This window comes from Platichthys flesus, chromosome 23, assembly GCF_949316205.1.
Source record: "Platichthys flesus chromosome 23, fPlaFle2.1, whole genome shotgun sequence".
Lineage (NCBI taxonomy): Eukaryota > Metazoa > Chordata > Actinopteri > Pleuronectiformes > Pleuronectidae > Platichthys > Platichthys flesus.
Window position 1 is genome coordinate 14,188,772 of NC_084967.1, and position 125,356 is coordinate 14,314,127.

At 45.9% G+C, this 125,356-nt stretch overlaps 1 protein-coding gene across 1 annotated transcript; it reads left to right on the forward strand.

The window, feature by feature from the left end:
- Positions 1–57,585: 57,585 nt before the first annotated feature.
- On the forward strand, positions 57,586–121,449 carry chrm2a (cholinergic receptor, muscarinic 2a). Its single transcript, XM_062383064.1, has 3 exons — positions 57,586–57,705; positions 86,383–86,529; positions 117,426–121,449. The coding sequence occupies exon 3, from the start codon at positions 117,467–117,469 to the stop codon at positions 118,970–118,972; it is 1,506 nt and encodes a 501-aa protein (XP_062239048.1). The 5' UTR covers positions 57,586–57,705; positions 86,383–86,529; positions 117,426–117,466; the 3' UTR covers positions 118,973–121,449.
- The last annotated feature ends 3,907 nt before the right edge of the window (positions 121,450–125,356 follow it).

The following is a 125,356-nucleotide window of genomic DNA, read 5'->3' on the forward strand; positions in this document are numbered from 1 at the left end:
CGTGCAGCTCCATCGCCTCAGCCGCAGAAGAGCTTGTGTGCAGCCCCCCCCCCCCCCCCCCAGACACTTACAGTAGAAGGCCAGATAATTGTCCAGGGAGCGCTCATCGCCTCGGGGGGGTCAACGCCGCCGCGCCACACTAACGCTCGCCTTTAATTGAATTGCAGGAAGTGCGGCTAATTAAGCGATTAACGGCGAGAACATGGGAGCTATCAGAGAACAAAGAGACCCCCGATGGTGCAGGCTGCAGCCGCTGACCTTCTCTGGAGGGGGGGGGGGGGGATCTGTCTCTACCTCAATAACTGTGAGGTTGCCACTGATATAAACACAATATTTAAAAGTGTTTTTGCAGCAGCTGGGCAAAGGCTGGCAGCTGAAATAGACAAATACACTGTTTTCATATTAGGTTTTAAAAGGAGAGGAGGCAGGATGTTCACATCTACAGTATGATCACATATCTGGTACGTCTCACTTCTCACTGTCTCTGCATTCAGATGAATCCCTGCTCCGAAGGCTCAGGAACCAGCTCCTGCAGTGGGACCAGTACCTCAGTGAAGAGAGGTGTCAGGAGCACATCCTCGCCCGTCCTCCAGTCTTTTGAAGTCGGAGGAAAACGGAGCAACCAGGAGGAAATCATCTCAAAACAGGGGGATGAACAGGCAAACCCACGGAGGAGGGCCCCAGTGGGGTTTGAACTGGTGTCTCTCCCACTGCGAGGCTGCAGTGGAAACCACAGCACCGAGCACAGAACCATACCAAATGGCTTCAGCAGTGGGGGCAGCGGTACACCAACCAGATAGTGGAGGAATTTGTATCAGATATTAAAGCAACACTATGTAACTCTCCCTGAGCAACAGCGCCCCCTGCAGCCGCTGATCTGCGGTTCAGAATCACACTTCAAGAATCAGAACCAGAGAACAGAGGTTCAGGGTGTTTCTCTCTATTCCACCTCACTGAACCATCAATCCAAATAGAAGCTGGTATTTCAAAGTGATGAGGTTGCTTGACAGTTTTTGAAAAGGTTCCTATTCAAGCCACTTTCTCCTTCTACCTGTTCTTTTCTAATAACTACCACAGATCACTTCTGCTCCTGCTGACGTCGGGCGCCTTGTTTCTCTGACAGTTACTCTTGACAGGATGTTTTTTGTCTGACTGCTGCCGACTCGATTCGCTGAATCCAAAATAAATAGAATTTTTGTAAATGAAAGAAAATAAAGCTTTTAGTTCAAATTCAATCAAGGAGCCATTCTCGTCACACTCTCTGGGAACGACACGGTTTGTCATCAGCTCGGGTTCCAGCCGACAGTTTTCCCTGTCACTTCGTGTTTGAATTGGTCCGACTGATGCACCAGTCTGCTGTCGTTCCACAGAGTGTGAGAAACTTAGATTCATTCAGTGAGACGGAGCCTCTCTTAGGCAGAGAGCACACGAGTACTGTCTGATCAACCTCCATAAACAGACTCTGCCTTCGAACACAGAGGTTCTTTGGAGCCTGGAAGCTTCTGGTCTCCGTTCCTAGTTTGACCGATCACTTACTATCTGTATTAAACATTCTCTTCCTGTGCGGAGGCTTTTCGAGCTATTGAACTTTGACCTTCGATACTCGCTTTCGAAATGCATCGCCTGCTTTCTTTGTGATTTACCTGCTTTCAATCGCTATTACCTGCTAATAGCGATGAGCCAAAAGGGTCATGTGGAGTTAAACCACCTACAAAAACGTTTGAGAAAAGAAACCAGTTGGTCTGTGAACATTGTGCAGCGAAGGGGAAGATAAAGGAGTCTTGACCCGGATCCCCGCCGTCTACACCGGAAGCCCCAAAATATTATCCGTTGCCTCCAGAGGCTCATTCATCGTCAGACGATGGCCGAGGTCCGCTGGTCACAGAGCAGCTCCACAGGAGTGGTGCTGGGGGGGGGGGGTGAAGGTCCTTTCCTCAGTGGCCTTGTAATGAATGAGGGTCAGGAGCTGCACTTTCATTTTCACCTCACCCACATTTCTCCTCGCAGACCAGGGACCGAACCGACAACCTTCCGGGTCACCAGCCCACGTCTCTATCTAAAGACCCTCTTTATTGCTCCATATGGGGGGGGCGAGGGGGGGGGTTGAACAACAAAGTATATTTTAATAATTGTCTGAGTTTGTGCTCCACTTTCTGCGTCTCCTCCGATCTCCCCCGACGGAACTCGTTCACATGTTCGGCCGAACCTCCGCTGAGGTTTTGACTCATCAGAAGTTTCGGAGCCTCTCGGGTGCAACTACACCGAGACTCCGCCCCCCCCGCTGATTGAGATGATGCATTTTACAGCCAGGTGAAAGGGAGGTCAGTGAGTGAGATGTGTGGGGGAGACAAAGGAGAAAGAGCTACTGGGAGACTTCAGGCTGGACACACACGGCTGTTGGCCGGCTGCCTGTCTTCATAATGAAGCGTCTGGAGAGGGGCTGCGGCACCATTAGGCCGACATGTGAGGGATTGACGGCGTGACACCAGGTGAGACTGAGACGGTGGTTTGCGAGGACGGGAGGACGATTGGCTGCCGTCAGGACGGGATCAGGAGACGCGGGGTGTCAGAGCTGAGAGATTACATCCACGGGCGAGTGTGGGGGGGCACGGGAGATGTCATCGTGTGGTAACTAGCTGCAATCCTGCTGAAAAATGACAGCTTCCTCTCTCACTCGCTCTCTCTCTCTCTCTCTATATATATACACACACACACACAACTGGGAGATGTGATGAAATCTGCCAATTAGTGTTTGATTAATGAAATGATTGCTCAGAGTTTGAAATGTGAACAAGTGTCCGTCAGAGTCTGGGAGAGCGGGAGGTTGTTGAGGTGATGTTTTTTAAATGAGGCAGAGAAACAGAAAATCTTTACGTCTGAAGAGCGAGAGGATCAGAACACGTGAGGCTGAGCTGGAAAATAATAAATAATAAAAGAAATGATCAGTCATCAAAGGAGCTGTTAATTAAAAGATCCCCTCCGGCCATTCCTCGAAGATTCCCTGCCTGTGTCTGACAGTTCTTCCACATAGAAGCAAAAACAACATCGGTTAAGACAATTTGTGTTGAAATAAAATCCATAAAAGTATCCATAGTTTATTGAAAATGACTTGTTATGTTTTTTAATTAAAGAGTAGACGTCAGATAAACGTTTCCTGAAGATGTTTTTCTGTCATTTTCAGTCTCATCACGCTGAAGTTTCTTCTCGTGCTCATTTGTCCGTTACGTTTGGTTTTTAATTAGTTTTGTGATGCAATAAAAAAAAACAGGGTGAAACATGATTGACAGCTGTCGATCAACTAATAGAGTGACCTCTACATGAATCTGTGGAGACACAACGATTTGCAGGAGCACAGATTAAGACACAAAGTCCGAAGAGCGATTTCTTTCCTTGTCTTTCTCAAACAAAAGCAGATTTGATTTTTATTGAAACAGAACCCCCTCCCCCCCACCCCCCCAAGATTGTCTTTTCAAAAACACTTTTACAACTGTCAAGATGAGAAATACCATTTGCAGCCGGAGTCTGTCTCCCCCCCCCCTCGTCTGATGATGACTAATACGACTCGTCCCTCATCCAATCGTAATATCAGAGATGACAAACTTGCGTTTATGCCTCTCTCCGGCGGTGAGCTGAGCTGTGTCATTCAGCCGAAAATTCAGTTTTTTGAAGGATCGGGAAAACAGCCCAGACTTCCTCTCCCTCTGCTTCTCTTTCCTTCTTCACCTCGGCTTCGAGTGGGTTTCGTAGATTAGACTCTTTGAGTGGGGCCTCTCGAGGTGGCTTCGTGTCTTCAGCCGAGGAGACACGAGTCAGGGACAGAACATCCTGTTCATGGCGACCCTCAGCCGGAGCACTCGGGCCTCGGCCTCCTGTGATAGGCCGATTTCTCCGTGCACCCTCGACACCTCCTCTCTGACTGAATAAGATGAAACGGGTGGAGGTGTTGCGAAATCGCTGCCGGAGCATTACCGTGCACGGGAGCTCCTCTCGGCACAGATCTGCTGACCGACGGAAAAGTCTCAGGGTCAGCACAGACACACATTAACCTGTCGCCTGTGGTTTAGCTGCAGATTAGTGTAATGAAGCAACATTTACCCAAACCCGACTCTTAGCCGGAATGGGATATCTGATGTGTTTTGAGGGGTGGGGGGTGAGGGGAGGGGGGGCTTGAGCACCAGTTTAGCATAAAGAAAACATATTTTTCTTAAGCTCGAGGCGGCTGTGAATAAAAGGCTGAAGGTGCGATGTGTGTGTGGGATATGATTCGAGAGGTAAACATCCATTACAGAGGATAAGCACCAGCTACACGTCACAAAGTAGCTGGTACAAAATAACCTCGCCCCCGAAACGCAGCGAATGGTGTGTGTGTGTGTGGGGGGGGGGGGGGGGGGCTCCAGAGAGCTCCACGGGCTGCTGGTGCATCAGAATCCACTGAAACTCTATAATTGAGCACACACTCTCCGGTCTGTTTGTTTTTCAGAATTATGCTGCTCCGATATTATTACTTTAATCATGTTTATCAGGGTAGGACAAAATGCATTTCCATATTTACTCCAACGTGCAGATTATAGAGATATTGAAGCCGAGGGCCGGTGAATCCAGTGTGAACATCGGACTTTAATAACCGGCAGCATGGAAACTGGATCCTCGGTTTAAGTCCTCATACACACGGGTAGAACCTGTACACATGATTGTTGGCGTGTCAGTTGTACAGCAATGGCGTGACAATCGCACGCCCCCACACAACTTTGAAGTGAGGAGGATAAATGGAAAACTTTAACACCCCGGTTCTTCTTCTCCCGCACCAACATTCAACACTGGTTCCTCTGAACTGTGCAGGAGATCTTTTTTCTGGAAGGTCCGTGGTGCCGTTAGCATTCGGTTCAAAGCACAGCCGGGCTCGGAATTTGCCGCAGGCGCTAAGTGTGATACTGAGAGTTGATTCAGAATATAAACAGCAGGGAAACAGGTTTGGACTGTAAATAAGAATGAGTTTCTGGTTGTTGCCTTTGTCTAAAAAATGAAGCCAAAACAACTCAGATGCGGCACGGGTCCATTTTGTGCCGTCAATCGAAAGATTCTGAACTAAACTTAATCATGCAACATTGTGAAACTACCTTGTACTTTGACTTTGGTACATGTCCCATCTGCTAACATTGAGAGGACAGGATTTAAGACCTATACAGCAGTCAGCCACCAGGGGGCGACTAGGAAGATTTGGCTTCACTTTGGGGGAGCGGTCGGTCATGTTGTCTTTGTATTTCACAATAAAACAGGAAGCAATACACAACAAAGATGGACTGGACATTACAATGAATCCTGAGTAATGAAATTATGACGATTGAAAGATGCTGAATTGAAGATCAGCCTGATAAATATAATTTAAAAAGAAATTGCATTATGGGAAACCCAGCATTCATGAAGCTTGACCCATATAAAAAATGCAGGAATGTATTTTTTCATCACTCGCATTGTTTGCTGAGCACATTCCTCAACTCCCAGTCATAAATGAATTTGTATGAAAACGATGTTTGTTCAAAGTTGCCTCTCTCATGAATGATGGCTGCTGTGACACCGAAAAAAACTAGCCCTCTCATAAAGGGATTGTTTGAAGCCACATTGTGGTGCTCTCTCATTGTTTTTAATGATGTCGCTTCACTTTTTTTTTTTATTCTTCTTTCCCGTAATCCAAACTTTGGTGAAAGAGAGGAAAGAAAATCTCAGGAAGTAAATCAGCTGATCTAAGAGCAGCCTTCATTCAGATCTGATTCATTACCGCGGCACGTTGAGGAGAGGGAAACATTGGACATTGAAAGAGCCGGCTTTCAGATCACAGCTGCCCCCTACCTTTGTTGTGGATGGCAAACGCCATTCGGATAAACGCTTGACACACGTTGCTGTTTTAACCCAAATTACCCCCCCGCGCCTCAGATCTCTCAATTGCCTCATTAACAGGGCCGGAGTCTGAGGCCTTTCAAGTTCTGCGCTTAGAACAAAGCGAACGCAGGGAGCGAGTGTTCCTCACTCCTGCACCTGCAGGGAGGAAATCACCGGTGATGTAAGAAAAGCAAAAGGGTCATCATCATCCCCCCCCCCCCCCCTCCAGTGTCTGTGGTTTAATGATATGTGAGGTCTGAGGATGTCTGAGGGTCCTCGAAAGGGGCCTCGAGGGGGGGGGGGGGACCAGCAAAATGATGGAGACGTGTCTTTGTCTTGGATCACAGGACGGAGAGAGAGACACAGAAATAGAATCAAATCAGACTTTCAGTCCCCCCCCCCCCATGTAATCATCTCTCCTCCTGTATTATAACAGGTGGATTTACTCCCCTGCATCGTCCTCACACCTCCACAAGATGGGTCGTGATGCAGATTCGATTTCGTGTCTATAATAAATCACGTGCAGGTTTCCTACCATCAATAAACCCATGATAAAAAACAATTAAATAACCTTTGATCAGATTACTGTGTGGTACATAAACCGTCGGGATGTATTCCCAAACTTCATATTTTCAAGTGGAGATTAAAAGTGTAATAATTGAGATTCCCTTCAGGACTGGAAGATGCAGGCGTCTCTGATACGTCAGAATTTCTTTTTCCACAATTAAACCTAACATTTGAAACTACTGACAGAGTTACTTTGTTCACACTGACCTTCCACTGACTGTCAGTTGTATGTGTGCTTTGATCTAGAGCGAGAGAGCCTGACAAAGAATTAGAGTCACACAACCGAAAACCAGCCGACCACCGAGAGCAACAATGCGAGAAACGACAGAAATCGATACGACCTTTCAGCTCATCCCCTCCTCCAGGATGTGGGTGAGAAGAAAGGATGACGGAGGAGCAGCAGGAGTCTCAAAGCGAGAGAGCAGCCGGATAATTGAAGGGAAAAGAGCTCAGCGTTTAATTCTATTATCAGATGGTCCCTGATGCTGATGCTGGGCCGGGTGCAGGCGCTCATCAAGGAGAACTGGAGGTGAGGGGAAGAGACATGTGGGGGGTCCGTCTCAAAATATTAATAATAAAAAGGAAAATCAATCGGCAAACTTTTCATGAACCTGTAGAATTTAGAGGAAGGTTCAGTTTTGGTTCATTCCACCTTCCACTAGTCCAGCTGTCCACTTCAAATTCTGTTAATAAAAGTTAACGAACTTAAAAAGATGGCCGTGGAAAAGGAGAAGATAGTTTTCCGCAAAGTAGGTCTTAATAAATGTTTCATTCATGAAAATAATCTGTTGAGAAAGAAACATTAATTATTAACTGTAATTTTCTGGCAGCTGATTAAGAAAAATGCTTGAACTGTGCTTCCTCTTCTTCTGGAAACAATGAGGAGTAAACATGTGAATTTCCATTAAAGGCCTCAATTTAAAAAACAGGTTTTTATTTTTTCTTTTCATCCAAATAACTTGTTTTAAAAGATAATGTAAAGTTGTTTACTTCACCGCCGCCCAGGTCACCGCAAGGAACTGATAAGCAGAAAAAGTCCAAATTGATAATAAATCAGTTTTCTGTTTTTGGAGAAAAAGGAAAATACACAGAGAGTGAGAAAGAAAGTTTTGGGAGATAAAAGTTAATATTCGAGGTTGTTTGTGTTTTCAGGAAGAAAAATGACTCCTTTCTCAAACTACGGGAAATTACGTGATTAGAATATGAAAGTGCGACGGCTCCCACATCTCGAGCGGCTGAATCACAGCGACGGGTTTCAGCCCTGATGCACATCGCAGGGATCATCGTGTGTCATTACACTAAGTGGGTCTCGTGTGGGTGAGGCCCAACCAGGCAGAGTGATGACAAAGTGGCAACGCACTGTCAGACGGGGACTTGCAGCGCGACACTATCTCTCCATCACCGCACACACGGGGAATAAATCCATAAGCACCATGTTGGAGCGCGCTGCCATTTTCTGCTGTCACCATCATTTTATTCTCCCATTAATATTTCCCTCCCTCCCTCCCCCCCCGTCCTCCCTCTCCTGCAGGCCTCCGAATTCGCTCCACGAGCAGAATCTCCACCTGCTCCTGTCACGCCGACTGGCATTTCATACCCAGCCTGGGCCATAATTGAAATTCCGTGAGGCGTGCGTGGACACGTGCACTTTACTGTACATGCAACAGCTTCGGTGCACGTGTAAAAAAACAGGCGGCTGCATTAAATGTGGCCCCCCCCCTGCGAATGCACCTGCTGCTGTGTTGGTGCACACGTGATGGATCCAGTCCCCACTCGGAGTTACAGGCTCCTAATGAGAAGACTGTTGACAAATCTGCAAGTCACCACTGTGGGTCATACTGGTGACCCAGTTGGTAATGATGGGGGAAGTCAGGATGTTCTCCACTCAGAGAAGAGGTGTCACTGTGGTGGATATATGTGTTGTTCATCTGTTCTGCAGATGAGGAGCGTCCATATTGTCCTAATGTTGTCTCAAAGGCAATCACGGAAAATTTGCGACACAGATGCAAATAGATAGAATTTATTTATTATGCTGAAAACAACAGGATTCACTTTTGGGGGCAAAGTTGTGTTGCAAAAATTACATTTACATTTATATTATATTTAAACTCCAATATGTACTTCTCTGTAATTCGTCCAGTTTGTCTGTGCCACCAGTCTCACAGGTAAAAAAAACAAACATTTATATATTAACTGTGAAATTCGTCCTTCCTGACACCAGTTCGTTTAAAACATTCTGAAAGCTTTGCTTTTTGCTTGTTTTTCCTTTTCGAACCTGGCGGCTTCTCGATACTTCTGCTTTTATAAAATCAATGCGCAAGGTTATTACAGCGAATGAAAACTAAAGCTGAAAAGGAAAAAATGATAGAGAAAGAAAGAAAGATCCTTGGCGTTAAAGCACGAGTCGTCTTTTAAAAAGCCAAAGGACCTGATAACCCCCGAGGCCATTGGGGCACTTATTTGACTGATAGGTGTTTCTGCCCGAGAGTCTCTTAATCCTTATCGTCCCGTGCCCACCTGATCGTTTCGCAGTGGTTGGTTGATCGAAGGGAGGAGGAGGAGGAGTAGGAGGAGGAGGAGGAGGTGGAAAGGGAGGGACGAAGATGATTGAAGGGGGCTTTACATATACGAGCAGCCGTTCTCTCAACACCTTCCTCGCCATTTTAGGAAATGGGCTGATGATGACCACTGGAGCGCAACTGTTGCTTATTCAAGACTTGAGATGTGAGAAGATGGACAGACTTCTCTTATCGAACCGAGGAGGAGGAGGGGGGTGGGGAGGAGAGCGACGCCCCCTCTCACAGCTGAGGTGGTGATCGACAGAAAGAGGGGTGGGAGCGTTAAGGGGGAGGAGGAGGCAGACCGATAGTGGTGCGGCTAGTCGACATTAAAAGGCTCCTTTCAACCCCCGAAATGAAAATCCCTCTCTGTTCCTCTTGTTCTCTGTCCCGGCGGAGGAGTGTTGATGGTGGCGGAGGGAGGGGAGGAGGGATAATTGGTGTTAAAAATAGTCGCTCTGATAGTAGGTCACTGTATCACACGCTGCCGCCTTAAATAATGCATCGGATAAACCCAGGAATGAGTTCGGTAGTCTCAGTGTTACAGCGCGGCCTCAATCACTCACTTTGTTCTCTCGGCTTCGGATCGCTTGTATTTAAATACGTGAAAGAAACTTGGATACAATCTGACGTGTCACTTAATGAGGTTACGAAACCTCGAGGGTTGGGCGTCTGCTCCGAACGAGAGGTTTCCAAGAGTTTAAATTCCTTATTCAGCTCCAAAGCATGACTCGTCTGAAACTACCTGGGGCCAACTCTGGCTCCTTTGGTTGCTTGTGGCTCAGATCAGGCAAACGGCAGCTGGCATCATTCCTCTTGGCATGTGGGATAAAAACAATTTGCCGATATGGGTTAGAAAACAGATTTATGAGGAGGAAGAATCCACCATTCGGTGCAAATCCATCCAGACGTTCACTGGCTATATATGAAAAATTGGAGCAATTTAAGAATTCTCTGGGCACCGTGCATTCACCGGATTTCATGGCAATCCTGTGAAATACATCAGTGTGGTGGACAGAACTCAGAGGGACTGTCACTGGCCTCTTACGCCTGGGATGCTGGTATGGCTAAAACCACTGAATCAGAAACACTGAGCCATACCTACAGTATACATTATGTGCGATATGTGTATACTGTGGGGGTCAAAGGGCAGAAAAGAAAAGCCCTTGCAGGCTTTGGCTGTTTGCACCTGGGCGTGAAGCTTGAAGCTGACAAACGGCCGAGCTAAACCGAGGGTCACGACTTCAAAACAATAACCATTACCAGCCAGAACTTGCAGGAGCAAGGTCAGATGCATTAGCAGGCGTAGGCCGGGATGTTATCGAGAGCTTTCCTTGAATCAAGGTCGGGGGAAATAGAGAAAACACCGAGCGGCGAGGAGTGAATTAGGAGAAAACCTTCTGGCCTGAGCAGCCGTGGCCCCCGAGCTGAAGAGCCGCTGCTGTAACACGGAGGATTTCACATTTTGCGTAGAACAAAAGAAGATAAAACATAAAAGGACATTTTCTTTTTTTAACTTCAAGCACTTGTTCATTAGATTATTATTATTACTAAGTGAATGCATCTCTGATTGAATCCCATCTGTCCTCTTCTGAAGTGCATGCATTCAGTTTCCATTTCCCCGTTGTTTCTCGCCCGACGCCCCCTCTCTGCAGCTCGCTCATCACTGGTTCCATTCAGTGTTTATCAGGCCGCAGTAAAGAAGCTCAGGTCTCGAGTGGCGACGAGTAAAGAAAGGAGAACACGTGTCGACATCTTGTTTTATCCCTGTGTTTACAGTGCGATAAAGAAAGGACCGAACATACAGTGGAGGAAGAAATAATCACTTCCTCTGTCCCTCTCCGTCTCCTCTGAGGACACTCGAGCGCAGCTATTGATCAGCAGGCTGCCTGACAGCTGAGCAGCAGACATTGAGACATGGAGGTGCTGTGGAAAGACCTCGGCTCGTTTCCTGCTGCATCAATCAGCTCAGGCTGCAGCAGAGGATCTTCTGCAGGCAGGAGAGCATCAAAGCATCCGGCAAGGGATCCACCGACAGAAGGAAATACAAACCACAGCAGTGGAGGAGTCTTCCTGAGGAATAAAAGTAAGTAGAAGAAGATTGTGTTCTTCCACCAAGGCCGAAACCACCCTTATGAAACCACATTGAAATTCACTAGATCCAGATTTTTATTTATCATAAACAAGATGCAAGAATTGTTCCCTTGGAATTTGGTTAAATATCAAATTTAAAAGTCACAATGTTAAAGGAAGTAATGAGTAAAATTCTGGATCCAGTTCTTGGTCCAGATCCAAGGTTTCATGGCTTCAGATTTTTGTTTGGATCTGCACCAAGTTGCACAAACTCAAAAGACGGCAATCTTCTGAACATCACTCTCTGAGAAAGTAGTTTTTGAGTAATCTTGCTCAGATAAAAAAATAAAAACACCTTAAATGTTACAGAAAGTGATAAAAACTTGATTGAATCTTCCTCGACCCAAACCCATCGTGTTAGATTTAGCGTGAACCTTCCTAACAGGGTGAACACCAAAATTTTCCTTTGTGTTGCAGATCCTCTTTGATTGAAATTGCCTCAGTTAGGCATCTGCTTGTTGACTTCATTCCTTTGGGCGTGTGCTCCACCTCTCTGAGGAAAGGTTAGAGGAAGCTCCTCCTCCTCCTCCTATAGGTGCAGAGCATGAAACCAGGTGACTGTATTGCATTCGATTTACGGCTCAGCAGTGAGTGTGTGTTTAAAGGTGTCTCTCAGGGCCATGCCTCCTAATAATATAGAAGAGTGAAGTAACATGTGCATGGAATGAACCAGCCGACGCTGCCGTTGATCAATCTCCTGATGGTGCGAGGAGAACGAGGCTGCAGAGATTTACATGTCCAGGTCGGGGGAGCATGTTTCTCCTGGTGGGGGAGCCGGGTTTCTTATCAAACATGCAGAGCCTGTCAGCAGATCTGTCTGAGTGCAGCTGTTGAACCGGAGCCCTGCGCATAAATATAAATGCAACCTGTTGGGGGGGGAAGTGCTCCGGGATCTTGGCTCGGTTTCTTCCCCCCCGGGTGCAGCCAGAACCACACGGTTCAGAGGGTGTGTCGTATAAAACATTACGATTTAATTCTGTAATTCATCTGTAGTCGTTCTGCGTTCTAAGAGACCAACTGAGTGGAATGTTAACATATTCAATTTGTTTTTCTCATCAGATTACAATTTTAATCTCCTAATATGATGTCCTTCTTCTGGTGTACATCATGAATTCATTGTCGAAATAGTTTTTTCTTCAATACGACACAATAATCCTCCATCATATATTCGTATACGTTTCATATTCTATACAGATTTAAACTAGCGATGCCTGTGAACGTGAACCTGTTTCTTTAGTGGCATCGCATTTTATCCAGTCAGTCAGATAATTAAAGTGATCCATTAGTTTGATGGCATCGTCCAGCTTGATGCAGCGTCTGTGCACAAGCGACCACATTCGTTAGTAACTTGGCGGCTCACTGTAGAATAGGATTTAATAAAAAGAGGGGGGGTGCCAGAGTTTGCTTTGGCACTCAGAACAGAGCTTTACACAATCAAGCTGCCATTTGTTTGCTTGGCCGCAGTGAAATGGAGAGACGCATGAGGAGGAGGAAGTGAAGTGAGCATCTCCTTCCTCTTTGAGTGCAGGAGACACACAGTCTGTAGAATCGTCTCAGGAGCCACTGGTCCCAGCGAGAACTTCAGACTTCCTCCTGGAGCTTCATCCTCTCTTCTGGAATTCAATCACAGTTTCTACACCTCAGGTCCAAAGACCCTCTCACCTGGAGAACAACAGCCGAGGCCACGAACCAGCAAATCGAGGCCTCGCACGCTTTACCCCCGTGCCAAGCACTTAGTGATGACTCCACGTGGAGAGGCATTTTCTGCTTGTTGTCCCCCCGTCATCACCCTGGGGCGCGATAGCATTAGCTAAACGCCTCGAGAGCAAATACTGACACAAGTGCCAGGGCTCACAGATGCACTGAGTGAGAGAGAAGGAGAGAGGGGGGGGGGGGGGGGGGAGCTGCAGCCAGGATGCTGCGGTATAAGCAGATGGACTCGCTGTGAGGCATATTTCCTGTATTTCACACCACAACTGGTCCAGTTTGTGCGGCACAGCGCCGGGTGATGTCTCGTGTCAACACTCCGGGGTGTGTGTTTGTGTGTGTGTGTGTGTGTGTGCAGGTGACCGTGAGCATGTTCGGCCTGGACGTTAAAGGCAGGTCTTGAACTCCAGGTCTCCAGAGGGTTTCAGTTGACGGGTGGATCACAGGTTTTTGTTCACGGCACAACAAATTGTCTTCTTTGGCACCGCTTTTTAAATTTGTCATTTTTTCATTGTTGCATCTGTCTTGTCTCCTCCCAGTCGCTCGTGGCCAAACCTGAAGATTATCCAGAGTTCAGTGCATGTCTGAAAGCACAGCCCCACGTTTCCATTTAACTTAATCAGAGCTTTTTGAGGTTTGATAATTGGCACACATGGCGATTGGGATTGGAATTGGCACACATGGCGATTGGGATTGGATTAATCGTGCCAATTTACCCGTTCCCTCGTATGAGGGTGGACAGGTGGCTGGTTGGACGCCCGGCTCCTCTGCACCACGCTGGAAGATCTCAACCCTCTCACGCTCATGAGCAGATGTCAGGTACTTGGCAGGACTGGCCCACAGGTTCCCCGACAGAGCATCTCCAGATGGGCCTCCGCTTTCCCCCTGAGATAAAAAACCATCCCCCCGGCCTCTGCTCCACACACGTCCCTCCTCCTGTCTCTTTCCACTTGGCTGGTTCCACTTTTAATGGCGCACACGGTGGAGTGATGACGGGCAGCCCGGTGGCCAAGTCACCGATTACTAATGACGGGGTGGGACTCGGACTTATCCACGTTCTGCCTCTCCTGTCTGGATCACAGCAGGGAGCCTCTCAACTTGTCCTAACATCCTCTTAACGCCGCACTTTACTTTTCAACCACCCACGTTTCCCTCCCCCCGCCTGCTCACACTCAACCTACATGCTTCACTTTGGAATCACAACCGCGTGTGTAGATTTTCTCACGTCGGTTCATCTCCGACTCTTCAGGCGGTAAACGCACCTTCCTGCAACTCAGGAATTTCTGAATAATACATATTCTGGTGGTGAGCAAAAACTTCTGAAACTCTCATTGTGTGTTTACGTCCCTTTTTAAACCCTCATAGATTTTCTAAATTGTGAAGTTATCGCGCCACGTTGGCGACGAGGGAGAAATGCAAATCGCCAGCGGCGTGCTCTTCCTCGCTCTCGGGTTCCTGAGCAGCTTCCTCTCGCCATATGCTCAGCCGGCTCAGCCCCGTCCTGCAGGAGCCACCTCAGCCCTGCTAGTCTGCAGAGGAAGTGGAAGGAAAATAGCCCAAAGTTACCCGTGACACAAAAAACCTGAATAACAAGAGAAACTCTGCCACAACCGCTTCCAGCTACTCAGCCTGTGTGTGTGTCTGTGTGTGTCTGTGTGTGTGTGTGCTCTTTCCACCAGGGTACTAATGTCTTAAAACAGAAGCAGCATCTGTTCAGCACTATTTTCTCCTACACTTTGGCAGTGAGCTGTGTTTAGTGATGAGGCCAGAGACGGAATCCAGGAGCGACTTTTGTTCTTACACACGACACAACAACAACAATCGCCATGAGACAGTGAAGCTATTTCAGTCATGAGAGGCTTAACATGTTATTACCACAACCAGGGAGGTGTTAGTTGGTTTGTTTGTTAGAAGCATTCATTAGTTAGCATGGAATTTGATGGACGGTTTGAAGGAGGAACTCAGAAATTTGAGCATCTGCATAAACAAGTGGATCCAGGATGTTATTTTTCTTCCACGTCTTCTTGAACATGGAGGGATGGTGGTGGTAGTCTTGGTGGAGGAATAAGCAGGATTATGCAGAAACCACTGAACCAATTTCCACCAAATTCATTGGAGGGACGGGGCCCGGCTCGGGGAAGAATAATATTTCAATGCAGATTAAAGGGCTGATCCAGGATTATAGTTTTTTTTTTACTTTCTTTAAAGAAAGTTTTCAACATTTTCATAAAGAATTCACGGATATTGTTTTAAAAAAGGAAAGAACATTTCTGTGGTCGGATATTTGATGGAGGTTTTCTACACATTAAGAAAAGGCGGAGAAACCTGCATCCACACTAATGTGTAGCTGAGATGGTGTGGATACATGATGGTAGAATTGCCTTGAAGAGCCGAGGATCTCATTCTGAAGTCGGGAAAAAACTTTAAGAAACAAAGACCAATTGTTTCTCTTGTCTTTAAGAAACCATTGACTTCCACTCTTCCCATAATACAAATGTGCAGAAAACAGAAAACAAACTCTGGAGTCCAGGAGGACATGGAGGGCGAGGCAGGTGCCTGTCAGATCATGTCGGCATCATCAGCCGTCTTTTACTTGGAATCTACAACAGCAATATAATAAGTGGAGCTCCCTGAGAGAGCCGCTGGGCAAACTGGATCCCAGCTCGTCCCCAAGACAAATCTGCTCTGCTGGCTCAGGGAAAACAAAATAAATCACAAGACCGACTCGAGCAAACAGATGAGTTCAGGTGCCGGAGAGGGTGAAGAGTTTAAACAGGTGTTTAGTCCATTAAGTGAATGTAAATATAAATGTTACTCAATCATATCCAATAGTTCAGCTACTAAGTCTATAAGGAAACTGGTATATGCTGATAAAACTTTTACTTTAACCTCCTTTATGTTGTATCCTGTCTGTTGGTTTGTGTGTGTTTGTTTGTGAGCAACATTATGCAACAAAAGCCCATTTAGATTCTCTCTCTTGGGTGGGGGGGGGGGGGGGGGGGTGAGGTCAAAAGAGCGAGGAAAAAGAGGGACGTTTTTATAGATTTGGTTTAAGACAGATAAACGTTAAATCATTCCTCTAACGCTGAGTTCCTTTGATTTCTCCCCGGAGAGCAGTTAAAAGTCCGGAGCGTGACCCGCTCTTAAAACGTTTGCATAACCGACTCAGAGGTTTATTCTGCCGCTAAAACACGAGAGGTGTTTCACTGCCGAAGCAGAATATAATTAATAATAAGTAATTTACAATCTCCTCTACTACCTTCTTAAAAGGCTTTACAGAATAAGGACTGTGTGGACTATCTAGAAGTCATTAACCCGAACTGCTGTTCGCTAAAAGGAGACTAATGTGGCGGACGTGAGGACCTCCAGTGTGGGATTGTAAAACGAGGAGGAGATGGACGATTTCAAGGTGATGACATCCTGAGGGCTTGAGATTCATCACGGGACATCAGGAGAGATCGGGACCAGTGCCTGTCCAAGGAGAGCCTGTCCACTTAGAACCTCTCCAAGGAGAGCCTGTACAAGGAGAACCTGTCCAAGGAGAACCTGTCCACTTCCCTCTAATCTTGTTGAACCAAAGTTAGCTCCAATTCTCCGAAATGGCAGTCACCAGGTCGTCCTAAATGAATTGAGGTGAAATATATTATTACTTATATGTCAGAGGGGAATTGAAAAAATACTAATATTAATAAACATGAGGTTTTCATGCTCAATGCTTCGTCCCAGCTATTTAACTTTAGTTAAGCATGAACAGGCGAGCGATCTGCCTCCTTAACAGCCACAACCTGGATCAAGGGAAACTGTAATGCAAGAGGAAGAATCCATACAGGTCTGAGAACAGGCGAATTCCACCCGCGGCAGAACTCCTGCTCCCATCAAATCTCAAACACAAAGGATATACAAGGGTCTGTTTTATAAGGTGGTGTTGTGAGAATGCTTGGTGTGTGTAACTGAGTGTGTGTGTGTGTGTTTGTGTGTATAGGTGTTGTCTTCTCTTGAATCCCCGTCCGACTGGGCCGATGCATCGCAGGATAAACCGAAAGCGGCTCGGAGGCTCGGAGGAGGTGTTCCTGTGCGGAGGCCAGGTGGCAGATGGTTGGAGTTGGGAGATGAAAGCAGGAGAGGAACCAGTGATCTACTCCACAGAACACTGCTGCGGGAGATGGAGGGCGCTCCCTCTCTTCTATTTTCTCCCTCCGTGCCTGAGAGCGGGTGATGCATCGGGGTCGGGCGCGGTCGAGCGTCGGGAGGATCGGAGCGGGCGACGCCCACTCGCTGGGGCCCGAGACGCATGAGGAGGTCGGGGGGAGGGATGAGGAGAAGGAGGAGAAGAGAACAATTCAATATACTGGTATTTTTAGGTCATTCTGTTTTATTCCCCCCCCCGACAGGGATTTGGAATATTAATCAAATGATCTGATGAAACCTTTGACCTCCCCCAACAGAGCCCCCCCCCCCCCCCCCCGCTCCAGGACGTGGGCCTCACCTGCGATCACACACATTTACATACCCACGCTCATCATCTTGCATAAATCGAGAATGACAGGGGGTTCGGGTATCGGCCTGTCCGTCAAGAGGGAAGTTAAGACGCTGCGCATCAATTAGCATCGCTGATGAGCTCTGGAGCTTCTGGTGGTGTGTGTGGGGGGGGGGGGGGGGGGCAGCTTTTTGTTTATCAGATGTTGTAAATTCTCACCTGGGATCCACCCACTTTCTCTCTCTCTCTCTCTCTCACTCTCTCTCAGTTCTCTCCGTGTCTCTCGTTTAAAACCAGATCATTTAAATTAAAAACTGCAATTTTATTCATTTTTTCCCCCAAGATGCAAATGTCTTGAAAGTGCAGAAACAAAGTTTAAACGTCAAACAGCCTCCGGAGAGGAAACAAAAAATGTCCGTCCCTTTGAGGACCCGTCTCTAACACTGGACCCCCGACTGATTTGCAACCAACTCACCATCTCCTGACCTCATCTAGTTGTTGTAGTCATCCATCATTTACACACGTCTGTTTCCTGCTGTGCAACCAGGTGTCAAGCCTCAAGCAACAATATATAAATAAATCTTCTTTATCCTTTGCATCACTTTTTCATCCAGGTGACATTAGTTTGATTTCAGGTTCACGTCCATCGAGTGTTATGGAAAAAAATGTTTTCTCACAGAGTTTTGCAGGTTTTTGTCGTGATAGAAACACACAAAAAAACGACACTCGGCCGTGCGTGTGTGCGTTCCACCGACAGCAGAGGAGCCTATTACACAGCTGAATGACTAATGCTTCTTATTGTCACAGGACAGGGGCGCCGGAGATGAGCATCGCCATTGTCCCCCTCCATTGTGCGCCTCAGCTATTGTCGTCAGGCGCTAATTAGTAAATAAGAGCTGTTGACACGCCGCTGCACAGTGCTAATGAACACAAAAGGTGTTAAGCCACAGGAGAGGCTGCCGCAGCCTCATCGTGGTGGTGGGCGGTGAAAGAGCAAAATGGCTTCTTGTGTGTTTGTGTGAGCTTGAAAAGACGGGGAGAGACAATGTGTTGCGTGCAGGACCAGTGCGTCTCCTCACAGCTCCTCTGGTAAATCTCCGAGCTGCAGACAGGAAGCTTATGGGATTCACGAGTGGACCCCCCCCCCCCCCCCCCCCCCGCCCCCCCCACAGCTTCATGAGGACGGAGAGGTGACTTTGGAGAAGGCGCCCTGATTGAGACAATAACTTGGCTGGCAACGCGGCAGGACTGGTTGCCTCTCGAAGGGGGGGGGGGGGGGGGGAGAGAGGGGATGGGGATGAGAGAGGGGGGGGTGAGGAAAAAGGGAGGGAGGGAGATAGGGAATCTGTCAGGTATAAAAAGAGGCCAAAACAATGGCGCGAATGAGGAACAAGGCTGCCTGGGAGTTGACAGAAAGACATCAGTCCTCGGTGACAAGGACAGAGACCCTTATCAATGAGCTGCACTCTGCAGGCCCGGCAGAGACAGACCGGAGCGGGGGGGCGCTGAACTCCTAAAAGAGTTTGTTTGCCACTGATGAAAATCCAAAGAGTCACCACACAGCAAATACTACGACAACAGAGATATGACAGGAAATATGATTCTTTATTCATGAAGCACAATACAAAAAACAATTTGCACAAGTTCCAACAGTCAAGCATGAGCACGAGATCCAGTATTTGCAGGAGGTAAAGAAAAGAACCAAGAAAGCCAAAGGATTGATGGTTGATAGAGTAATTAGGATCTGCAGCCTGAACCTACACTTATCCCACATGAACCCTATTCCTCAATTCATGTGTTCCAAGAGCAAAAAGAAAGACAGTCCTCTATCTGCAGCCGGAGAGATGAATGATCTGTGCAGCGTTTTCATTTCGCCTGAGCTCAGCAGGGGTTAACAGCTCTGCAAGTCTGGGTGACTCATCTCCACTTCAGTGGTGAGATAAGCTCTGGGATACATCGGTTCTTTAATGAAGGAAATATTCCTGTGCGCTGAAATAAACGTGGTTAAAAAAACTCCTGTGTTGTCGGAATACTGAGAAATACATATATTAGTCTAGATGCACATCTTTTAAATGCAGAGGTTAGAGGAGGAGGAGTCTGATGTATATTCAGATCTGGGAGGTACGGACGAGTGGAGCTCGAGTCCCGGACGCTGCTCGCCGGCCGCCATCAGAATTCATCAGACGGGTCCTCGGCCACTAAACTGAGCACCAGTCAGCGAGTGGCTGTAATCTGCTGCCAGAGCCGAGTCCTGTGAAGGAAACATCTCAAGCGTTCAGCTGTCTGCTCCTTTCGCTAAAGTCAATCTCCCGCTTGACTCTCCTCTCCTGCTCCGGTGGATGTGTGTGTGTGTGTGTGTGTGCAATAAGAAACACAACCAGCTACACACAGACAGAAGGGAACACACGCACAAAACACAGAAAATTTCAGGGAGTCATCCATGCAGGGCGTGTGCCCACGAGGCTGCCAGTGGGAAGGAGGGCAGGTTGACGTTGGGAGGTTGGGGGTTGCGATGTGTGTGTGTGTGTGTGTGTGTGTGTGTGTAGGGGGGTGGGGGGGGGGTGTTTGAGTGGCTCTTGCTGACAAATGTCCCCTTTTACTTTCAAGCTGCTGTGAGCAGGTGATTGATCAATCCAGGGGACGTGGTGCAGGGGCTTTGGAACGAGGGAACATGCAGTGAAAGAACGTGGTCTGTCGGCAGATTTGTCCCCGAGATTGTGCGACTGCTCAGATTAACAGTCGCCTTCTGCTCGGAGCTCCTGAGACCACGGCCTCTTTGAAGGAGTCGGACTCGGGGGACGAGGTGATAATCAGCGAGGCTCGAATCTCAAGTGATGATATTTTTCATTTTTTCAGCAAAATCGAATTCTCTTTCCTCTGTTTCGGAGGAAAATTAAGTTTTTCTTTTCTTTCGTCGTGTTCAACGGCGCAAGAAACACAAGAAGAGATTGATGTTCAGTGTTTATTTGGGGCTTTAATGTGCGCAATGTGTTTTATCTGTTGAGCAGCTTCTGTTTTTTGTGCAGTTAATATCTGTTGAGCTAATGCCGACACATTTACACTGTTGTTTTCAAAACGTCGCCGTTGATTAATGTGCACTGTCTCCAAAAAGAAGAAGAAGGAGAGAAAAGATGCAGAGACACAGTAAAACAAATCTCTATCATCTCTGCAAACGATTCAAAGGTGCAGCTGAACTCGGCTTAATCTTGAGAGGAGTGGGAGCTCGTGAGTCACTATCAGCACATGACTCTTTCTTCTTTCCATGTTTGATTCCTAATGAGCGAACCCCAAACTCTTTATATAGATAGACAACATTCTATAGCTCTTAAAAAGTGAGGTTTAACTTTCCCTATTGCCCCCTGGTGGCTGGCTGCAGCATAGGTCACAAACCTCAACCTCCTCCATGTAGTTAGACGATACATGGACTAAACTAAGAGGTCAAGGATGGAGTGAAACATCAATATCATCGAAACAAGATGGCAGCCTTTCTATCTGGGATGTTCTGGATAGCGAGAAGTGTCCATCGTCTGTGGAACTAACTCTTTAACCTCCTCAACTCTCCCAGAAACCATTGTTTGCCATCAGCTGTAGAGAGACAGTCACAAACCGTCGTTTCACGCAGGAGGGAGACGGCTGAAAAACAAAAAAAACCTCTGTGAATGATGAATTCCACCTGCGCTGCAACTCTATTATAAAACACGGCTCTGGGAAGGAGAGCGCCTGTCATCACGAAGCAGCCGAGTCCACAAAGTGTGAGGAGCCTGTGTGAGTTTTGAGGGAAACGCATCTGTGCTCTGAAATCTGCACGCATCACTAAAACGGAAATAATGAATAAACGTGGCGCCACCTGGAGTCTGCTTTGATGGATTTGAAGGTTTAATTGCCCAGGCGGCGTCGAGGAAAGGTTTCAGTGTTGTCTGTCACTGAACTCGGGCTGTGTGTTTTTCTCAGAAGCGTCGGCTGCCGCACAACAAACCCCCCCCCTTGAATTCTCCAGCGAGGGAATGAAATGAAGGTGATGTGTCGAGGAGCTTTTAGAGAGTCAGACCCAGAGAAACACATAAAGAGGGGAAACATGCATGCAGGGGACAGAGTGTACAAACCATGATGGGAGTGTGTGTGTGTGTGTGTGTGTGTTGGTGGAATGTGTGAGGTGCTGGCTGACAGAGTGTGTCGGAGAAACCCAGAGGAGACTGGCAAGACAGCTGGATGGAGTGGAGGCTACTGTCTTACATTCACAGCACAGCACTGAGCAGCTGGCCACCTCTTCTCTCGCTGTCACACACAGACACACACATACACACACATACACACACACACACACATTGGCAGAGAAAAAAGGCATGTTTGCTCAGACGGGCACAGTGATACAAGCCGAGGGATGGGACAAGCCTCAAAGTGCATTCTGAGATTTGAGGAGAAGTGCTCTCCCCTCACCGTGCTCACACACAGATTGGTTCTGAAATACGCCGCCGCCCCTTTGGCCGGCCTCCTCTATCAGGTGAAGCCCAACAGCTGGAAAGAAGAAGAAGACAGAATGGACAGATACAGGGGGGGGGGGGGGTGGGGGGGATATTGAGTCAGTCTTCCAGAGAAACCGATTTCCAACATGAAAGCGGTGCAGCGTCACACCGCATTAGGTCGGGTATAGAATGAAAAGGACGTGCATACCAATATTCTGCACGATAATACAAAATATAAAAAACCTGCCTGCCCTGAGGGTGTGTGCACGAGGCCTCTGCACACCTGACACAACTCCACAACCCCACAAGTGAAATCAGCAAATTGTATATGCTCTCATCTGTCATGCTCACATCAAAGGCAATTTCCTGTGTTCACGCCGTCTGGAACAATCCCGTTTTTTTATTTCCAGCACACGGAGCGAGCGGAGGGGTGAGCGCCCCCTGCTCTTTGTCTGTCCTCCGCCACCGTGGGCTGCCCTTTCTCATCAATGGACATGAATAATGAAGTGGAAGAGTGGAGGGTTATTTTCGGTCGAGGAGGTTCCTGGGGGTAAATGTCAGGAATATTTCGGATAAGACATTTGTGGATGAGTGACAGGAGGCTTGAGAGATAAAACTCATGATTGAACCATCGCTACCAGCCGATCGGGAGGCGACCGGACGCTGTGTACTTCAATAGGACTTTTGTTTCCTGTCAACAGCTTGTTGAATGTGTCCTCTTGTTGACGTGTCCTCTTGTTGACTGTGTCCTCTTGTTGTGCAAAAAACCAAGTGTCTGGAAAGCCACTTGTTTATTCTCTTGATTAATCTATTGTTGTTCTGTCTGCTGTCTTCCCACGTCGAGCTTTTGGAAACCCTCCGCTTGTGCAGCCCAGCATTTTTCACAAAACCCCAGTTCTTTGATTACAAAGGTCAGAGGAACAGTTGCGCATATATATATATATAAAAAAGAGGGAAAGAAGTTAACTATCAATCCCACGGACCGCTGCGTTTTGAAACATTCAATTACCGAGCTCCAAGTTCCTTTGTACACACTGCGAGCCGCGAGCCGAGCTGAGGACTACGCTTAATGTGCACATCCTGTTTGGCAGTTTAAAAACACCGGAGGTAAATTTAGCATAAATTGAAGGAATAGCGTGGGAGTTATTGTTTGGGATTGCTTTATATGGTTATGGCAGGTAGAGCAATACAGGCAGGAAGGAGGGAAATGTTCACGACCAGACTATAACCCTATACGAGCAGTAGATTACCCAGGGGGCGTCCAGGCTACTATAAGGAACAGCGAGTTTATCTTTAGGAGGAGCCCTTTAATTGTTAAAATGTAAAACCCTTTGGAAGAACATGGTTCTGCGCACCTGGTTCCTCCGTGCTCCGCGGTGTGTTCTCCAAAGTGAGGCACGTTTATAAAAAGCACATTTTGTGAAAGATTACATAATCTCACCGAGCTGGTTGCAGCCTCCTTTGATATCTGGCCGCTCAGACAAGGGCACTTTCATCTTCCCCTGTGTATCTAATTAGCAGTGGCTGGTCCCCGTGGCGGGCACAGCGAGGTGGTCTCACTGCCGTCATTAATCCTCCGGGCCTCCTGCAGAACAGCGCCGGACTAAACAGACCCGGCAGGGGTCAGGGGTCAGCTGCTGATAGCCGCCCCAAAACACACAGAGTCATGCTCATGGGCAAACACAGACACACACACACACCCTGAGAACAGCATCTGGTCAAACACCAGGGGAATCAGCCCTATTCAGACTCAACATGCTGAACTGGTAGTGAGCGGCAGCTGGTGCTGTCAAATGGGTGAAGGTCTCAGGTGCAGGTGGGCGTGCAGTCAAGCTCCACCTCTCCACTCCTCAATAAATGGTTACTTCTGTTTTATTTTATTTTTTTAAACAAGATGGCCATAGACAAGATGGCAAACTCGAGGCCTCTAAATTCTAGTTCACAGACGAGTGGGTGACGTCAGATCGAGCCAATCACAGCCATGTGTCTAAAAGTGGGCGGAGCTGCCATCAGTGTGAAGAGGTTCATCAGGACGCCATTAAAGAAACTGGATGCTATACTTTCTCCAAATGAGAACAAACACCTTCCCTCACAGGGTTTTAAGAAAGACGTGTGTTCTCCCCTGCTGAGAATATTTGGTAAAGTCTCATCTACCAACTGGCCCCTCTGGTCATGTGACACACTGACACATCGCTATGATTGGTTGTAGGTGAATCCAATTGAGTCCAGAGGCCCATCGAAAATCCAAAATGAATTCAGGGCTTCCAGACGATTTCGCTTGGCGTCGCCAGTCATCACCAGTTGACTCTGATCAAATAGACACTGGGAGGAAAGAAAAGCTCATAACTGCACAAACCCACGTTAGATACTTTGAATCCTGAGCCCTTGACTTGTGCAATAAAAACCCTTTTTAGGTCTGCAAGACGTTTCCAAGAAGAATAATCAAGAAGAACTTGGCCTCTGGCCTAACAATTCAAGGTTCGGCACTAATTGGTGTGCGAGCAATAACGGACAGATGAGCTGTGAGTGAGCAGAGTGCGAGGACTCCACCAGAAGAGTAATTCAGGTATAAATATCTGGTTTATGAAGAGGGAGGCTGCAAAATGAGGATTTCAGGCAGATTCTGTGAAACTGATACAGAGCTGGAGGGCTGAGGCTTAGCTGTGAATCTGGATATTGCAAAGAGACAGAAATGGGGGAAGGGGTAGCAAGGTTGGTCAGAGAGACAGTGGAAGACAGGAGGAAGAGTTGGGGGGGGGGGGGAGGCTGAGAGGAGACCTGGATGAAGGCGAGATGAAGCGGAACCATGTCCAGGAACACTGCCGGGGAGAAGTGCAGTGGTATGGTTAAGATATGGTCACAATACAGCAGGAGGCAGCATTCTCTCCAAGTCGGATACAGTGTGTGTGTGTGTGTGTGTGTGTGTGTCTGCGTGTGTGTGTGCATGTGTGTGTCAGTCGGCAGAGCACACCCCGAGGCTTTACCCGCTGAGAGCAGTTAAACCTGGAATCAGACGGCTCGCTGGAAACAGATCTGCACAGAGCCGATGCAGAGAGAGAGAGAGAGATGCTTGTGTATAAGCCTCAGAGGCCGTGCGTTCCTATTTCCAGCACATGTTATTAACACTCATGACTGTGGTTGTCTCACTGGGAGCGATGGTAACGTAAGACCTGGGCTGATCATACATGATCCTGTTTGCCTCAGCTGGTCCCACCTCAAACCCACCGGCCCCCTGCACGTCAGGCGGCTCGGAGAGGGATAAAGATAAGGGAAGGAGACGGGACAGCAGGAGCAGATGGTGTTTTGGCATGCAGGACCACGTGTGTGTATTTGTGTGTGTGTGTGAGTTTGCTCGAGTGTGTATGGATCTCCAAATGCATTATTAAAAACCTGTCGCATTAACACCTGTCGCCCGGGTATCAGCTCGAGAGAGGGTGATCTCTGCATCCCGGATAATTAGAGATCAATTAACTGCTACGAGGAGAAGAGCGGGAGGAAGCAGCGCTGTGTGTTCTAAGTGAAATGTTTACGTCAAAGTGAACATCCACAGAGCTTTAACTGGAGAATCTGGGTCTCTTGCATCAACCAGTTTATTCTAACGTTTCTCTCGGCATGTTTGTGACTTGGTTGTGAAGTGCCGACACAGAGAATTTCCAACTTTTACACTTAATCCTTGTTCTACATCACCTCATCCAATTTCATCCACTTTTTTGAATCACCTCTCTTGGCAAACCACCAGGGGGTTGTCCAACTTTCAGAGAAAGTGCATGAAATGTTCTTTTAATAAAGCATATCTGTCTGAGATCCTTTCGGCCCGCTCCTCTAAAATGCCTCAATCAATTATACATGGCCGCTGCCAGCAGGCTGAGAGCGAGTCTTTTCTCTTTTTCTAAATTCAGCAGCTCTGATCGTCTGTGGGTGGTTCTCCCCCCCCCCCCGATAGAAGGGCTGAAATGCAAACTAAGTGGTGCTCTGTCTCGTCAGAAGTCGCCCACAGGATATTTGATTAGATGTGGGTTCACGCAGCAAAACTACAAGTTGATAATATTCTTTGTTTTGTCTCTGAAAGCCCTTCAAATGACAAAGGAGTCGTTTCTTTGAAGCCACATAACGAGCTGAAAGGACAAAATGGTGACAGAGACAATGTTCATCAGGTTTAACCTTGATTTAGCCTGATAGCATGTTAGCTTTGGCACAAATTACAAGGCCGAGGGAAATGTTGTTATTACCCCTCAGAGGAGGTAACGTTGCACAAGAGACACATCAATACCTAGCGTAAATGTAATTACGTCCAAATCCCATATAAATACAGGGTGCTAGGGCTCACTATAGTCATTAAAGTGCATCCTCAGGGGACCACGACTATCAAATTGTCATGGTAGTCCATGTAATCCTTGTAAAAAAGACAATATTTGACATGATATGTGGAATAGAGCATGTATGTGTCTAGTGAAGATACTATCTGTTGTTCTCCTTCACCTCATTCTGCTTTTACCCATTTATTCTGTGAATGAATATGATGCCGTAAAAACCAAGCGTCCCCCCACCCCCCCTCCACCGAGCCGCCTTCTTCTCCTCCTGTCCTGAGGCGCCATATGGTTCAGTATAAGAATTCTTTAACAGGGGATCTGGGAAATGTTCTCTTACAAACTTTGATTTAATAGACGGAGCGTTACGGGCTGGCAGCCTGGACAAAGATTTTATGAGCGTGTCCCCGCGGAGGAATATAGCAGTCACCAAATGAGATAAATGTTAGCACTAATAAAAGTCAAAGTAGCTCCCTCTCTTCTTTATCTGCCGATAGGGCCACGTTCCTCCTGAAGAGGGTGAGAACCGTCGGCTCTGCTCCTCTGCGGTGAAAAGGGAAGTGTGAGCAAAACAATGCAGATGGAGTCGAGGTAACCGGAGAATAGAATTTTTTTTTTCTTGTTACACCAATTTACCTCCGAGGCTTCACTTGAGAGGACGTTGGCTGCTATTTTTGGGTTTTGGCGGTGACGGAGGGAGAGAGGGACTCGTCACAGTGGGGACGTTTCAAGATTGAGAAACTCACAACAACAAAGAAAGTCAATCAGAAGTTATGAGGACACAGTTATTCTAAGAACTGAGCTAGTTCGCTGCCATTGGGGTTGTCTGTGAGGAAATTACAATGACGTGCAGTATTTTACACACTGAAATCAACTTGTATTAAGTCGATGAGCTGGTAAGATTTGTTTTATTGTGAAAGCCGGTGAACACTTCACTTCCAAGTTCATAAAAATGGATCACACTGTTTTTTCCTTTTTATTCACGAGCGTGATCTTTCAGTCTGAGTAAAGGGGAATTGAGACTTATTGATTTCCGGCCCCTCACACTCATAAAGTTCCTGCTTGTGCCAAAAAGTATAAACTTTTTATTGTTGCAAACTGGGCACACGTCCTTACAGGAAGGAAGGAAGCTGAAGGAGGAAGCACATCGACAGCTGCAGGGACGAGAAGATGCTTTTACATAAACACAACTCAACCATTAAAACGGGACCAGAACCTGTTAATGGGTCTAGGCCCGTTTGGTGAGAAGCTTTTGAGATGTGGACTCTGCAACAGCTCTTTAACCAGATTAAACTCTTTAACTTGGATCTGCACGAGAGGCAGTAAACTTTTTGTAAGGATGATCATATTAATATTTGTCTTCGGAATTTCATTAATTTCTCCCGGCTGAGAGGAGACACAAACAACCCGGACCAACACATCTGATTCAATGCACTAATAAGCCGAGCGTGTCATTGCATTAATTTGATCTGACATCACTTCGGGTCCACTGGGCACTAAAGAATTCACACAAAGGTTTAGTTTTATCTATTCTGCCCATAGTGAAGTCTGGAGAGCTTGTGGTATACCCAGCTTTTTTCTGTTCTGTCACTGTTAATGGATCCCAGTGGGGCTCACTCATCTCCCAATACAAAGAGGCGGCTCTAAACAATGCACATAGTGGGTGGCTGGTCATTTCTAGTGTTACAGGGCATGAATAAATACGTAGAGCACTGAGAAACCCACATATGACCATTCAACCGCTGCGAGAGCTGGCGTCCCTGGTTCTGCCGAGGCCTATTAACGGTGTCAGTTTGGTAGAAATCTGAATGTGAACTTTGCCCATTAAAATTGTTGAGCATTGGAACTTCTGTGCCACTTGAGACTAAAAACACAAACATCAAAAAGTTTCGAAACACACTTTGCGTTTCGTTGATATATGCAGCGGTTTTATTAAACACCACAAGTGAGGTCCAATGTTTTTATTAGTTCAGCTGGTCGCGGACACTGAGTCCATTATGCAGCGGAAACATTCCAAAGCAAACTTGTCTTCACTACTCACATTGTAGTTGTTATTAGGCCGTGACTTTATTTTATGAGCATTAAATATCTTATATGATGAGTCGTGCATCATTAAAAGCTGGTAACCAGTATTGCTGCTGGATGTCGGCTCAGTGTTCTCCCAGTGTCTGTGTGGGTTCTACAGATTCACTGTGCATGTGGCAGTAACATTTTTAAAAATAGGGATTCAGTCAACTGTCTGCAGGTTGGTTGGACACTTTTGAACCCAGCTCGTTTCCTCCAGGAGAAGCACTTCTGCAGCTGCACATGTTTCTTTGCCTTGACAAAACCAGTGGCGAAGGTTTTTTCCACAGTTCCCAACAGGAGGACTCGTCTGACCAAGCTGTCCCCTGTCCTCTCACTCCAGGAGCCAATCTGAGAACCCGGAGCACGGACCTGTCCTCAATCCACGTATCCGAGAGGTGCCACGTCACGCTGGTGCTTCTTTTAAAGTCCGGTTTCTAATTGTTTTCATTATTCGCCATCTAAAAAAAAGTCTCCTTTCGCTAGAACTAGATATAAATTGTTTCATGCAACACCTACGGACCCCGGAGGATGTCTCACTCTCAAAACTCCTCCCGCTCCGTCTCTGAACCCTGAGGTGAACAGATTGCTCCGGGTCATGAATGATTCAAGAGCTCCCGCTGACGGAGAAATAAAGACTCACAACAGCCTTGTGTTTTTTGTTCCGTCGTTAAAATAATTGCGAAACGTTCCGAGACGCGCGGTATTTACTTGTGGTGGACATACTGTCTGATATACCTTACTCATTATTGCCTGAAACACCCTTGACTCATCCGTAATGTTCCCACTTCATCACTCTGAATGGGCTCTGTGCTGCTCGTGGAATCCAGCTCTCTGAGTTATGAGAAATCCCTCGCTTCCCTCCGCATAATGTAATCCCCCGCAGCACTCACAGGCACGGAGATTAATCTGCCATTTCTCACTATATTAACCTGCACCTAAATATGTAATGTGTGAATGGAGGCAGCGCCGCGGAGACGTCCCGGCGGAGCCTCTCTGCGGCTCGGCTCCCCGACCACTTGGCCTCCACCTCTTCTTGAGCCTTTAGGCCGAGAGTGCTCATCAATATGAATACTCCTGTTTTTCCGCTGCACTATTACTGACTGTTTTGTTTCTCTCTGCAAGACAACAGGCACTTGAGATACGGGTGAAGAAGTGTTGTCATGAAGGATTGTGGGTTTCTCTGCCACACAAACACAAACACAGTCTTGAACCTTTTTCAAACGTGGTCTCTGAGTCATCGCTGTGTGTTTAGCTAATGGCCTCCGTGATGGCTCCCTTCAGACGTTACAGGATGGTAATGATGTCCGTTTCACACCAGGTGATGGATTTAATGACCTACTTTGCAGAATTGTATCTTGTGTTTACGATGTACTTTTATTTTTTAGTGCGTCACATCCACTAACATGGAGGAGGTGGGACTTATGGGTCTAAATTGCGATGCCAAGGATTTATTGTCGTCACCTTTGAATCCAATTCATGCTCTTCAGTGTTCTGCTTTACATTCAATCTGTGAGAACGGGGGAAAGTAGAAAAATGCAGGACTCTGAAGTTCATTGTCCTTTTTCTCTCGCCCCATTGTTTTCCTAGATTGTGCTCTCTCGACTTTGGACAGCATCATCCACTTTCCCCCCCATAAATCGTCTTTTAGAGCAGCCCCTAATCTCCAGGACTGCTGTGTCCGTGAAAACACTGTAACCTCGTCTTTATAAAGGATGCAGGGAGGAATTTCCAAGGACCAAGACGTGGCTGTTGTGGCCGTACCCCTGGGTCGTATTTAAACTGCTCATCCTCTGTCTTTCTGGACTGGTGGCTGCTGCACTGGGCCCGTATTAGTCCTGGTTTAGAGGAGACTTGCTGACACAGCTCGAGCAGCAGCACGGCGAGCGACTTACAGAGAGGTGAGCATCAAATATCAGAGAGTTTACGTCTGGATAAAAAGATAAGCGGAGAGGAGAGGAGTTAAAAGCTCTGGTGCAGCTTTATTTCTCCAGGTGTGTGTGTGTGTGCGTGAGTGTGTGTGTGTGTGTGAGTGCGAATGTAACTTATATCAACTTCTAATAAAATATTTTTTTACTGTCACTACTTCACCAACCGGCAAAGGCAGCTTACACAACTAAGCAATGTGGGTCAGAGCAGATGCCTCTGGAAGGGAAGCACTTCCTATTTATATTTCATTTTTGTATTGCTTACAGCTGACGGGGGGGGGGGGGGGGGCACCAATTTCATAAAGTTACTTTTACATCAACGATATAATCACTTATCTTTTCTTATCACATTCATGACTTACGTGTCTGCATGCATCCTCGGCCCCGTGTCCGCTTGTTGTTGGTTTGTTTGTATGTTTGTAAGCAAGATTACACAAAAACTACTTCACAAACTTAGTGGTATTAGTGAGGGAGTGTGACCAGTGTTGCTGTAGCCACGGCTGAAAGTATGTGGTCCAGGTCTGTGTCTGCTTGGATAGTGAAAACTTTCTGGACTGAGAGCAACTGGAGCTGCAGAGCAAAACACCCACTGAGAGATGTTATTGTTAGAATTCACACTTTTGAGCACAGCATGAAACCGGGGCAGGACAAATGATAACATGAGTGTGTGTAATTTCGCGCAGATTCAAATAGAAAATCAGTTTCTTAAGAGTGTATCTACCTGTGACCTCCACCCACGTCCAGCTGAGACACGTAATGTCACCTAATGGCCATGAGGCTCGGGTTTAATTTAAGGGAACTGTTGGACCTCGGCGGAGACGTGCACTCCGCTGAGCTTCATGTACCTCAGCAGCGAAGCCTCTCACCTAATGGCCGCCGTCCTGCAGGTTTACATTGACAGCTCCCCCCCCCCCCCCCCCCGCTGACAAACCCATGGACGAGAAGTTGCCTCTTTGCTGAAATAAAGATAAAGACCATTATCTCCTCATCGCTTGCACCAATAATTGTCGGACGTCCAACGACCTCCCACCAGCCCCCCCCCCCCCCCCCCCCGACAGAAACCTCTTGTCCAATTGGTCTGAAGCTTCTGCAGCAGACGACTTGAAATACAGAATCTGGCTTTTAAAAACAAAGGGGGTTTCTATTTATATGCAGCACATACGCCTTTTCTTTTCTTTTTATGCCACAGTGACAAAGCTGGAGGGGATATCGACGACAGTAAGAGGAACCACATTGCCCTGCTGTGTGTGTGTGTGTGTCTGTGTGTGTGTGTGTGTGTGTGTATGTGTGTGTCTGTGTGTTTGTGTGATCCTTCAAATGGAGAAATGAATCATTGCACCAGGAGGAGCTTGATTAAAGTGTTTCAAAGCTAATTCTTCTTTTGTTCTTTAAAAGGGATGCAACTGAACCGGTATCAAATGCAGTTGCTAGGAGACAACCAGTGGTGGTCCACATACTGGGAGCGGTGGAAATGCCGGCGCCGACTTCAGACCCGGCGTCACCGAACGGACAGTCGGTCGAGCTGTGCAGTGATTCAGAGGAATAAACAAATAATGAGGAGAATGAGCAGATTCCTCTGTGGCGGCTTCATTTACCCCCCCCCCCCCCCCTTCCGTGCTTCACATAAACAGGAGAGTCTCTACCTTTTGGAATTTTGAACTTCAGCAGCCCAGACAAGCATCTGCTCCCATGATGCACCCACCTCCTAATAACTCCCTCACATACGGCAAATCAAATGAGCATGAATTATTCAGCGCCGCCAAACAAGTCATACATAATCATTTAATGAGTTTCACTCCCTATCTCTTTTGGCTCCGATAGACTCGGAGGAAGACAACTTCCTGTCCGCGAGAGAACTCGGCCGGGTCGTCTTTGAACACGAGCGCAGCCACTTCTATTTTTTCAAGACTGATCCGACTTTTTCTGGGCTTCTGATGAAAAACAAACAGATTAATGGAATCATGAGATTAGACAATTAGCTGAAGACCAGCCACAGTCTCTGTTCAAACATCGGTACTTTCCTGTTTGTCACACAGCCGGCGACTGGTCTTCAGATTCTGGGAGAGAAAAACACACACTTATCCCTGGTGCTCGACAAATCATAACGAAACAGGGACTTTTTCCTGCAGGAGTGATTAAGCCACTGGTTTAATACTTTATTATACCAGCTGTAAAACCAGCATGAAGATATAATCCATGCTACAGAAGGATAAAAGAAAATACTTGACCTCAGTGCCGTGAGTGGATTTAAAGAAGGTTCCAGTTAAGTATTGCATCAGTACGCAGACATATAGATGCTTGAATTGTCAAATAAAGAAATAACAATACTTTCAGTTATGACTATTTTATGCTGAAGGTCTGTGCGTGTTTGGCAGCTCGTGAATAAATGATGAGGTGACTGATACCAGCAGATTCAGATGTTCACTGTAAACTGGCAGCCACTGGTTTTTCAGAAAAACTAAAACATCCCCTCCTCCGGAGAGACGGATTAGTCTGATGCCCTCAAAGAAACAAATTTGGAATATTTCTAAATTTCACTTTTCCTTTGATACGTAGTTTTAGTTTTTTATGATGTTGTGTAATGAAGAACCCGTAAGAAACTGAGAGAGCAGCTTTCAAACTCCACTCCCTCAAAATCAAAGCACGGCAACTAAAAACGAGCACATATGCCATGAAGAAGGTGGAGCAACGCACAGTCACACAAGTGTTTTTGTAATTCAACAAAAATCGAACACGACAACGAAACATTGTGACGACGACAACAGGCTCCTGAGGAATGTGGCTCCTGATTAAACGGAAGTGTCGGGGATGCCAGCGTCTCCCTCACTCTCAGCGACACTGTTCTGTCTCACAACCTCCCTCCGACTACACAACAACTTCGACAAACACAGTGCAGGTGAGGTGAGAGGAGAGGGAGGGGGGCAGATGTTGTGTTACACTGTTTTTTGAAAGGTTTGAAATCAGAATGAAGTAGGATGACACTCTGCAGAGCGAGTAGACACAAGTCAGAGGTCATCAGTCCCATTGGAATCCATCAAGCTGCACACGTTCACATCAGTCCTCTAAAAATGAATTTAGATTTAGATCAAGATCCAGAAAAATGTCCCTCTTCATCCACATCCATGCAAAGAAGATAGTAACTGGAGATTTTCAAGAGGCTTCTTGGTGCAAGCATCTCTTGTCCCTGAACCATTCCTGTTTTGTGGAGCAGAAACCAGCAGGGTTAAATAAAAGTTAATGGTGCAATGAAGCTAACAACTCACTGCTGGAGTTCATTACAAGCGTTTGCCCTTTTTAATACCTGTGTGTGTCCTGGTGTGTTCTGGCCTTTTTAAAAGAAAGTTCCACAAAAGCTTGAACATATAAAAACTGCAGGTGCTCGGGCCCCCCCATGGTTCAGACATTCAGTTAACTGGATAAGGATGGTTGTGTGTCTCTACGCCACACTACTACATTTTCATTTTAAAACTTGGAGAGCTTTAGAGCCGCTGTTAGAGAAGTTATGGAAACTCTGCTGGCTGCGTCTGGGTTTGTGTTTTTAGACGAATAGAAACTCAGACGTTTGGAAGATTAGACGTTGACCCTCACAGCCGCTTGACAATTCGGTCTTTTCTATCACGAAGTAGCCTTCACCGATTCAACAGGCTCCTCATCACATTCAGGGGAAAAGCAAACAGCCTCAGCCTCAGCTATACCAGTGCAGAACGCAACATGGATAATGACATTTAACAGTAACCTGTGCAGGTTGTACACGCCTCTCACCAATCGTCTACTGGGATTGGCTCCAGCTCCTGTGATCCTCAAAGGAAACTGAATCATTTCATGACAAAGCATCTACGTAAAGCAAAATGTGAGGAGTCTAACTGAGTCAATCAGGTTTGTTTTTCCTTTTCCCTAAAACTGTTAATCTCTCAGTTGCATGAAGTGAACTTCAATGAAACAAAAGCATGTGGACATTCTCCAGCTTATGTGCAGCTGTGAACGCGTCAGCACGGCTCTCAAGATTCAAGATTCAAGATTCAAGATTTTTTATTTGTCAAATGCACAACAACAACATTAAGCAGTCTGGCAGTGAAATGCTTGAGTCTCAGGCTCTCTTCTAACAATGCTCAAGTAATTACACACTATACAATAAAATAAGAGAAATAGTTTTAAATAGAATATCAAAATAGGAAATAATGTATATATATCTAAATATATATGAACAATTCATTAGTCGGACGTTACGGAGGCTGATGCGAGCGGGGGGGGGGGGAGCTGCTGGAGCTGCTGGAGACGAGGAGGCAGAGGAGCTCTGCAGACAACAGGCTGAGCTCACGCAGGATAAACATCATTACTTATTAATGGGCTAATATGATAACGAGAGTAGCACACATCGTGGCAATTAACAGTACAGTCAAGGTCATTAAATTTCACTTAAGTGAAAGTGTTACAGAGGCGGGTGGCGGCGTTGCATAATGAATAAATACACACAGGTTGTATAATAGATGATTTCTTCAGGTTATAAATGATGCATGTGAGTGAAATCTCTAGTTTCTTTACGTCCTCACATCCACATGGAATCTTTCAACTGTGCTGAACATCCCCCAAAAAGAAATCATGTTTTTGTGAATGAAAGAAAAGAATCTAAGGAGGATTCAAACTGGCCTGTGGTTCCTGACGGGGTTTGATTTATTCCTGATTGTGGATGCTGGTAGAAAAATGACGTGTCAGCGCTCAGGTTTCAACAAATCAGATGTTTGGAAAGTGTGTTCTCCGTTGTAAAAGTTTTAATATCACGGCCAGGCGGTGGTGGAATCAAAAATAGAACATCCTGGTCCTGTGGGGAGAACAGGTATGTGCTCGGTAAATATTTGATGTCTTCTGTGTGAGTGTAACGCTGCATTTGAGATGTTCTGTACATTCGATCATCAGTCAAGGTTTTTCTCGGATACCTGTTGGACCGGCGAGGTTGTTGATGGAGAGACGAAACAGACAGAGCGGCTGAATCATCATCGCCCTCGGGCAACTGCAGCCGGAGCTAGAAAGACCAGAAAAGAGAAAAAGCATTAATGAAGAGAGGGGAGTGAACCCACATGAGCAGGAGGAGAATGTGTCGAATCAGCAGGTGAAACTTAATTCAGAGTTTGGAAACAACGGGACGGACAAACTGACGAGAGGACGCACCTGACGCTCTACTTTCCTTCGCTGCGTCACAGAGTCTGGAACCCACAACCTTCTGTCCGACTCGATAACGAGCTCCATCCGCCGACACGTCTGTCGTGGCTCATGTGGGGATGAGATCATTTCATATCACGTGGTTGGTTATTCTGGCTTTGAATTAATAAAGCTGCTCAGGAAGAGAATACCACCTGCCTGTGTGATGGGACGTTTCCAGACAGGCGGCTGATTTATGACTCAGATATTGCTGTCCAATGAAATCTCCCCTCCCCCCCGTCAAAGTTCTTTCTTAATCATCATTTCAATTAGTAACTCTTATCTTATTGGTGTCAAATAAATCCTTATAGATAGACAAGAAGTCTTGATAGCGTCATAGTGAAAATATTAACTTATCCAAGAATAGTTTTGAGTTTTGAGTGTACGTCACTTCGGACATCTTGGGCTTTATTCCCCATCTTATTTAATCGCAGGATGTGTAAAAGAAAATGGTCGGATCCCTTGAAATAACAAGTGTAAGACTTGCACTGTGAGATATTTAAGCTTATTACAGGTAGCAGATTGCAGATCGAGCAGTTTTCACACCCTTGAAGATCAGGAGAAGAATGCATCATAAATGGACTTATGTAACTTCCCCCGGGGATTTAGCTAAAGCAGAGGGGGGGGGGGGGTCTCACTCCTCACACCTGAAGGACGGCGTCGGAAGCCACAGCACGGCGCGCGATAAGAGGAAGGACGTGAGCCACTTTATCAGTGTTTTCAAATGGAAGTACACACGGCGTTTCAGAGATGTACATATACATGCATTTCTAATTGGCGCGGCGAGGACACCAGGGGCTGGAGTGGAGAGCTTTTCAGTGGGAGAGACACTGACATGATGGAGACCGAGGCTGGCAGGGGAGATAATAAAATAATAATAATAAAGCACACGCAAATAGATGTAGGTGAGAGAGCGAGAGAGAGAGTCAGGGGGAGGGAGATAAGGCAACGGATGCATATCAGAGGAAACACATTAAACAGTGAGGAATAACCAGGGTTCTCCAAAGAGAAAACATTAACACCGGATTCTTAGGGAAAATGGTGTCTTCAGTTTGTGGGGTCTTAGCATTTGAGCCGGATTGAGGAGTGAACAAATTCTTATACAGATATATATTAAGGAAAATTATTAAATTATTACTAAAATTGATCAAATTGATGGTGGATATTGTTCAGTTTAAACATTATTATAAGCAGATAAGTTCATTTTGAAAATGTTTATGTCACCATGTCAGACCGCCACAGTTTTTATCAATTTGCCTACAAAGTAAAAGCACAACGTTCATTTTGTTGCCGCGATGCTTTTGTATTGAGTTGCATAACAGAGCTTTTATTTTGAAAAGTTTAGAACTTGGCTCTTAAGATTTTGACTTAACAGACCAGTTAGATAATTCATTTTTTAAACGTATATTTATAAACCACACATTTGAAAATTCAGCAAAAAATTTAAAGATAGACCAGTTAGACCAGTTAGGGTGAAAGAATGAATGAATCCATCTCTTAGACCTGACTGATAAAGCATTTCAATGTAAAGCAAATCGGCCATTATTTCCTCAGGGACATGACAAAAGGGAAGCGATCCTATCAGCAGCAGAATGTGAGTCCCACAAACAGCACAACACACCTCCTCAAAAAATAATGGAATGTCAGAAGCGGCAAAAAAAACAACAACAACATTGAAAGAGGGTGACCTGGCACCAGAAAACCAGTGTGCTCTCAGACTTTAAAAAACCTGCCAGCGTTTCATTTCTGCAGAACAAAAAAAAAAAAAAAAAAAGGAGCAGACAGAAAAACTGTGAATGTAAGCTCGGAGAATTGGATTGCATCCTCAGAAGCCCTTTGAACCGCTCCACTTGTGCATACAACACAGATTTTAAATAAAACAAAACACCAGAGCCCAGGGCAGTGCAGAGGAATATGTGTGTATATTGAAGGGGGGGGGGGGGGGGGGGAGGCTGGCACAAAGGCAGGAAGAGCAGAATCCAGCTATCCAGGGGGGGGAGGTTGAAGAAGAAGAGACGCGGCCATTGTGGTTCAGGAGAAGAAAGAGCTGATTATTGTTCTACATGTTCCTGCAGGAGACTAAACACGTATGAGTGGAGAAACAGAACATGTTCAATGAAGTCCAAGTGTAAAAACTGTATTACGACCCGTGTGCCTCGTGCACGGCTCTCAGTGCACGTCACCTCTGGGCTGCAGTTGTCTTTACAGCCTATTCGCTGCTGAAAACCCATTCAGAGCTCAGTAAACAGCTCTTGGCAGGATGGTGCCGAGGAAATAGTAACGGGGTAGGGGATAATTAAAATGTAGGCGACCGGGGGATAAAACGGCATATTCAATCAAAGACCAGGGGAACTCGGATTCTACAGCAGGAGCAGATGGACCACAAAATAAAACCGAATGCATTGAGTTTGTTTTGTGCGTTAACATGAAGTCGAGAATGGAGAGAGAGAGGAGGAAAGTCTAAACAGGTCAGACGGGGGGTGTGTGTGTGTGGGGGGGTTGACCTTTCACCTCTGCAGCCGGCACATCCCAATCCCCGCCGGTTCCCTGCCCTCCTGATATTTAGTCATGACCGGGCCCTTTTATTCATTCTATAACCTTTGAATGAGACGGATGGAACCGCACGCTCTAAATCGAAGATGCCCCCCCCCCCCCCCCCCCCCGACAATCCCATTACGCCGGAGCTGTTTTCCCTTTTTCTCTGGCGTTGCCGTAATTTCCCTAAGCGCCAGGCTGCTGCTGCCTCCTCCTCTGTTTGCTACCCTCCATGACACTTCTCCCCTGCACCCGCAGTCATTCGTCAAATGAAAGTGGTCGCGTCTCTCCGACTTCTATTGTCTTTTGTCAGTTTGGATTAGACTTGTTTGTCATCTTTATCTGCTGGAGACGGGGCCGTCTTTAATAAATCCAGTTTCATATATCATATGTAAACAAATTGTGCTGTTTGCATTAGAGCCACGGAGAGATTATATCAGCTGATGTGACTTTGATTAAAGAATCGACAGCACAAGGAAGACGTGCATTTGTGTGAAATTTATTTTTTAATTCCATTTTTATGATATTCAGTCGGCAAAAATATCGGTATCGCAAATGTTTTACTCTCTAATATAAAGTATTAAAGGTCCCAAAGTACATGTGGGTCGTGCTCTAGTTTGGTTTTGAACTGATGAAGATGTAGATTTGTTCTGCTGAGAGGTTTATGCTTCATAAAGCTTGAAACCACAATATCACTAAAGGCCCCTAGAAATCCATAATGGTCAAGCTGCAGATATGATTTTCCAACAAATAATTTCACAGCCAATTTAAAGAGGGAAGACCTTTGCTTAACTTTAATCTTAATCCTTGCTCAAACACTTCCTGGTTCCTGTCAGTTCCGGACAGAATAATCCAAACATCAGCGGCAAGTCGTGGATATCTAATTTAAGATTGTCGCTGCTCACGTTTACACAAATCCAGTGGATTCAATTAGGGCCTTATTAAGAGAGGGCTTTATTAACTCCCATGAATATTTTATCGCCATCCTTCATTAACGAGTGCCGGAGAGACCCCGAGTAATTTGAAACATCTGGTTGGGAGGAATGTGTTCCCCGCTCGTGAGGATCCCCAGCTTCCTGTGTGTGTGTGTGTGTGTTTGTGTTTGTGTGTGTGTGTTTGTGTTTGTGTGTGTTTGCTGCAATAAACTATTACATCAACGTGGAGCGAGGCTGACAGCTGGAACAACCGAGGAGCTCGTATGTTCCCCCTTCTCGAGAGGAACATGACAACAGCAGCAGTTTGTTTTCATGGAGTCAGCTTTATCCTGTGATGACGGGGAAGAGAGGATTCACACACACAGAGACACACAGGGACACACGGATACACACAGGGACACACGGGGACACACTGAGACACAGGGAGACACTGAGACACAGGGAGACACTGAGACACAGGGAGACACACAGGGACACACGGGGACACACGGATACACACAGAGACACACGGATACACACAGAGACACACAGGGACACACGGGGACACACGGATACACACAGAGACACACGGATACACACAGAGACACACAGAGACACACAGAGACACACTGAGACACACAGGGACACACGGGGACACACAGGGACACACGGGGACACACGGGGACACACTTAGAAACACTCAGACACACAGAGACACACAGAGACACGTACAAAAACACTCATACACACAGAGACACACGGGGACACAGGGAGACACACAGGGAAACACAGGGAAACACGGGGACACACAGAGACACACAGGGACACACTGAGACACACAGAGACACACAGAGACACACTGAGACACAGGGAGACACACAGAGACACACACAGACACACAGAGACACGGAGACACACAGGGACACACGGGGACACACGGAGACACACATAGACACATGGATACACACGGGGACACACAGGGACACACACGGAGACACATGGAGACACACAGAGACACACAGGGACACACAGGGACACACGGGGACACACAGGGACACACACAGAGACACACTGAGACACACGGAGACACATGGAGACACACAGAGACACACAGGGACACACGGGGACACACAGAGACACACGGGGACACACTTAGAAACACTCAGACACACAGAGACAAACGGAGACACTGGAGAGACGGTTTTAAAGATTTTCAGCAACGTGGCTGTAAATGCTACTTAACCTTGAGACATCTCATATGGTAAATCTAAAAGAAAGAAGCTAGAGTTAGTTTAAGAAGTTCATCCGTGATTTAATGTTATTAAGGCAAACAGGGGCTGCAGGGAACTCTTAGTTTTAAGATTCAAGGGCAGGTTTATATTCGTACCGATCGCAGGGGACACGTTCTAAAGCTTGGACTATTGAATACAAAGAAAGCTTGTGGACACTGTGTCCACACACATACACATGCACAACCTATCGATATGTTGTCCCAGGACGTCCCAGAAACTCCAGCTCAATCAGTTGGGGCTTATTTAAAATGCTCTTTGCAGATTCTGCTGAACGAGAGGAAGGTTATTTGTCTTAATCCTTGCACCGGATTCCCTCCTGGGGCTGAGGACAGCAGCACCAATGGGGATTGATTATTTACTCTGTTTACCTGTTGATATGAGTGACCCTTGTTTGTAGTGTACACCCCCCCCGCATATAAGCATTATCAATATAAGCAGGTCAGTTCCTGCTCCTCATTCAAACCCGGAGGATATTCAGTTTTTATACGATTTCTCCAATAAGCGTCTCTCAGTCTCTGTGTACCCCCCCCCCCCCCCCCCCTTCACTGTAACTAACTCAATGATCATAAAACACAGTGCGTTGACTTCATGGTCTGTGACGACACAACATATAAGCGTGGGAGACCATTAAATCCAAAAACCCAGTGGGATTTTACTCCACCTTTCAGTTTGTTCTACTGGTTTTAAGAGCGAGTGTAAAAACGTAAACTCAAAAGAGCCGTTTGGAAACGTCACTGTTCTTAGTCCCCACGTCACTGCGGGGTCACTCTTTGCTTGTGCTCACACTTGTTGTGATCTTTTCTACACGTGCAGGGTTCCAACCTCATAAACTCACAAACTACTTGAGCCCTCACGATGCAGAGGGACACCATGTGGACTTTACGGGACGTGGGGCCCGGGGTTTATGGTTCGTAACAGTCGGCTGTTACAACAAATTGAATGTCATCTCGATTTAAAAGCTCAAAGATATAAACAAACGTTTTTATTTGGCGCACAAGGTCAATTCATCCCCAATGGGAGGAGCAGTTTAATTTGTAAAAGCAGATTAACTTGTGTTGAGGTTCTTTCAGATAAGACAGCGGCACAGCTTCCCTTTCTCTTCAACCTTCTGAGCGAGGACGGTTCTGTGCTTCACAGGGAAAAAGGCAAAGTGCATTGTGTGAGTGAGCCCGACCGGCACAGGACGGGGACTCTGCTTGTGAACCGAACCCGATTCAGTTGGTGCTGCACGGCCCCTGTTTACCGAAACATGTCAAGAAGAAGAAGCAGCAGCCTGTAGAAACTCCTGTCCCAACCTGACCCGGCCTGTAGGGGCGCCACCGGATCCTCATAGGCCCGTTTAGTGTCCTCCATCTAAACTCTAGTGTGTGTTTGAGTTCCCTGAATTACATGACACATAAAACAACACATTTAAGTTGTGTTTTCAATGTCCGCTTCCTTGTTGTATGTTGTATGTGAATAACTCAGTATCGACTCCAGAGGTGCACATCTGCCCCAGTGAGCCAGCAACTTTCTAATTCGATTGCTGAGCCCTATCGAGTGGTCCGAGGTGCTCCTGGTGGAGAGATTACAAGTCCCCCCCCCACCCACCCCCCCTCTAGGGGTCCAAGGCCTCACAGATCAATAACAAGCAGCTTCTGATCCCCGTGGCTTCATAAGCTGCCGATCCAGGTGATCAAGAGAAGCGATCCGGAACATTATCAACCTTTTTATGTGCGTCCGAGTGGAATTCAGTATCGATTCCCGGGGCGCAGGTCGTGAACACGTGTACACAAGCGTGCACGTGTACACAAGCGTGCACGTGTCGCGGTGCACGGTAACATTCGTCTTTTAAATTGAGCTCCGCCTGGTTCGATGTGCGGTGGAGATAACAAGGGAACGTGTAGAGCTTTACAGATTGTCCTTTCAAGTCGATTCATTAAAACAAAATCTCTCTCTCTCTCTCTCTCTCTCTCACACACACACACACACACACACACACACACACGCACACACACGCACACTTTTTAGCTTTTCCTCGTGTGCCTTTTTGTCTCTTTGTGTAATCGTTTTGCATGTCTGCACTCACTTTGTCGTTTTTTTGTCATCATGAATGTTGTCATCTCTAAGTTTGATTCATATCAGTTTTTATTCGTGTGTCACTTTATGACTCATTTTATATCTTTGTGGTTCATTTGTATAATTTAGTTGTTATGTTCATGTGTCTGTGTTGTCACCTCATGTTTCTTTGTCATCACTTTGCATCTCTTTGTGCTCATTTTATATCTTTGTGGTTAATTTGAACCATCATGAGGTTGTTGTCTGTGTGGCATCACTTTATGAATCTTAGGCAGCACTTTGCGTCTCTCTGGTGGTTGTATTGTGTCTCTTTATGGTTGATGTTGTGTCTTTATGTTGTCATATGCTTCTCTTTGTCGTCGTATTAAGCTTCTTTGTTGTCATGTTGCACTCTTTATGGTCCTTTCACATCTTTGTGGTGTCTTCGTCCTTCTTTTATGCATCTTTGTCGTCTCTGTGCGTCTCTCGGTGGCTGTTTTGTGTGTCTTTATGGTCACATCTTTGCGCTGTTTCGAATCTTTTTGTTGTCATGTGTGTCCCATTGTCGTTATTTTGCGTCTCTCGTGGTAGTTTTAAATCTCTTTATGGTGGTTTATCTCCATGTTGTCACTTGTGTCCCTTTGTCATTACTCTCAGCATCTTTCCTCTCACTTTGTGTTTTTACATCTTCTCGGTTGATTTGTTTACATTTTATTGTTCTTTTTGTGTTTTATTGTGATTTGTTTCTCTTTGTCATCATTTCATGCATCTTTGTCGTCACTTTGTGTGTCTTTAGTCGGTCCTCTGTCCCACTGGGCCTGTTAAGTAATTCAGCTATGACTACGAGCACTAATAAAATACCAAGGACAGAATTTGTTGAATGGACCAGCTCACTTTCCATCCTTCCTCCTCCGCTGCTTCTCTTTCCATGAGAACACAACTTAATCTCTCTGTGCAGTGTGGTTGCGTTAACGATGTTCAGACTAATCACCCGGTTTGTTGTAATGTCTACTAATTACACATGTATTTGGAATGCTTCAAACAGCTGAATGAGTTTGTGCCGCTTTGCTCTGAAACACCTGAACTGAAGAAGGATGTCCAGTAATTGAATTTTGATTAATAACATGTATCTGCTCATCTTTTAAACACGTAGACGGCCGAGTGCAATCAATAAAACACGCCGGACAACAAATGGGTTTCATGTTTCTGCTCCTAGTGGACACAAGAAATCCATAATTTTGACTGTGTCTTTTAAATCTTCACTTTTCAATCATATTTTCTGGTGAAATGATGAAAATAAATTATTTCCCATGCACAAAACAAAAAGCCTCCCGCCATTAATCATCAACTCAAACCTTGTGCTGTAACCTGATGCTGATTTGGCTGCCCCCCCCCGATAGCAGCTGTCTCAACGGGACAATGTGCACGAGTGGTTTCCCATCAGCCACCTCTGTACTCGCACTCTGCTGGAAAGGAAACAACAACCCCCCCCCAGGTCCCCAACTTCATTTTTAGAAAAACACAACAGCTAAAGCGTTTAATTCGATAACAGAAGCTCGTTTAGTCTTTTTATTATAATTCATTTATATGTGTATTCGCTGGGTTTCGCTCTCGGCCTCTGAGCCAAACGCCTGTGGACAGAAGTATGAATTATAAACATTGACTGGGATCCCTGAGCTCTGAGTGAATAAATGAGCTGAAGCACCGACATGGACTCCTCGGCTCTTTGGATTCCTTCCCTCAGATACTGGTGAGGTTTCAGTCGCCCCCCCCATTGTCCTTCACACTGAGCAGCTGCCGCACAATGAGACTATCATGGCAAATGTTGAACTGCATTAATGTGATATCATCCCCCCCTCATGCCGGAGCCGCAGGGGGAAACTCCGGCCCCCGATATGAAAATATTGCCCGGCTCGTAAAGTCTCCAGGTAATTGAGTCATGTCTTACATTGTGTACTCTTGAGCCTTTTGTGTTAAAAATTTGTTTAATGGTTTGGAACAATGTTAATGCATTTAAAGTGCCGGGTATGAAAAGGCTGCTGGACCCACAGGGAGGCTTCTCGTGGGGGGATGAGAGGTTTTCCAGGAATGTGGTCATCCCAGGCCAGTGGTTAAACAGCAGTTACTGTATGGGAGCAGGTGCTTGTAGTATTGTGCATATGAAAATGAAAGAAGATGTAAAAAAAGGTTATGAGATGAGAGTACAGAACATTTTATTACCAATAGCAGAGAGGCTGATTGACAAACAGAGAATTTGGGGTCCGATGGACTGGTCTGGACTGGTTTAGGTCGGGTTGGTCACATTGGTTTGGCTAATCCTTTACACTGCATGTCTTTGTATTAACAAAAAATAAGCATTAACCATGCACGTCAGGAACATGGTAACACAAACACATCAAAACGCTAAATACCTGTTGGATTCAGGGACGGTCACTTAGGTTTTCTCTTGGACTCGGACTTGCAGGGACAGAAAAGCTCGTCCTGAACTTATCAGACTATAAAATATCATTTTAATATGATACTTTTGTTTTTATCGTATTTGCTAAGTAAGTGAGTTTTTAATTAATTTGTCAAACGTCTAAAGGAGGCTACATGACTTTCCATGAATGTGAGACAGCTGCCTCATCACACACACGAGGCCTTGAGAGAGAATTTGGTTTTTACAAACTTTGCAGCTGTATATCTGTTTTGGTGCGAAGCATGCGTAGGCACAAAATCATGCCTTTGATGGATATATTCAAATGAGGATACAAGACATTTTTTAATTACCGTGTAGGATCGCTCTGTGGAAATCAAGGTGAACGTCTGTAGAGACACACGACTGCAGAGGGAGCGCATCACTTCACCAGAGGCTCGGCTGAGAAGGTGGAACAGTCTCTGTGGATCACAACACATTCTCCTCTCCAGCTCAAATGAAACCTGTAGTGTGTGTTGAGTGGGTGGGCGGGAGAAAGTGAGAGTTCCACACTTTGAAATGAGATAAGACCGACTGTTGATTCCCTTTTGTGAAGCGAGGACTCGGTATCTGTGGCTTGGCAGGAAAAAAACATAACAGAAGAAGGAAGGTGTGAAGATTAACAAAAACTAAATGTATCAGGAAATAAATATTTACTGGAGAAATCTGGAGCAGGATCAGCTTCCTCACGGAGGGACGGAATGTTTCTATTCTATTTCTTTTAAGGCAAAGAGGGAAAATAGTGATATCGGCCTCGGCTGGTTTCATGTTTCCCCTTTTTAAAATCCCCACACAACGGAGGAGCTATTTCCCAGCATTGCCAGTTGAGTTGGCGTTTGTTCGAGTGGGAATTGGATGTTCTACAGTAATAAAATAACGACACATGGACACACAACACACAACATACACACACAGAGAGAGAGAGAGAGACAGCATGCAAACAGACCCAGCAGGCAAACAGACACAACAATGACCCTTTTTCTGGACACGGTTATAAAACCAGCTCCGGCCAACGGGGGGACAGAAGGTCACAAACACAAACAAGCTATTTGAAAACAGCTTCAGAGCACCGGGGAACAAATACATCCTCAGACCATGAGGTTTAAAAAACACATTCATTTATTATTATCCCAAAACTTCCAGCTATTTTCATCCTATTCGTAGCTGATTTAATCTCACTTCACTGAAGTTCTACAGAGATGAGAAATGACAAAACAGCGTTCTGCCGGGGGAACCTCAGGGTGGATCCATCTTTCAGGAGTTCCTTAATTTTGAATGACTTCTGATAATAGATCTGTTCTTCTCACTCTCGAGCTCTGAGGCCTCATTCGCTGCAGATGTTCGGCGAATCGGCGCCGCCAGCCGGGAGCTGCCGAAACAAGCATCTGCCAAATCCAGTTGAACTTCTTTAGCTTCACCTGAGAGAAGAAAAACAGGGAAAGTGTCTCTGCTGCAGCTTCGGAGGATTCGGGTGTTTCGAGCTGAAATGAGGAGGATTCAGTTCAGGAGCAGCAGACACAGGGAGGATGTTATAATTCTGCTGCAGAGGTCACGTGATTCTGTTTACCGCACACAGACATTGCCAGTTTTGTGACTGACCACATCTGTGTCTGTGTACCGAGGCTTTAACGGATGTTTTATCGCCTCTTTGGAGTCGATCCTGCAAATAGTGGCAGCAGCAAACAGAAAGTAAAGCTTAGCAATGAAGTGAATTAAAGTCAAAGTGGGGAGAGTAAGAAACCTGGGTTCAACACACACACACACACAAACCCACCTCTGTAATTACCTTTTCTTTAAGTGTCGAGTCGTGACACGAAGTTTTAGAAGTGGTGCATTAAGAGAAGCCTCGGCCATTGTCAGCTCGACTGCAAGTTTCTGATTGTTGTGTTACTTTGTTTGCAGCTTTGAATTCAGCACAACACCACAAGAAAAAGAAGTTTGAATTGAGATTGAATTCTCTTCAGTGGCCCGTCCGACCTTTCTTCTGCTGAACTTCATCGATCTGTGTTGAAAGGTTCCAAAGGGTCCCAGCTATCGACCCACCGGACTTTCTTCTGTGAGCCGTTTGTTTGTGTCCCTCACGGCTCCCACAGTAAACAAAAATCTCTTGTGTGAGTTTAGAGCCATTTTAAACATTGATATACAGGAGGGGGGGGATCTTTCGGAGTCCCTTAAGAGCTTGTGTTCTCGTGTCCGTGTCAGATGGTTCTATGGTTCAATACAAGCAGTTCCTGATCAGAGGTGATTATGGAGAAGAGGCCACGGAACAAACAAGATGAATCGAGGAGGAAAGAAAAAGGCGTAAAAACCAGGAAGAGGACGAGAGGACGGACAAGAGACAGGAAGTGAGGAAGCGAACCAGGAGACAATCGGCGCTTCACCAATTAACTTGCTGCAGGAGTTGCGAGTGTCTCCCGGGCGCTCACATCGGCTGCAACCTTTTGACCGCTCATTTATAACTTAGAGACCATTAAGTGCCTCGCAAAAAGTAAGCCTCTCATTATAATTGCTTTAAATATTTATGACTTTTTTTACCAATCGCCTCTAACTTTCTCAACTTGATGGGCTGTTTCCTGTCATCCGACACACTGACGACCTAAATCTCCCCCTGAGGAACATACACACACATCAGTGATCCTGGAACTTTAATCCTCTCATATCTCATGTGTTGTTTTTTTTTTACCTTCATACAAAACAGTGTGATCATAAAGTCCCATATTTCCATTTGTTCAAAACTATAACGTTCACACAGTTTTCCTGCAATGAGCCACCAGCACCTGTTCTGTTCACATTTGTGCTGTAATATTTCCCTCACTCATTAAAATGCACTTTGGACTTTTGCATGATTAAAGTTTAACCGACCAACAAAAACAAAGTTGGACTCTCTAGAAAAGGAGATGGGACTTTGTTTAGATTCTAGAAAAGACCACAAGTCTTCCTCAGCTCATATGTGAGAATCTGAAATCGAACAATTATGCTCATTATGCCTCCAGATGAGTTATCACAGAAAACAGGTTTGAACACTTCATGCCTGGTGATTAACTCCCCTTTAAGAGCTTAACGTCCTCCGTCTGCTGCCTTTAATTTCATGGAGCACGAACAGTTCACTCATTATAAAAGATTCACTCCTCCTCTCGATGTTTTAAGATGCCGACAAAGGCTTAAAATAATTATTCAAATCCAACTAAAGCTCAATAAAATAAAGTCGAGCTCCCAAAGGGGGGGGGAAGCATTTTTCGATTGATGTATTTATATGTGAATGAACATCTTCTCCTCTACAGAACTTTCCCCAGCATCCGTTGTTTTCTTGTCGAAGCCACAGCCCTTTGCCAGTTAGCTCTTCACACATCTGCCCCCCCCCCCCTTTCCCTCTTTCCCTGAGACTCCTGACGAGCTGTGAAAGCGACAGATTCCTGCACCTTTCACATCTGAGGGTGGATCGTTAACATGGACACAACTTTGTTCGATCCAGACAAACTTATTTATTGACGCAACAAACAGGATCCAACAACTGATGTCTAATAAGAACCTGCAAACTTCTGGAATACATGAATAGATCAGTACCTGAACTTAAGGGCAACACTCACAGTGTCATGTTTGTTAGTTTCAAACGATGTAACAGTCATTGTGTCCTTTGTGTTAGCATGGTTGTTAATCAATACACCCACTAGAGGGCAGCGCAGAGTCGAGCGACAACGACGAATATAGATGTTATATTGTTCCTCTGAGGAAAGAGACAAATAAAGTTTGTTAAACTTCCACCATCGCCGAATGTTCTTCCTCATTTCCTATGGTTGTCGTGCTTGAGCTATTGGCTATGCTGCCCCCCTGTGTTATCCAGTGTTACTGCTCCTAGTCATCATCTGTTTTCTATGAGCATAAAAATGTGATTTCACTAACTGCAAAACATACGTACTTGTATGTATGTATTTATTTATAGGTAAGCTATTTGTATTTGTTAAGTACCTGTCCTGTGAGGTTCTGTGGTCTCCTCATTACCAGTACATTGTAAACCTTGATGATCCACTGGGATTTAAAAGCTTCTGCTATGGTCATAACCAGCTTTAATAGAATTTAACCAGCTATACTAATCAACATAAAACATTACAGAGCTTGACCATCTCCCGGACTCCTATTTAATTATGCAGCCAAATGTCCTTTTAGATTTGATTGGCTGTTCTTAATGTGACCACCCGCATTTACATTGTAATTACTGTAAAATAAAAAGGGCTCTTCCGTGGTTCTGCTTCTTCCTCTGGTGATTTCTTATTACTCTAATCGCAGAGGGTGATTTAAACTCTGGCACCAGCAGCCATTTATCAATTACACCGGCACTGACCATACGAGGACATAAAACTCTGAGCACTCTGAAACTGGAGGTAGAAATTATTGTGGACGGGGATTTACACTGATTAATGCAAATGACCAACCACCTGAAAGGGTCCTAACCACAGTGTGTATTTACAGGTTTAGCTCAAACCAGTGCCAGCTAGGAACTGGTCACTCTGGGGATGGTTATTTTTGATAAATGAATGATTATACAGCCCGGAGAAAAAAGTTAGAAATAATCCACTTTTGCGTGTGCAGGGGAATTTGCAGTATATCTGTTTGCAGCGAGAAGTTAAAACCAGGGGAATGTTTTGCTTGATGAAATGACCGAGTGATGTGTTATTAAACTATTGAGGAAAGATGGATTCTGCTGTCGACAGATTCAAGTGCCGAGTTTGAAGGATGAGATTTTTGCATCGCTGAAATTAAAACCAGGTTTTGGATGAACAGTTTGCAGCTCAAGTCCACGTCAAAGAGAAAACTCAGTCCCCTGTAAATTATATCAGATCATTTGCAGCAGCATCAGGAGGGAGCTTAATTGGATATTTATATTAAAATGATTAGGAAATAATACAATAACTGCTCATTGTGTCACGTCCGGAGCAAGATGGAACCAAATGCATCAGACAAACTGAAAGGCAGAGGTAGCAGGAGGGATAAAAAACTCTGACGGGAATCTAACAAGATGAACTGGGAAGGAGCAGATGGTGGAAACTGGAGGAGGAGCACGTCCACAGTGAAGGAGGGAAACCAGTAAAAAACAAAATCCACACACCAAACACGAGGGAAATAACAAGGTAAACACAAAGATCAGCCAAAGACACGTTGCACCGGTTTTGTTTCTTAGAATGTTGCACCACTTAACATTTTGTTAAATATTGAAAAAGATCCATCTGAAGGACAACTTCACTTTGACATCCAAGTGAAACCCACGTCAGCTTTTTGTTCTAAACTTCCTCCACCATCGCCTCCCTGTGACATGCAGTTATGCAAAAGTTGTGTTTCTCTACACAACACAATCTCTATGAACAGATTCCACATGTGAATGCGCAGAATCCGGTGGTTTCTGTTTATCGTTTGACCAAATCGTGTTTGAACAGTCTGTGTGGAGAGCAACAGATATCCGGGGCTTTTTTCATTTGTCTGCGTTCATTTGCAGGAAGCTGTTAATACTAGATTTGCCAAAATGTTGTGTGGACCAAAAAAGACCTTCACAGAGTTTCACTGTTTGTGTTTTGTGCAGAGAAACTGTGATAAAAGGAAACTAGTGGGAGGAATATTACAAAACCTGATTGTAAAAAGCTTCATTTGTCATAAATCTCATTTCTAAAAGGCCACAACCTGTGATCAGGGCTAAGATATGATTTCATTTTAAGTGGACACAGGCAATATTGACTGGGAACCACTCTACCCATTGATTGGCCCAACGACTGGAGACAACACATGTGGAATCAGGTTTTCAAAGGCTCTCTACTCCGCGTGTGAAGTCGGTGCATCTCTCCTCTCTCCAACCAGCGTCTCCCACCGTCACCAGCGATAATTTCCAATTTCCTTTTGCTCTGTCTTGCTTCAGTTGGCCTAATCAATTTCAATTTCTGATTGTTTAGAGACAAGGGGGGGGCACGCTCGGCTGCGTATCTTTGATCTCGCACCAGTTTACTCCGCAGCCTTTCATAATCTGCACCAGTGGAGGAGACCACCTCCTCCTCCTCGGCTCTCCACTTCATTTCAGGCGGTTACCTCGGCTGATGGAGCTGATCGCGGGTCAGATTTGATTACAACAAGCCGCCGACTTCAGCCAAAGTCAAATCTCTCGTTTTGTAGCCGGCCGCTCCACGGTAGATATTCGGTGCGGTTCCAATTTCCAGCCTCGTTGTTGTTGTGACACAATATGAGACTGCAGTGCACGGAGGCAAATGAAGAAGAAAAAAACCGTCCAATAGAAAATCATTAGCATTTTTATGACTCACACGATCTGTCTGTCATTTCCCATGAAGTCGCTGTGAATGCTATCGTAGCTTAACGACACACGAGTGTTCACGCTCAGCTGCTCACTCAGAAATACACGAGAACGGGTTCTTTCCCTTTTTTTTTTACTTTTCAGAGAAGTTCTTCTAATATTCGGTTAATAACTCGATGACAAACTTTTTTCCGAAGGAGCTCCAGCTGCTGCTCACACACAGTATATCGTGGGGGGGGGGGGGTAATTTTCCATCCTGGTGGAATTCACAGCATCGTCACAGGGTGTCCGCTTCTGCTCTAATCATTTTTAAGAGACGGAGGGGAATCGGTTTTGAGACTTAAACACGAGGATTTAACGTTTAAATATCGTCCTGTCGGCTCGTGAAGGACACGTTTCCATTCCAAAGAGAGGAAGGTCAGCACCACCTCAACACTTCAATATGTGAAATCCAATGAGTGGGATTCTTTCATGACAAATGTGATTTTGAGGAAGAAAGAGGAGTTTTAGGAGGAGTAATGAGAAGCTGGATGTGGAACCTTTAACTCCCACGTGAGACAAAGGCCTGTTCCAGCTCCTTATTATCAGGCTGCGTCGAGAAGTGAGGATCCAAGATGCAGCTCTGACTCATCATCAGATCCTCCGCATCCATCCATTAGCTATATTTAGATTAAAGGAATAGATACAGGTGAGAATAAATGAGAAGAATAAAAGAGCCATTTGGAGACGACCCTTGTTCTCCATTAAAACCTGTCTCACTGTGCTCTGCTTCACTGCATTAGAATAAAATGTTTTCTCAGATGTTGTGCTGTGGATTATTAATAACGTCTAAACTGATGCTTCCACCTCTGCAGACAAAGGGATCTTTTATATATTTCAGACGTGCACACAGGAGTCTGACAAAAGGCTAAAAGAGGTTACTGGTCAGGAACCATCAGAGCAGGTAATCCAGGATGCAAGCTGATGGTTCCTCGAGTCACTGGGCGGCAGAGCCTCCAGCTTCCTGTGGAAAAGCATCTTCCTGTTTTGAGTCCGGGAGGCAGATGCACTCCGTTCATTCAAGAGTTCTTTTAATTCATTTCAAAATAAAAGTCCTCCCTCAGTGTTGCCTTGAACCATCCCTCAGTCATGTCGCCAGGAGCGTGAGACGGCCGGGGGACATCCCATGATGCACCGAGCTGAATCTCTACTCATCATATCCCACTGATGCAAAACTCGACATCTTCCCCCTGTAACGGTTCCAGTCCCTTCTCATCTCCTCCCTCTCTGCAGAGTCTGGATCCTGTCGTCTACGTGGGATTTGTTTCACATCTCACATCTCACCTCCTAATCCAAATTAAACTAAATGTGTTGTTTCCCCTCCGGATCCCACGTACTTAATAAACGTGTTTGGATCTGATTGGCAGAACATTGTTGTTTCTCTGTTTTGTGCCAGGAGCGGTTTTTCGTCGAAATTACTTTTTACTGAAAGTAAGAAATGTCGAAAAAAAAAGACTCCGAAGAAATCTCAGACACAGATATCTCAACACGTCGGCAATTAAAACCAGAGACCACCTACTCTGTATTTATTCTTGTATCATGTGCAATTAAATACCCGTCCAGTTCTGTTATTTGTTTTTAATATTCAAGTGTCTTTTGCTTCTCACTCCTCAGGGATTTCAAGAAACTCAGGGATTTAAACCCTTTAATCTTCAGTATCAAAATATGCTCTGTATACGTTTCAATCGCACGCCTGCCACCGGCACAGAATCCATCTCCGTCCCAATTATCCCACTTATCTAAATAACAAATAAAAAAACAAAAGGAACATTTCAGGCAAATGAACACACTGCTCATCTGAAGCTTCAGCACAATTAGAGGTTGCCGGGCTGATTCTTGAGTGTCACCATTAATGACATGGAGCCCATGCGATGCCCCTTGCAGAGGTTTTGATGCTTTGTCCACCAAAAACCACTAATGCCATCACTTCACTTAATTACCCTCAATTAAGACACTATAACAGAATTGCAAAGAATTGCTAATGAACTCATTTGGAGACGTGGAAACATTCAAAAGGGAGATCTGGGATTGAGGGCAATTAACCCCCGGCCCGGTAGATGAGCCACTTCACTCCCTCACCGCGCTCGCTTCACCACGAGAGGACGCGTGAGCTCAAAGCGAAAGATCCACAGAAAATATACACGACAGCTCGATCAATAATTGCAGATTAATATCCGCTCGGCCGACCGCGATGAGGTGCACGACCTTGCGTCGTCAGAACGCTTACACTCTGGCTTGTTGCCAGAGTGTGAAGTGATAGAGTGATTAAAGCTTGATTCGTGGATTGTTTGGCCACTTGGAGACAGGAAGACTGCAACAACAACCAGTAAATCACACATCAGGATATGATTTGTGTTACAATAACTTGACCTGACACATGCGGCAAACTAGAAAAGACATAAATATCCATTTGCAAACCTGCTTTTGTCCACCTGTTGAATGTAAATAAAAATATCAACCTCTTTTAGCTCCAATTTCCTCTCCACCAGAAGGGGAACTGCAGAGTTGGGTGGATTTATAGCTATTAGTGATTTTTAAACAGAAAACACTTGGTGGCACTTGAATGTGGAATCCACGGGAGTTTTACCCAGGCCTGTGTCCACCTGCCGGCTGGATTCTGCTGACACGGTGGATTTGCGATTGCTTAATGGGAAGCTGCTGAATACAAAGACTAATAGCTCAGCAGATGCTCACAGGCAGGTCACCGGATTTCTTGTGAAAACATATTTCAAAACGCTGATGCACACAGAAACAGGCTTCGCTCGTTATTGTGCCGAACTGTAAACAGGGACCAACAGCAACATGAGCAGAACAGGAGGAGAGGACTGAGAAACGGGTTGAACGAGTGAACACACAACAAGACCAAGAAAACAACAGCAAACGACACAATTGTTGTGACAGTTGTGTGACCTGTTCCCTGGATGCCATCCCCTCTATTGATTTGTGTGTTTTGTATTTCTATCTTTTGTCCTGGTGGGCCCCGAGAGGGTTTGCAGCAAACCGCCCGTCGGTCACCTGCCAAACTGGAGTGAAACAAACTGGTCCCAGTCCAGCTCGTTTACCTGTTCACAAAACAACAGTCTGGGTTTTGGGTGGTGGAATAAAGGAACGTTAAACAGCCTCTGGATTTTACAAATGACTCAAGGCCAAAGAGCTGCTCAAAAACAACCAGAGAATTATGTCAGTCACCTCAGTAAAGTGGCACCTTGGCCCTTTTCTCTTTTTTCTTTTCCCTTCAAGTGAGTAAAGTCTCTCGACAGCCGCTCACATTGACTGACGATCCAATCAATCAATCAATCAATCAATCAATCGGCACTCGACTGCGGCAGAGAGCCATTAAGGCGTCCTTTAAACCAGGAGAACCAGTTATAAATGGAAGTTAATCAGTATTTCTTTTTAACTGCGACAGCTCGCTGAAGAGGAATCACTTTAAGATGGCTCACGAGCTCAGGGTAGAAAGGAGAAATTACCGTTTGGCCACTGAGACGAATCAATGAATGCACTCAGAGTCCAGGACCTGTTGCACTTTTACTTCCTCTTCTGAATGAGGCTATTCACAGCTGCTCTTTAACTGGGAACACACTTTGTTCCTGAGTGTGTGAAGGCACTTAACCAACCTGTTATTATTTGGATTCATATATTTTTCACGATAGAGTTAATTCGCATATAAAACACCCGAAGCTGCACGTAGTAAATGCAGGTAGGATTAACAAATATTTAAAAAGATCAATACTGCGTCTTTTCTTAATGTGTTTCTCTCAAATAAAGGAAAGTAGGACAAGTGTAACCTTTGCAATCGCAGTAATATTAAATAAAAGTCACAGAGTGTTTGTTTTCTCCACTTTTAGAGAGCGTATCAAAATGACCTTTCAAGGATGTCCACGTTTTTAAAGGTTTTAAAAAAGAAGTGTAAAAGCTTTATTACTTTGTGTTGAACACATTTTTTTATTTAACGTATCAATGATTAAATGAGTTGAAGCATTTTATTCTTGCTTATGGTTTTAGATTCTGGGGTAAGTCCAAAGAAAATATAGAGTATAGTATTGGTGCAGAGGACTTTCTTTCTTTTTGTTTTCCTGTGAAAGACGCAGCTCCACTCAAACAATTTTAATATTCACACGCTGCCTCAACAGAAAAAGAATTGATTGTTTTATTGCTTCATTTTATCCTTTGTCCTTTGCACCACCTTGTTTAAATCGGTATTTGCACTGACTGTGTTTTTCTGTTTTTGGAAAGGTGATGAATAAAGTTAAGTATTAACTGCGTGGATCCATCTTTTAACAAAGACATGTCATCAACCAAAGATAAAAGCCTTATATTCAGAAAGTGGTGTTTATAATGTTTTTATAGACTCTCAGGAGACAATGTGTTTTGTTTGGATTCACCTGTTTCCAAGGAACAGAAGTGGAAACAGATATTTTCTCTCAATACACCTGAAATATTCATAGATTTTAAATTAAACATATATTTTTAAAGGAATATGATTCAAAGCAGAAATGCACGTGTTTACATTAAAGCTTCATCACCTGGATTTGTTTGCGTCTATCTGCTGTGATGTGACGTTGGAGCACTTTACCTCTCACGGAGCTTCTTCGCTCAGGGACTAAACGCACAACAGATTCCCGGTGCAACACGTGAAACCACCAGAGTGCACACAAACGCACATCCACGACACCACAACACTCAATTACCCTCTACTTGATGCGTTTGGCATTTACAGGACGATGCATTAGACCACTTGTTTGTTCGTGGCGTCTTTTCTACTTTCTACTTTGGCGAAGAGTGACTCCATTAAAAACTGTGATTTTCCTCAACTAATTGCGGTGCACTCAGACAGGCCTTTGAGGCTCGGCACGACACAGGTGCATATGCTACACCGGGTCCGCCCCTGGCCATTTAGGTGCCTGTTTACACTGACACACACACACAAACACACACACACACACACACACAGGAGTAATGAGCAGCGTGTGTGCACATCCTGTGAGTCATGTGTCTCAGAATGAATAGCTATAGCGTGTGGTGGGTGTTTTGACTGTCACCCAGCATACAGGGCTCCGGCCGTCAGGTGGGAACCGGTCAGGAGAACACACCAGTGCTAACAATGGATCACAGAACCTGGAACATTCCCACGAGCCATTAGCACATTGTTTCTCATCTCCGAGGTAAAAAAAAAATTGTAAAAACTGCTTCACATCCGTCATGGGAGGAGATGGAGGAGTCTCACAGAGCCCGGCTGCTTTGTATGCAACCTCCACAGCGTTCAGGAGCACCAACTCACGATCCTACCGGAGCCACGTTGTTTAATAATTCAGGTTCAGTTCACGTGCGCTTCCCAAACTCGAACCTGTGCCACTGGATGCATTTTAATTGACACTCAAAGTTCAGGATTGGCCCCGTTCACCTTCTTAAGAGGAGGAGGGATTGGAACAAAGTTGGTGTGACCTGATCGGTTCAGGCACTGGCTCTAACTGGGCCTCCTGTGCTGGACGGATCACTTCCCCAGTAGGTGTCAGTAAAAACATTCCCATCCTCTCTTTGTTTTTCCTAAACAATCTTTTCTCTCTGGCAGGTTTTAAGAGAATCCAATGATTGTGAAATCACACTGAGCCTTTTAATACCCGGCAGATACATCACACCAGAGCTCCACTGTCAAACAGGACTTAGAGCGGGTAAATCCCAGTAAGTGCAAATCAGTCATGATAATAGGAGCCGTCTTCTTCACAGAGACGAGGCCCTACATAACACAATGTATACAAGCTGATGAAGAGCAGGTCCTCGCTGTCACGTGTTCATCAACAGTTCCTGTGCAGGGGAGAGAGAGGGAGGGAAGAGAGAGGGAGAGAAAGACAGAGAGAGAGAGAGAGAGAGGAACAAATCCTGGGCTGTGATGAAACCTGAATTTCAGAATTCCTCTTTTCTCCAGCTTCCCCTTTGTTTTCATTCAGAGTCGGTTGCAAACCAATGTGTTTAATTGAGCGTAGATGTTTGGTGATTCATCCCGTCGTGCTCCAACATATCCAGAAAATGGTTTGCCTTCCCCCCTGCTGGTGGGTCCAACCCCCAGCTCCCCCCCCCCCCCTCCCCACTGTTTGACTGGAAATGGGATTTTTCGAAGAATCCACATTACATTTGCAGATCTTTTGGAGGATATGCATCGCAGCTCTGGACGCCGAGGGGGAGGATTTGTGTGTGTGTGGGGGGGGGGGGGGGGGGGGGACTCTACATGTAAGATTTAGCTGAATATGAAAATGTTGGTTATTGCATCTGTCAGAGGTGAACGCTCTCCTCGGTGCTGAAACCGTGAACCGTGCGCAAACCGTGCGTAAAGCTCGCAACTTGCCTTTATGAATGAACACACACACACACACACACACACATACACACACACATACACACACAATATAGTTTTTATAGCTCGAAACATTGAATTTATATATTTTTCTGGTCCTGTGTGGTCTAATTGGCGCAATGAGGAATAGATATAAATGTAAAGCTTTACGGTGAATTTTTTTTATATTTGAAATGAAATCACGTGTTGCTGCCCTCGTGGTAAACCCCCCCCCCCCCCCCCTGAATCTATAACAGGCATATAACGACGAATCATTAGCGTCAAAGAAAGTGCCAGCCTACTTCTTACTGCTCTCTCTCGCTCCCCATATCTCTCTTTCTCACATCCACACACACACATACACACACACAGACGCACACCTCCTCCCCCCTCACCTCCTCCCCCACTCTGCCTCGCACAGCCCAGGCGCTCCTCGTCTCCACAGCCCGTCTCTCCAGAAGCATGTCCCCAGACATACAGCCGCGGTGCGATGAAGCGGACCGAGAGACACCACCAGCATGACCGCATGAAAGCAGGTAAGATACTGGGAAGAGGATTCCTCCCTCTCCTTATGTGACATGTTTGCCTTTTCGGAACCGAACAGAGTGGAGATATTTTCTCCTCACGCAGGTATTTTTTTTTTTTACCTAAATCCCTCTGAGCAGGACACGGGTCTGTTCTTGTACGGTGACCGAGAAACGGCAGCTTCTCATTGAGATGTGTTACTCACGGATCCTCGGGCAGGAGGTGTCGGTTGTTATTACCAGGGGAATCGAACTTGAGACCTGTCAGATACGGAGCTGTGTCTGTATAACTGTTGCTCGTTTAAAGCCAGTGCGTAAAAAAACATGTGAAGTGGATCCTCATGGATGTGTTCATCTCTTTTAGACTTGAGTTGAAATACTGAGGAAACCAATAGAATTATGTGTGATAATGGTTGAAAGAAAGATGGAACATCGTGTTGAAGATGTGCAGTTGGGGGGGGGGGGGGTGCTTTGCATGGGGAGCTCACGGGCAAAGACATGCTGTGGCTCCAGACCTGCTTGTGCCATATGGCGCATCGCAGACAGAGAGGACAGCGGAACTAGAAGATGCTTGATTTCAAACTGGGAATTCTTTCCCCAAATGGCCTCGTGTCATGTCATCGCCAGTTTTCATTTCCATCGAACGCATCCATCCCCCTCAGTGGATAGTGGATTACGCGCTGGTCTCATGAAATATCAGGCGGAATAAACGCAGTTCCCCCCCCCGCTCTGGATTCTCTCAACCATTAAACGCTTCCAACAAATGTGGTTTGGTTATGTTTCCAAGTAAACGCCAAACAGGGGTTTACTGGTAATTGCTGCACCCGTGGCACCCACACGTGCGCTTTGGATGAAACGCGTCCGTCACGTCGTTAGATCTTTGTCGTCGCCGAAACGTCAACTGTTTTTTTAGTTTCTCAGAGTCACTAAAGAATCGAACTGCCTTCGTCTGTGTTGACGACCCTGACGTCTAATCGTGCGCTTGTTGGTGGAGACGCTGCAGATCTGCGCGAGGCTGCCTTTGCCCTGAAGCACTTTCCTCTCTCGTCTCCTCGATCCAATCAATCACGCTTGATTTCAGTTTCCCCCGATCACCAAACATAAATAATACATGCCAAGCAAACCACAGGGTGATGTTATGATATGTATATTAATAACTGGAGACCTGAGAATGAGAGGTGAATTCGCCTACGTGCGTAAAAGCGCAACGCAACTCAAAGGACCTGAGACTGCAGGTTCCTTGGACCTGTGTGGCTCTGCGTCTTGTAGTTGGAGAGGTTTTACGCACAGAGTCAGAATCTCGCTGTGAATGGCAGTGATTTTGTTGCACATAAATCCAAACGCACGACTCGATAATCGGAGGCAGACGCCACATTTCCAATAGACGCTCCAGCTGAGGGGCTATTCCCCATTTTCTTTAAGAATCCGGCTGAAAATGACAATTTAGTCGTTTTTGCGTGTGTGAATGAAAAGAGGAGCCAAAAACGCAAATGTCTGCTCCACCTATAACATGTGTCATGATGAATCAGTGCAGTGGGACGACGGTTTACTTGTGTTCTTCTTGCTTTGGATCATTTCTCTCTGCTAAACATCAAGAGAAGGAGGTTTGTGTGCAATGGAAAAGAGAAGAATGATGATGTGTGTGAGGGTTCTGTGGTTAAACAGAGTGTATGTTGCTGCAGCATCCCTGCAGAGTGTTGTCATGTGGCTTTGTGCTGTGCGGTGGATGAATGAGTGCTCTGCCTTGACCTTGATTAAGTCTCTGGCAGTAATTGGTTTTGTTTGAGGAGATGGCAGGTAAACAGAAAGGGACTCGCGTCGCCTCCGGTTTCTGGTTTTGCTCTTGAACATTCATGCACGGCTCCAGCTTGGAATTTGATTTGGTGTCTTGCCAAAAATAAAAAGGAGACACACAGATTTGCCTTTTTGCTTCTGTCTGGAATCCAGAAAGTTTGTCTTGCTACAGACCTGCGCTGTTGTTGTTGTTGTTGTTGTTATTGTTGAAACAGCAACGGTGATGTAATCAGCCTCAACGTGACCACAGATAGATTTTCCACCTGGTGCTGTTTCAGTAAATGTTCATTTTTTGTGTGGATACTTCATCATCGGGTCTAACAGCCGAACCAGAGGCTTTGAACCAGAACCATTTGTTTACCTGTAGATAAAGCTTTTTGACAGCCCATTATGTTTCTATAGAAAAAACAATTCGTGCGGCCACAAGAAAACCTTCGGGTTTCATAAATCACTCCACACGATCCACGAACCTCTTAAACCACAGCCAGAGTGAAGAACTACTTCTTTATGTTCATGAACCAACAGTTAATAGTTCCAAAGAAGCTGTGGAGTATATACATGAGTAGATTATATACACAGAATAATCACATTATAATCCTTATAATAGAGAATGTGATTATCATGCCAACAAGTGGGAAAACAATCCATTCTTTTAACATGACAATCTACTAACAACTCAAACAGGCCTCTCTTTAGATTCCTCTCACACTTTCACAGACTCACTTCGTCATAAATTGACCTAATGTTCTTAGTTTTATTACAAGAAGTGAGGCAGGTTAGTGAGATAATGACTTTGTACGTTACAGAAAAACATGAAGATCTAAAAAAGTGCTGGATACGAGTGAGCTCTTAATGAAACTGCCATATTTGTTCATCATCAACCAAACCGGGAAGGGGAGGGGGGGCTTGAGCCAATCCATGCTGACTTTGGGGCGAAAGGGGGTGGGAGGGGAGGGGGGGGGGGGGTGACAGATTTCCAGAGTATCGCAGGGTCGACCTTAACAGACACAGTCAGATTCACACCTGCGGCCGGTTAAGAGTCTCCAATTAACCTCTTTGGACTGTGGGGGAGGAAACTGGGATTCGAACCAAGAACCTCTCCCTTGGTTCCCCCGCCTCGCCTCCTGTCCACTGTGATCGCTCTCCTCTCCCTGCAACTTCCCAAGAAGTCTCTCCGACCTGTTGCCGTCCGTTTCCACTCGTCATCCTCGCCGCCGTTGATGGATGAGGTTTGGATGCACCGTGACCGAACACTTCTTTGATGGGTTTTTCAATTTTCTCCGAGGTTTACTGAGGTCGGACCCGTGGCGGCGTCCTCCCCTAACTATCGATATTACATTAGTGATGCAGATATTCTCCAGCGAGCAGGATTTTCCCCCCGGAGCTGTCGATGTGCTTGAGTGGGACGGCGGATGACGGCAAACATTGATTTGTGTGTTGCATGTGGCCGGTGACTGTGCGTGAAAAATACCCATCGACATGCAAAGCGATGGGAGTAATTTGATTATCAGATTGCGTGTCGTTGATGAATGAAGTCGGTTGTTCATCAAATTTGTTGCAGTCGTGTTTAAAAGTGATGCACGTCGCCCCCTGTGGTGAAAACCTGACACTGATAAGAAATGACCAGGATGTAAATGTTTTAACAGGCAAAACAGAACCAAGTATAATTCCCTCTTTACTCCCACCACTGAGGACAGAGAGGAGGTGGAGTCATGATTTGATGCATCTGCCTTCCACCAGTGCACGTTGATGTTAAATCTATGTTTTTTGGCAAGCCGGGGGAAACGGTGTTCGACTGGAGGTTGTTAAATTTAGCTGGTGAGTTGCTTCATTCCGTGGACTTGAGCTTCACGGATGAGGAGCGGCTGCACACTGCACATTAGTGAATCTGTGTAGCTGGCACGCACAGAAAGGAATGTCTAATTATCGCGCTTTCAACCACAGTAGGCGCCTATATTTGCACTGAGCTCCCGCTCTAATCGCTTTCTCTTTTTTTTTCAACCCTACCTCGGCACACTTTATTTATTTTATTTAAAAAATAAGCAATTAAAAGGTTACTTTTTGTTTGGGGGGGGCTCGGCGTGGGGATGAGCCAGGAAGTCCAAGCAGTGTCGGCCGGGTGCTGGAGAGAAGGTCTGATTGAGACGAGGCAGAAGAATGGTTCTGCTATAATGTGCAGATTTCTTTTTTAAGAGATGAAAGGAGGTTTTTTTTTACATAATGGCGAATGTGTCGGGTACAAGTGTGTATCTGAAAGGAGGAAACAGGCTCAGGATGATGATGTTGTTGACTAAATGAGCTGAACTGTCCATGAAATCCAACAAGGAGGACTCTTCAGTTCTCAGGACAAAAGGCTGGTGTACTGGTAGTTCAGCTCCTTATCAGGTGCAGAGTGATTGCAGAGTTTAACAATAAGAAGAAGTGTCACCGAACCACAGAAGGCATGGAGTGGCATTGATTGGTAAAAGGATGGGAGGAGGGGAAACTCCTCCTCGAGATCATTATGTGGCCGACAGAGGGAGAGTTGGACGAGACAAACCCAGTGTAATTGCATTTGTAACAAAAGGCCTGGGAATCGATGGGCTGAGCGCGGCTTACAGCAGCGTGTCAGCATATTTCATCAACACACAATTGGATCCCGCGACACTGTAATTGCTCATAAAACCTATTTGTATGAAATCAGCCCTGCATCTCCCTGAAGTCGGCGTGGATCCACATCTCACGTGATTCAGGAGGATTGACCTCGTAGTGGAAGAGCCTGACCTCTGGACGAGATGGACTTGACGTCTTCAGTCAAGGACAGTAGCTGAGTGAGGCTGCGGCCAGATGCTAAAGTCACTCATGGCTCATAATGGTGGGAATTAGAGCTCTTTAAAGACGCCTGGAGCTTATTGCTGGGTTCTTTCTGAGAGTCATTCAAAAGAACTGCTCGTATCTCTTTGTTTGCGGCCGGATTGGAACAACTTCATCGGTCCCTGACTGTCGGACAAATTGATGATTGATTGATGGATTGAATCACTGGACAAAGGGAGCCAATCAGGCCACAGGAGCAGAGACTCAAGGAGTGAGGAGTTCATTAAGGGCAAGTGATTCGGTTTAGGTACAAGAAGAATCGCTTGCAAGTACAACTCAGTCTCCGTTTAATCAAACAGAGGAGCCACTGAAGAGTATTGAATTGTTTGCAAGTGTAAAACCACGAATATTTCAGCACAATATGAAGAATATGCAACAGAAACTAGCTGCAAACACAATTTGGACCCACAATGTTTGCTAGCTAGTTGCTAACTTTGTCTGTGTGTGTGTTTGGTGCTGGGCAGGTTGGCTTTCAGAGCTTTTTCTCATATCATAACAACTTAAAAGCCAGAGTACAGATTATGTACACTGATAGGCTACGGCATTCAAAATGGTATCTGGTTTTAATATTGCACAATCAGGGGCTGCAGAGGGAAATTGGCTCTATGGCTCAAACTCTAGCTCAACAGTTGTGTTGTGTTGTGTTGTGTTGTGCGTGGCCTCTGAATAAACCAATAAAACAAACTAAGCTCCGTATAATAGCAACGATAACAATAACAATGTGAACCATTGTAATAATGATGATATTTGCAGCACAGAAGGATCATGGCGGATGTTTTCAGTCAAAGATGTCAAGTTAGCAACATGCATTAATGTGAAATGAAAACATACAGATGGCGAGGGAGAAGAGGAGCCCTGGTGCATCATGGGAAGTCCCCCTGCGGTCTAGGCCTATAGTAATATAACTAAGGGATGATTGAAGGCGGGTTTGATTCAGCCTTGTGTTAAACTCTCCTCCTCCAGGAGCCAAACAGAAAGACGGAGAGGAGCTATACAGTGTACGGCTCTGCCTTTATTCATTCTTGCTAGCAGATGCATAGACTGTAAATCAATCAAGGAGTGCCATCAGCAATTACAGATCATATCCATAATGCAATACATTAGATAACTACAAGGGCGCTCCGAGAGCACATGCGTCCACCAGAGTTATGCCGTTAATTAATCCCATTCATTATCTCTAGACCGCGGCGGCTTCTAATTTGTCCTGCCACTGTTTCATAAAGAAGGCAAAAAACGTAAGAGATCTTTAACTTGGTGTTCTGCTTCATCGCTCCATCGTTTGTCCGTGTGCAGCGCTATTCACATCATCCGTAAAGTTTTTACCATCCACAAAGACAGCCAGGCCTTATAGTTATAACAGCTTGAAATGCATCTCTCTCTCTCTTTCTCTCTCTCTATCTCTAATGCAGAAACGTATCTTTCATTCTTGAGCTTCAGCCAGGAGAGGGGAATTAAGATTTGTTTATGTTTTAGAGGCACTGAAAGAAAAGAGCAGTGACATCACGGCCTTGATAGAGACTTAACATATTCTTTTAAATCAAGCTGCCTCTAAATTGTCCTCGGTGCTGCAGCTGAAGTCCGTCCTCCCCAGCATTGTTTTTTAAATCCAGCTTAATAGAACCATACATCGCAGTCAGTGGGAGAATGTGAACAGCAGCTGAACAGTGGTCGCTGCAGCAGTTGCGGTGCGATCCTCACAATCTCTGGAGATCCTGACGAATGTGCTCCTCTTCCTAAAGCCTCAGGTGTTCCTCAGTCCTGCTGCTCGATCATCCAGAAATAATGTCGGGGCGGCCGTTCCCTGCTCTTAATTACTCCGAGGCCTCGCTGCCAGATAATTCCAGCCAGCTACTTTCAAACTCTGGCTCCGCCGTTATCGTCGGCTCCATAAAAAACTCATTTTTCCCCTGTTTGGTCTGATTGGACCTTGGCAGGGAGGAGCCACCGTCATTGCCAGCGGGTCCTGATTCTCCTCGATGAAGGGTGATGGTTCGACGGCTGAAAAAAGCTGAAGTTTCTCCTCTGAGCTGCTGAACTGTAGTTTGCACACACAGTTAAAGTGCACGGGTAGAAAGGCAAACATTCTGAGCAGAGTTCGGTCAAGTGATTACTTTCGCGACACGTCTCAGGGTGCAGGGGCTACTTCTTGTAAACGGCGCCGACATGACAGGGCGGCTCAATATCTGCCTGTGCTGCTGCAGATGCTGCGTGTGTGGGTGTTTTTTTGAAGTAGCCCTGTGTGACTCTTTCTCCTCGTGGTTCAGGAGCACTAACAAGCAATTAGCCAACAGGAAGAGCGCTCAGTCTTTCAGGGGGATGAAATCCGAGCTTGCAAAGTTCAGCTCGGTCTCTCTGTTTCTTTAAACTCTGCTCTAAATAGGAGGATTTGCTTGTGCCGGGGAAACAAATCTGCCACTGCAGATACAAAAAGAGGCTTAAAGTCATTTAAACAGACAAACAAGGCGGAGGAGAACATCTGAACTTTTTCTAAAGACGATACAGATAATGGCCAAACACCCCAGGGAAGAGCTGGAGTTTCCCATTGAGGCTCCTTGAAGATTTGCCCAAGATTACACTACAGAATGCGTCTGATGCATTACAAATAGCTGGGCTTTAATCCGTCCACTTCTAAGTGCAAGTCAATGAGCTGCTGGCTGCAAGTCTTCTTTTTCAATGGGCAATAAAAGTCAAAGTGTACTCCTGGAGGTATTGCCGTCCTAATTACAAACCTGCCCGAAGCTGATAAACAGGACTGATCTCCAAATGGAGGCACCGTGCACTTAATGCCAATAATGAATCACGGGCCTCTTGTTTTTGTCATTCTGTTGTTTCTCCTGGATACAGTTAACGATGCTCCGGCCACTTTGCTCCAGACGGAAATAGCTCAACACATAGCTCATCACTTATTCGAGCTGTTTTTTTCCAACAGGATCACAACGTGAAATTGAATCTATCCGTCAACTTAACGCACAGAGGTCTGTTACGCAATCGAACAACAAGCCTCAGACTCACAACTTTTAGAAATGAACTCTCTGTAATTCAGCTTGAGGCAAAACTCATTTTAAATACAGAAATCCCTGCGCAGCTGAAAGCCCATTCACGAGTCGTCAGGTGACTGATACACAAACCCATGCTGTGTTTCCTTCTGTGCTTAAAAGCTCGAGTCTGTGTTACACAACCTCGGAGACGCGTGAGAGAGAGAGACGTTCGTCCGTTAACCTGCAGGAAATGAAACAGCAGATTCACCTTCAGTTTGATTTCATGTTTGAAAAGACGTGTCCTCGTGAAGCATTGACAAGGTATTCACTTCCCTTCCAGGGCCAATAAAGGGACGGGTTTTTAAAAAGTGCTGTGGACTTTCCTTTTTTAACCACAGTTTGTATGAATCAGTCATTTAAGAAAACATTCACTGGTTCAGCTCAAGAGGGGTTTTCGGGGCGGGGGGGGGGGGGCGACAATGACAGAAACATTTGTCCATGCCGTCTCCCGGATTGTCTGCGACTGTATGAAAGGATTATCCTCTTCACATTCCCACGGAGAGAAAAGAGAGCGCGTGTGAAATCAAAGCCGAATTACAGCTGCCTGGGAGACAGATGGCTCGACACACAGCTCAACACTGTGTACACACTCAACAGATAAACGCTGGTGCCTGACCCTGGGTGCTGGGGATCAGATCAGAAGGTAAACACGGCGCTCGACGCGGCAGGTGAGCCGTGGTGGCGCTCGGTGAGGGAGTCACCTGCTGCATGAAGCCGGGAGTTAAACGGGGTTGTCGGGCGACTGGTCTGCAATCGGATAGAGACAAAAGTACAGGTGAACAAATGCACGGCAGATTGTGATCCGATTGGCCGAACCTCAGGAGGGGCTCCAAACACAGACTGGATATATATGAATGTGGACGGCGTGTCTATATAAAATACCCTGGACATGAGTTAAGCATTAGAGAGGGAGAGCAGGGAAGAGGGAGGAAGACCAGGTGAGGTAGAAGCTGCACTTGGACTATATATATCGGGATCCGGCTAACAGCTACGTGGTTTTGATAGCATCACATAACGAATTAAAATCTAATTTACCAGAAACATTAACAAACAGTATGTCAAGAACTTACTTAAATTATAGAAACATTTATTTAAAGTGTACTTTAACTTTTTTAGTCTTGTCTCTGTCAAATCTGCTAACACGGAGGAGGCAGGGTTCGTGACTTATGCTACAGCCAGCCACCAGGGGGCGATCAAGGTGATTTGGCTTCACGTTTGAGAAGCTGTCACGTCAGTTTTTCTCCTCAGTCCTCACCTGTGGACTTTGTAGAAGACACACGTAGCAAGCACACACACACACACAAAGACACACACACACAGAGAAAAGAGCTGATTCACGATTGGCTGCCTTCTTCTTGCATTCTTCCTCCTCCATCTTTGTTCTACTGGTGTTTGGCCTCGTGCAAACACAAGGCGGACGTTTCTGGATCTCTATGTGCAAAATGCAGATCTGTATCAACTCCAGGTGTAAAAAGTAATCAGGTTCAAATCATCTGTTGCCAGATGTAAATGCAGCCAGTGAGGCGGCGGCTGCTATTCATCCCGACCCGAGTCGGCTGTTATTGAGTTTAGACACAATGATCGTCTGTTATTGTTTTCTGGATTCTCTGTAAGCTCTGCTTATTGCCTCAGGTGTTCACCGGGTTCATCCTGTGTTGCCTTCAATGCCCCGAGGCCTTGTAAACCGCACTGTTCTTTTAATGCGCTCGGCCAATTTGATTTATGAACTCTGTCGGCACTGTCTTTTTCCAAAGTAAACGTGAGACGCAGCCCAGATAATGGTCGTAAATACCACTGTGTCATTTGATGGCATTCGGTGGACGGCTCGTCTGCCCCCCCCCCCCTTCCCTCGGAAAAGACAACCGTCCTGTGTGTCTGCAGCACCTTGGGGGCCGGTAGAGGAAATCACTGGAGTATGAAGACATGCAGTGTTATTGCAAGTTGCACAGGAAACCGGGTCATGAGATACTTCCACAGTATAAACATGACCGGGTTATTGAAGAGACAAAACCTTCCCGGTTGTCTTTGCCTCCTCCCCCCCGGGGTCCTAAGCTTTGGTCGGGTTGGGTTTGACATTAGCAGACGCAGATCCCTGAAGGTCTGCGTGGCCATTCAGGTGAATGATTTGACATTTGGATAGAAATGCCAGCAAGAAGGGTATTTGGACACTTCTCAGGTTATCCAAGCTTGTGTGCATGACGGTGCTGTGGAACTCGGGGTGCGCTTCTTTTGTATTCTGCAGCAGGACACGGGGTCGAGTTCAGCAAATTTCCCCGACCTTGTTTTGTTTCCTCTTGGAACCTCTGCGGCCTCCCATCGAGCCGGCTCGCCGTGTCAGAGCGAGCAGCCGATCTGAAACGCCGTTATTTGACTTGACAGGAACAGGGCTGCCGACAGAGTCCAGAGACTCCACTGTGTCGGTGGAACACAAACAGACTGAGGGATCGACTCACTGTGTGCGGCGCCCGCCGCCCCTCACACTCTCTGATGGCCCTTTTTTGACAGCCCTCTCACAAACAGTCACGGCAGAGAAAAGACATGTCTGATCACATGAAGCAACTTAAAGACACAGTGAAGTAAGAAGCATCTTTTCCCAGTTTGTTGAAAGCCGTTGGGCTGTCACGTAGTTTACCTTAAATCGCCTTTTTGAGTGTGTGTATAGTTTGCTCTACTTGTCAAACAACTTGTTTTAACTGTTTTTACTGACCACTGTGACATGACAAGATGCACAATGAAGTTTCCTGTCGATGATGACTTAACTCTCATCAATGAGTAACTTAATAAAAGAATCTGGGTTTTTTTCTGTGGGTGAGGTCAGCATCATGTGGTCACTTTGGCTTCACTTTGGTCGAGCTGTCATGTCGTCCATCTTTATAAACGCTTGATGCCTTTGACTTTGAGAGCTCAGGTTGTTGCAGTGTGTGTGTGTGTGTGTGTGTGTGTGTGAGTGGGTCTTACTTCTACTAAGTTGTGTAGTTGTGGTCTCTGCAGCCTCTTGGTTTAATGATGCACTTTGAGGAGGAGTGGGTGGAAACTCCCCCTTCGGCTGCAAGTGGCTGCGATTCTCCTCAGACTCAATCTCCTCAGAGTGATAAAATCGAAACCCCTGAATAATAAGATCCTCTAAATCACAACCTGCCTGCATATTCCACCAGAAATGCATCATGGCCGATCAGAGGGAACTTACAGGATCTTTAATACACGGTTCTCGACTCCACAGCCCTGAAGCAGGGAGCATTGCTTTGCAGGTTTGTCTCCGCCGATGTCTCCAATTTGTTTGTCAATCGGGAGACGAGCAGAAGAGACAAGGTCGTCCCTGCTCTCCAATTTTACACAGTTTTCCAGTCCGATCAATACGGCCCAACACCACTACATCAGAGAGGTCTCATTCCCCTGCCGGCTGATAATTGGAAGCTGTTAGCATGGACGACGGGACAGGAGGTTCAATTGGCTCAGGCTCTTCTTTGGAATGAGAGACTGCTGCTGATTTGGTTTATGCCAAAAAACTAAAGCTCCAGCGTTGGACGTTTTAATTAAAAATAGCACCCTCTCATTCTCCACTTTGGTTAGTCACAGATTTTTAAAATCCTTACATTTTTTATTAGGGACAAAAAAAAAATAATCGAACGAAAGCCTTCAGTGCTTCTGGAGTTGGCAAAGTTTTTACGGAGCTGTTGAAGGACTTTGCCAAAGTGCATGAAGAAAAATTACTCCCTGCTGGTGGAGGTGAAACATGATCGACTTCTAATTAGAGGAAATTCTGAATGTTAATGTTAATGAATGTAAATGGTTTTAAAGGTTCAGTGTGTAGAATATAAAGTCCTGATGTAAATGTAAAGCATATAGATATAAAGGTTCCTTTGTTAGGTTAATCAATCAATCAATCAATCAATCAATCAAATTTTATTTGTATAGCCCATATTCACAAATTACAATTCATCTCATAGGGCTTTAACAGGGTGTGACATCCTCTGTCCTTAACCCTCAGCAAGAGTAAGGAAAAACTACAAAAAACCCTTTTAACAGGGTAAAAATATGTAGAAACCTCAGAGAGAGCCACATGTGAGGGATCCCTCTCCCAGGACGGACAGAAGTGCAATAGATGCCACGTGCAGGAGAACATCATCAATAATCAAAGTCTCTAGCAGCATTGATGAAGCACAGTCCATGCTCAGCAACCATCTAGACCACGATCCACCATCCAGACCAGACGCCACTTCAGTCCTCAGTCACCGTCCACCGCCGCCCACCAGGAGGACCCATCACAAGCCACCACTGCGGTCCTGGTCCACCGCCCGTGCCCAATGCCAACGCGACACAGGGTCCGCCACCAGCACCACGATCAGCCCACATGACTCAGAATCCGCCACACTGGATCCAACACCGCGACCCCCGGTGCGCGATCCACAAACCGTAATCCATGGTGCGGCCACAGAGGCCCTGGATCTGCGGGTGATAAAGCAAAGGGATTCCGGGGAAGGGGGATAGGGATGGAGAAGAGGAAGGAGAAGCTGGAAAGAGAAGCTCCGTGTGTCATGTGTTAGAGCGCACTAATTAGCTCTAACTATAAGCTTTATCAAAAAGAAAGGTTTTGAGCCTACTTTTAAACGAACAGATGGTGACTGCCTCCCGAACTGAAAGTGGTAGATTATTCCACAGCCGAGGGGCTTGATGGCTAAAAGCTCTGGCTCCTACTCTACTTTTGGAGAATTTAGGGACGACAAGTAGGCTTGAATTCTGGGAGCGGAGTGCTCTAGTGGGTTTATAAGGTATTAACAGCTCTTTAAGGTATAAAGGCGCTATATTATTAAGGGCCTTGAAGGTGAGGAGGAGAATTTTAAATTCTATTCTAGATTTAACTGGAAGCCAGTGTAGCGATGCTAATATTGGAGAAATGTGCTCTCTTCTCTTTGTTCTCGTCAGGACACGTGCTGCAGCATTTTGGACAAGCTGTAGAGTCTTTAACGACTTCCTGCTGGAGCCTGATAATAATGAATTACAATAGTCCAGTCTCGATGTAACAAAGGCGTGGACTAGTTTTTCTGCATCTTTTTGTGAAAGGACATGTCTAATTTTTGAAATATTACGCAAGTGGAAAAAAGCGGTCCTAGAAATTTGTTTTAAGTGACTATTAAAGGATAAATCAGGATCGAAGATCACTCCCAAGTTCCTGACTGTTTCATTGGAAGCAAGGGCAATGTCGTCTAGCGCAGCTATATCATTAGATAATGCATCTCTAAGGTGTTTGGGGCCAAGTATTATAACCTCTGTTTTGTCTGAGTTTAATAAGAGAAAATTGCGGGTCATCCAGGTTTTTATGTCCTTGAGACATGTTCGAAGTTTAGTTAATTGATTACTTTGTTCAGGTTTTATTGACAAATATAACTGGGTGTCATCCGCATAGCAGTGGAAATTTACCGAGTGTGTCCTGATAATGTTTCCTAGTGGAAGCATATATAATGAGAATAAAATTGGGCCGAGCACAGAGCCCTGTGGAACACCATGATTAACTTTGGTGCGCACAGATGACTCATCATTAATTTGCACAAATTGGGAGCGATCAGAAAAATACGATTTAAACCAGTTAAGGGCGGTTCCATTAATGTTAATTAACTGTTTTAGTCTTTGTAATAAAATTTGATGGTCAATTGTGTCGAATGCTGCACTGAGATCTAACAGAACGAGGACAGACACAAGTCCCTGATCTGAGGCTATTAAAAGGTCATTAGTGACTTTTGCCAAGGCTGTCTCTGTACTGTGATTGGCTCTAAACCCCGATTGAAAGTCTTCATATATATTATTTTCCTGGAGAAACTCACACAGCTGATTGGCTACCACTTTTTCTAAGATTTTAGAAATGAAGGAGAGGTTAGATATTGGTCTGTAATTGGCTAAAACCTCTGGGTCTAGGGTGGGTTTTTTGAGTAGGGGTTTGATGACAGCTATTTTAAAAGACTGTGGTACATAACCTGATGATAATGACAGATTGATAATGTTAAGTAACGAACTATCAATTAGGGGCAGAATGTCTTTAAGTAAGTTGGTAGGAATGGGATCTAAGATACAGGTTGTTGGTTTAGAACCTGAGATTAATTTGGTAAACTGATCACGGGTGATCAGAGAGAAGCTGTCTAAGTAATGGGTAGGATTCTCAGCCGTTTCTGAGATCTCTGTTGTTGGGAGGGTATTAGTGCCAATTGAGGGCAGGAGATGGTTGATTTTATTTCTAATAGTTTGAATTTTATCATTAAAAAAGGTCATAAAGATATTGCTATTTAGGGATGGAGGAATACTGGGTTCGGTGGAGGTGTGACTCTCTGTCAGCCTGGCTACAGTGCAGAAGAGAAACCTGGGGTTATTTTTATTCTCTTCTATTAGTTTTGAATAGTAGGCGGCTCTTACTTTGTGGAGAGCCTTTTTATATTCTTTAACACTATTCTTCCAGTCTATGAGGTTTTCAACATTGTTGCTGGAGCGCCACTTCCTTTCTAGTTTTCTTGATAATTGTTTTAACTCATTTGTCTGGGAATTATACCACGGAGCTAATTTACTATGTTTGACATTGTTCTTTTTTAGAGGCGCTATTGAGTCTAATGTTAATCGTAATGAGTCTGCAGAGCTATCGACGAGGTGGTCGATCTCAATGGAGCTCAGGGTTTTAAAGAATTTGTTGTTTATATCTACTGCTAATACGGGTTTAAATGTAATTGGGATTATTTCCTTAAATTTAGCTACAGCACTATCAGGTAGACATCTAGAAAATGAATTTTTTATTAGTGGCATATATTCAGTTATTGAAAAATCAAAGGTTATTAAATTATGGTCTGATAGAACTGGATTGCGCGGAAGTACTGTTAAATTTTCAATTGCGACACCGTACGATAATACAAGGTCAAGTGTGTGGTTACCACAATGAGTAGGTTTGTGCACACACTGACTGAAACCAATAGAGTCTAGTATTGAAATAAATGCTACGCTAAGGCAATCTTTATTATTATCAACATGAATATTAAAGTCACCAACAATAATAATTTTATCGGTCTTTAGGACTAAGTTTGATAAAAACTCAGGGAATTCCTTTAAAAATTCAGTATAAGCCCTGGGAGCACGGTAAACTACGGCAAATATGATTGGCTGTTGGTGGTTCCTTGATTGGCGTGGAAGACTAAGAACCAGACATTCAAATGACTTGTAGCTGAGTTTAGGTTTAGGATTAATTGATAGACTGGAGTTAAAAATAGCAGCAACTCCACCTCCTCGCCCAATTTCTCTAGGAACCTGTGAATTGATATGACTGGGGGGAGTAGATTCATTTAGACTGACATAATCATCAGGATGCAGCCACGTCTCAGTGAGGGACAATAAATCTATGTTGTAATCAGAGACTATTTCATTAACTAAAAGAGCCTTTTTTTCCAGTGATCTAATGTTTAAAAGACCACATTTAAAAGTCTGGGTTTCCTGTATTGTTTCAGAGGTTGTTTTAATTTGTATTAAATTTTTGTGTGGAGTTCTCGTTCTATTATTGTTTAATTTCAATAATTTAATCGGACGGTGAACAGACACAATCTCTATGGGGTTTTGTGACTGATCCAGAGGGAGCGCAGAGAAGTGTTTAGCACTGCAGCTCTGCTTCCTGGTCCCAACTATGGGTTGTCATGTTATAGACTTAGTAATATTCCTAGATAAGAGAGCTGCTCCATCCCAAGTGGGATGAACGCCGTCTCTCCTAACAAGACCAGGTTTTCTCAAAAAAGTTAGCCAATTATCTATAAAGCCCACGCCGTTTACAGGACACCACCTCGACAGCCAGCGGTTAAAAGACAACATGCGGCTAAACATGTCATCACCTGTTGTGTTAGGGAGCGGGCCAGAGAAAACTACTGTGTCCGACATCGTTTTAGCAAAAGCACACACCGACTCAACATTCAATTTAGTGACCTCCGACATACGAAGCCGGGAGTCGTTGCTGCCGACGTGAATTACGATTTTATTGTATTTACCTTTTTTAGATTTAGCCATTAACTTAAGTTTAGATTCGATGTCGCCGGCTCTGGCCCCTGGGATACAATTAACTATGGTCGCTGGTGTCGCTAACCTGACGTTTCTCAGAACCGAGTCGCCAATAATCAGAGTTTGTTTATCAGCGGGTGCCTCGCTGAGTGGAGAGAATCTATTTGAAACGTGAGCTGGTGGCTCTTTAATCAAGGGCTTTCTAAGTCTAGCACTATGCCCCCTCTGGAACGTCACCCATCTGCCCTGGGCTCCCGGCTGCACGGGACTAGTCTGGGGACTGCTCGTTAAGGCTAAGCTACGTGCTAAGCTAGGTGGCTCCGCGGCTAGCGGGAGCCGGCTAACTACAGCTAACGGAGTTTCTAAGCTGCTGAGCCGAGCTTCTAAGTCGCTAAGCCTCGCCTCCATCGCTATCAACACACTACATTTATTACATGTACCACTACTGTTAAGGGAGGCAGAGGAGTAGGTAAACATTAGACACTCGGAGCAAGAGAGAGCAGTAGAGCAACAGGGAGAGAGAGAAGACATCGCTGCTATATAGCTACGAAGGTGAGCTCAGACAGAACACAGAATCACTAAGCACGATAGAATAAGCGTTGGTATGTGCGAGTGTTTAACTACAGACCGGTGATTTTAGCCGTAGTGCTACAGGGAAACAGTTGTGTTTAGCAGCGGAGCTAATTCGCAGAGCGACCACCACCAGTGGCAAGAAAACAGGAAATGACGCAGCACGCTTACCGTAACAGGAAATGACGCAGCCCTTGTGTCAGGTTAAAGAAAACACACTAATGAAAACTCGAATAGTATTATTTTATATTCAATATCAATAGATCAATTAATCTAAATCTAACACACTGAACCTTTAAGGGAACTAATACACTTGTTCTCACTTGTATGTTTTTAATTGATATTTGTGTCTTTGACTTTTTATCAAACTCTCAAACTCCCTCTCCACGCTTGAGGATTCTCAAATCTTTATTTATTTAAACATAACAAAAGTTGTAATCTTTTAATCGTGAGAACACACACACACACACGAGACGATGCAGTCGAGACGCAGGACCACACACACTTTTGCGCTTAAACAAACAAGTCGCTGAATCCAGAGATTTGGGAACTCGTGGAAAGCAAACACGGACTGCAGGCGTTGTGCGAATGTTTGTGGAATTTGTTTTGCACTGAACAACCTCTTGTGTTGTTGCTACAAAGTTTGTTCTGTTCTATGGGAACTTGTATTACGCTGCAGGCAGCCATGTTTCTGCTCGAATATCAAAAATGTGAGTTTCAGTTTCAGCTGATGACATTGAGTCTGTAAACTCTCGCACTATTCCATAATTTGGCCAAATAATCTGTTCAGAATTTGGAACCTTTCACTTCACTTGCAAAGGTACAGAGTTATAACTTTGCTAGAGTCCAATTTAATATTCAAACACAGGTCTATTGTTTGGTTCTCGGCTCCAAATGAGACTCACACAGTAATTAGTGCTTTGATAAAAGGGATGTGCGCTGGAAAGGTCAAACTGTTTCCTAAAAGCCCAGACTGCGGCACCTCGCATTGTAACAGTGTGTGTATCTGCAGGAGCCTAATCACAGCGATTAAGGAATAATCCATTTCCAATTAGATCCAGGTAACATCCAATAAAAGACAGGTCAGGGGGGGGGAAGAAGTGTTTATAGTTTATAGGAGGTGATAATGTGATACTGTTTCTATTCAATTCCTTGTTGTTGGAAGTGCAATAAACAGAAAAAGGACAAATTCTTGCTGAAATTAATATTAGTGGACGTGATCAACACTCGTGGATTTGTCTTTGTGTCTCAGTCGAGTGGAGAAAGACACATTTGCTTCCGCGGCTGAATGAGCACGAACCTCGCGTCGCTGTGATTCCTATCTTTAAATTACTCTTCTGTCGACATGAGCGAGTGTCGGGCGGAAGGACGCACGGGGGCTGGATCCTCTCGCCCTCGTGGTCGTTTCCACAGGAAGGGGACGGAGGAGAAGATCCTGCAGCCCTGCCACGGCCCTGCATGCTAATTGCTCTGGGTCGTTAAGTGTCCGGCTTCCTTCCTCCAGGTCCAATTTGATATGATTTCTGCTCCTCTGGTCGAGTGTGGGGTGGGGTGAGGGGGGGGGGGCTCCATCATACAGGTTAAATGATGATAATGATTGCTGCAGCCCAACAGATTCATTACGGGCGGCCATCTTGTCAGGTATCACATTCCTGGAATTAATCCAAAGGGGAACTGAAATCCCAGTCCTTCTCCTGGAGTTAATTGCAAATCACGGTGTCACCGCGACTGTCTCCCGAGTGCAGCTCGTCCAATTATCTGCCGGCCGGTGATTTATTTGGTCACTTGTTCTCTCCATCCGTCCTCGAAACCAGCATTCTTCATCACACTCCCTTGCCTCCTTCCTTCCATTCTCCCTTTCACCCCTTGCCCACTTCATCATTCTGCTTATCCTCTACCCTCGCTCCTCTCCTCTCCCCTCGCTCTCCCTTTCTTTTCCGGAGCAGTAATGGTCTGGTCCGCCCTGCTGGGGGCTCAGTAATGAAGCTGCTGCCCTAGAAAAGCCATGTTAATGTTGACTCTGGGATCAGACGCCGCTCCGAGACACACAGCGGTGACAAATGAACGTGCCAGTTTGAGCCGGCTGAGCTCGATAAACAGCTCGTGTCTATCTGTGGCTTCGACTGGGAGCCGGGAGCCGAGATGCTACGCGGAGAGATTACAAATATTAAAAATTAAACGTTAGAATCCATAGGAACGTGTGAGTGAGAGCTGCTCTCGTGCACTTCTTCTTAAATACATGGAAGCATTTTGGGGCGAGTCCAAGTACGAGCACCATGTGTTAATAACCAGGAAAGTAGAGCTGTGGAGCTCCCCGAAGCATCGGCTCTTCCATTTGGTTGTCAACAGCATTGACAAGCTGTCTGCCTGACCTCCCCTAACCCCCCCCCGCTCCCGCTCCGGTCTGACAGGCAGAGATGTGCTTCTGTCTGGCGGAGAGAGGTGAGCCCGACCGTCTGTCTGCTGTGGCTGACGTACATAGGCGTGGGCGAGAGGAGGTTCCCCCGGCTGCCGTCCCCACGTCTCTCCTGTCAGGCTCTGTCTGTCCGGAGCCTGTGGAGCAGCCATGCATGGCCTACCCCCCCCCCCCCCCCCCCCCCCACCCTCTCCATCACGAAAGATGGTCCCCGTCTCCGCCTCATCCACTCGTGCTCCTGCAGCTCGATGTGTAATCCGTTTAGCTACCTGCACCCTGCAAACGACATTACATCCATTTGAAATGTTTCTCCAATGGTGACCTGTGATGTTAAACCCCACTAAGGTGCTTTCAGGTAAAAATAGAATTAAATTACATATTCGCCCATTGATTTATGAGATTGGAAATCGATGCATCTCTTTCCTCTAGATTAAATCTCAATTCACTCCGGGGTCTTTTCAGTTGACGCTTGCTCATTTGCCTGCGAGTTGGAAGTGTTCCTGGTGGACAGAAGGTTTCGAGGCCGGGTGAGGAGAAGATGTATTCGAGCAACTCGGAGCCAAATTTAGAAAAAAAAGGACAAAACTGCCAGAATATATTTGTTAAATGGACTTTCAATTACAGTTTCTTCCCTGTGAAACTGCGGCTCTGTTTCAGCCCAGTATAGCAAATGTTCCAATGCCCCCAGTGTTTGTCTGCAGCCAGGGATTCAGAGATGATGAATTCTCATAAATTGCAGATAAATTTGCAAACTCCTTCAGGGCCCTGCGTGTTCATGCTGGGATCCAGAATCTGATGTTTTGTTCCCACTGTTGAAAATGAGCAAAAGGGAGAAATGACCTCATGAGTTTCAGTCCTGATTTGAGAACTGGACTGATGCAGTTCGATGACCTCTGGATTTGTTCTGAGGTTCCAGACATTGGAATACAAAACTGATCTGCTGCAGCATTTTGTGAATCTCTCCCTCCAAAGACATCTGCTGGGGAAACATCTCAATTCCTCCACGCTGTGTTCGGGGATAAAACTGCAAAAAAAAAAAAACAGCTGGTGAAACTCCAATGAAACATCTGGGCTGTTTCACACATGCCCTCTTACTCGTGAGTTGGAGTTGAGTGCACGCTCATGTAATGGGTCCCAAGTGTGGCTGGTTCCTTCCCTTTGAGAAATCGTGTTGAGGATTATTTCATGTTGCAAAAATCACAGTTTGTGTCTAATCTAATTATCTCACACATCTCAAAGAGCGTGAATCTAATCGGCGTCACACTCGGCTGGCGAGTTGTTAAAGGCCCGAGGAAGATTCTGCCTTTCTGCATAATGAGTGGAGCTTCACTGAACTCTGATTAAACAGGTGGACGGCTCTTTGTGCAGCAGCGGTGGCTCCAGGGTGCAGCAGCAGGTCTTTGCTGCGACACAGGTCCAACAAACATGTTCAGAACACCCACTTCACTTGCAGAACGAGCCGCCTGTATGCAGATGTGCAGCAGGAAGCACTGAAGCGGTGTTAACAGATTCCTACATATCCAGGAATCTGGTGCCGCTCTGCTGTCTCGACACCAGTGTGGGTTTTGTTTGTTGCTCTTGTAAAGGCGATGGCACATGAAACACAGACATGAGGCGCGGCCATAGGAAAGCTGCATCCGTCATCGCAAAGATCAGCCTGTCGCTTTGAAGTGAGGGGCTGCGATCCGCGGAGAAAGCATCCACACGACTCCTCTGGTAAAGTGAACATGTTCTGCTCCCGTGGAGCCGCCTCCCTGGTGTGTGAGCGATGTGAAATCATCAGATCAGGTGTAACAAAGCCAAATCGATCAATTTCCAATCAAGCCTCAGTCATCAATAATTATTTTAGGCATGTATGTGGCTTTTTAATTTATCTTTTTCTGCGGCGGCAGGAGGAGATAATTGAAAGAGATGAAGTCAGTGAGAAATAGGCTTTCATTCATTTTAAAATGTGTGTTCAAATCAGGATCTGGTTTTCCATTGATGGCCCACCCCCTCGTTCACACTCCAGAAGCTGCAGAGATTCACAGCGTCCTGTCTCTCATTTATCTCTGAAGCAAAACCAAGGAAAAAATAGTGCTCGAAGTTTTCTCAGATCATTTTCTGTCTGAGTAGTTTCTCAGGTCTTGAGTGTTGGGGCTGTTTTTTCGGACTTGACGGCCGCGGACAGACAGTGAGGCATTACTCAACTCCGGGCAGATAAGGAGTCCTGGTTCTCCCCGAGTAAGAACTGTCAGTTTGCTCAGTGCGGAGAATGTGATTGAGCGAGTCTGCGAGCAGCTCACACCACAGTCACCCCCCCCCCCCCCCCCCCCGATGTGTGTTGATTGATTTAGTCGTCCCGACTGGGTTTTCATTGGCCCGCTGCCCGACCCGGGGCCAGCACACACCTGCCCGGCCTGTCAGCCGCTGAAGTTATGACATCATGAGGCCCCTCGTAAGGCACCTCCATTGTTTTGAAACGAAGGCACATCAATTTCACGGGCTCCACTGCCCAGCGGATGATTTGTGAGTGCCATTATCCCCTGGAATCGCTCTGGAAAATGGCTGCAGTGTGAAGACATGACTTGGCGACGCAGGGAGAGAGTGAGGGAGGACGGTCGCACCGAAACGCTTCACTGGTTGTAGCCATAAGAAGAGAAAGAAGAAGGTCAGGGAATGGAGGAGGGAAACTAAAATGAGGAAAATATGTCGATTATTCTCATGATTTGAAGCTTCCTTCAGGAATATGAAACCGCCGTAAACTCAACCCGATCCAGGAAACACTAACAGACTTATGGCAGAGAAGAGGAGGAGTGAGAGGAAGCAAGGGGGGGGGGAGGAGGAAGAGTAACCAATAACCTAGATACAGAATCAGCATGGAAGCACTTCTTCTCCTTCTCGTAGCAGCAGCAGCAGCAGGAGAACCGGTCCCCTCGCCGACCAGCCGGTTCCCCCCCCCCGCTCGACTAATTCATTATAAAACCATTAAAGTGTCAGAAGCCTCCATTGTTACCACCTGACCCTGAGAGAGAGAGAGAGAAGCTGCTGAGAGTTTGAAATGATCATTTCCAGTTTGACCACAGAGGAGGGCGAACACTGAATGCATCTTTTCAGGAGTTCTCTCTTCACCACTTTACTTTTACTTAGCTCCACAAAATAAGCAGATTGCTGATAAGGAAGCGCTCGTTAATCAGGTCACTGCAGCGGCTGAACCTGCCCTCCATCTATTTTCTCCCCTTTCAAGACTTCTCCTCTATTTTCCCTTTTCAAAAAACTCAAAGTCGTGCGAGGAACAAATAACGGGGGGAATCTGTTTGAAGGGAGGCAAATCGGCCGGGTGCTTTCATGAGGCCGGCTGCTGGAACACAATGCGTGGTCAAATGTTGAAGTTATCAGTGGAGTGCAGGAAGTGAAGGGGCCTCTTCACTCGTCTGCCTTCCACACCTGCACCGAGAGGATTTGCAATTCACCGGCAAAGCCCTCGATGACAGCGCGGAGCCATTCTGCCCCGCGGAGATAAAACATAACACCGGGAAAAAGTTAAATAATCAATTTCCATAGAAATGTCCGGGTATTAATCTAGAGCAGGCTGCGGCCGGGCTGCGAGATGACCTGCAGAGGGATTCAGTCGATGATTCACCGCCTGTGAGAGAATTATATACCACGATTTTAGAGAATCCCTAATATTTAATCATGTTTTTTTGAATTCATCGTTACATCTGCTTAACGGTAATGTGCAGCCTGGAGGCTTTGTCATAATTATAAAGTAAAATTGTCTGCAAACGGGATGAATCATTGTGTTATCACTGCTGCTGCGATGTGTGGACTTGTATAAGTGTGTGTGGGCGTAAAGATGAAAGAACGTTAAGGCTACTTCCAACTGCTCGCTGATTGGATCGTTTCAGTCACAATGTAGATTTTGCTGATTTGTCCTCGTCCAATCACATGACCCCGTTCGATAAGTACAAAAAAACAAGTATCAGCCTCGACAATCAATTTAAAGTGTTTGCTAAACTGTTAAATTATGTATTTTACGATGACACAACTGTTTATATGCGTAGGAGAAGAGCGACTATTCAAGCAACCGCCAATTTTCCGAGTCTGGTTGGACATGATGGGGACACGCTGGCCTACGTTTATGTTTAACATTGAAAACAAGGCGGTTAGATGACGTGATGGTGATGGAGCCGGAGCCGGTTGAGGAGAAAGAGGAGAGTGTGGCTGAGCAGCAGGAACACGTGTGCATGAGGTGTTGTGATTCATTTAGACTCCCCCGACAGTCAAATTGCTCCAGGTTCAGTCAAATTGCTCCAGGTTCAGTGAAATGAAATAAAACATCACTGCTCTTTCATTTTTCGATGTGACAGTCAAGCACAGAACCACTTTATTCTCCTTTGTGGCTTCACAGCCTCAAACATATCTCAGAAGTTGTCAAAGTTTATCGGCTCGCGGCGTCCCGGTCGCTTTAATCCTCCAGCAGGATTACACCGATCGAGAGCAGTATATGTAAATGCCCCTTTTCAGCTGTCCTGAAAACCCCAAATTGAATGTCCCACAAATGAATGTGGGAAGGACGTGCAAGAAGGATGAAAAATTTGACAAAAGGGAATTACAAATTAAATCCTTGCCTCTGTGTGAGCGGCTAACAGAAGCAAATAACTTCCACTGATGTGTCTGCTTAACAGCCGTTTCTCCGCTTTCCTCCCTGGACACATTCAAACCCTGTAACCTTATCAAGAAAAGAAAATCAAAAATTCAAGCAAAGTCTGAAAGAATCCATCCATTGGCGATTTAATTAAAGTCTCAGAGTATCATGCTATTTCCACCTCTATCTTTTAAGGCCCAGTGAATATGCTGCCCTGCGACTCCCTCCATTCCACCTCTTGACCGGAGCTTTTCAAATTAGGCCCCGACATGCGCATGATTTAAAAAAGCCCCTCTGGTTATTATATGAAGGGTCCAGACGGTTGATTATACTGTTTAATCAAAAGTGCAGGGGAACTCTCCTCTATTCTCCTTGTGAGGGATTCTTTGCAGCCACTTATTGGTTGTAATGTGAAATGCTAACCTTTACATGATCCTCGGATGATTGATTCAAACTTTATCTCTCTCTGTGTGTTAGCAGATAACCTTTTGCTTCATTCCCCCCCCCACCGTCTGATGCCTGTCTCTTGCTTTTGTCAAATTCTGATCCCGGCCGAGGCCAGAGACGAACGCTGGAGATGCACAGTTTATAAAAAGCACGAGAGGCTGAGTCATTTTTCTATAAGTGTGTATTTGGTTTGTCAAGGGGCAACAAGTAAATTAAACTGCAGATCAATATCTTGTCTCTTATTCTCTATATAGAAAACATCAGAGTTGGTACGTTCACACAACATTAACCTCAAGAAAAGACTCTTCCATCTGCAGGTTTCAAATCCATCCCATCATTCTGTTCAAGGCCCAGTAGCTATAACACACAACTTCATTTTCCACCCAGTGACAACCTGACAAACTGAACGTACATTCCTTCTGCTCAAGAGATGAAATGGAGTGAAGCGATTACGTGTGATGTCTCTCCAGCATCAGGGAGACGAACTGTTAAAACCATCAGCAGCCTCGACCCCATTACGAAACCAGTATATTCTGATGGTATCTGCACAGAGATCATGCTGCGTTGAGTAATTAATAAACATGTGCAATCACCAGTATGCGTTTTTGGACATGTAAATCCCTGTAGTATGACAGCTCCCCAAAACATCTGGATCGCCCCCTGCTGGCTGGCTGCTGTATAGATCATCAAACCTTTAATTTTTCTTTCCAGAGATGGTTTCAGACTTTTTAAGTCCTTCTTATTAAACAGATATTTCCTAATTAAAAACAAGGCAGAAGACCTTGAGCTTTCTTAGTATCACAGTAATTGTGTTGGGATAGTTGCACGTCCCCCGGGGGCATTTCAAACACACACTGCAAATAGCCAAGTCTGCATTTTTCTTAATGTTTGCAGTTGGCAAAAAATGTAGATAAAAGTTTGTTGGAATGGCTGGAGGGTGAGAAGCTCAGAGGAGAGGAGGGAGCTTAGAGAAGAACCACGGCTCCTTCCTGAGGACAGGGGACGGTTGAGGACGTCCGGACATCAGGTCAGGATGCTTGAGGGTTCACCGGGTACCTACAACCGGGAGGAGACCCCGGGGACTTGACCTAGAACTCACTGTAGGGGGGGGACTGCATATCCCAACTGGCCAGGACGACATGTAGACAGCAGAGAAGAGAGGGATGTCTACGTGGCCTCGTCCCAGATAAGCAGAAGACATTTGTTTGATGGATAGAATCAACGACAAGCATAAATCCCCATAACAAAAAACAGTCGTCTAAAGTATAGATGCCCGGAACGCGTGTCAGTTTGAACAAAGCAATGACAGACCTTGGATCTGCTAAAACCCTCTCGTGCATCTTATTTTCAATCCTCTCCGTCTCTTTAATAGTCTCAGTCGGCAGTGAGTGGGCCGGAGCCGGGATGTGGTGGTGCAGCGGTGTCTTCTGTGCAAATCCCCGAGTAAACTCTCAGGTCTGAGGAACACGATCCTTCTGCCCCGAGGTTCCACAGAGCCTCTAATCACTCACTTTGTGTGGTTTGGGTTTTTGTGTTGTATCACGGCGGCTTCAGAGCGATCGACGCCCCGACTCTCTCGCCCGCTCTGGAATCTCAAACCCTCTGCTTTTTATATGATGTATAAATATATAAAACAAGGTACAGAAACACACATTCTACTGACAACTCATTAGTCGAGATATAGATTTAGTAAACGATTGCACTGGCCCGTGCGTGTTATTCCCTGATCAATCGGAGCAGACAGTTTAATGGACATTTGACCAGCAGACCCAGTGTGTAGATCCATCATGTGCTGCCTGTACTGGAAGGATGAGTCATGGGGGGGGGGGGAGATTGATGCGTAGGCCTCTAAATAGGCCGATAGGCAGCATCTCAGACACTTACATAATCAAGGCTTTTTAATCTAGACACATGCCCCCCCCCCCCCCCGCTGGGACCAAGCCTCAGCCCAGATAATGAAGAGTCAGTGTAGAACGTCCGCTGAGATCTACGACCAGGTTCTAACTTGAAGAAGCTTCTCCGCCCCTCCTCCCAGTAGAGAAATGCTGATGCTGCAATAAAGCAGCAGGAACACAGAGTACTAGGAAACTGCATTACAAACGCCCCCCCCCCCCCCTCCTCGGAGTATTTCAAATGGAAACACTGGAAGGCTCTTTCGAATGCTTATGCTTTCGACGAGGTTTCGCCACGGAGCATGTTTTGGTTATGAGAGAGTTAAAACAGCTCTGGAATGAGGAAGGAGGAGCAGGGGGGGCGGGGGGGGGGCAGTGAGGGGTATTGTGAGGTGAGTGTGAATGTGATACGAATGGTTTAATCTCTGGAGGGATATCAAATCCGCCTGGGCGGGCACCTCCTCGCAGTTTTCCATAAGCTTCATCTTACTTCTGTGCACGGCCCTGGACTTATTCATTTCACCGAGCAGAGGTGACCCACTGCGTCCAGGACCCGTCGAGGAACCTTGAGATGACCCAAGCTTCACTCAGTCTCGTGACAAATCGACAAAGTGACCAAGATAAGAAAGATTCTGTTCATTGATCGTGTTTTTCCAGATAAATTGATCGGAGGGTTTGATCCATGGAGTCTTCACATCACAAATTCCTAATTCCCCGAGGAGACACCTTCAGAGCTTGGCAGTGCAAAGACATTCAGATAATCTTGGTTATTGCTTCTAAAGACACTGGAACCTGCCCAGTGGCTGTTTTAATCCTGCCTGTTTCATTTGGCCTGTGGTGACACTGGTTTCAGCTTTTGTATCTGAAACTGTAGAAGTTAAAACCGGCCGCGTGACTCACCGGTTTATTCAAAGTTTGGAAAAGCTCGATTCAGAACTAATCAGTTATCATGGCCGACAACTTTACTTAGAAACTCAATTGATGAAAACACAAAGAGAAAAGCACGATTGTTTCATCTATCGTTTCCTAAACGCAGCATAATGAAGGGGGGGGGGGGAGAACATTCCAGACAATAGACAGCAGACAGTCCTGGAGAGTAATAAAAAATATGTATGACATTTGTGTAATCAGATGTAAATATGATTTGGTTGTGTCGCCCAGCTCATCTCAGAGCTCTGCTAATTTAATAAGTTTCTTCAAGGTACCTGTGTGAAAAAAAAACAAAACAAAGAAAATCAGATTTTCCACAAAATTGGAATAAATTGGTTCTGTTTGTAGATTCCAGCCACAGAAGATGAAGTCTGTGATAGTCACGCAGCACAGACACACAAGCAGCAGGTTTTTCATCTGTGAGGCGGGGGAGTAACTTAGCTCACACAGGTCTTGACACATTTCAGGACTTCATAAGTTTCCACCTCCCCCAGAGGGTGAGGGGGTTCTGTGGAGGTTACGATTGTGAGTGTGGATGAAGCTGTGCCCAGGGAGAACACACTGTCACACGCACACACACACAGACACACACACACATACTGTATACAGTTAATCCAGTGTTTGCAGCGGCGAGGAACACATACCTGGGGTCACCCCCCCCCCCCCCTCCGGCCATCAGGGTGCAGCGTCTCTCATCTGTTAAACCTCGTGGCACAGGTATTCAGATATTCAGATATTCAGATTTCTCTGATTTGCCTGGGGGGGGGGAATTAACCAGGCTGGCGAGATTGCGACCCACGCACAAACCTGCCTACTGGATATTTCAAACCCTAATCATCATCATCATCATCTGACAATCCTTTATGAACAATATTCATCATCTTCTTTATAACGTGGCAGAATCGCTGCGAGCCTCCGAAAATCCCTCTTCCTACCCGAGTAGAGAACATTGAAGTACACGCGTGTTTGTGCGATGTCTGATCACGCTAACAGCTTTCTCCTCATTAGCATAATAAATGGATTAGAGCAGCAGAGGAAGATCAGTGGGTAGATTCTCACCATGGGGGGGGGGGGGGGGGGGGAATGCATTGTCTAACTCTAACAGTCATCTCTTCCTAAAAAATCCTTCCCTCTCGTGTGTGTTTGCCGAACGACCTTCATTTCTTCACGCCAGCTGTCTCAGGCGTCTGTGATTAGTCATAACAGTGAACGGCGTGCAGGGGGGGGGCGGTGAGTGTGTCCGTGCAGCGACGCGCCATCAACACAAGTCGTTATCATGACACTACATCTCTGCCGCGGCACAGACCGGCTTAGTGTACAAAACACTGAAGCCTCTGGTTTATCCCTCCATCAGCTGCTCCCCCCCCCCCCCCCCCACTCCACGCTATCCGTCTTTACCTCCTCAGCTCCCGTTATTTCTCTGCTGGCTTTTTTCGAAACCCAGGTGTGACATTGTTCCTCCTCTCGCTCTCCATATGCTAAAGTCACGAACAACGGCGTGTTAAGAGTTGCCGTTAATGAGCGTGCACCACATTTCTGAACCGCTTTGGTTTCCCTGTGAAAAGGTGCTCGAGTGCACATTTGCATTTCAACCGCGGAGGTTAGTGGCTCCTCTGGAAACACGCCGCCGCGGCACTCGGGGATAATGGTCTCCGAGCGCCTTCGGCTCTCACACGTGCCGGGAACTTTGGCCGCATTGATTTCCATCGGAGGCAGAGCCGCCATCGTTTTCTCTGCTCGTCATGCGAGATGTGTCCATTATGTATATGGAGGGGGGGGGTTACAGGTCTACAGGGACTGAGGACTGTATGATTTATGAAGGGAGGACTGAGAGTTGATTTTGCACTGGATCTGGAATTTGTTCCACTTTTCTTCAACTTGTCGGGATAAGGCGTTAGCGTGTTGACTCTCCGAACCCCCTGCTGGTTGTTAATGTAACTGCAACTCTCTCTGGATTTGACCACAACCAAAAATTGGCCTGGAGCTGAAAAGAGTTGTTCAAGAAAAAACATGCTTACTGTTGAAAAAAAAAACACAATCATGCTTTTGGAGATATGAGATATTAATGCAGCACCTAATTCACATTTACCCCTTTGTCTTTTTGCACAGTGGCCATGGCGATTAACCATGAAGCTGGAGCCTAACATCCTCATCGCTTCCCTCTGTCACTTGAAGCCTCTGAGGCGCCACATCGAACACACGCTCTCCCAGTATGCCATCCGAGTGCGAGAGAGCCGGACGGACTGCCTAGCACCTGTAAGTACCCCCCCCCCCCCCCCTCCGACTCCCTCCGACTGCCGAGTGCTCACCACGCACCCTCCGAGTCAAACACCAAACCTCTGTACACACTTCACCAGTACATTTCACCAGTTGAAGGATCATTTGCTCGTAGTGAGTTTCAATTAGTCTCAGAAATCCAAATTTAAACAAACACAAATGATATATTTACTTTACTAATTATTCATCATGCTCTTAATAAATCCTTTTCATTATGCATGAAGGTAATTTTTGGTAAAGTGTCACATGAAGTCAAATATCTTTTCCTACAAAACGAGGGCCCAATGCTAAAGGTCCTTGAACCTTGAACGCCTCATGTGTATGTGACCTTTCCACAACTTATCAATGAGGTGACCAGAGTTTGACCCACATCAGTAGATACACATCTGTTGTTAGTATGAAGTACACATGCTACACAATCTCACTGAGACTGTGAACAGGGGCACTGTCGTCAGGCAGGAGGCTTGAACACCTGCCTGATGATCTCAGGTAAGTAGCTCATTATGGTAATGCCTGGTAAACTGAGCAGTTTTCATTTGAGTGTTACAGACTTGCATTTGTAATTCCAGTGTTGGGTCCATTCTAAACATGCCTGTGTGGATTAGGCCCTTTTCTTGTCCTGGTGGTTGCAGCTTTTCAGAATAGCAGTAGACAGAACCTGGACCTGGAGAACTGGAAGTATCCACTGCCCTCTAGAAACAGGAATAGAGACTCACTTTCCTGATTTTTTAATTCATTCATTAGGTTTTTGTTTTGATCTCACTGCTTCAGATGGTCTTCCTCTCCGGCTTCCAGCAGCAGCATGTGGCTGTTGTTTGAAAAACAAACCCTCTGATGAAGCCGCTTTACGCAACGTGCCCACCAGCAAATGGCAGGCAGACGGATTTAGCAGCTTCCCGGTGAACACAGTGCAACATTTAGCTGCTAAAGAGCAAGAGGATTCCCGAGGGAGTTTGAGGAAACCAAACCGAGGCTGCAAACAGTAAAAAAAAAACAAATGAATGCTAATGTCTCTCAGCGCGTCCTGGATCTGTAAATAACCAGCAGCCGTTTGTAAAGTGATCACACGTCAATGGTGTGTTTGCAAATGATCTCCCTGCCCCCGAAATGCCAGAGAAAATCTGTTAACGTGGCCTAAAGCTGAATGACTGAAAGCTTTTCAAATGTACACTAGTGTCGTAAACACTGCACCTCTGCCTCTTAATGAGCTGATTCTATATTATTCATTATAGCAGCGTAAATAGGGATTTATCTTGACACTTTTAGTTAATTAAGATTCTTTTCTTAATTTGAGTTTGATACTTTTGTTTTTAATATTTCTGAAGTTGTGTTTTCACCCATTTTTTGTATTTTTGGAACCGAGATTACACAAAAAACTATTTCCATAAAACATCAGGCATATTTAGAGGCAGACATCTACGAGTGAGACGGAGGTATGACGGAGGTATGAGCTCTACTGAGTAACATTCCAGTTTTTTATGCTGTAATATTTACATATATATATGTTAGACTGTTAAATATGACAGTTTGAGTGACGCTGGAGCTTTCAGTCGTCAGAGGCTCCAGACATTAGAAAGCTACAGATTTCAGAGACAAATCCTCCATTAACCTCCCAATCATTACACATTTACATATCAGATCAGATAATAATGTGTGTGTGTGGATCAGATCGGGCGTCACTCACACTGCACCCTGAGAGGACGCCGTGTGCGGCCACGCTCCAGCACTTGAAGTCAACAAGCTCACTTTTCACTCTGTGTGTTAACAGTATCAGCTGACATGGCAACTGCAAAGCGCACACACACAAACACACACACTCACACCAGTGTTTGATGCCGTTCCACCGACAACACTGTGGAGTGCTCTCCCTCTTCATCATGGCGACGCTGTCCAGAGGCGGATCTCAAATGGAATTTCGGCTCTTTGAACTGAGATTGTGCAGATGAGTTGTGTGCGTTTGCATTCCTCTGAATCGGTGTCTCTCATGTGCGGCGTCTCTGTTCTCGTGTCAAAGTGACTCCGCAATTCATCTTCAGCTTTTCTGAGTGTTTGTTCACATTACGCCCCCCCCGCCCCCCGGAGGTGGCTCGGGGTCAAACCGGCCAAGTCCCTGGCACAGATTAAGAGGAGAGGGCAGGGCCGACCTTCTGAGGGCGAGAGGAGTGGGAGCAGTCGTACCAATTAGACACCGGCCGCCCGACCACCCGGCCCCGCCGCGCTTAACCACCCCCCCCCCCCCGGCTGGCTCCAGATAACAGAGTCCACACACATTCTCCAGCAGACGGGCACACATGGGCACGCACTCTCGGGCATACCCACTCAGAACTTGGTGCCTTATGCATATGCAACACGGCGCCAAACATCCTCCATTAGCTGCACCGAGGGGGGGGGGGCAGAGCGTGCTGCTTGACGTGTCAAATATGCATGAGGGAGTGGAGGTCTGTGTCTCGTAATCCTCCAGGCAATTAATATCACCGTTTTCCGGGGGCTAAGCAGCGTGATAAACATTTCAAACTCCCTCCCTGGGCTGTTGGAATTCTTTAAAGGTAGACTAATTTACAGGTACATTGGCCAGAGGCGGCGTTTTATGGATTCGGCGCCATCTGGGAAGTTGCCGCCCGGCCGTAGGTTGAGAAATGTCCACGGTGACAAACCTGCACCGCTGGGAAAAGGTTGCGTTCAAAGACTCCTGCTAATTGTGTTGTAGCTCGAATCCAACGCGGTTTGAGTTTAGTTTGAATTCAAGATCAACCACAATGACAGAGAAGGAGATTTAAAAAAAAGAAAAGAAGGAACTTTCAGTCGTGCAAACGTGTCGCTGTTTATGGAAAAACACACTTTCCCATCTCGAGCATTGAAACGTGGCTTTTTGAAGCGTGAACAGAGAATTGCATTCCACTCTGTTGCAAAGCGTTTAATTCTGCCGAGCGTTTTCTGAGGTTGCTTCTGCAGATGTTTTTAGCCTCCAGTCAGATATTGACTGAAATGTTCAGTCTAGTGTGAAGAGAGGGGGAGTTGGGGGGGGGGGGGGGGGGGGGGGCTGGGTTTCAGAGGCGTTGGAATGGGGGGGGTAGCAGTATTGATTGCACTTAAAGTGACAAGATTGAGGAGCCCCACTTGGACACGTTATCCCCGCCAACAGACAGAGTCGGGGCCGGGCGATGGATTTCTTTTGTGATCGCGAAACGGCCGGAGACGCGTGAATCAGTCGTCCGAGCCGCGCTGCTTCAAAAAAATAAGTCAACAATTTTTCACCGGGCAGCTGTAATGCGACGACTGACAGGCTTTTGGATTCAAGAGGACAAGTAAATACTGGGATAATGAATATGCCTCATGCACATTCTGACAAGTCCGAAAGTCCTCGCAGCTCCGGCAATAACAAGCCTGTAGACTGGGAGTGTAGGTAGGCATCGGGGGGGCAGCCGGGTTTCGGGCGTCTGAGGGATTTCGTTGTGCATAATTCACTGGCGAAGGCACGAAGCTGGTGGAGCCTCTCCCCCTCTTATGATCATCCATCAGGTAAAATTGCTTCTTTTTTTTTCCCCACCACTTGGCTGTCAACGAGGAATAACAAATGTGGCCATGCAGAGCAACACATGATTACTGCGTAATAAAGCCCCGGGGTCGGAGGGATGTGACCTCATTCAGTGCGGCGCGGTGGCGAAAGGAGCAAGTGAAATACCAGGCACATTAGATGAAGAGTCACCGGGGGAGAGGTTCATCCTCATCGGAGGACGGGGGGGGGGCTTGATGTCTGCTTTCTGACAGGAGTGTAACTGCGTGTGTCATTTGCAGTAATTGCAAAACATGTAATTTTCAGTCTGATGATGTTGTTCATCAAAAAAAAAAGAAGTCTGAAGCGACGCTATAGGTCGCTCGTCCCTGTCCACGCATAAACGGCCCATGGGGGGGGGGGGGCTGGAGCAATTATAGAAAAAGGTGTGGAACATGTTACTATTAATTAATTCATATGTTGAAACCCCCCCTCCCCCCCTTTACTAGAGCTTACGCCCCTAACACCCCTAACGCTGTGTATTCCTTTGCTCCTGTTTATATAGTCAATTTCATTCAAAGTACAAATACATAGATGTTATGTTAAATATATATATGTGGGATGTGCTGGTAACTAGTAGTGGATCATATGTTAAATTTGAACAAAAACAATGTATATAAAACATGCACAATCTTAAATATACGTAATACTAAATAAACAGACAATTTGACATATTTTAGTATAATATAGAAGGAGGAATATTTGCCATAAATACTGTCATATATACATTACAGCCACTAGAGGTCACCTTTTAATAAACCTGTGGGTTGTAATCGTAGACTGGACGTAGACTCCGGGTCCGCCGAGTGACCGAAACCTCTCGAATGACCAGCAGAGGGCGACTCCACTGGTTGCACAAAGTGGTCGGTTTCTAAAGAAGTCTTCATGCTAATGCTCATTTAGTGACGTTTGGTCCAATGTAGAGTCAAATAGTCGATATCTGAGGCGTACATACCGTGTGATTGACAGCTAGCGTCGTCCAATGGGTGCAGGCTGCAAGACTAGGTGGGAGTGTCCTATAAAGATCACAAACCAATGGCTGACGTCATGGTGTGCTGCCACTGCAATACCACCTATAGGACTCGTGTTAAACATAGAACGTTATACAAAAACATACTAGTGCACGTAGAAAACATGCATATCTCCGTGTTTGTGGCGAACCCCTGCTCAGATAAATCTCTTGCCGATGTTGCGTTGCTATTTGACATCTGATTGATATTGTGTAAATCCATCAAAAATAATATACAAGGAAATAGCACAGGTCTCTGCAGGAGGTGCGATCGAGACACGAGCGAACTCACAGACTGAGTCGGTCTGGAACGGAGGAGGAGAAACCTGCAAAGCTGAAGATGGACATTTTTTAAAAATACATACGCTTCATGGAGGATGGTATGGGGGAGGAAGGGGGGGGGGGGGTAAGCAGAAAATTAATAAGTACACAACTAGAGGGGAGAGAAAAACGTTAGACATGCTCCGGTGATCTCAGTTTCTTCCATCCCCGAGTTCTCCCTTCCTGTGAGTAGCCTGCAGGTCTGTGGTTGTGTGTGCTGCATAGCCAATTAGCCATGAAAATAAGAGACGGAGAGCCAGTTGTGTAAGATTAACACACACACACACAGAGACACACACACACACACACACACTCACTCAAACAGGCGCCTCCTGGGTTCTGGAGCAGGAATGTCGGTCCACCTGTGAAGACAAGTGTTGTTCGATAACATTTATTTTTCTCAATGGAGCTCAGTGCGCGTGTGTGTGTTTTTTTAATATCCCAACATTTAATAAAAAACACCACACTTTAACTCTGCACCTGATATTTGTGTTAAGTGAGACAAGACAACACAAGAGCAATATGAAAGTGGGGGTCAGGGTTTTATTAAACACATCGTGGCATCACATCCCAGCAGGTGAATGTGAAGCTCTCTTGCAGGGAAGGACTCTGAGAACGTTTTAATGAAATGATCTTAGGGAACACAGTGGAATCGGCTATTTGGGACAATTAGAAGCTGCTTTCAGATGAATTAGAATCGTTTGAATATTGCGGTATTTGCGTTAAAAAGTGTTGTCACATCACCGTGCATTGTGGATTTACCATGTGCATTAGATTAAACAGCAGTTGTTCTCTCAGCTTATGTCCAGAGTTTCCAGCGAGATTGAAACAAGTGGCTGAGAGGCATGATTCTGCTTGACAAGTTAGATGTGACAGCCGACTCTGCTCAGCCTTAGGAAAGCTTAGTGTGTGTGTCTGTGTGTGTGTGTGCTGCAGAACAAATAACAGTTATGAGCAAATACATTCTAATAACTTTGTTCTGCTTAAAATTCCATCTCTGATACTTTAAATTAGTTACCTGCATCTTTTCCTCCCGGCTCACAACCAAGACTCACGAGGAGGCGGTGACTTTATGTGCATACATTCATCTCTAATGTCACGAGTGTGGATTTCTCTGCCGTGGTAATATGTTTTAATCACCTCCGGATTTCAGCGATTCAGTTGACCAGCTTTTTTTTTTTTTTTTTCCAGCTGGGTGGGATTAGCGACGCTCGGCTGAATGTGTGTAGATTAGCTAAATGGCGTCTAGGACCGGGTGGCGCTCGCCCACGTGCTTGTAAGTACGTGCGCTCGCATTGTGCGTGGCCACCTGCGCGTAATGAGCATCCGACGCGACGTGGATCAAGTCCCATCTTGGTTTTTAATTAGGTTGTTAATGTCAACATATGAACTGTTCTCTTCGGTCGGCGTGAGGCATGTGCGCAGGATCTGCCGTTTGTCACATATTGACTCATCGGACAATTAGAGGATGTGGACGGCCTCGGAGGGAAGGAGGGCCCTGATTGGCTGCCTCCAGGGCGTCTCTTATTCACCGAGCGCCATTCCTCCCAACAGGCATCACAACAGAAGCCGGAGATAAGCGTCCTGGCAACCACCAATTAAGGCCACATATCCTTCACATGAGGGCTACTGCTTAATCAAAGCTGGGAGAATAACGAGCTAAAGTAAACAGTAATTACTGAAGCCAGGTCATTGATTACAGCCCCGCCTCCGACCGCGCCCCCCCCCCCCCCCCCGAGGGTATTTTGAAGCAAGGGGACACGTCTCCAAATATCCACTTGATAGCATCATGTCACATTATGATTTGCAATCAAATCCATTCATCTTCCTGAATTCCCCTCAAGTATGAAATCACATCGCTTTCAACTGCGCGTATTTTGGCAAATGCCGACCTCCTCACTAAATGTATTCACACTCCATCATTGATTGATCTCCAGCGTATTCATGGTGCCCGTATCGGCGATGTGAATTATGCATGTCATATGGATTCGCCTCCTATATGAGGAAGTAAGGAAAGACATGACCGTGCAAGCTGCCATTGCATTTAACAGAGATCAGCGTGGGGCGGTTGTGCCGATCGGCAACACACCGGAGAGCCCAACCGCAGGGGGGGGGGGGGGTCAGTGACCGCGGGTTAACAACATGGGTGAGTGTCAGATAGGACTGCACAATTCTTACCTGAAAAAGGAAAATGGATCCCAAATCTCTCTATGCTGGTCAAGTTGCATCTACAAACCATCAGCAGTAACTAACAGAAGGTGGATATAACAAATTAAGTATGGTTTAAACCCACCCTGTCCTCAGAACATACAAGTTAATCTACTTCCTATGCAGTACAGAACAATGTAAGTGCAGAACAATCCTATCGTGGAGTTTATTGACTTCCTGTTCTGCTACGCATTTTCAGTAAACATTTAATTTCCAGAAGAAAACACAACATCTTTAACCTTAAAGAGAAAGTCGGGGGGGGGGCGTTGAGCGTGCACCTAATGTGACTTTGAACAACGCAATCCGTGCTTCTCTCCTCCCAACACAATTGATGTGAGTCTCAGGAGGCGGCTGTGTGTACTCGCAGAGGGGGAATCTAACACGGCCTCGCCTAAGAGCTGCTAATTCAACTGCGCAGGGGAGACGCAGCATTCCAAGTCTCTTGATTGGGGGGGGGGGGGGTGGGGGGGTAGTGTTATGTTCGAGCTACCAGGGAGAGACATTAGCATCGTGTCAATCCGAACACCACTGTTATCTGAAGGGGGGTGGGGGGTGGTAAACAATGGCTGGTCATTTGAGCACCAGCAGTGGGACTGGATACCGTTGCTTCTCTCAGATCATCACCATTCATCACAGCTATCATCTGGAGAATAGATATAGTCACATAAACAACACACATTACCTCTCAGTGCACACACATATCAATATTGCACATAATCTGCCATTAGGAGCCGGTTTGCATTCCGGTTTTGTTTTCGCCTTCCAGTTCGAGGCAGCGACTGAAAGATCCCCCCCCCCCCTCCCCCCAGATGCCAGAATTTGCATACATGCTACCGCCAGTCATTGTGTGGGTAACATGGAAAACACAATTTTCTGCATGACTACCCGCTCTTCAAGATGGCAGCTGTGTGCGAGAGAGAGAGAGAGAGAGAGAGGATGCCACCTGTAATGGCACGGCGGCTGACACTCAGAAGTTTGACAGCCGCTGCAGAAGTTTGAAAGCTTATTGTTATTGAAAAGAGAAAATAAATATATACAGAGATTAACTTGGGACTTTTGCACAATATCCAAATGTTCTTATAAACAGATCAATATCAGTCATCTGCCATAAAGTATTGGCGGCTCACGCAATGTTGTATTCCCAGTAGTTATGGTAGTGGGTTGATCTGTAGGAATTGGATTTCTCTAATATATGTTCTGGTTATTTTAGCCTTTATTCAATAAGACAGATTTAAAATCAACTGAACCGGCTGCAGGACTCAAGCCTGGGTCATCTCATTTCCATGTTCAACTCCCGTGGCAGTGCTGGTTTGCTTATTCATAAACCCCTTCTCCATGACCTATCCCTAAACTGCTGGTTTTGCAGATATCCTTGTTTATGCCTCATGGCAGCTATTGGTCAATGAAATCATTTTGAATTTAGCTAAATAGACGTTAAATGGTTAAAAGTGTGTTTTACTTCTATGTGCTCTACATGAAGTTGGTGTGAGGAGCTCATCCGGTGTTCAGCAGCCATCTCATGTTCAGGTGGAGCAACCTGTGGGAGAAAATCTGATGCTGAACAACAAATCACAACACACACCATGGGAGTCTACAGCAGGAGGGCTGTGAACAGATGGTGTCAAGTACAAACCCAACTTTAGATTGACCTCGTGTTTTTGAAAGTCTTTTCTCTCTGGATCGTATTTTCTTTTTAATTAGATTTGATTCAGATCCCCTGTTTCTCAAGCTGTGTCTTCCCCTTCAAAATTAAAACCGAGGACTTGAGTTCAGCCAGTGGAGGGAATAAAGGGATGTGATCCAGGGTCACATCTGGCTTCCTCCCCTTTGGTATCCAGACGCTCATTCATCTGAATAATTCAAATCTTCCAAAAAAAGGTTTCATGAAGCGCAGGAGTCAATTCGCCGACTTTCTCCAAACGTTTCTTTGCTCCATATTAGACGAACCTTTGGGTTCCCACATTAGATCAATGTCTTGACATGAGTCCGGCCCCGTGGAGGGACTCAGACAGCCACACAGTGTCTAAGATGTTCAATTTGTTTCAAGCACCGCCCCGGTGAGGGTTTCGATTCAGCACATCAATAGCTCTCAGTAATGTCTAAACAGAATGAATGAGCGGTCGGCGGGGAGTCGAGAAGAAGAGACTGCACACTCCGGCACAAGAAGCCTTTTCTCCTCGTCCTGCTGGATTCTGCGGTGACAGGATTATTCCTGGCACAGACTCACACAGTAAACGTAACATGCTCTGTCTTTGCTCTCTGCAGGGGGGCAAACGCTAAGAGCACCTCCGCAACGCATTAGCCAGAATTAACCTGTAATGAAGTGGCTGTGGCACAGGGGATTTTCATTGCCCTTTCCACACGATTCCACCACAACCCCCCCCAGCTCTGTGACGCTGGCACAACAACAACACCAACAACAACAACAAAAAGGTTTCATTCTGCAGCCGGCGCCTCAGCGGGACAATGACCGGATTTGGACGGGGAGAAAAGGGTACACGTCTCCGTCCTGAATGTGAAGTGTCAGCGTTTGATTAATGTCTGACATCATTGTGCATCTGGACTCGCGCTCGCTGATAAACTGAGAGAAATTGCTGATGGATGGCCGCCTTCCTCCGAGATAAGGCTCATTTCTCCCCTCGGAATATAAGGCAATATGGAAAGTCGAGATTTCTATTTTGACATTATAGACCTTGTCTGTATCACGGTGAGGATCTTATCAACACATTTTTGTAAAGTCGACCGGCTGCGTGAAGACAGCCTTGACTTTGTGCACTGTTCCCGTGAAATGGAAAGTGTCGAGCTCAGACACCAGCATTGCTGTGAGATATTGAAACACACGTGATATCTGTTAACCCCGTGTGCAGCGATGCCCCAGAGGTACATTAAAGATTAATCAGTGTGTTTGCCACATGAAACATCGGTTCCTCTAACATTTACGGTGTCAGAATTAATTTCCCCTCAGGGATGCATGTCGTTAGGTGAGACTGTGGTTTATTTATAAGGGGGGGGAAATAAACAGAGACACAGGATACACATTTCACAAACTAGTATGGCTTTGTGTTACATCTTACAACACAGAAGATCCAGAACTTGTGTTTTTTAACAAACACACACATACTTGACCCTGATGGACTACTTCCTCAAGACCGACAGTGAAGACATACGTGTCATCTAAATCACTGCTGTCGATTGTGTTCATATAACTTAATCAATACTTTAGATGGATGATGATTAGGACAGCCCGGGCAAGTGGAGCGGTGATCAATTACTCGTGCAAACCGGGGTTTCGAATACAGATGTTTCCTTCGCCAATGCACCGGCTCTGCGAATCCACAAGCAGCTGGGAGAGATGTTCACGTTTTATCACAGTTTCCACCATTAAAACAAACATGCGTCTCCTGAGTCTCATCTGTGTGTCACTGGTTCTACATATTAGAGTCACTGGAAATCTATCTGGAGAGGCTTTCACGTTCAATCCCACTCAGCCCTCAGGGCGATGCCTGTTAGGGAGATTAACCGTATCTTCCGAGGTGGGATGTGATTCAAGTTGATTCCCGGTGGATTCCGGTAAATGAAATGTCAACATCTATGTGACACCGGATGAATATTAATGGATTCCAACGATGAGACAGTTAAAGCAGATTCAGCCTCGTGGGCTGTCGTGTTTTGTGACAGAGGATTTCACTGATCCAAGTTAAAATATCTCCATTCGACACCTGGGAGACAACACTGGTCTCAGAAGCCGGACACCCAAATAAAATAAACACTTTTACCACTAGTTTAGACATCCAGCAGATTCTATCTAGGAGGTGGAGGAGACCAAAATAGAGCTTAAAGGATATTAAATGTAAAAAGTAGACAATATTGGACAGTGCATGGAAACAAATACATGTGATATCATGGTGAGGTTGTCAAAACAAAGAAGTAGACTAATATAACCCTAACCCTATATTTAAACAGTTCAGATTGGGAGGGGGGGGGTTGTGGTTTTACCTAATATCCCACAGTGTTAGAAACTGGGAGACACTGATCCGTGACTTAAGTTGAATGGGGCCAGAGGCGTGAAGCAGGGGGCTGGTAATTAGCCAACATCCCAGTTGTTAACCCACCGAGTGTGTTTTTAGCCGCATATTGTGTTGCTATGGCTCACTGGAGTTTACCTTTTTTCTAATCTCTGTCACACACCTTCTTCATCATCTCGCTGTAATTAGGGGCTACATTCCCCACGCTTGGTTTGCCAGCTCTGGTAATCGTATTAAGTAATCCCACTACTGCATCGTAGCATGAGGACATTGTTCAAGAACTTTTTCCAAAGAGGCTGAAGAAGGAAGTGGCTTCTTTTTTTTTCTATTGACAGCTTTACTCTCCCTTTAAAGATGATGCTCTGAACGCTAAACCTTGTGTAGCGTTCGATCATATCGAGGGATCACCTTGTGAATGCAACACTATTGAGATGGCCACGGGGGAAAAGCAAAACCCCCATCAACATGAAATGTCTTCATTACATGCAGGGCCATGAAGACAGGAGATGGGATGGGATCCCTCGGGACTCGTGGAATCTCCCAGTTGAATCTCATTTGGAAAACAACGTGAAAATCAAGGTTGTGGCGCAGCAGGTCGATCTGTGCTGGCAGGTAACTCACCAGAATGAAACCGGGGGCAGTAACCTTCCCATATAGCAACATAGGTTAGAGGTCCACTTCAGGGTTCACATCCCGATTCCACCTCACCTACAGCTTCACATGTTTTTTGGGGGATATTTCAGCCACATTTGCCATTTTACAAGTGGGCATCTTTTGGCTCACGTCCACTATGTGCAGGCGGGCCATGAAAAGGGCAGCAGTAACGCACCATTGCACGAAGAGGCCCCCGTCTGCTCTCCAGGTTTCTACTTTACAAACTGGCATCGAAATACGCTGCAAATGTACGTTTCCTCCCTGAACCATCGGCAGAATAATCAAACACCAAGCTGCGATACCAATTTGCCCCTCAGACCCGGGCAACTTGCAAAAAACTATGCACTGCTAAACTTCTGGCAATTACATCAGTGAAATCTGTAGGGAGGAAAAACTTGAATCTCACCCTTGGATGGAGAGAGGTTGGCAGAGGGGAAGACTTTGAGGAGCTCTCTGCTGAGAGCGTGCACTGACCCGTTACTGAAGTCTGGCCTCCGCGGCTCTCTCACGCATCAAGCTGCTGCTTCTATTACTGCAGGGGTCATTGATAATGGTCCTTTCATGATGGCAGACCATATGGTTGTTAATTTCCATATACGTATTGATGCACAGAAGGATTTGATGTGCAAAATGGAGGCTCTACACACACACACACACACACACACACACACACTCAAGACGTTCCCCTCTTCCCAAGAACGTGTCTCCCTGTGCACAATAGGACGACAACCTCCAGCCTCCGATGCAGCTGCTGATCTGGGGCTGTAAATCAAGTTGGCAAAGCCACTCCCTCTCTGCCTCGCCACAGAAAGGCGTCATAGCCGAGTGTGGCGTCCTGCTGCCGGCCCCTGGAGTGTGGCAGCGGCCGTCCAGCTGGACCGACGCTGACACTCCTTACATAGAGAAGCTGTGAAGACATCTCATTATAGCAAATCTACATGTCCCCGGGATCTCACAGCACTGCAACTTCAGAAAACACGTTTAAAGAAGATTAAACTTAAACTCATCTTCCACCATGAGAGAGTACAAGAGGTGGTAATACACACAACGACCAAATTCTGTAGTAAAACATGTTGCAATCACTTCTTATGTGAAGTATTAGGACATTTTGCCTCAAGGGAATCATTTCAAATTATGTAAAAAAAAAACAACACAAAACACACTTTTGCCTTTTAAATCCAATATCTTAAGAACCCCTTAAGGCAATTTCCTCAATTTAGGCTTCAACATTCATTTGGACTCATAGATTAAGTGATCGATTGGTTGTGGACACAGGTCAAAGGTCATGGTTGATCATTATTGTGACCGTAATATGTCAGGAGAGATTTAAGCTGCACTGGTTGGCTGAGGTAAACAACTGCTGGGTGGTATTACCAGTTTTATCAGTCCCATTATGATCTCTTGCCTCTCATCACTATGGCGTCTCTTTTAGCCTATTGTGAATGCAAAGATGTCAATACTGATGTTGTAGTTGTAGTAACACAAAAAAGACAACAACTTACAAATAGCCCCCCCTTTAAAAGAAGAAAACAGATTATTACAGTGGAGAGGAGCAGCAGGAGCAAAGCAGCCGGTCAGAGCTCGACTCCCTTCAGCTCCCGGTGCGGCGGCCATCTCCAACGAGAGCCGCCGGCTCGCACGGGGGAGTAAACAGATCGATAGGAGCACCTGAGGGATGAACGCACACCTCCTCCGAGCAGCCGTGATCAAGCAGACTCTACAAAGCCTCTCCTTTCAGCTGAGGCCTAATGACACTAATGGGCAGCAATGCTCTCAGAGCCCCTTTATTATACTGATTAATGCCAACAAGCTGATCTCCTAATCTGATTAGGAGATGGACACAGCTGAGCTGGAGAGGCAGAGGATGGAGGGAGAGAGGGAACAGACAAAGAGAGAGAGAGAGAGAGAGAGAGAGAGAGAGAGAGAGAGAGAGAGAGAGAGAGATGGGGCTTCTGTTGTGCATTTGATGTATTCTTAAAAGTCACTTGGGAGAGGCTCTGTGGTCATGTGAGGCGTTGTTGACAATTGAGACATTTCCAAGTGCACTGCTAACAATGGCAGGGGCGGCCAACACACAAACACACACACACAAACACACAGAGGCCTGCACATCCTAAACAAAGATCATACAAAACCAAAAATCTGTGTTTTCTTGTGTGTAACATTACAGGTTGTTGTGACAACTTTAAAAGACGCCACACAACCTTTAGTTTCTGTGACAATATACTCAAATAAGCAGAATGCATCTTAATCCCATTACCATCTACATATTTTATAAAATACTGCGCTGATTCCATGTGTGTTTGCAGCTTTATCTAGATACTTTGCGATGGTTTCCTTTATCATTACGACTGTAAAGACAATACTTCTAAAACCCTGATTTGAGCTCGATATCAAATTTCACATTTCACAGAATTGATTTGGACGTTAAAAGACAGAGACATTAATCCAGTGAAACCAAGGTTTACGTTTTTGTAGTTTTTCTTTGGGCTACGTAGGAGCATCTCTCCAGAAGATTAACTAGCAAAGAAGGTAGTGGTGCAGTTATTGGCCTCCATTGGCCCATTTACAGTCGAAAAGCTGATTGGACAGATTCCATGTCATTTACTGTAAACACTAAATCAAGTACCTGCGTCTGTTTAAATGTGAATTCAGTTCTAATGAGCAAAAGGACGAAATAAGGAACCTCAGCTTTGAAATTTACCACATGATCCTCGCCAACCCAAAATCGATCATTTCCTGTGGGATGAAACCTGCTGTGATGGAAACCACCACCACCCCCCTGCTCCTGCTCACTGGGAGACAACAGTGCCACTTTGTGTGTGTGTGTGTGTGTGTGTTTGTGGACCACACTTCATTTAGCACTGCTCCACGGGGGAGCCAGGGGAAATTACACAGAGACACACAGAATGAGAAAAAACAAACAAATCAAAAAGCATTAAACCAATCAAACCCAACATTGGAGGGCTCTTTTTATTTTTTTTTAAGGGACCGTTAAACCTTCATTATCCAGCTTGAATTAAACGTCTTCCTTTGTAGACTCCTCTCATTCCGCGGATGAACATACTAAGCACAGGTTTCAGGAGAATCAACAACCTGGCTGCCAATAGCGTTGGCTTAAAAACAGATAAACTGGGTATTAACTCTAATCTCATTTGATCTCATCGCAAACCTCTTCTCATTTTAATAAAGGAAGGAGAAAATGTGCTTCTCCCCCAAAATAGAGCTTCTTCTATATTTACTCCTAAATTGGTAAACGGAGGAATTAAAGTAACACACACACACACTCACTCACACGCGTCTCAATGTTGTGGCTCATGCAGGTTAAATGTGCACGGCCACGCCCACCAGCTCCCAGTTGCAGGCACTTTGCTCATCAGAAGAACGAGTTAGATAATGCAAGCCACCTGCAGGGAAACTCCACCTGCAACAGATTGCATTTATTCAGAATATGGAAGTTATTAAAATTGAACATTTACAAACACGTGCATGACACTGCACAGGCCTACACACGTGTAAAAGGAACAAAAGGCCCAGATGCATGTTTCTGTTAAGGTGTTAAAAGTATTGAGAAAGTAACTAATTCAACTTTCTGTGGAATCAGATGTTCTTTAGAAGTTTCCAAGTTCCAATAATTGTAAAGTTTTTGTTTAGATTGTTTGGGTTGAATTTATGTCTCTAAAGAGTTTAAACACCTGGTTATCTATTAGCAATATTTGTATAATAATAAAAGGCATAAGAGATTGTGTTCACGTAAATGTTCACGGGCAGGGACACATTTTTATAAATTAGTCCAACATAACACAAACGCACAATTCAAAGGTTGTTCATCATTTAATTGAAGAGCAAGCTTGATAGTTTAAGGGAACCCTTGGGGAAAAGTCTTTTTCTCTTTCTTGAATAGATACGATGGGAACATTAAAACCATTCTCAAATCATAAGGGAAATATAAAAGTGCAGCCTGGATGACATGGGGTCAGGCAGTACGCATCTTTGAAGCTCAGTTATTAACGCAATATATAACTTATTTCTTTAATCTGTATAAATACTGCAGTATATGAAAGTATGTATTATTTTAGAGGGTTTAAACTATGTCACTTGTGGTCCCACTCAGGTAATCCAGCTAAGTTAATGTTAGACAAGCTGTTATTTAATAGATTTAATGAACAAATGGGACTTCAGCCGTCAGTCTGTCTGGGACTATTTATAAAACAGCAGATTTGCGTCTGATGATGGTTTGTGCCAGCACCAGTCTGAGTAATGGGCCTTTTTAATTTCATCAAAGAGTTTAAACGAATCCTTTTCTCCTGTAATTGCTCCTAACCAGGAGTTATTTGTCCCATTAAAGCTGACCTTAGCCAGTGCTTAACTGAGCTGGGGAGGAAATGCACATCTTTAAATCACTGCAGTCGTGATCCAGCTCTTATGTGGCAACAGGTAAACACGTTCAGGTGGCAGCTGTCTGCAGATATTTTAATAAAGGTCATTCCCGTGTGTGTGTGTGTGTGGTGGTGAGATTAACTCAAATCTGAATCACTCATGATATCCTAAAACTCTGAGATTCTGTGTATTTGTGGCCTGTGCAGCTTTCATGGTCTAATTGAGACCTAGTGGGTGAGTGCCTGCAGCTGGGAGCTGAGGGGCGGAGTCACAGTTGATATATTCTGGTCTGAAGGAGCCTCCAGCCTTTGCTCACACGACTCTGTGACTGTGTTGAAGCCGTGTGGGGAGCGTGGGGACGGGTTTTCTTGCTTTACTCGCTTTCCCTCAACACCTGAAGCCGGGTGGTTTCTGCAGCTCCTCTGAATTCCTCTGCACCACAGATCCATCCATCACGATCTCCTGTGAAACATGCAGGTTCTGCTCTGACCCCGGCTCTGTGCATTGTGAAGGCTTGGAAAGTCTCGCAGAGTGCAAAGCACATGCGATATTCCAGGGTTGACATTTGAGCTGAATGGATGGAAAAGTGGCTTTAGAAATGGTGAAGGTTAGAATCTAAAAATAGGCAAGAAAAAAAGCCCTGAGTGGTGTAAAGAAAGTGAGTCAAATGAAGAGAGAAGATGGTGCGGATCATGAAATCAACAACGTGACCTCAACTAAGCATCTTTCATTCTTATGACTCTTTCATTGAATCGCATTTTTGGATTAAAATGCAAAGACAAACCTTTGAATCTATTTCTGTGGAAGCTGTAATGGGGCGAGAAATAAATTCTATCAAACTCAACGGAGTGCAATCCTCACTTTCCCTGAATTTCATCATGTCACTTTTCTTTTTTCCCCTCCTCTTAATCCAAAGAAAGAAGATTATTGCTCGTGGCTTTGGAATGAAAGACATAGTTTCAAGCCCTCGCTGTTTTAATGCGTAGTTGATGCAGATTTAGCAATTTATTGAAAACGTATGGGTGAACATGCAGTAAACAAGAATTTTATTAGTGTACCTTTTATGAAGTTGCTCATTTTCCTCCCTTTTATAAATTTTTCAACATGATGAGCTGAAACCCAGCAGCTTCTCCTCCTGCTCCTCGTCCCTCTTCTCCTTTTGGGCTGACTGACATCGTGATTGCAGCATAATGATGAGCCGAGACAGATTTTAATCTTTTTTCCTCCAGAGACGAGGACGTTCAAACCCTTTCACTCGGGTCAATTATCTCGTGTTCTGGTGTGTAACCAGCCGTCGTCTGAATCGAATCACAACGAAGAGGGATCAGAATCCTCCTGTTGAATTACAGAGCGTGGCAAAGTGTGAGCAGAGAGATGTGGGAACGATTCATCTGAATTAATCTGAATTCGTATAAATCGCTTTCACACCCTGAACCTGTGCTCGCCCTCCGTTAGATCCACTTTGAAGACGCCTCCGTTTGGATTTCTAAAGTCTGCTTTACCCCATTGGACTGGGAATCTGCAGAAAAGAGCTTTATCCCATTTGAAGGACAGATCACACACATCTCAATTTGCCCTGTAGCCATCCCTCCTGCTCCACAATCCTTAATTTCTAAATTAAAAAGTTCTGCACCCACACAGAAGCGTTTCAGTCAGTTCATTTATTAGAGCAAAAGGTATTAAATTGTGTCACAAGTCCGATATCCCATCCGTGGTACGTCCGTCTGTCTGCTCGTGCCGTCTTCCCCTCGTGCAACTTAATGGCTTGTTACCTGTTTGGCTGATTACACCACGAGTGTTTATTTTGCCTGTTGGCAAATAATCCCTTGGACACATCAGAGGCAGCTTCATTAACTCGCACGTTTTCCAATCAAGATAACAGGGAATTACACCGAGGGAACAAAACAATGCAAACAAACATATGGAGCCCTGCAAACAAAAGCCCATGTTCCAGTTGTTTGGTTTTCAATTTGCAAACTCATCATATACCAATAATGGTTTTATGGCCGTGGATCAGCTTTACCAGTGCAGACAAAGTATAAATTCTCACTGGTAATGTGTTAATGTGCAATCTGCGGGTGACTGTGTTGCATGAATTCGGCTGTAGAAGCTAAATGTGTTGTGCTGGCTGCACGTCACCATTTTTATATTTATTTTCCCAATTGACTAAATTCTCCGTAAGCTTCTTCTGTGCCTGCGGTGCGGATGATGTCACCTCGGCCACCGACTGAGTGCTCAGGCAGAGAGAGGGGAGGGGGGGGGTCGACTGACATCTTTAATTCACAGTAAAAAGCTGAAATGGGGGGGTGCGTGGAATAAGCATCAAACACACAAGACTCCTGTCAAAGCTACGTGTGATAGAAACTGTTGGAGATAGTAGTTGTGTCTGTTAACAGTTTGTCAAACATGTCGTATTCTTGTTCAGGGCAGAACTGGAAGATAAATTCAATGGGGGCTGAAACACTTCGGACTTGTTCACTTGGCCGATGAGGAACATAACTCCCTACGTCACCACTGGTGCGTGTGTGTCACCTCTGTGTTAAGGTGCAGTTGGTTAATTTGGATTCCCCTGGGGGGGGATAATTGTTCATATGAAATGGATAAAGACGTGAGCATTTTTTGCAAATTGTCATTTCGTTAAATTATGATATATTTACACTTCTTTGTTTGACCGTGCTGAGTCTGGAACAACACCTCATGTTTAAAACCAGAGGATTTCCAGTTGCATTCACTTACTTTGACCAGACAACTGCACACTTTATGTAAAAACAACAGAAGTTCCATTTTCATAAAAATATCTCCAGGACGAGAGTTAACGAGGAACAGGGACATAGCAATTTTCTGTTCTGTTTGATAAGTGATGCATAAAGATAAATGTGGTTTTTAGATGTTATTATTATTTACCAGTAGGAATCCAAGTTTCTAGTTTTGCAATCAACAATCTAGACTTTGCAGAAAGTAGAGTGCACAGGCAGACGTTACTTCAACCTCACTATAAAACATGCAAATGCAGATTCCTTGAGATCCACTCCTCAGTGTTATTTTCTGAATAAAGTCGTTCTCTCGATTCTTCTCCAGCAGCAGCGTGTGCAGGAACATTAGTGTCTAAGACAGTAGTGAGTTATCTCTGCTGTCACAGACCTTGTTAAACTCCATTACAAGGCTCCTGTTATCATCCAGTTGTCAGTTTTACTGAAGCCAGCTGTCAGTCACTCACTCCACGTCTGTGCCTGTCCGAGCCCCGCCCCCGTTCAGAACTCAGATCGATCACTGTGGATTAATGCTTCTGATCAGATGAGATGTTTGCAATGGGTTAAATCTGAGTGTTTCACTGGTTTGGTGTCGCTCCACCAGTAAGGCACAATCTGTGACCCTCTTTTAAACTGGGTCACAGATTTCATTGGCTGTTGGCTGCGAGCGACATGACATCAAAATTTACCAATTAACCGAATCGGACTTGACAGCCGGCTCCCCTGGGCCGGTTCTTCTCCTGCGTGCGCTAATGTCAACAAAATGACCGTCATTAGTTCCATGTCTGCTAATGACTGAGTACATGGAGGGACGTGATTGGCTCTGGGCACCGTGTTTTGATGGGATGTCGAGTTAGGAGCTCCGTTGTTGCTCCAGCCAATGAGAGACTCCAATTAGCTGCATTTTAATGGTAGAGAGGGTGTTGTGTTGTTTTTTTTGCATTGAAGCACCAAATTCCCGGTGACGTGTTTCCCCTGGAATCTGCAGCTGTCACTCAGAGCACAAGGGAATGAGATGTTGATAAGCAAAGGGGGGGGGGGGAGGAAAGAGCTAATTACACAGTTGACACCTCCTTCAACAGTGGCTTTGTACCATTGTGTATCACCTTCAGTTGTGTGATGTGCTTCTATCAGCTCATTGAAAGACACCTCTGTAATGGATGGGACATGAAATGCACAATGTTGTTTGTGTGTTTTTTCCGCTGTCCTTTCACATCAGCCGCTTTTGTTTGGGGACAAATTTACCATCCTAACATTTGTGTTGTTGTCCAGGACGCAGCTTTTTAAAAGTTGGGCCTAAATTGTGTGTCGTATGCAAAAAAGCAAAACACAATGTTGTTTGTGTCGATCAATTTGCCGTGCCGACGCATATGAGAAAAGACAGATGGCTTAAATAAATCAAATGCGATGCAGGGACATGCGTCTTGTCTCTCAAAATGCGGTCAAGCTTTTTCCACAGAATGAAATCCCCCCCCGTGTGATGATTATTTAACTTTTAAAAAAACTTCACAAACATAATCGAACTTAGCATTCACCATTATGGATTTGTTATTCCGGGCGGGACAGCCTCTCAAGGCGATGCAAATAAGAGCAGGGCAGATAGCGAAGCGGGGGGGGTATTTAATATACAGCACAACATGTATAATTGATGATAATGGCTGTGAATTATCGTGGAGATTTGGAGGGTGGGAGCTAATTTAATTCAATAATTGTTGGGAGAAGAAAAATACCCTCCCGTCTTTTTTTAGAATGGGGCATACATTTAATCCTTTAGAGGACCCATATGGGAAGTTATGCGGAAGCTGTCAAAGAACCATGGACGCCCCCCCCTCCTCCTTTAGAGAAGTCATCGAGGTGAAAGGATAAGAGATAAGTGGACGAATCAGAAGCAGTGACAAGGTAATCAAACGGAGAAAGCCACATAAGTGGGTCCTGTCGAAGGATCGGACAGGCTGTCAGGTTTGAATGCTCGGAGTCCTGGTCATGCCGCATCTGTTATTTGGATCAAGGTTGACTTGCTGGGGGGGGATAAGCTTCTGTCAGCTTTATTTTCGGCGACACCACCGAGCCTCAGACTTTCAGATTACTGCCCGGGGATGCTGACGGCCACTTGTGACTGGCTGCGGCACATCGCATTCCCGTCTTATCTGACACAAGCCGAAAGTTGCCCCCCCCCCCCCCCCCCCCCCCCCCTTTTACGAGTGAGACAGATCCCCTCGGCAAGCGAAACAACCGCGGAGAGCCGTCACACACCGGTGGCTCTTGGACCGCGAGTCCCACAACGCTGCACCGACGCAGACAGCTTGCTACAGTCTCCTGGCTCTCGGTTTAACGGCTGCATTAAACAACGTGGGTAGAGCGGAGAGAATGCAAACAACTTTAGTTCCCATCACTATTTGAACTGACTCATTCGGAGGAGAAGCAACACTCGAGCCTCGTTACGGTGCGAGTCCTCGGAGGAGGAGGAGGCTCTAATTACTGCTTCTTTTCAAGAAGACAAAATGGAAGGAGATCAGGTTGAAATGTTCTGGTGTGTGAGGTGCTGGGAGAGGATGTGATGTCTCAGATAAGATCAAAGTTCATTTTACCATTAGAGAACCATTGAAATTGGCTTGTGAAGAGGATGATTCATCTTTTAAAAATAGATAAACTTGTGGTGCAGACCCAGAATTCTCTCTGTGAGCAAGCATTTGATTTAGAGTTGTGTGTAGCCAGTAGAGGTCAGTGAGCAGTGGGATGTGACCTCCATCAAACACAAGGTGAGCCAGAGGGGAGGCCTACTGGACGGCAGCTTGAGGCTAGACCTAAGAAATGGCAAACTGAGTCAGGTTAGACTTTTGTCATGTTCTAAAGTGCAAAGTGCTAAAAGTTGCCATATGGTCTGGATTTCGACCCGATTTCAGTCTTGGACATTTAGTTGCATGTTTTTCTCGAGGTGGCTGCGTCCGAGACGAGCAGCGCTCTGTGCCGTGATCATCTGGCGGGAGAGAGTGACAGTTGGATATCGTCTGCCTACACAACATAGAGTTACACAACATTCTCTAATTTCTGCTTATATTATTCAGGTCGAGAACAGGTACTGTAAATAGAACAGAGTGTCCAAGGGCAATGTAGCTCTGCTTTTTATTACTAAACCCTGAATCATAGGAGGAAGGCATGGGGGCGGGGGGGGGGGGGGGGGGATGGGCGGTGAAACACAGAAACAGTGAAGTGGAACAAATCCAACAGGCACACACACACACACACACACACACACACTTATCTCATCCCTTTCCCCATTTTTGCTATCGTTCCCTATCTTAATGAGCACCGCGGCTTTCTATGGAGAGCTGGTGCCGGCGTGATCACATCACAGGCAGGACACATACAGGGGAAGGAGGATGGGGGGGGGGGGGGGTGCAGGGTTGAACAATTAAGAGTGCTTAGGCAGGCACGCTGATTCAGAGAGTGTGAGAGCGAAGGAGCACCATCATGCTGGGGGATGGGGGGGGGGGGACTGGCAGCGGCATCCATCATCTCCTCGGGATGGAGAACGTTCGGAGGGTTTCATACCGGTGAATGTTTTTGAGGCAGAGGAGCAGGCGAGACTCTCCCTGGAAGAAGCTGATTCCAGAACTAAGTCCATTCGACAGGGAGAGTGAGATTAATGGGCTTAAAGCTACAGGCTGCGACATCAGTGTATTTCAGAAATACAATATATTCAAAAATTGTGCTTACAGTGAGTTTTCGAGAAGCAGTTGCTTGAATTCATCAGTGAAACCTCCTCTTGTTATTCATATTTTTTTTGTGGGGGATTTAAGTAAAGCCAGCGTCCGGCGGAGTGGATTATTCACAGCTGCTCTCGAGACAGAACTCGACTACGATGAGCTTCAAGTGTTCGGCAGCCGGCTTGTGTGTAACATCACATTTTACACGACTCGTCCAAAACCCATGTGCTTGACACTGTTCTCAGAGGCAGTTGAACCTTTTTCGAGAGTGACGCTAACGGGTCAGACCCTCTGAACACACTCCTGTCAGAGGTGTGCGGCTCTGATTGCCCGTGGGCCTGAGGCAACGTGTCCGGTCACGAAGTCGGTCTGCACGCCGGCTCGCTGTGCACGGGCCCGTGAGCTCGATTGCATAACCCGATCTCATTATTCAAAGGCGACCACATTAATAGGTGACCTTTCCATTTGTTTGCACCGGCTGCTGAGTCATATTTAAATTTGAATCCTCTTAGTGGTGATGTGTCAAACTCTTCAGCACATCTAAACTCAAGTGTGTGTGTGTGTGTTGTGTGTGTCAGTCGCACATATCCATCACTTTACTTCATATTGCCACACAAGGCAATGTGACACTATCCACTTGTTCAGAGGTGGCAGCGGCTCTGAGAGCAGGGTTTAATTGAACAAAGCCTGGGAGAGGAAGTCCCCGAGCAGCACCAGCCGAGCAGCTCCCTGCTCCACCTGCGGAGAGCGATTACCAAGTGCACCGGCTCGGTGGAGGGTGCACCCGTGTCCGTGCTCCGTGTGGATTCGGTAATAAATGCATGGTGTGAAGGAGCAGGGAGACAGCGGGGGCGGTCCCGGAGGTAATATAGAGGGAAACCGGCTATAGTGTGATGCTAATGGAGGGTACATTACTAAGGAGATGTTCCTCGCTGATCGCCACAATATGGTAAGACACCGTTTTGCCAGATATAACATGACTCCATTTCCTCGGTGTTATCTGAGCCTGGCACTCAGCGGGCGTGTCGAGGACGAGGCGTTGAGGGAGAGGAACTCACTGTATCATCCAGGAACTATCAGCAATGTTCTATTTCTGCCCACACCAGGCAGAACACATGAGATAATCAAAAGTGAACATATATCCGTGGAAATGTCAATGCACTTATTCCAGCTCAAAGGATTTCTCCACGTGTGAGTGTTGGATCGCACACGTTCACATCAGTCACCCGCTGCAGCGATCAGCCCCCCCACACACACACACAGACACACATGCAGGATGTCTGTCATGGGCTGGCAGCCGTCTTCACCGGAGAAGTGACTCACCGACCAGATGTTCCTTAATGTGTCTGTGTGGTGATTAGAGCTTGTTTCAGAGCTGCTGAGTGTTTGTCAGGTATCAGCTCAACACACCTGGGACATGAAAGCCATGTTTCCTCGTCTACATTATTCCATTCGAGCTGATTTAGTTTGGATTCACAATCGAATTAAGGGAGCAGACAACATGGGTCACCTCTCTGGACTGCGTCTACCTTTACTGTGACTGGTTTGTAGACTTATTTGCGTTTGACGTTGCAGTGTTGTCTATTCCACTTTTAACTAGTTGGAACTGCCCCTTTAATATCATGGTTTTCATATAAGCTAAATTAAATCCTTGTTTTTCAAAATATTTATCGTCGGAGGATAAGACTGTTTGCAATCCCACAAATCACTTCTGCTCCAAAACTCTGAACTAGCCAGGAAAATGTTTTATCCTGCCAACAATCCAGTTCAATTGGACTGAGACCCTCTTTTAAATTTAAAAGTCCAAAAGGTTCAGGCCAAAAAAGGTAATCGTGAAAGCGCCCTTGATTACGGGAAACCTAGCGGATGTTACTTAAACTATAATAAGACATCGCTCTAAGTGGGGAAGCAGATAAGGCCACAGCTTCCCCTCGTGAGAAGCTCGAATATGATTAGAAAAATGGAAATCTGCTAATTAAAGCCAAATCAACAGAGGATCCGTGCTGTGCAGGGTTTCTCACTCTCCGCTCGCTTATTTGTGAGACATGAAAACGTTTAATGTGAAGTGAGAGGCAGAGAGGGCGAGCGTCTGAGGTAGGTGGCGTGACGATGTTTGTTCAATCGGAGCTGCTACATGACAGCAGGAAATTGACTCGATTTGAAACGGCTCCTTTTTCACAGACGTGCGTCGGAGGCTGCAAAAGCAAAGTAGCTGCACTATCAAGAGGCCGATCTGAGTCTTCTCTGCAGGGGGGGGGGGGGAGTAGCTGCGCAGAGGGCACCTTAAAAACGACACCCGGGCAACGCCGAGGATAATTTGTGGTAAATCCGTGTGTATATCATTTCTGTGAAGAGGCACCTGAAGGTCACGGGGGAAGAGTTGTGGGCTGCAGACAGAAATGAGGCAGGAGCGGAGCAGCCACTGTGTTTTGAATTGGTTCACCGCATTAGACCGAAGATGAAAAAGGGTTTGACCAATACCTGTATTCATAACACCCCCCCCTCCCCCCCCCCCTTTTCAATCCATATATGTGCATACACACACTGACACACAAACTCCTTCCCCCTCGCCTGGCGCACAGTGGCACACGGCCACCTACAGGCTCTCTGGGGAAACTCTTGAGCAGTCGACTCTGCAGATTATCACAGCTTGTTTTTTTCCACCCGCTTGGAAGCCATTTCCTGCTCGTTAACTCTCCATTAACACCGCTCGCCTCCTGCCCACTTAACACAAGCACTGCCGGAAGAGGTTCTGGGTTTGAGAGGCTGTGTCACACCTGCAAAGGAGGAGAGGTGTCGGGCTGTAATTACATCCTTTCAGTCCGCTTGATATTGGTTTTGACAGTCGGCCTCCTTGAGTCATAACCTCGCGTTAGGTTGTGCTTCTGTGACCCGGTGAGCTGTGGTGTCACCGGGAAATAACTCCTGGTGCGGCCTCTCAAGACGGACCGGGCCTATGGGTGAGGGGCAGAGATTAGCTGGGATTGTTAGAATTTAATGAACCTGGGAAACCTCCTCCTGGAGCCAGGGCCTCTACAGTGGGAGGCTGAGTGATAAATATTTGGTTCATGTCTGTCCAGGGCCTGCTCTGAGAAAAATCCCTTGGAATAGGCTCTATGCTTTGAAACAAACAGTGACATTTACATAATATGGAACCTATATTATTCAAATCACCCTGAAGGAGGAGCTCAGACGTCCAGAATGAGCTTTAAGCAGAGCGGCTGCTCTTGAGTTGAAAAACAGCCCGTTGTTTTCACCTGGATGCCTCTGAGGGGGGTGTTCCCTTTGGAGGTGCCCCCCTTGAGTCTCCCCTCTGGTTGGGATCCAGGAGAGGGGGGAGGGGGGGTTACATTTTATTTCTGGGCAGGGAACACCCCAGGATTACCCAGGTAGAAGCTGTAGGCTCAGGGAGGAGGACGCCCCCTGTCATCGTGAGCCAAATAAGTGGCTGAAAATGGATGAATAAATGGTTTCCAACAATCCTGCCTGTGTATTTACACCGCGGGCAGATCTGTCCTTCGCCGTCTGATTCCTTCGAGGCCTCGCAAGTGAATGCAAATGTGTAATTATGCTCCAGCTTTAGATCTGGATGGTTTTGATAGCCATGTTTCATCACATACTGGGACAGCGTGACGCCTCGATGGTTATCAGAACCTTTTTCATTTCCTGCCAAACATTGCCTTCCAGTATTTGTGTACATTTTCTCGTGTGTGTATGTGGGATGGGGTGGGGTGGGGGAGGGGGGGGTCCTTGTCAGTAGTGACAGCCTCTCTGTAAACAGTTGTTTTTTGAATATATACTTGGGATAGTATATACCCTATAGCAGCATGTTAATCTGAAATCGTCCAAATGGATGTAGGCGGTAAAAAGACTTCTCTTACCTGCCCACATTAAATCTCATCGACACAGATTCATTAACATATTCTCTCTCAATTTGCTGGCATCTGTGTTTTTGTTTTGACCGTAGTCGGTTTGATCTCGAGCAAGGGGAAGTAGTGATTTCCTTCTTTTTATTTTTAATACTTGCTTATATCCGTGAACTGAAAAAACACCATTTGAGAGGAGCACAGAAAAAGAGCTGCAGCCACTCGGTGTAATGTGGCGATGATAGCTTTTGCATTCCGGTCATGCCTCTCTGCAAACAGGGAGTAAACGAAGGCCTAACCCCACACGCTCCCACGGAGAGGCCCGGCGATGGAAATGCATGTAATCATCAGAAAGCAGGGGGCAGGTGCCCTGGGCTTTGCCTTGGATCAGTGCTCGGAGGTGGGGAATAAGATTCTGGACACTAGGGAGGCGGCTAAATGCATCCACACAGCTGCCACATCTGAAAACAGTGTTTCTCACATTCATCCTCAAGGCTGCGGCAACAGAAGTGCAGCACCTGTTGACCATCCCCCCCCGAAGGTCGTTATTCAGCTTCAAGTGAAAAGGCAAAGCAGGTATCGCCAATTCAAGCAAAAATACAATAATTGTTTTTGTGCACGGTGGACGTCTGACCGGAGTGTGGGACATAAGACAAAGCGAGGACCTGAGTTGTAAAGAACGGGGGTGAGGCTCGGCCCTTTACTGGTTCCCAGAGGGCAGAAGCAATTTTCAGCTCTAGTGAGCCAGCGCCAGGAATACGTAAGTCCGAACACTCAACAATACTCAAGCTCATTTATTCACTTCCTCCCATGGCAGCGTCTGGCTTCTCTCATTTATTCCTTTTCTTCTTCTAATACACTTAAAACAAAAAGGGTCAAACTCAGGATTGGTGGGAGGACGGTGAATGCGGCAAACTCTGACGTCAGAGACAAACTCTTCATTTAATATTCTTTCCTCTGGAGATGATGACGGAGGCGTCACTCGGCTGCTCCAGCACCGTCGTACTGAGACTCGCGGGGAGGATCTGTGATTGATGGCTGCTGTTTGCTTAAAGTGCCACTGCCGCTCTCCCCCGGGCGACGGCAGCTGCACTCGTGCTCAGCGGGCTGGGATAAGGAACCAGGTTGTGTTACCAGTCAACACTGAAGTTGTTGGAAGTTTTCCCTGTTCACAGTGTGTCAGCATATATCAGCAGGAATCCTTTCAAAATGTCTTGCGGAGTGATTTCTAGTCATATTTATATCGGTGAACATATTGATGAGCTGCTCTATCGGTAAAATAAAGAGTCAAAATTATCATTCACCACAGTTTCACGTTCTTTACTATCGACTCAACATCCATAAGTATCTGCAACACCTCCTGTACACATTTCTGTAGAGCCTCTGTTCACTGAATCCATTTATTCCAACGGCTTTTATTGCGACATGTTTTTCGGACCTGTAACCTGCAGCCTTTTTTTGTTTTTTTTCTTAAACTGTCACAACAAAATGACATGTATTACATCATATTATAAATTCTGTGGCCATTCTCAAAGGCAAACCATTTGCAGCGGGCACCTAGCAGACACGCTCCCAGTTTGAACCATTGACAGGCACAAGAGGCAGACCCAGTGCGTCCCGTGCATTCGAATCCTGTGTGTGTGCTTTGCCTTGTTTGAGCCGATATGTCGTTCTTACCTTAGTAAAATATGTTAAGATTGAATGTGCCCTTGCTTTTCCTGGAAGGCTCACAAGTCCTTTTACTGCAGTAGCTTCATGCTAACATGACTCAGTGTGGATGGAGGCTTTAGAGCCAACCCCCGGTCGTCCCGTGGGACCTTTTGAAAACCGCAGCTGTCCGCATTGAGCTAAAAAGGGGATTTGTGCATCTTTTAGCTGACTCCAGTCTGGGGCGCAGCTTTTTGCTGTGTTGTGGCAGAGATTGCAGGTGTGGGACGAGGCTTATGGCAGCAGGAGGTGGACAAAGAGCAGCGCGGGGAGTTAACTGCCTCCTCTGTGCTACGACCATCTACACTGATCCACTTTACTGTCTCTAATCCACTTGTCTCGAGCGAGCCACAAGTGTGTCCCATCGGGTATTGTTGGTGTTTTTGAATATAAAATGGTGGACTTGAACATTTTATGGGGATTAGGGCAGCTTAGCTCCATGCCTAATGCAATGATTAGGGATTTCTGGCACGGCAGATAAGTGAATGTTCTCTCGTTACTCAACTGTTTAAGACCTTAAGCTTGAAATGGCAAAGTCTTGGACATGACAGCTCTTCGGCTGCAGCGGCGCGTCACCCGTAACACTTCATTAGCATTCAGTGCGATGCGTCACTGTCACAGTGTCCGACTCCTTTAGATGGTCAATCTATTGTCCACAAATCAAGTTGTATAAATGTCATTCGAGTTGTGAGAATTTTAAATACTGAGATGGAAAGAAAACGAAGAATTTCCGAACATAGACAAAAAAATATAAGCTTCACAGATTTGTGCTTTTAAGCAAAAGAGTCAAACAAATGTATTTTCAAATATACACCTCAGACCTAAAGTATTTCTCAGCACTTGAGTCTTTTCATTCCAGAAATCTGTCTGTTCTCACACATCTCGAGGAACCATTCATCTTATCGGCTTCACACTTGCCAAATGTCTTGTTAAGGTGTGAATTTGGTCACAACGCATTCATAATGAATAATTGAATCAAGAAGTGACTTAAGTGCGACTTAAATTTTGATCGTGACAACAGCTCGGTCACGAAAAGGTCAGCGGCGACTGGTTCTCCAGTTGAAGGTTCTGCGTTCGGAGGCGAGCTTCACTGAACTTTGATTAAACAGGTGAACAGCCGCGGTGGAGCAGCTCCAGGGTTCAGCAGCAGGTCTTTACTTTGCCGTGGCTGGATTACCGAGGGTCACAGGCAGTTTTAGAACGGTCTCTGCACCGGTTTACTACAACATCAACAAACTGTATTGATTCAGGTAATAAGAACGAGTCAGAGTCAGAAGGAGCCTTTAAAAAAAAGCTTTGATAATCTGTCCATTAATTATCTCTCCCAGCTGGCATTGAATCTACCATTAACTAACATTAACGCCAATTTAGTTTTCACCAGCCTGATAATATTCACGTCAAACTGAGAAGTGGCAGCATTCCGTCAACTCTGAACCATGAGGCTGTGGGAGTCGTGTCCCAGCCGAGGACGCTGAGAAGACAAACCTCACTCGTCCTGATATCAAAGCTCAGTTTATGAATCAAAGCGAGCTTGTAGACGCAGGCGAGTGTTTAAGGTTAAAAAACGAGAACTAGCGGGCCACTCTGGGATCAAAGGGATTTTTCGAGTGCCGTACGAGGAGAATTTTTAAGTGCCAGTTGGAAATAGACCTTTTGAAGATAAAACGTCTTCTCCAATATTGTCAATAATTCCTTTTAAAGTCTTTACCGAGCTCTTGGTCGTGCAGACTCGGTGGTGGAGGGAGGATTGATCTCCAAAGGCCCATCAGCTGCACTGAAGACAGGCAGCAGAGGTGCTTTAAACACACAGATGAACTTCCTGTGCCTGTTTTGTGGTTCCAGGTTCAACTTCTTGGCTCAAACTCTGTATTTGGAAACACCAAAAATTAATCATTTTAATGAACTCGTTTGTCCAGAGAGGAAATAACATCTCCCCTCCACTGATTTTAGTTTGAAAGTAATTGTGCTTTATCTGCGTTGAGAAGATTGATGTGACATCTTCATTTCACTTGTTTCCTTATGTTCACACCTCATTTTTCATTAATGTGCACCTCAATGTTTTTTTTTTTACAACAAAGTAGGGGTTTGATGGAATTGTGTTATTTATGCGTATTAAAATTATTTAATGGGTTTTTCGACGAGGTACAAACTGATGTAAGACTTCACATACTATTGGTTATTAGATGAATATGTTTAGATTTTAGAATGAACCCCTGCCTCATTTATAATCTTCCCTGACATCATTTGTTATGCATATTGAATATATTCCAGATGTGCTCCGGGGTGCCCGAGGCTGAGGAGGCAGATGTGGGGTCTGTAGTTTGATCCCCGGCTTGTCCACAGTGTCTTTTTGGGCAAGACGCTGAGACCCGAATGTCCCCTGACAGCCGAACTAATACTGTATGAATGGTGCGTAATAGAAAAAGCTCTGAGTATGAATGTGAGGTGTTGGTGTTGTGACTGGTTGGTTGATGAGACTGGAAAAGCACAATCTAAACACAGTCAAGTCCATTCACTCGACTTCTGCACAGAGAAAAGAGGGTGGAGAAATTTCTGAGTGGAATTCAGTCACATAATCTTCACATCCCCTCTATTGTACACGCAATGAAAGATTCTTGAGATAAGTAAAAACCCTGAAGCCGACACAGTCCTCACCACGATTCTTCTCTTCTCTTTTGTGTCTCTCTTCTCGTAGGTGCCATCTGAGTAGGAGGTGGCAACAAAAGACCAAATGCCATGGATGTATTCAACTTCACCTACTGGAATGCCTCCGAAGGGTTAGGGTTAGACAATGACACAGAAGTCGTGGCCGCGAGCGAGAGCGCCTACAAGACCGTGGAGGTGGTGTTCATCGTGCTGGTGGCCGGCTCCCTCAGCCTGGTCACGGTCATTGGAAATATCCTGGTCATGCTTTCCATCAAAGTCAACCGGAACTTACAGACGGTCAACAACTACTTTTTGTTCAGCCTCGCCTGCGCTGACCTAATTATCGGACTGTGCTCCATGAACTTGTACACAGTCTACATAGTGATAGGCTACTGGCCCCTGGGCCCCGTGGTGTGCGATCTGTGGTTGGCCTTGGACTATGTTGTCAGCAACGCGTCTGTCATGAATCTCCTCATAATCAGCTTTGACAGATACTTCTGTGTCACCAAGCCCCTGAGCTACCCGGTCAAACGGACCACCAAGATGGCAGGGATGATGATCGCTGGAGCCTGGGTCCTGTCCTTCGTGCTCTGGGCGCCCGCCATTCTCTTCTGGCAGTTCATCGTCGGCGGGAGGACGGTCCCGGAGAGAGAGTGCTACATCCAGTTCTTCTCCAACGCCGCCGTCACGTTCGGCACCGCCTTTTACCTGCCGGTCATCATCATGATTCAGCTCTACTGGCAGATCTCCAGGGCGAGCAAGAGCCGCGTGAAGAAGGATACCCGCAAGCCGTCAGGAGCCACCACCGAACCCCTGTCACCTGGCCAGAGGAGGAACAACACGCCAAAACCCAACAACAACAACGTGCCAGGGGAGGTGGCGGTGCGTTCCCAGATCCAAAACTCTGACGCCGGGGCCCACGAGCATGATGGCAAACTGCAAAATGGTAAAGGACCCTCCTCAAATGCAGAGGGAGAACCAGAAGGAGATGAAGGGGCAAGAGAGAATTGTGCTCCTGGAGAGGAGAAGGAGAGCTCCAACGACTCCACATCGGGGAGCGCGGCCGCGTCCAATCAGAGGGACGAGGAGGTGGTGCCGTCCACTGCCAACTCCAGCCTCGAGACGAGCCAGCTGCCCCCACGTCAGCGAGCCAAGGCCGGGGCGTCCAAGCTGACCTGCATCAAGATCAAGACCAAATCCCCCAAGAGCGACTGCTACACGGCGTCCAACGCCACCGTTGAGATCGTGCCGGCCTCCGAGCGGCAGAACCACGTGGCGCGAAAGATCGTGAAGATGACGAAGCAGCCCCCCAAGAAGAAGAAGGCGCCGCCATCACGGGAGAAAAAAGTGACCCGCACCATCATGGCCATCCTGGTCGCCTTCGTAGCCACCTGGACTCCTTACAATGTGATGGTGCTCATCAACACCTTCTGCTCCAGCTGCATCCCCAACACAATGTGGACTATCGGCTACTGGCTGTGCTACATCAACAGCACCATCAACCCGGCCTGCTACGCTCTGTGCAACGCCACGTTCAAGAAGACATTCAAACACCTCCTCCTCTGCCAGTACAAGAATATTCGGTCCGCCAGATAAACACGGGACACATGGGAGGAAGGCGTTGTGCATGTATGCGTGAAGGTGTTTGTGTGTCCATGCCATCCATGTTTATGTGCGTCTGTGATAAGGGGTTTGTGCGCGTGATGATGAAGAGTATCTTTAAAATTTTACTTTCCTCCATTTTATCTTTAGTTCACCACTTTCTCTCTCAATAACCGGTTGTAGCACTCGACACAAGTTCAACTGACCCCAGTTGTGTTGAGACGTGTTGTGCAGAAGCAGCGTAAATAAGGACGGTTGTGGGGAAAAATAGAATCAGTAATATTAAGAGTTGTATACTCCACAACAACGAGGGTGTGTATAGCAGATGAAAGGGATTTAAAAACATTAAAAAAAAGCGGAGGAAGATCTAGGCCGTACAAAAACAAGGAAACTTCAAAACTGGGGAAATAGGGCTGACTGAATTTACAAACCTCAAAAGTTTGAACTTCAGTAAAGATACCTGTAGATACCTGTACATATCAGTGTATACTCTTATCTGTGTGTGTGTGCACATGTGGGTGTGTGCAGGCTCTGAGCATAGGCGTGCACACACACGTGCGCCCGTCTGCCTGCCTTCTTTCTGTGATCACCATCATCACCTTGACACTTCCAACCAGCAGCAGGGAGAATAGCAAGGAGGCAGCTCGCGTAGCTTTGCCCCCGACGTTGTCACATTAAGTCTCGGAAGGCGACAAAGTTCCCATCAACACGCAACAGATGTAGAAATGTATCAGAGCAGCACTTGTCAGCGTTGCAGAGCGGTGGGACCGGCTGCAGGAGATGAATTTGAATTTAAAGTTTGTGCCAAAATTCCACATAAAAAAAACGAAATCTGTAACTTCTCACGTTCTCCTGCAGAAAGATAAGTAGCAAGTCTTTTGACCAGGTTTTGAAAAATGTCTCAACCCAAAAAGCATCGAGGGGAAAGCAATTTGTTTGTGCTCACAGATTTTGAAAGTATGACATTTAGAAACGATTCAGCAGAGTAAACAGTGTCCTGGTTACATAACCTCACTGAGCACATGTGTTGGTGCAAACGTCCAATCAGGCTTTTTGAGCAGTGGACAGTCAGAAAGGCTTTTCTTATTTTGTGTGATTATAAATTAGAATTTAACATGCATGCAGGATATTGATCCACACTTTGCGGTACAGTATTTATTCATAGGGGAAAGATTAGGCTGCAAATACCATCGGATGACTCCTAGTTTGTGTCCCAATGGTTTAGTCCAACATTTTGGGACATACCATCATTCACTCTCTTCGTAAAAAGACTTAGATGAGAGGATCGATACCACACACGACCATAAACATGAAGCTTAGACCTGGAGGCTGTTAGCTTAGCTTAGCATAGAGACTGAGGGAAGTAAGAATGTTAAAGAATCGACCTGCCAGCACAGAAATCTCACAAATGATCACATCTCACTTGTTTAATGAGATAAAACCTTAAGTGTCAAAGTTAGAAGCTAAGAAGTGGTTGCTCACATGACCCACGTTTAACAGAACGAGAGTTATTCAGAGAAATCAAGAAAAATGGTTAAGAGAGGATTTGAAGGGGGATGAAAACAGTCGGACCTACATTACACAATATGGACTGTTCAGTGTCACTCTCTCCTCTGCACAGACTCACTCCAGCTCGTACGACCGCTGACAGGACGTCTGTTTGTGTCCGGGCGCCATTAAGACAACATGCTGTCCAGTTGTTCTTCCCTGAGAGGAGTCAAGCAGGGAAACAAAGGGTCGGAGCTCAGAGCTGTGAGAAGGCCTCGTTTTTTAATTTCTCTTTTTTTGGTGTGTGTCTGTGGCTTAGTGAGGGAAGTGGTTTGATCCGTGTGATTAGTGGATTGATTCCACAGTGTGTACTGATTAGGACTGAGTGTGAGTGTGTGTGAGTGATTGAGTGAGTGTGTGTGTGTGTGCACTCCAAGACTGGAGTTTACTTCTGATCCCAGGTTGGCACCTGGTGATTTGATTAAAGGGCTACTTCTGCGTCTTACCATGTGTTCGTGAACCATCTCCTTTCCATGTTTAAAAGATGCATGAGAGTTAATTCATTTAAACGTGATAAACAATCCATTCTCTTAGATTAAAAGTCGTAAACAGTTTCATTTAAAAAAACAAAATGTAAAAAAAAAGAAATGAGAAAATCAATTTACTGTGAGACATGTTCTGTGTGTTCACGCTCGTCATCCGTCATTTCACACTATTAGACGATTCCCCGTTACGTTAATGTACACTCATCAGCTGGAGTGATGAATATGCAGGAGCTGTGCGTTGTCGCAGCGCCTGATGGGGAGTGTGTGGGGGGGAGGGGGGCCTCGTGGAGCTCCTCAAGGCCTCCTCTTCCTCCTCCTCCTCCTCTTCCTCAACGAGAGATCTGGGACAGATCCTATAATGAAAACTCACCATGAGGCTGATCAGATTACGGGACGACGTGGAACACCTACATCTGAGATTAAACACGGCCCATTACACGCTCAGCCTGCCCCCCCCCCCCCCCCCCCCCTTGTCCCACTTTGTGCTCGGCTCCGTCCCGATCCTGTTACCGTCTCGTTCGAGTTCATAAAATGCAAATTCGACATATACATTCATTAGCTCCTTCTATAATGAATTCTGTGTCTTTGCCCTGCAGTTATTACACTGCAGCTGCTTTATACACTGTGCAGATCCTCTACGTGCAGAGTTGTGCAGGGTAGACATCCATGCATTGAAGTTACACATCTGTAACGCACACACACATGACATTTAAATTGATTCGCTTGCTACCGGCAGCTAAAAGCTAAATCTAGAAACTCTCACGTGTAGCTGTGCATCAGTCATGGAAGAGATGTTCAAGTCCTTCACTCAGATTAAAGTTGAAATATCACAAAGTAAAGGACACAACACCAGGAAACAACCAAACAACATCTTTAGGTCTTAATACAAACTCTTCTAAAATCAGAATAGAGTTGAAACCACTCGTGCACGTTCATGGACGATTCCATGTTTGGCGTCCGTCCAAAGTCGAGCGTCCGTCCCCCCCCCGTCCCCCCGTCCCCCCCGTCCCGGTGATAAGCGGCGCCGTGTCTGGTTGAGATCCGTCACACGTCTCGGTCCCGGGCGAAGAGCCTCCCAGAATATCTGATTAATCTCTTTGCTAAGCTGTCGTGTGAGCGATGCCAGCAGGAGCGTAAGTGGCTCTCGGCTCCAGCGGGGGCCGGGGGTCCCGGGGTCCCGGGGTCCGGCTCCGAGCGGCTGGCCCCCGGGGGGTTGATGGAAGGCGACGGCACTTTATCACCTCCAGGAGCGGGAAACAGGCGAGATGCATCACAAGTGCTCCCTGTGGTTATCTGCATGCCATTCACTCTGAGCAACAGGAGCAAAGTTCCCGTAAAGTGCTCGCCTCCCCCCCCCTTCCCCTCCCCCCTTCCCCCTCCACGCTTGTGTTGCCAAGTTGTCGAACAGACAAGAACAAAACGGTTGTATCAGGTGTTTCAAACCGGGGGGGGGGAATGGGTGATAGGAGAGAACGAGGGCTTATAATAGAACGAGAGAGACAACGCGGGGGGGGGGGTGCTGGCTGAGAGACCCCGAGGTGTCCTTATGAAGCGGATAATCTTGGCTCTGTAGTCATGCTGGGGGTTGGTTGTGTGTCGGTGACAAAACCCAAAGCGAGCGGTTCGGGCCTGCGTGTGTGGACCATGTTTGGAGAAGTCTCAGCCGATCGGGGGGGCAGGTCAGCCAAAGGCCCCGCCGCAGGAATCTGAGCGTCCCAGACGAGAACCTGCCGCCGGGTGTAAACACTCTCATTTCACACTGTGCACACCGGTCTCCACAGTTTTAATAACATCATAACACATTTTTTTTTTAACAAGCCAAATGAATTCCTGTGCACGTGCATGGGCGTCCGTCCCCGTGTCCCCGTGTCCCTCCGTCTCATAGAGCGACTCCATCCTCCATGATCACCATGTGCCGGCAGAGCTAGTTGGGCTCCTCTTCACACGGCTTATGTCAAAGGGCTACGCTCCTGTTTTCCTACAGAGCACAAATGACATATAAGGTTTATCAGAGACGTACTTCAGAATGAAAGGTTTCTTCTCCGGGCCTCGCTCTAGAGGGCGGGGGGGGGGGGGCGGCAGCCTGTCGACACCGTTAGAGGTTTGTCGGCGATGGGGAAGTATGAAGAAAAAAGAAATAATATAGATATATATATCGCCAGATTGTACAGAGCAATTTGCAGTGCCTTACCTGGAGTGATGTAAACAAATTGCTCTTCTATCCTCGTGTGTGTGTGTGTGTGTGTGTGTGTGTGTGTGTGTGTGTGTGTGTGTGTGTGTGTGTGTGTGTGTGTGTGTGTGTGTGTGTGTGTGTGTGTGTGTGTGTGTGTGTGTGTGTGTGTGTGTGTGTGTGTGTGTGTGTGTGTGTGTGTGTGTGTGTGTGTGTGTGTGTGTGTGTGTGTGTGTGTGTGTTTAAAGAGCGTGAGATTTTCAGCCTTCCCTCAATTATTATCACAATTATTTCCTTTTCTTTTAGTTTCTCAGCTCTGAGCTCCCATTACTGTAATTTCCCCCTCTTCAGAGCCCACTGGCTGATTGCAGAGGCGCTGGAAGTTTGGACTGAACAATCTAACAATCATCATCATCATCTCTGAGACTTATTTTGCAAATCATCCTCTCCCCGAATGAAAAACCAAACGGTGTACAGTCACAGCAGCCACAGGGTTTTAGAGCTCTCCTGCAGGCAAGGCAGGCAATTCTGGTGATTTGTTTCTTTTACCGTCATGTGTGTGTGTGTGTTTGTAGCGTGTTTGTGTGTGAGAGAAAGAGTGTTGCCAAATGGGAAATTGTGCTTTTTCGTGTCTGTCATTATACTGAGATCAGTGCCGTCATTTTGTGTGGTGTGTGTGGTGTGTGTGTGTGTGTGTTCTTACTCTTTTTCCAAATGGCATCCTCAGCATGAAGGCATCAGACTGGACAAACTACCATGGCACACATCAGGGAAAGAGGCACGTTGTGTTTTGATTGTCTGCTCCTCCGCCATCTTCACACACTTCTTTCTTTAGCAACAAGCTTCCAAAGACTCACTTTAGAAACCGACACAGCTTTGACGTGGTTCCTGGTTTTCATACAAATACATTATATTGTACATTTTCTATCACGTTTTATATAAAAAAAAAGTCTCCTTCTTTTTTTCTCATTGTAAAAAAAAAGTACAAAATGTATTATTGAAGATTAGAGTATTATCCGTGTACAGCCTGAGAGTTGATTTTATTTGTTTTTAGAAATGAATTATTTAAAGATGAATATGTAAATTGTGGGGTTTTGAAAGTGATGGTGATTATAACGGTAGGATATATAAATATATGCGTTTTTCTGGAGGGGTGATTTGCTCGGAAGTGGATTTGCTGCCTTTGTGAAACGAGCGACTGGATCCAGACGTTTCAGCTTCGGAGCGTTTCAGGCGACTTCCACGAGTGACTCGATCTGGGAGGAGGAGGATGGAACCTATGACCAGAGGCAGGGGCTGGACTTATTCGTTTTTTTATTTTTATTCCACCTGTAAATTTGACGAATGAAGCTTCCCGCCTGCTTCCAACTTCATAACGTTTGCAATTTTAACTTTTTATTTTCATTTTCTTTGACCTCGTCTGAACTCTAAAGGGTCACACGTGGATTTACAGAGAAATCGGCAAACAACAAAAAAAACTAAAATATGTAAAAACAAAAAAAATGGAAAAACCAGTAGCCTGCTGCAAGTGTTAAATGTAACATACACGTGTTCATCTTTCATTTACTTCTGTACGTAGGTGTTCATTGTGGATTCACTCACTGTGGCTTCTCTCGCAATAGGAAAAAAAAATAAATCGAAGTCTATTGTTTGCTTTGTATATAAGATAACACATTATATGTAATTCGGATTGCGGTACATTGGAAATGTACATACACGTGTTTAATAGCTACTATCTGAATGTTTAACCCCTCCCTATCCTCCCTCCCCCCACAAAGACTCCCCCGTTTTATTCTCCTCCCTCCCCCCCCCCCCCCCCCCTCCCCCCCCCCCCCCCCCCCCCCCTCCCCCCCCCCTATGATTCTTCCTGTACAGTAAAAAAAACAACGGTATTGATTTTCCCCCTTTTTAAAATGCATTCTTGATAATTCTGTTCCCGGACAATGAGCCTGAGTGTGTACGACCACCGAACACCTGCGACCCGCCGAAGAGGAACTGAATTCTGTGGTGACGTTGTGCCATATTCTCTCAGAATGAAATTCAAATAAAAATATATATGAAATGTGTTTAAAAATCCTTGGTGGTGTTTTTTTGAATAGAGACACACACACACACAAACACTCAAACACACACATGCGCTGGATCTCCTCTACATTTGTTTTTGTTTTATTCGTT

Bases quoted from the DNA above. Each gene is read 5' to 3' on its own strand.
- chrm2a (XM_062383064.1), top strand. From the start codon at position 117,467: ATGGATGTATTCAACTTCACCTACTGGAATGCCTCCGAAGGGTTAGGG.